Here is a 144,179-nt window from a genome sequence, read left to right as displayed (position 1 = left end):
ATCCTGACGGATACGTTCGTCGTACGTCCGACATTGATTTCTGCGGTTATTTGACGCAGTGTTCCTTGTCTGTTAACACTGACAAATCTAGGCAAACGGCGCTGCTCTCGATCGTTAAGTGAAGGCCGTCGGCCGCTGCGTACTCAGTGGTGAGAGTTGATGCCTGAAATTTGGTACTCTCGGCACTCTCTTGTCACTGTGAATCTCGGAATATTGAATTCCCTAATGATTTTCGAAATGTAATGCCCAAAGCGTCTATCTCCAACAACCATTCCGCGTTCAAAGTCTGTTAATTCCCGTCGTGCGGCCATAATGACGTCGGAAAACTTTTCACTTGAATGATCTGAGTACAAATGACAGCTCTGCCAATGCACTGCCCTTTTATACCTTGTGTACCAGATAGTACCACCATCTGTATACATGCATATCGCTATCCCATGACTTTCGTCACAGACTAGGGTGGAAAGCTGCTTCGAACCAGTCTTCATATTGAACACAACAAAAACAGTTTTATGGATCACGCAAAGGAATTAGAAGGCAATTACTTTGTTACCAACATATGTGGATTGTCGATAAACAGCTTTTCCTGATTAACGTCCACGAGAAGCTGCATGTGACATATAAGTTTCTTTTGTGCCATAACACAAACACAGATAACGTAAATGTACAGATATTTCATGAAATATGGCTAGAAGCGGATTTTGAGAGGCTTGTTGATGGACGAAAACCTGCACAGGTACGTTTCGTCTGTGGTAAAAAAAAATTCTAAATGATTCATATTTGAACCGACTAAAACTCCCATTAGTCTAGAGATAAATGTCAAATTCAAATGCGGTCTGTCAAATATTTACTTGTATTTCATTTTGACAATATGAAAAAATTTATACATCTTGGTGTATCTGAAATTTATGCTGCATTTTGATTGGTTACTTGCACTATATTGGAAAAGCTCTGTTTCTGGGACAACTTTTCATTACAGCTAAAACGATTGTGTTACAAGAAATACAACCACTGATTTCTAATTATATCTTACTGGAGTCCATACATATTATAAAAATGTTTGTATGTAAATGTGTGTGTGTTCTTGTCTCACAAATCAGCCTAAGCCACTGCACCGATTTCAACCAAACTTGATACATCTACATATATACTCCGCTAGCCACCAAGCGGTGTGTGGCGGAGGGCACAATTCGTGCCAAAGTATCGGCTGGCTTACAGTACTGGCCACTACGTAATTTCCATTTCCACCTCCAAATTGCAGAAGAATCAGTAAGCAGAAGCAAGCTTGGTGGATCCATATGCACAGGAGACGGATATCTTTCTTCTCTCTTCAGTGCTTTGTCCGCTCTGAGTACTTGATGGCGCTGCTGTAGTCCTTAGCGTACGAAAGATATTTTGAGGCCTGTGGTACCCATAATTAAGGCATGTAATTAATTCCATTATTTTATTTCGGTAATTTTATGTAGGGAATGACATCTACCAAACTTTTCGTGATAGTTTCTAAAACCAACGTACAATATGAATAGATACAATGTATGTTTGTAGTGCAGTACTGGCCATCCGATTGTCTTTCAGTATCGGCCAGAAATAATTTCAATTTTTCAGTTATGTTTTCATCTTCTTACTTCCTTTCAGTTCGAAACGGTGGAAAATGAGCAGAAAAAAAAACAAGAGGAAAATGGAATGAAGAGTGCATGAAAGTGGCTGTGAACGAGATTATGTCTAACAAAATGAACGCGAAGGATGCAGCTGAAGCGTTTTCCACAATTAGAAAAGAAAAAGATCGCCACCGAATAGAGTCGGGTGTTCCAAAATAAAATCAACACACCAAGTGTGGTCATGAAAAGCCAGCTACAAAGCAGCGAAGAAGTTTGGAATTTTCTGTCCATTTACCAAGTATAGAGGCTTGGCGCAAGTTGGATGTGTGGATTAGCAGAATATTTTGTATTTTATTTACGAAATCTATAAAACAGTAAGCTAAACATTGGTGAACGGAGCTGATATAGTAAGTCCCCATGCTCATGTCTTCTATTATTATTCAATAAGTATGAGTGCAGTTTATCAGTATAACGGATACTATCGCATAAAAGACAATGGCCGATACTACAAGACTCTTTCTACAAGCCTTGTAGTTGTAGCTCTTTTACTTTCGATGTAATTAAGTACTATATATAACGAATAAGAATCATTCCACTGGGCTAGTCATAGAAAAGTCTTGAAGTGAGAGAATAATACACACATCAAAAAAAGTTTTGCATCACCCCAGTTCCCAAAACTCCTGAGGATAGACATTGACTGTGGATATTGTGTCACAGACACATTCCCTTTGACTGTTCAGAGATGTCACTAAACCCGCCCAAAGATGTAAACAACCATGCATGAGCAGCGCCAACTGGACGGAGGAGGTATGACAGCCGATCAATTCCAGTCATTCCACCAAGAAGGAGGTACACAGCTCGTGTTATCTGCAGTTCAACAATGCCTAGACGGTCAGTACCGCGGTTCGACTGCGTCCCCATTGTTACTTTGTACCAGGAAGGGTTCTCAACAAGGGAAGTGTCCAGGCGTCTCGTAGTGAACCAAGGCGATGTTGTTCGAACATGGAGGAGATACAGAGTGACAGGAACTGTCGACGTCATGCCACGCTCAGGCCGCCCAAGGGTTACTACTGCAGTGGATGACCGCTACCTACGGATTATGGCTCGGAGGAACCCTGACAGCAACGCCACCATGTTGAATAATGCTTTTCGTGGAGCTACAGGACGAGTCAAACTGTGCGCAATAGACTGCTTGATGGCGAGGTCCATCTTTGCAACCACGACACCATGCCGCGCGGTACAGGTGGGCCCAACAACATGCCGAATGGACCGCTCAGAATTGGCATCACGTTCTCTTCACCGATGAGCGTCGCATATGCCGTCAACCAGGCAACCGTCAGAGACATGTTTGGAGGCAACCCGGTTAGGCTGAACACCTTAGACACACTGTACAACGAGTGCAGCAAGGTAGAGGTTCCCTTTTGTTTTGGGGTGGCATTATGTGGGGCCGGCGTACGATGTTGGTGGTCATGGAAGGCACCGTAACGGCTGTACGATACGTGAATGCCATCCTCCGACCAATAATGCAACCATATCGGCAGCATATTGGCGAGGCATTCGTCTTCATGGACGACAATTCGCGCCCCCATCGTGCACATCTTGTGAATGACTTCCTTCAGGATAACGATATCGTTAGACTATAGTGGCTAGCATGTTTTCGAGACATGAACCCTATCGAACAAGCCTGGGATAGATTGAAAAGGGCTGACTATGGACGACGTGACCCACCAACCACTCTGAGGGATCTACGCCGAATCGCCGTTGAGGAGTGGGACAATCTGGACCAACAGTGCCTTGATGAACTTGTGGATAGTATGCCACAACGAATACAGGCATACGTCAATGCAAGAGGATGTGCTACTGGGTGTTAGACACCGGTGTGTACAGCAATCTGGACGACCACCTCTGAAGGTTTCGCTGAATGGCGGTGCAACATGCAATATGTGGTTTTCATGAGTAATAAAAAGGCCGGACATGATGTTTATGTTGATCCCTATTCCAGTTTTATGTACAGGTTCCAGAACTCTCGGAACCGAGGTAATGCAAAACATTTTTGATGTGTATATATTGAAATTCCAGTTAACCATGACAGTTACACAGAAAAGTCAAAAAACGTAACGCGGTCGACACTGCATGACTCTCACCTACAACTTACTGTCAGGCGACAATAGCTGTGGGGGTAAGAACCACCTAACTATCAAAGGGGTGGAGGAGGGGGTGGAAAGGAAGTACAGCAACTAATTCGTGAATTCCCAGATTTTATTCATACAATATTTGAGAATAAGGGTACTTAGCGACTTACAACAAACTTTACACACAATTTCTAACCTTTTCGGAACTTTTTCTCGCTGACACCCTCCACAAAATAAACAAAGGAAAAATTTTATCGCTTACTACATGTTCGCTATTAATGCAATCCAACTTCAGCATTAGGCATCATGTTTCAATTTATTACTTCTTTACTCCTAACTCTACTCGGAACACATTTTACAGACAGTATTCATATATACCACTGAGTGTAACTGCAAAATTATATCACTGTGCGACATATAGTACAGGAGATATGACGTCATAAGGAATTTGATGCGTGAACAACTGCCGCATCAAGCATGGTGTTTAAATTTGTTTCTTTGCTGCTAACACTATTCGCAATAAATTTCGCAGACAGTATCCGTATGCCGCTAAATGTACCTATAGTATTATATCGTTGTATGACACAGAGTTCATGAGGTACGACATCATAAATAATGAGGTTGGTAAAAAACTGCCGCATCGTACATGACATTTAAATTTATAATTTCGTTGCTACTAATTCCATTCGCACACGTTTTACAGACAATGTACCTTCAAAATTACGTCACTGCACAACACACAGTTCAGGAGGTATGACGTCATAAACATTAAGCACAGGGCCAGACGCTGCGTGTTACGGGCGTGGACGCACAGCTATAAATAAATAACGTGGGCAACGCCGGGTTAGTCTGCTAGTAATAGTATACATTTCGCAACAAGTACTATAAAATGTAGAATGGCAATGGCAAGGAAAGCGTTTCTGAAGAAGAAAAATTTGTTAACATCGAGTATAGATTTAAATGTCAGGAAGTCGTTTCTGAAAGTATTTGTATGGAGTGTAGCCATGTATGGAAGTGAAACGTGGACGATAAATAGTTTAGACAAGAAGAGAATAGAAGCTTTCGAAATGTGGTGCTACAGAAGAGTGCTGAAGATTAGATGGGTAGATCACGTAACTAATGAAGAGGTTTTGAATAGAATTGGGGAGAAGAGGAGCTTGTGGCACAACTTGACTAGAAGAAGGGATCGGTTGGTAGGACATGTTCTGAGATATCGAGGGATCACCAATTTAGCATTGGAGGGCAGCGTGGAGGGTAAAAATCGTAGAGGGAGACCAAGAGATGAATACACTAAGCAGATTCACAAGGATATAGGCTGCTGTAGGTACTGGGAGATGAAGAAGCTTGCACAGGATAGAGTAGCATGGAGAGCTGCATCAAACCAGTCTCAGGACTGAAGACCACAACAACAACAACTTAATTACACAGCATACACTGTATTTCGACAAAGCACGTGTCGTATATTTTCGAAGCCTATAAGATTAGTTTGTCGTTGGAATTGTTATTTGACGGGAAATTTTTTCCATAGAATAGTTTTACTTGAGTTCAGTGAGAGGCAAGAGAGCTCCTTACGTCTTGAGATGAATGCAAGCATCCGGTGGGATTCTTGGAAACGATCAGAACTTTACAGGGGCTGGGATATGTGATAGTCTCTAGGGCAGCCGGGAAGGAATGAAGATTTTTTTTCATCTATGTATCTACTCTGCAAACCACCGTGAAGTGCATGCCAGACGGTATTTCCCGCTCCATTCGTGTATGGAGCTAGAGAAGCGCGTTAACTAGTGTAACCTTTCCTTATGATCCCTACGGGAGCGACAAATAGGTGACTGAATAATGTCTCTAGATTTATTAATACTGGTTGCTGACACTTTATAAGTAAGCCTTTGCGGGATAACTGATAACAATTTACAAGTGTCTGCCAGCTCAGTTTTTTCGCGTTTCCATTACTCTCTCCCTTGGGTGCTGCCCTTCCTGGTATACGTTGAATATACACAATTAGTCCAGTTTGACGTAAACTAAACTCCGCCCGAACAGGCCTTGGAAGGCTCAACGGTACCGACCGGCCGCCTTGTCGTCCTCAGATACAGGCGTCATTGGGTGCGGACGTGAAAGGGCATGTGGTCAGCACACCGCTCTCCCGGCCTTACGTCAGTTTACGAGACCGGAGCCACTACTTCTCAGTCAAGTAGCTCCTCAGTTTGCCTCACAATTACTGAGTGCACCCCGCTTGCCAACAGCGCTCGGCAGACCGGATGGTTACCCATCCAAGTACTAGCCCAGCCCGACAGTGCTTAACTTCGATGATCTGACTGGAACCGGTGTTACCACTGCGGCAAGGCCGTTGGCTATAGGTGCTACATAGTTGTGCAATATTCTAGTATTGGTCGCGCAAGTGTTTAGTAACTGGTCTCCTTCGTAGAATGCATTTTCCCAGTATCTTACCATAGGTACTGAGGTCCACAAACCTGTTTCATCCATGACTGGGCCAGTGCGATCGTTTCATTTGACATCCCTACAAACAGCAAGGCATTCTTATGAACTGACTGATTCTAGTTGTGCCCCACTGATACTGTAGTCATGCACTTTGTGAAGTGCATAGTTTTATATTCCTGAACATTTCGAACAAGTCGCCGGTATCCACACCACTTTGAAATCTGACTGACTAGTTACGCGTGTTTGAGAGACTACTTCATTAGAATCTGAATCATGTACAAAAAGTCTGAAGTTACAAACAGTTTTGTCTGCCAGGAAATTAACAATACAACATGAACAGCAAGGGTCGCAACACACTTCCCTGAGGCACTTCCCGAATCAGAGCATAGTATCACATTCTGGAATGTTTCCATTGCACGGAGAATCGAGAGGACTTATCGTGGAATTTTTCTGCTCGTTTGTCATATTAAGATACGAGTGCTGACAGTGCCTGCCAGCAGAACCAAGTAGAGGCTTTTAATGAGCTAAGATTCTTTTTGTTCTAATGAAAGTCAAAGCACAGAGTAGAGCAGTGGTTCCCATCTTTTCCAAAACCATTAAACCCAGAATACAATAATAGCTAGTACCCCCCCTTCCTCCCCTACCTCCACCCAACACCAATATTAGCTGCCAACTAAATTTTAGAACGATATGGGAATCTTCTTTGAACGCTTTCATTTGTAAAACGAATCAAGATAAATAATTTTTATTTTCTGTATGTATTTTACTGAACCAAGAACTTATGAGTCAAATGGTTACTGCTTATTTCTAACAACCTTTTTATATTTAGTTTGTTCTGCGTCAGCGCCCGTCATAGGGCACGTTCCAAATCTATTCAGTTCCTTGCGTTTGTCTTCATTGTTATATAGTCAAAAATTCACTTTCACATATGCAAATCTTGAAGGCAGCGTTTCTCTTCCATGTGCTGTGTTCGAGTAGTGAGTGTGTTAGAATGTATGATGAAGCAATTATCGGTACACTGTGAGCACTACCTACACCTCCTAAGAGAAGAAATCAACCTGTTCACAGTAATTGTGGACACTTGTCACAAAACATACTTACTCTGCATCACTTAAGTCCCTAGCGGCAGTTCCTTCACTCGTACACTGCAGCCCCATTTAAAACCAAGCGAGTTAAAATGTGTGCGCTGTATGTACTGTAAATCACTTGATTGCTGGACCCCTTACTTCTGAACCGACAGAAATTAAAATACTTCATGGTGTTAATGCTTTTTTCTTTACTACTGCCACTGATAACAATAAATAATAATTAATAACACAGTGTACAGCAGTATGGCAGATATCGTGTTGTTACTGTTGTGTTGTGCTCTCAGTTTCAGTTCATTTATCAAGTTTCAAAGCGAGTAATGAATCGAAATTTGTATGACATGTATAGCATTTGGTACGTGTCTCACTTTCATTGTCATAGATACACGGCACAAAGGGCAAAGTATGTGCGTAGGGTGGTGTATGTGAACAAAATGTTGTTCATACATTTGTTTACTAGTTGTAACCTCTACCGCATTGTGTCACGCATTTTAATAATAATGTTTAAAGTATGAAGAAGTTGGCTGACGGCCGTCGAAATATTTTGCGAAAAATGGAAACAATGATTCGAAAAATACCCGGAGGCACTCTATTAACTGGTCTTACGTGACCAATATTAGAGTCTTACAATATTTATCAAAATATTAGTCATATTTTAAAAATAGGTTCGTGACTAAGACACAATTGTGGACCCTTTGTTTATATCCCTGAAAAACATTCATTTTGCCCCCAGGTCGGCAACCACTGGCGTGCAGTGTGCTGCACACGAATTATCGAACAGTGTGCGGCAGACGCATTATAGATGCGTCCCTTGATGTAACGACAGTTAAGGTACTTACGGTCATTTGATTCATCAAGAACGCCTAACAGACACCTGAAGATGAGACTGTACTGTCTTGAAATCGATTGTGTGTATATGAGATAAGCATGAAAATAAAAAAATGCAGCTGTAAGGAAACTGACTTTCCAACTAAGTAACAAAAAAAGTTCAAATGTGTGTGAAACTTTATGGGACTTAACTGCTAAGGTCATCAGTCCCTATGAGTACTCACTACTTAACCTAAACTATCCTAAGGACAAACACGCACACCCATACCCAATGGAGGACTCGAGCCTCCGCCGGGACCAGCCGCCCCAGACCGTTCGGCTAATCCCGCGCGGCCAATAAGTAACAGCTGATAGTCCTGCGGATAGGAGGGAAGTACCTAAGACGTAAGCGAACCAATGAGAAAGCTTCCACGCAAGTTCAGAACTCGAGCACCATACAATAGAAGCCAGGGAAGTTCTGTCCTTCAAACTGGGACTTGCTACAAAGGTTAATGTTTCATGTTGTTATGCAGACGTGCGTACTCACTCGAGCAAACGCATTGACCCAGAAACCCGGAAATTATCTCGTGGATAACAGTTGGTTCGACAGCCACTTGGCCCGTCGGACGTCACTCAGCTACGTGCAATCAGGCGTAGGCAGTACTGAGCAAAGGCTTGCATGATATTCTTTAACCTCTTTTCCTACAGAATGGTTTTCCATGCCAGTTACAAGTGTCTGCCTCTAGCAGATTAGACTCAGTACAAACAGAATGTTTGTAACGACTGAAGACATGTAAACCATTCAACGCCCATGAGATCATCTGAAGTATGAAATAGCTTTCAGAGAAGCGCTATTGTATATCGAGATATAACTCACAGACGCACCGTGCTTGCTACGTCGATATAGTGGTGTATGCCCTAGAGATGAGATATGAAGGACTTCTCCAGGGGAATTGTCAATATTTAGGTATATGGCAGGGATGCCCATTCGAAGCAAAATAGCCTAGTAAATAGGGGTTCTAAAATGTGTACTTGAAGAGCTATGAACACTTCTTCATCTTAAATACTGTGAAAAAAAATCTTCTCTACTGACAGCTCTTTGATTTCCATATTTTTGGAGGAGATAGTATGGATCGAAACAATAAAATAATATCCAGTGAATCTGGGTCCTAAAGTACACACCATCAAAGCCATGAGCACTTGTCCAATAGCAGAAATGTTTCCACCGCAACGAAGATGGGCAAGTGCTCATGGGTCTTAAAGCGTGCGCGTTACAGTCATTATTTACTGGACTTTTTGTCCCGTATGGTTCATACTACCATCTCCTAAAATAAGGAAAAAAAAGAGGCTGCAGCAGAAGAGATCTGTTTCACAGTATCGAAGAAGAAGTGCTCATACCTCTTTAGGTATGAATTTTAGAGCCCATGTCAGAAGATATTTTTTGCCTTTCATATACCTGAATATTCACCATTCATCCTGGGACATCCTGTATTGACCGGTCCGGGGTGACCGAGTGGTTCTAGGTACTACAGTCTGGAACCGCGCGACCGCTACGGTCGCAGGTTCGAATCCTGCCTCGGGCATGGATGTGTGTGATGTCCTTAGGTTAGTTAGGTTTAAGTAGTTCTAAGTTCTTGGGGACTGATGGCCTCAGAAGTTAAGTCCCATCGTGCTCAGAGCCATTTGAACCATTTGAACATCCTGTATTGGCAGGAAGGAGAGTGCACTTAAAAGACTGGCCATGTGCGAGTAGGACTGGCACAATGACAGTTACGTAGAACTTAATTATGTACTAGTATATAGACAGTTCATGCACTCTGGAAAACCGAGAGGTCCGGGGCGCCTTGCCACGGTTCGCGCGGCTCCCCCCGACGGAGATTCGAGTCCTCCCTCGGGCATGAATGTGTGTGGTGTGTGTTGCCCCTAGCATAAGTTAGTTTAAGTTAGATTATGCAGTGTGTAAGGGCCCGATGACTTCAGCAGTTTGGTCCCTTGGGAACGTACCCCAAATTTCCACTCCGGAAATCGGGAATGTCGATCATTTTCGCCTGTTCTCGACACTGATACTGGCAATGTATCGGTCCCACGGATTCCAGGATTTTCGAGAATGTTATAATTTCAGTAATATAAATGTGACAAAGTGATGTAGGAGGAGGGCGACTATTATTATAATTATCAGTAGATCTGCATTCAGGCTGCCTGGGTCACAATGGTAAAAGTCAGACATCTGGCAAGGAATGATTTTGTTGCTCATATGATACCTTTTCGAATTTATTCATGATCAAATATTCAAAAGCGATTACTGCACGCAGATACAGCACTTGGAGTTGTACACGAAACAACATTCGCAGACTAGTCTGCCAATGCGATCCAATCAGCCTGAATGCAGAGCTACTGATAGTTTTAGTTTCGGGATTGACATCGGATAATAAATGACAAAAGAAATATTTTTTGTGAATTATAGTTACAAGCTAACAATTTTCAGATTTTTTTCCTTTAGTAGAACTTTAAAACATTGATTCTTGTCGAATTTCAGGATTCTAGGCCAATGGGAAGTACACTATAGGATTTAGAGAGAGAGTATGCATCACAATCTACAACATAAATGGCCGTCTATTTTGCCTGATTTGACTTAAACGCTTACATTTATTATGCTGCCAAGGGCGTATAGACCTTAGTATGTGACATATATTACAACTTGATTCTTCCACCTTTCCTAGGAAAATAGGGTCTTTACAGACGGAGGACAAACAGAGACAGGTACAAAAATGACAAAAAATATTTTTCGTGTGATATAATTACAAACTCACAATTTTCGGATTTTTTTCCTTTGGTTGTACCGTAAAACCTTGCGCCTTGCCAAATCTCGTGATTCTAGGTCAACAGGATGTACGCTACAGGTTTTGGTGTGAGTTTGCGAGTAGTAAAATATGTGACCTAAATGGCAGTAGCTTTTCGTTGCATTGATCCTAACATGCGACATGAATTTCAACTTAACACATCTATTTGTTCTTATTAAAAAGGTTTCTAACAATCTGACAGACAGACAGACAGCTGGCCGCGGTGGTCTCGCGGTTCTAGGCGCTCGGTCCGGAACCGCGCGACTGCTACGGTCGCAGGTTCGAATCCTGCCTCGGGCATGGATGTGTGTGATGTCCTTAGGTTAGTTAGGTTTAAGTAGTTCTAAGTTCTAGGGGACTGATGACCACAGATGTTAAGTCCCATAGTGCTCAGAGCCATTTTGTTGACAGACAGACAGAGGGACAACGAAGTGATCCTGTAAGAGTTTCATTTTTACGGACTGACGCACAGAACCCTAAAAACAAATGTGCGCTGCTGTCCAAGGAAACATATTTGTATACTGTCTCAAATGGATGACAAACAAAACCACTGAAGGGGACAGTCAACGGAAGAAGCAGAGTTTCGTAATGAAATAAAATTAAAAAATCTATGCCCTCGACGCCGTTGACCTCTAATCCTGCCTATTTCCTTGTAAAACTCTTACTAAATTATTTGTAATCTTTGCTTTCTTCTCTCAAGGACATTTTTTTCACTGTGTTAATCAACTGCTTCGCTTCTTCTTTCAAACTTTAACTTTCCATCAACCGATGGAGTTCGAGGACAAAGAGAACAATTCTTGACAGAGCACGGAGTTGATATTGGCATCCAAAAAACTTTGTTTTTGTTGTCTTGGTACATGCTGTACAACAAGATAAGTCAAGTTTAAAGTTGGTGTACTGAAAAGTTTTGTTTAAACGCCCTTTTGAATTAGTGGCGCGAAACGCTGCTTTCGTCCAACCTCAGAGCTACCATGATGTCGGCGAAGTTCCAATAGCAGCCACGAAAAAACAAAAGCTCTAGCGATATGCTAGAGATTCTCGGGAGGAACGCAGATTTTCTTCGCGCAAGGACGGGATGTTTTCGTTGTCTTAATCATTTCGTCTCATGTTCTTCACAAAGATGTGCAAGTCGCCGAACAAGCCAGGCCAATAAAGCCATACGATCACTTCATTTCATTTTTACATGCAGAAAGATTCCGAGGTGCTACACAGAGCTGGAAAATGCAAATCGGTAAGAGTTCACAGAGCACCTGCAGCTGGCTCGTAACAACAGATGCTGATAGTTTCCACCACGAAATAGGAAATAGTTGGAGGTCAACAGGTCAAAACCACGCACTTCAGATTTCAGTGGAAACAAAGTTAATTATTGGCTTCAATTAAACATGGCAAAGTCCATCATTTTATCAAACCACGCCTCCCAGTTAGTTACTGACTGCGTCATTTAATACGCTGTCCCTACATACTGAACTGGCGTACGCTCACAAAACCGCAATCCTCGTCTGGGACACCACACAGTGTCTTATGAGAATCCCCATACGTAACCCATCAGTTGCCAGCATTATCTGCGTATCCAGTAATACTGGCAACTGATGGGTTATGCATCGGGATCATATCAACCTGTACCGCATCAAAGATAGCCTGAAGATGACGCAATGAAGCGCTGAAACTGGTAGCGACAAAATAAATTAAAATCACAAGGACGGCTTCAGGTGTTTTTATTTTGTGTCACGATGCATTAGGTTCGTCCATAAGTTCTTGGCGTTTTTCCATAAGCTTAATAAACACAACAGGTAACGTAACAGAGAGTTTAGTCATCAATAATGCATTCTCCTTCACTATTTACATCAATCTGCCAAAGCTGGAGCACCTTTACGATTCCGCGACTGTATAAATCACGTGCTTTTGAGAAAAAAGTCGTCGAACCGTGTTCGGAGAGCATTTTCATCCGGAAACAAAACTCCTTGGAGATTAATCGATAGAGAGCGGGAAAGATGAAAATCTGAGGGCACAAGATCAGGAGAATTAGTTGGGTGCACAATGACTTCCCAACTCACCTCCTGTACAGTGTTTTTACTCAGTCTAACAGAATACGAGTGGGCGTTATCGTGAACTACCATCACTTCAGGCAATCTTCTTGGTCGTCGTTCTTGGATTGCGTCTGCAAGACGTCTCAGTTGTTGACAATAAAAGTTAATAGTGATGGTTACACATCGAGGAAGCAATTCGTAGTAGACCACACCTTCGCTGTCCCACCAGATGCATAACATTATCTTTTGTTAATGAGCGTAGGTCTTTCTACGGGGATTTGCTACTTCGTTTGGGCTCAGCCATCGTATAAAAGGAACTGACTGACTGACTGAATGACTGACTGACCCATCCCCGCCCAGTCCATATCGCTAAGGGTGGAAACCTGAAACTTGGAGAAGGTGTGGATCTTACACTGTACACGTCGCTTAAGAAGGATTTTTCGAAATTCCAAAACTAGGGGGGTGAAAAGGGCAATGAAAGGTCTTTTTTTTTAAATGTCTGCAGATCTATGTTCACAGTCTTTGCAGTAACTGAAAAACTGGTAATGTTGACCAAACCCTTCTATTTTATATCGTGTAAATTATGATATTATGAAAGTTCTGAGAGTTTCCTGTTAATTAAGCTCTTCAATCAATTCCGTAACACATATGCTTCTCAGATTATTGGTCGTACGCTTCTCAAATTATGTATTTTTTTGGTCTGCAATTTATTGGGGAGGTATGCTAACACAATGTACTAAACACTGACGCAAACAAATTATTATTATTGTTACATTAAGCTGTTCTATACATTCCGCTGTTATTATTATTAAAATGCTAGACGTCTGTGGCAAGCTATTAGTGGGGCGACAGTAAGTTCTATTTGGGGGACGGGCGGAGTAGGGCAAAGTAACAATCTGTGCACCCTGCAACGACACTCTCCTCTCTTAATACATAAAATAATGCAATGTACAGACTTGAGAAATTAATTATTGTTTAAGTCAAATGCACTTTTTAGCAATGACAACGCTACAGTAATGCAGTCAAAATTGTGAGAAAGAAGGCTGCACAGTAAAAAAAAAATTACTACTCATCTGTTTTTTGTGGCGTTCAGAAGAAAATGTGCCTTCTAGGTAGCATGACCCAGGCTTTGATTTTCGGATAAGAACCTGTGTGCTTAAGATGCATTCAACTGTTGATTTATTTCCTTCGTTTCACATACAGTAGTTTTCATATTTCCACATTGTCTTCAGATTCAGAAGTTTTTCGGTATACTCAGTAACAATGGTTCCACAGATCAAAAATTACACTTTCTCTTCAAAAAGAGGTTTACATAAGTATATTACACTCGCTATTTGCATCATACTGAATCTTTTCAATTATCTTTCAAGTATGAAATCATGAATCAGATCTGTTCAACATGACAGTAAACGACAGAAACCACGTCGCCAACAACAACACACGCCGTTAACAGATTAATGCATTTTAAGTACGCAGATTCTTAAACGAAAATCAAAGCCTGGGTCATGCTGCCTATAAGCCAACATACGCCATCCACCTCACAACCAACTAAAGAAAACAAAGCTCCTATATGTATCAAAGAAATTTTTTGTGTAACAAATCAGTTACTTGTCGACATTCTTTCGTTTGGAGTGATTTTAAAAGTTTGTGACTACCAATTTTAATGTCTATGGCTTCGAATAGAATTAAAATTGAAAAAATAAACTTTGAAATAAATCTGAAAGAAGTGAAACTGAATGTCAGAATTCTTTCGGTAACCTACATTGCAGTGTATAACGGTTATTCCAGAAATACCTTTAACACCATCGGTAAAGGTCCATTCATGGCCAACCGTTTCCATCATCGGGGCTGTTCAGTTCCGTGAATGGACCATGAGACGTATATCCGAAATTTCGTAATTAAACATCTCTTATTTCAGTATACAACGACTGGGTGGATTTGAATATGGTCACAAAGTATAATCAAGAAACTAAAAGGATGATTAGGGAACAGGAGAAATGTTTGCTAAAGGAACAGCCAAATGACTGGGTCCGGCAGTATTTTTTTCGGTGTCCTTGGCGGCTGCTGGCGGTCTTGTTGAAATTTCTAAGCAAGATATTGAACCTAAGTCCCGTTCCTTCGCTGTTGGTGATAATGGTGTTGCGTCTGTCACTACTTTTAACTCTTCATTGGATGGATCAGATTGAACTGCCTTATAGGCAGAAAAGTGATGATCCTTAAAGACATCTCTATCCACCGACCAGACTCCAGAACGAGCAAATCCATTGCGTCTCTATACTTGCTGCTCTCCCATATGCTTTCCCAAAAGTCGCTGGAACTTGGAATGGGTCATTACACGTCCTGGATGGGCTCGTAGCCATTTTTCCATTTCGTCTGCGTAGTAACTGCTTAAAGGATCGTAGTAACACACATCTAAAAGCTACAGTCTGTGCCTGGTGTGACTGGGAAGAAACAGCAATATCACTCCATTCTCTCGAGCCACATGCAGTGCATCCGGGTTTTTTGTATGGGGTGTATGACCATCGAGGAGAAGAAAAATCTTATACTACTTCGAACGTTTTACATGAGCAATAAAATGTACCAAATATTTCACAAATAATTCTGTATTTGTGTATCCGCTATCTGAATACAAACCGAAGACTGTCCCAGTAGGTACTCCATGTTTCAGATCATCTTTAGCACGAGCACGCTTGAAGATTAGAATCGGTGGTGCGTATTGTCCAGCAGCACTGACGCGTCAAACAATAGTTGTAACACTATGCTCTCCACTCGAGATGGATCCAACTTGTCTCTCCTTCTTAGCAATTACTTTCCTTGTCTTTTTCTATGCGGTGGAAAGCCCAGTTCCACCGGCATTAAAAACTGCAGATGGTTCCAACATGTTCTCACCGACTGTCTTTGTGAGAAGCTCAAAAAACTCTGCAACTCTCTCTTTGTCGAAACCAGTGGCACGAGCCATGGGTGTGGCCGGCCTCTTGTGCTCTCAACGAGAGTTCTTTATACCTCTTCATAAAACTGTAGTACCACACCTTGCCGCCCACCTTTTTCTCACAGCTGAATCTGAGCGGTATATTGTTTCTTTCGGCTACTTTGAATTCTGTCATTCGTTAAGTCCTTAGATGTGATGCCAAACATGCACTTTTTAACTGCGGCACTAGTTGACGTATCTCTTGCTCCGCTTCAGAAGCCAAGTCACTAGCGCTGCCGATTACTTTTTTATCGTCCACAGCCGTTTGAGAGTTGCTTTGGGAACAAAATACAGCTTTCCAACAACATTCAAACCGAGATAACCATTTCGCAGAGCATCAAGTGTTCGCTGCAAATTCTCTTCCTTCCGTTTTCCATATCTGACATCTTAGTCATTTTGAAAACTGCAAAAAACTAGTTTAAGGGTATTTCGTTGTTGTTGTGGTCTTCGATCCAGAGACTGGTTTGATGCAGCTCTTCATGCTACTCTATCCTGTGCAAGCCTCTTTATCTCCGAATAACTACTGCAACCTACATCCTCCTGAATCTGCTTAGCGTATTCGTCTCTTGGTCTCCCTCTACGATTTTTACCCTCCACGCTTCCCTCCAGTACTAAATTGGTGATCCCTTGAAAACTCAGAACGTGTTCTACCAACCGATTTCGTCTCCTAGTCGATCTATGCCACAAATTCCTCTTCTCCCAATTCTATTCAGTACCTCATTTTTAGTTAGGTGATTACCCATCTAATCTTCAGCACTCTTCTGTAGCACCAGATTACGAAGGCTTCTATTCTTTTCTTGTCTAAACTGTTTATCGTCCATGTTGCACTTCCATACATGGCTAAACTCCATACAAATACTTTCAGGAAAATATTTCCTGACACACAAATTTATACTCGATATTAAAAAATTTCTCTTCTTCCGAAAAGTTTTCCTAGCCATAGCCAGTCTACATTTTATATCCTCTCTGCTTCGACCAACATCAGTTATTTTGCTCCCCAAATAACAAAACTCCATTACGTGTTTCCAAGTCGCAATATTTACGCTGTGAAAAGAAATGTACGGCGAAATAGTTGTATCGAGTGACAGAAGAACGATAGTCCATCACAAAAAAGAGTGAGAAACATGCTGAACAGTGTGTGGATATGGCGAAAACACGAAGAGGTGAATATAGAACAGTGATAAAAGGGGTAGTGCGACCTCCAGACCAGATATGAGGAAACGCAGATCAGCAAATCATCCCACTGATGATGCCTTAAAACAGTAGAAGGCGAAACGGGTATGGATTAAATAAACTAAATAACAGCAGGAAAAGGCAGTTTGATTTGCAAAACAAGTATTTATATGCTTGCTGCGGAGGATGGCCACACAAACAAACTTGTTAAAAATATCCCAGCTTGCTCGGTCACAAGCCTACGCAGGGGGTGGTAGTCCAGCTGCTGCTAGTAACCGACCAAAGATCCAGGATCACACGGAATGCAGCAAGGAGTTTATTATTTGTTCTCGGATGGCAGGCGCAGATGTGAAGCAGTTACGATGTGCTCGGTTCACAATATGGCGATTTTCTCTCGTTGTGGTCAGACGTGGTTACCAAAACCTTGGCGACGAGTATATTTTCTCTCACGTTACCATGCAATCAAACAGCAAGCCACTGTCACATTAGAATACCCCATAAACCTGGGTATTGTGCGATTCGACCAGCCACATCAATGGAGTCCTCAACGAGGCATTTTTTCAGACTATGTCGATTGCTGATAACGATGTCTCATACAAGTTCGCACCAACTGCAAGTCCTTCACTATGGTCACTCATCATCCGACGCTGTTCAGGCCCTTTACGTATTCTGCCAGGCCTGGTAACTACAGACACACGAACAACACTAACACACTCTTGCGTCCGTACCATCTATCACAGATAATTGCAACTCTAACACCGATGGTGTGCATGTTCAGACCTTTATACTCTCATCTATTACATTGTCAAAATATAATTTTAATATAATCCATAACTAATCAAAATATAATTTTAATATAATCCATAACTAATCAAAATATAATTTTAATATAATCCATAACTAATCAAAATATAATTTTATCACAAACCTCGCAACCTACTTGTTTGCTTATGTCTGTGTAATGTGTTTTGCCACTGAGAGCAAATACGAATACAGGTAGAATTACTCATAAAATAGTGGCGGCTATAAAAATTTATTAGTCTTTTACTTAACTTGTTGTATTCATTCGATTTATTTGTTGGCTCTGTATATAGAAGTATATTTTTCCTCGCAGGAGGATATTTAGGTTTTTGTTTAAAGTATGTATGTGACGTAACTCGTTGCAGGCACTTTATCTTTCACACTGAACTTTTAATTCTCATATGTTTTGATAGAGAACAGTATCAAGATTCAAAAATGCCTGAATATCAGAATATGACATGATATAGACAGTGCAGCAACTTCTAGCCAAATCCAAGCAACAACTTCCAACTAACTACAAAGAATCTGACGGCCGTTGTGGCCGTGCGGTTCTAGGCGCTACAGTCTGGAGCCGGGCGACCGCTACGGTCGCAGGTTCGAATCCTGCCTCGGGCATGGATGTGTGTGATGTCCTTAGGTTAGTTAGGTTCAATTAGTTCTAAGTTCTAGGCGACTGATGACCTCAGAAGTGAAGTCGTATAGTGCTCAGAGCCATTTGACCCACTTTTTACAAAGAATCTTTTATATAACAACTGCGTTACATATCGATAATCTTCTATGAACTTAATTTTAAAATTAAAAATTAACAATTTTAATGTCAGTGACTTCAAGTGTTATTATAACTGGATAACCGAACTTTAAAATAAATCCAAAATATGAAAAATAATTGTTATTTGGAAAGTAATAAAAATTATCATTTAGCACCTATGACTGTGGGCATCATAAAGAATGTAAGGAAAGGTAGTAAATTATTCTTACCTAGCAAGAATGACAAAATACAATTGCAATATCAAATATTCAGTGCCGGAAGCGAAGATGTGGAGCACAAGTGAAAAAATTCAACAGAGTCGTTCAATGTATCTTAGACAAGTACGTTCCGAACAAGGTCTTAAAGGGAAAACCAACCGTGATTTAATAGCTGTGCTAGAAAACAGATTCCAGTCGAAAGTTAGCTGGTAAACAAAAGATAAACGAAGTGAATATGAGACTAAGGAGAGGAATGAGAAAAACTTTCAGTGACTTTGAAAGTAAAATTTTGTCAGTCGATCTGACTAAAATCTCTGAAACCGTCGTCGCACGGTACGAGTTAGCTAACATTGGCGTGGCGCCCTACGATTTTTGTGCCGTCACTTCATGCTATTTCACGTGGAGGAGTCTTTCCGACCCATGAAGCACAAAATACACTACTGCCATTAAAATTGCTACACCAAGAAGAAATGCATATGATAAAAGGGTATTCATTGGACAAATATATTAGACTAGAACTGACATGTGATTACATTTTCACGCAATTTGAGTGCATAGATCCTGAGAAATCAGTACCCAGAACAACCACCTCTGGCCGCAATAACGGCCTTGATACGCCTGGGCATTGAGTCAAACAGAGCTTGGATGGCGTGTACAGGTACAGCTGCCCACACAGCTTCAACACGATACCACAGTTCACCACGAGTAGTGACTGGCGTATTGTGACGAGCCAGTTGCTCGGCAACCATTGACCAGACGTTTTCAATTTGTGAGAGATCTGGAGAATGTGCTGGTCAGGGCAGCAGTCGAACGTTTCTGTATCCAGAAAGGCCCGTACAGGACCTGCAACATGCGGTCGTGCATTATCCTGCTGAAATGTAGGGTTTCACAGGGATCCAATGAAGGGTAGAGCCACGGGTCGTAACACATCTGAAATGTAACGTCCACTGTTCGAAGTGGCGTCAATGCGAACAAGAGGTGACCGAGACGTGTAACCAATGGTATCATGCTATCACGCCGGGTGATACGCCAGTATGGCAATGACGAATACACGCTTCCAATGTGCGTTCACCACGATGTCGCCCAACACGGATGCGACCATCGTGATGCGAGCTGATAGTCCACGCTGCTGCAAACGTCGTCGAACTGTTCGTGCAGATGGTTGTTGTCTTGCAAACGCCCCCATCTGTTGACTCAGGGATCGAGACATGGCTGCACGATCCGTTACAGCCATGCGGATAAGATGCCTGTCATCTCGACTGCTAGTGATACGAAGCCATTGGGCTCCAGCACGGCGTTCCGTATTACCCTCCTGAACCCACCGATTCCATATTCTGCTAACAGTCACTGGATCTCGACCAAGGCGAGCAGCAATGTCGCGTTACGATAAACAGCAATCGCGATAGGCTACAATCCGAGCTTTATCAAAGTCGGTAACGTGATGGTACGCATTTCTCCTCCTTACACGAGGCATCACAACAACGTTTCACCAAGCAACGCCGGTGAACTGCTGTTTGTGTATGAGAAATCGGTTGGAAACTTTCCTCATGTCAGCATGTTGTAGGTGTCGCCACCGGCGCCAACCTTGTGTGAATGCTGTGAAAAGCTAATCATTTGCATATCACAGCATCTTCTTGCTGTCGGTTAAATTTCGCGTCTGTAGCACGTCATCTTCGTGGTGTAGCAGTTTTAACGGCCAGTAGTGTAAATTCTGCTATATTTCGGCAATGTGCCACGTTTAGTAGAACCAATAAGAAGCAAGAACGCTCGCTACATAACAGTAGAACTTGCGAGACGAAAATGCCATATTGTGTTTGTCTTGTTCCATTGAAGCCCATATTTGGACAGTATGAATGTACGCTTTTGCTAAGCACCAGCACATTTAATCCCTTGAGAACGCGTTGTTATTGGTACGGTTTGTCGTAACAAAATGACGGGAAATGCCAAAGTGGTATAGAAGTTTCGTATTTAGTTATATTCGCGTTACGAAAGTACGCAGTTTTAAGGCAACGGCACACAGAAGATTCATCAAAAACATGTTGTTTTGTTTTCTTATTATACTTTAATAAATATACTTTACGTAAGTGTGTGGGGAAGGTTGGTTGGTTGGTTGGTTGGTTGGTTTTGGGGAAAGAGACCAAACAGCGAGGTCATCGGTCTCATCGGATTAGGGAAGGAGAGGGAAGGAAGTCGGCCGTGCCCTTTCAGAGGAACCATCCCGGCATTTGCCTGGAGCGATTTAGGGAAATCACGGAAAACCTAAATCAGGATGGCCGGACGCGGGATTGAACCGTCGTCCTCCCGAATGCGAGTCCAGTATGCTAACCACTGCGCCACCTCGCTCGGTGTGGGGAAGGTCTAATGATTTATAAGGTTCTGAAGATAACAGAGTCATTCTCACACTGTTTTTATTCTCACACTGTTTTTGCTGCTTGTGTCTTCTATGGCTGAAGAGCAGCGTAGTGTGCTGCTGACAGCCTGCCTGTTGTACAGGTTTTAAAATAACAATAAAGTAAAAAAAAAAAAAAAAAAAAAACAGAGTCATCCAATGAAACAGGTAAAGATAAATAAAAATATCTGTGAAATTGACTACTGAAGTTTTTTCCGTGCTATTGTAATTTTCTAGAATTTCTGGTCATTTGCAGGAGACTTAGTTTTTGTGCACTTTTATTCTTTAACTGTTTGTTGAAATATTTTAAGATATAAATGGCTTTAGTAAGCTTTGCTTCCGAACGAAATGAGGGGGGTGGGGGTGGGAGACATTACGCTATAATGTCCTCCTCTTCCTCCCCCACCCCTTTAGATCCGAGCCTGGTGCCAGGTGAAGCTGGTCACGCGGCAGCCGTCGTGTGCCGTGTGGCGACTATTACAGCAGCGGCCAGGCGGAACAGCTGGGTTGCGCTGAGCTGCCTGGCGGATCGAAGGGTCGGCCCGCCACCCTCGCCGCCACCACCACCACCACCACCACCTGTTGCATTCCAGGCACGCGAGCGCTCCCTGGGGGCCGCTTATGGCCGGACTGCTGGCGTTAACATGCAACCAGAGAGTCCCCGTCTACATGCGGGCGACGAGCGCTCTGCTGCCTCGTTCTACCTTACACTGTCTACAAGCGATTCGTCAGTACACGGCACAAGTCCGAAGTGTTGGAACTCGTGTAAGCTTTAGTCCGATCGAATATAGCAATTTGGCGTTATCGGGTTAACCACTGCGTTGCCACTTCCTCTGCGCAAAGCGCTGTACCTTCTAGCTCTGAAGTAGGAAACATTTCTAGACGCAAAAATTTCGCCCATACACCACAGAAAACTACAGGGTGGTTATGGTTAACCTTTCGCTACTTGACATGAAAAACAAGTGATCGTAGGGCAATGAAACTTCGTGGAAACATTTGTAAAGGAGATACGGCACAGTTTTAGTTTCCACATGACAGGACAACATTAACAGATTTTGTTAACAGCGTACCATGTTTACGTTCCAGGATACAAACGTTGGTCACCGTAACTAAAACCTGCATCCACGACAGCCTGGAAGACTTTTCTTTTTTTTTTATAACATAGCTTTATTAGTAAAGCGCTGCTCACCCTGTCCAGACGCATGTTGACTATGTGCAACAGTAATGCGCACTGTAAAGGCAAGGCATGACACTAACACTACTAACAAAGCAGAGCCTGCAGCACACGGACTGAACATCGTTCCTATAAAGTTGCGTACCCATACGGTAATTACAGTGAGGTGACAAACTCATGGGATAGCGACATGCCCATACACAGAAGGCGATAGTATCGCGTACTCGAGGTATAAAACGGCAGTAGATGGGTGGAGCTGTCATTTGTGCTCAGCTGATTCATGTAAAAAGATTCAGACGTGATTATGGCCAAACAACGGGAATTAACAGACTTTGAACGCGGAATCGTATTTGTAGATAGATGCAAGAGACATACGGCTTCGGATATCGTTAGGGAATTCAATATTCTGAGGTCCACAGTGACAAGAGTATGCAGACATCACCAAATTTCAGGCATTATCTCTCAAAGCCGACAACGCAGTGGCCGACGGCCTTCACTTAACGACCGAGAACAGCAGCATTTGCGTAGCGTTTTCACTGCTAACAGACAAGTAACACTGCGTGAAATAACCGTAGAAACCAATGTGGGACGTGCGACGAACTTATCCTTTAAGACGGTGCGGCGAAATTTGGCGTCAGTGAGCTATGGCAGCAGACGACGGACGCGAATGCCTTTGCTAACAGCATGATATAGTCTGCAGCAACTCTAATGGCGTCGTGACCACGCCTTTCGGACCCTAGGCGACTGGAAAACCGTGGCCTTGTCAGATGAGTCCCGATTTCCGCTGGTAAGAGGAAGGGTTCGAGTGTAGAACAGACCCCACGATGCCATGGACCCATGTTGTCAACAAGGCACTGTGCAAGCTGGTGGTAGCTCGGTAATGGTGTGGGCGCTGTTTAGATGGAATGGACTGAGCCCTGTGGTCCAGCTGAAGTGATTATTGACTGGAAATGATTATGTTTGGCTACAGGAGACGATCTGCAGCTATTCATGGACTTCATGTTCCTAAACAACGATGTAATTTTTATGGATGACAATGCGCCATGTCATTGGGCCACAGTTGTTGGCAACTGGATTGAAGAACATTCTGGACAATTCGAGCGAATGATTTGGCCATCTAGACCGTCCGCCATGAATCCCATCGAACATTTATGGGACATAATAGGTCAGTTCGCGCACTAAATTTTGCACCGGCAACACTTTCGTAATTATGGACGGCTATAGAAGCAGCATGGCTCAATATTCCATCAGGAGACATCCAGTGTCTTGCTGAGTCCACCCCACGTCGAGTTGCTGCCCTACACCGGGCAAAAGGAGGTCCGATAGTAGGAGGTATCCCATGACTTTTGTCATCTCACTGTAGTTTTCTGTCTAGCTGGCTCAACTACCGTTCATTATACGTAAATTTAAAAAATTTTTACCTGATTTTTGTAGGAAATAGGGACTTTAAAGTCACTTTCTTTCGCAACCCTGGATTTAATTTGAATCAGGCTTCATGACCAATTAGCCTATGGCTGGATGAGTGGCAGCCAACAAATTCCAAAAAAATCCAAGTTGCCCCGTGGCTCAGATATTCCCAGATAAACTGTAGGTCACCCCTGTAACTGGCTGGTAGCCCTCTTAAAAGGTCGGAGGAAGGCAGCAGGGCCGTGCCTAGTACAGCACTGTGGTGTTGCAGCCGATTGTCAGCTTGACGGCAGCAGACTGCGTCGTGACGTACGTAATAACATGTATCCACAATTAATAGTTGCTCAATAACAGTGAGTCCGCAGCTCGTAGTCTCGCGGTCGCGTTCTCGCTTCCCGAGCACGGCGTCCCGGCTTCGATTCCCAGCAGGGTCAGGGATTTTCACCAGCCTTGGGATGACTGGGTGTTGTTGTGTCGTATTCATTATCATCATTGATCCCTATTACGGTCGGAGGAAGGCAATGGCAAACCACCTCCACTAGGACCGTGCCTAGTACGCCGGAGAGCGTCTCCAGCATCGTTCCCTTACGCTCTGTCAAGGAGTATGGGACTTCATCTTCAATAACAGAGAACAGCAACGTGAAAGATTAGCATTAAGCGAACCACACTGAAGAAGCATATTTGAAATGGAGTTTCTGATAACCCCCTCCAGAACAAGGAAGGAGACGTTGTTCAAATGGCTCTAAGCACTATGGGACTTAACATCTAAGGTCTTCAGTCCCCTAGACTTAGAACTATTTAACCCTAACTAACCTAAGGACATCACACACACATCCATGCCCGAGCAGGACTCGAACCTGCAACCGTAGCAGCAGCGCGGTTCCGGACTGAAGCGCCTAGAACCGCTCGGCCACAATGGCCGGGGAGATGCTGTTATTCGCATCTCCCAAAATGGTCAATTCCACCTTGACCCTTGATTATTTTGTTGGCAAGGTCACTTGGCTAAGTATTATGCAGAGGATTGAAATCGTCAGCCTGGCTGGACGTGCATAAATGTATTTCCAGAGGGAATATTTCTGTTGTTCTGAGCAGGTTTTGTTATTTCATGAGTATAATTTAGATCTCATACACGCAAGATCATGAAGAAGGCCGTAGTGGAGCACGTTTTGTCTCTCTCGTATTTTACATTGAGGGCAACTAAACCCATCGGAAGATAGTGCATTTTCATACATCTGCGACCTAGGAACTACATTTGGGAAGAATGTGCGGATTCAGTCACAGGTACCAACCAGCTGGCGTCTGTACGAGGCAGTAGGTTTACGAAGAAGGAGATTGTCTGCAAAATACATGACACCCCCCTCCTACCCCTCTTCCCCTATGCTGGAGTGTTCCTAAGTTTGTGAAATGTGTGTTGCCTTAGGCAATTAGAAGACATCGACAAAGAACAGTAGCAGAACCGTAGTTGATGTACTGGACTCATGGGAGAAACGCTGAAGAACAAATGCTCGACGAAGAACGTCGAGCACATCATGGAAACGTACTTAGAAAACCTCAAGACATGTTTATTGTATGAAGAATCAGAAAATATACTGTAATAGCTGACCAGATGTCCTGTAACGACGTTCAAGATGAAAACGTCCACAAACGCGTATAAATAGTCGTTCTTCCCTTGGTCATCGTGTGAACTATTTAATAGTTCAATACTCTCCGCTACGTATTAGGTTGCTGCATAAGTTCGTAGCGTTTTTGTTCAGCATGATGGTGTTCCGGTTGCTATGGGTTTATTTCTCGAGTATCATTTTTTATTTGTGGTTCGCTGTTGCTATTTGACTTTACATACTGTCATTTTATCATTTGGGGATAGTGAGTGGAGACGATAGAAAATGGAGGCCAAGTGAAGCATTAAGAGCCTCTCCGACATGTTCTTCTGTTTGAGTTCAGCAGATGGATGACAGCAGCGAAACCAGCCAGAAACATTTGCGTCATGTATGAGGATAATGCCATTGGACAGAGCACAGCAAGAAAATGGTTTTCTGGTTTTAAGGAAGATCGTATTGACATTAGTGACTCTCCACGCTGAGCGCAAACAAAACAGCAACTCCCCGTACAAAGATCTGTGCACATCAACAAATGATATGTTATGCATCTGATGGAACAGCGACTGTTTGTTGTACTACGAATTGCTTCCACGAGCTGTAACCATCACTGCTGACATTAGCTGTCAACAACGGAAACGCCTTGGAGACGCAGTTGGAGAACAGTGGCCAGGAATCTACCACTCGATAATGTCAGTCTGTTACACTGACAAAGAAACTGTTGAGTTGGGAAGACATTCCGCTCCTACCATATTCAGCTGATCTTGCGCCCTCAGATTTTCAGCTTTTCTGCTCTCCGTCGAACAACCTTCAAAGAACTTCTTTTCAGGATGGAAATACGCTCAGAACATTGCTCAGTGAGTTCTTCGCCTCAAAACCTGGTGATTTCTACCGCCGTGGAATCGAAACCTTATCCCAGCGTTGGCAGACTGATCTATATAGTGAAGGAGAATATATTATTGATGACTAAAGTCTCTGTTATGTGTATCTGTAGTCTTTATTAAACTTTTGAAAAAACCCTACGAACTTACGTACCAACCCACTAATTTACAATGATCGCCAAGTGCAACTGTAGAGCTTGCAACGCATCATACCTCTGAACCTCTCCCTGGACATCGCAAGCCTGACGTCACTCAGCGAAGTGTTTTCACAACTGCCTGCCGTACAAAGGCGTGTTGACCAGAATGGGAACCCCGGAGTAGGTGCCGCTAATCCCACAAGAATGCAGACATCTCTGCGAACTGCCGTCCTCGCTCACAAAAGGCTCGCCCTGCTCGGAGTAAGCTGAAATACTAACGCTCCACAAGCCAGTCTCTTACAGCATAAGAAAAACTTTCCCATGTTTGCTCCTCCGATGCAGCGAGTATATTCGGTATTAATAGTGTAATCAATATTTTGTATTTATGTGCGGTACATACGTACCAATCCCTAACGGCCACTTACCTTTTAAAGGGCGTAAGTACATCTTTTGTGCACAAACATCTCCAGTTCCTGGAGAGGTTATTTTACCTGGAGGTCTTGGTACGTAAAAAGAAGCAGGTACCACCACACTTCCACCCCACAGATCAAGCAATTCCTATAAATTACCGCGATGTCTTTTGTGTGCTCTAAAGATGGCATTCAATGATGTCATCGATTCCTGTAGGTCCAGGACTTCAACCAGCGTACGTCGTAATGTTCTCAGATGGCTTCTTGCGTGAATAACGGTCCTATCGCAAAATACTATTCTTGGAGCGGAAGTTTCTATCCGTGCAGTGGTGCAAGTTGGCAGCAGTATAAGTCTGTCACCTTCTACAAAAGCACAAGCCCCACATAAAAGACCACTGAGCAGCTACTATTATAAAGTAATAGCACCATCAACGACCGGGAGATCAGTGTGCAGAATACGTGACACCCTACAAACTGCTGTGCAATGACACCTGATGTAGGGAACGAAGCATCTTTCGATTGCAGGAAAGAGTTTAGACTGATGGATGGAACCCTGTGGTGTCAGGCAAGAATAATGCCTTTAAAGGAAGTAATATGTTGCACATATATACGAAAAGAAATCCACTACCGTACAACTACTCTGTTAATAACAAACTGCTGGAAACGGCATTTATTGTATAGATCTAGGAGTAACTATGCAGAGCGACCTTAAGTGTAATGACCAAATAAAATGTATCGGAGAAAAAGAAGATATCAGACTGGGATTCGTAAAACGAATCTTAACGAGACGTAATTCATCCACGAAAGAAGTGGCTTACAAGGCGCTTGTTCGACCAATTCTTGAGTACAGTTCATCAATATGGCGCTCTTAACAGGTAGGACTCAGGAGAGATAGAGAAGGTTTCTAAACGGGATCGTTGAATCGGTACGAGAACGTCACGGACATGCTCAACCAACTCCAGTTGCAGACCATGCAAGAGAGGGTTGTGAATCACAGAGAGGGTTACTACTGAAATTTCGGAAGCGTACTTTCCGGGAAGAGTTGGACAACATATTACTTGTGATTCTTCAGTTTCTCCTGGCGTATTTCTTGCTCGAACAGTCCACGGGTGTACTGTCGTTCCACAGTGTCCAACGGCCCGTTGGGCACTATGGACCGGCAGTACGCCCGTGGACTGTTCGAGCCAGAAATACGCCGGGAGAAACTGAAGAATCACATCATATACCTCTACGGGGAGGAGATGTATCGCAGCATGAAGAAGGTGCCCGTTGGACACTATGAACCAGCAGTACGCCCGTGGACTGTTCGAGCAACATATTACTTCGTCCCACATACATCTCGCGAAGTGACCAACAAGAAAATTAGAAAATTATAGCTAATACAGAGGCTTACCGATAATAATTCTTTCCACGCAACATTCGCGAGTGGAACAAGAAAGGGAGTATCAGTTAGTAATACCAGAAATGCACTCCGCCACACGCCGCCAGGTAGCTTGCGGAGTACTGAAGTAGATTAAATGTTTCCATTCATTGGCAGTATACCAGAAAACTGAAGTCGACATCAAAAATTGCTAATGAAACATTTGGACGGCATGTAATGGAATGCTGCTCCAGTGTGTGGTATCCACGCCAGGTTCAAGTAACAGAAGATGAGACTGCGTTAAAAGAAGGGCAACATAGGTCGTCTCGAGCGTTCGTAATCCACGAGAGAGTGTTGAAAATGTGCTGGCACAAGTTCATTCGGAAATGCTCCAAGAGAGCTGCGCCAATCTGCACAGAATATTTTAATAAAAACGCTATCCAGATCGCAATAAATAAATTATTTTTAATTCGTTCTGTACGACCATCTTCAGATCAGAGGCTCCAGATGAAGTGAGGCCGCCTCACGGAGCTGCTGTGAGTACCGACTGTCACCTGTCACCAACTAAGTTCGTATGTTGGTGGCAGGTACGTGTCAGTACTCACAGCAGCTCCGTGAGGCGGCCTCACTTCATCTGGACCCTCTGATCTGAAGATGGCCGTACAGAACGAATTAAAAATAATTTATTTATTGCGATCTGAACTGCTTTTTATTAAAGCACGAGGGGCGTTCAGTGAGAGATGCAACACATTTTTTGTCTGAAAGCGGGTTGGATTTATTCAGGATTCCGATACACCATAGTATTCCCTACTCTTTTAGCTACAAAAACCAGCTGTGTCAAAGGGGTGGTGTAACACCTAGACAGCATAAGGGAAGAAAAAAGTGAAGATAGAAGAAGGGGAAATTAATGTTCATGTTGCTGTTGCAATTGATCCGCACGTTAGCTCCCGCGCAATCACTCGAGGAAGTGGCATAAGTCAGACAACTGTATCCATCGATACTGGTTTCATCCCTGTTACATCTCTCTCAATCAAGAGCTGATGGAATCGATTGTGAGAATCGTGTTAACTTCTGTAAATGGGCATTAAGACAGGATACTCCAGATGTATCATGTATCTTGTTTAGAGATGAAGCCACATTTACCAATCATGGCAATTTAAACCGCCGAAACATGTACTACTGGTCTCTTGACAATCCCCGTTGACTTCGTCAGGTGGGACGTCAGCGTCCATGAAGTGTACACGTGCGACGTAGGATAGAGAACCATCAGCTCATAGGCTCGTTTTTCATAGACGGAACACTGAACGCGCAACTACTGCAGCCTCCTAACAAACCATCTCCCACTGATGCAACAAGACGTTCCTCTGCAGACTATGAGGTACCTGTGGCACCAATATGATGGCTGTCCAGTCTACAATGCACTAAGTACTACAGTATGTCTTCACGAGTTGTTTCCAAATCGTTGGATTGGGCGCGGAGGACCCGTACCTTTGCCGGCCCGGTGGTAAGATTGATTTTTTTCTGTGGGGAAAGCTAAAAGACGCTGCCTGCAAGGACATACCAACTACGCGCGATGATATGCAACGACGCATTACTGCTGCTTGCTCGGACATTTCCGCTGAAATGCTAGCACGTGTGCAGCAGTCGTTCCATACCAGACTGGCAGCGTTTATTGCCGCTGGCAGTGGTCATTTTTAACACAACCTGTGATGGTCGACTGTCTCGTTACTGGTCAGAATCCACGTAACTAGTGTTTGCACTTGTGTTGTTCGTTAGTGTGTGTCATCACAGGTACTGCACAAGAGTCGATGTGAAAACTTTTCAAAATACTATATCTCGTAAACGACCCGCACCAGAATCCTGCAGCAAACACCATTGACATTCTAATTTACGCTAATTTTAGTTTGTTAATGTCAGTAGGCACTGTTCCATTTAAAAATGTGTATGTTAGCTCAAAAAATACACTTTCTAAGAACTGTTACCATCTGTTTATTGGGCAACAGTACGAGTTCCCGACTACCAGTTCATTCTGTGAAAACCGCACATCAATAGCGCTTTCCACTTTCGAAACATTTGCGTTGCAAGTCTTAGATGATTCACGGTGTATGTCATTCATTTATACGTAGTTTTGAACTCTCATAATAATTTTTGAAAAAGATTAAAGTATTGTGGCATTGTTGTCTGGGAAACAGGAAAGTTTTCTTTCGTCGCTCACGTTAACAACTTGGGCACTGAAGAATTCAGTAAGACTTACCGTGTGTGGCTAGCTCGCTCGACAGCAGACGCACATCATATCACAGCTGACGGCTTCAGTGGACTTCACCAACAGATTGTGGCAGGACATGTTCCACACCTTGGTGGCGCTAGCTTTGTAGAATGAGCGGAGCGCTGACTCCTTTCTCCGTCTCAGGGACGCTTAATCCGTTGCTCCGTTTGACTATACATTCCAAACCTAAACCTCTTAACAGTAGGAGCGTTTTTAAGGGACTGATTTGCATTATTAGTAGCCATTCCTACCTTACCAACGGACTTCGTCTGACAGTAATCTACTCTCATTTTCATACACCGTGAACACTTATAAGCCCCTCGTACTATATCGTTATGACACCTTGAACGTAACTGTTCTGCAGCGGAAAATGCTGTTGCTTACTTCTAGATTCTGTATGTGGGAAAATTTGTGCGCTCTCCACTGTATGCCAGCCAGAGAAACGAGAATTAACACTTAGTTGCATGGTTTGACGGTGATTATTTTGGGAGTAACATTCATCTTAAGGAAACAATTAGCGACCAACAGAATTTCTACGTGACATACGACGAAAGTATATAACTGATAACGAGTAGTGTGTTTATATTTTGCGGCGTGCAGTTGCAGCTGTAGCGGTTTTAAAGCTAAGTACTGACAAAGTTATTTGTGCACTGTTATAAAGTTATTAAATTTAATAGTTTTCAACGGTGTTTCGTGCTGTTTGTGGCGAAATAACGATTTAATGAACTTTTGGAAACGTTCGCTCGCTGTGTTTTTTAGAGTTTCCTGTGCGTTGAGGTCGTTTCGTAAATTTCGTGCTTTAGTTTACACATAACGTTTCTTATTGTTTCTAGTGAAATCTTTCAGCAAAATTTTCATACACTGTTTTAACTTCGTTGAGTGTTCCAGCGGCCGCTTGAATTTTTGGTTTTAGCCAATAATTTTGTGAACTTTTGTTGGTAATGGTATTAGCTGTGGTATAGCAGTACTAATACAAGTAGTTGCTTTCTTAGTAGGCAGAGAATTTCGAGACGGCTATTGTTAGTTCTGTAAATAGTTCCACTGGTATAAATGAACTTACGTAACGTAGGCATATAGTTTTTTTCAGTACTGTAAAATATTACCATGAGTTAGAAGTGTGGATTCTGTCTTAGGTTTGTGAGTAGTGGGTTGTGATGTGGGATTTGTTCAAAGTATTTTCATTGGAGGAATGCAATGTGGAAGCCAGTGGACAATCTAGCGAGATCCTCTCCTGGAAATGCAGAATTTGTAGCAGTTGATAGTGGAGGAGGAGAGTAAGATCTGTGCCCTTCAGGTGCAGTTACAAAGCGCAAAGGAGGAACTAGATGGGTTGAGGAGGGCAAAGGGTGGAGGGGAATGGGAACTGGCAGTTGGTGAGAAAGCAGCTAGGAGGAGGTATTCAGACAGTTATACTTTGCGTATATGTAATAGATTTGACCAACTGTCAGAGTTGAGTAGAGAGGACCCTCTTACTGCTGTAGGTGTAGGGAACATGCAGCAGTCCTCAGCAGTTAGGAAGCCTAAGTCAGCTGCAAAGTCTAACAGAAAGAAGAAGGTTCTACTGCTAGTTCGTTCGCACGGTAGAGGTGGGCCAGCAGTTGCAGGAAGCGTTGGGGAGTGAGTACCAGGTCACCAGTGGCGGTGGCAAGGGGGGGGGGGGGGGGCTATGGGGCTATAGCCTCCCCCCCCCCAATGGAGTATCATATTACACTGGATAAAATGACTTCAGTAAACAACAAATATATTACTTCAACAGATTCAATCTTTTTTTTTTATAATTATGTAGCAATATACTCGAAGGTTGCAATGTATTTCAAACACATTTTAACAAAAGAATAAGAGCGGCAAATTTCTTAATATCTAAACCAATAAATATCATTTAACTTAAAATGGGCGTCTTATTATTTATTAATATACACTGGAAGTATAGTAATGTACTTACCACTTACAATAATCAAGAAAGCTAAATATGCCAGGTATACCTACCAACACTTAAATTGCTGACTCTGGGTCAAATCGTATTATTTTCCCGGGCACACACATACTGTAGACAAGTTTTTACCCTGAACTCCAAAACAGTTACCTAAAATTACTTTAAGCAACACCAAATTTTACCAGTTTGTCGGTGGAGGACCCCAACTCTCCTCTCCTTTTGTTAAGCGTTATTCCATTCCACCAAACCCCCTCCCCCCTCCATTAGCACCCCCCCCCCCTGACCGACTTCCAGAACCGCCCCTGCAGGTCACCAACATTGTCAAGCCTACTGCAGGGCCGGCCGCTGTGGCCGAACGGTTCTAGGCGCTTCAGTCCGCCCAATTGCGCTGCTACTGCGGTCGCAGGTTCGAATCCTGCCTTGGGCATGGATGTGTGTGATGTCCTTGGGTTATTTAGGTTTAGGTGGTTCTAAGTCTAGGGGACTAATGACCTCGGATGTTAAGTACCATAGTGCTCAGAGCTATTTTTTTTTTACCTAGTACAGGGTTGGCTCGAGTGTCTGACAGCATAGGGGAGTTATGTAGGAATTTTACGGAGGAGGATCAGGTAGTGATAGTGGGTTGAGCAGGGAACAGTCTTCATAGGGACGGAGAATATGATGTACGTGGCGACCTGGTAAAGATAGCTACTCAAACTGGTGGCGCTAATGTGCATTTCGTGCAACTATTTCAGCGTCATGATCGGCCTCATCTTAATGCGGCTGTTAGGCGCCTTAACATGGGACTGGAGAGGGCGCTGATGGCAGAGGGCATGGCTCACATTTCAGTGGTGCCAGTTGTGTCTATCAGTAGATCGTATTTCACTAGGCATGGCCTGCACCTCAATAGGTATGGGAAGGGGAGGTTTCTAAGTGACAGCGCAGTGGGTGGTGGTGGGATCACTCATGGAAAAATTCCTGTAGTAGTCGGTGTTAGAACTGCACCTATTTTATACTGAAGTCAGCTGATAGGTATACCTGCTTAAAGAAAGTCCCTCTAACTAAGGTCTCATCTTCAGAGCACGTCATGTTTCCAAGAAGAGAAGGAATTAGAATATTTCATCAAAATATAAAAGGTATTAGAGATAAAGTTAGTGAACTGCTTATAGATGTTCACTCTGAAATTATTCGTATGTCGGAGCACCACTTAATAATTTGACAATTTAGATGCTTCCTTTACCAGGATACAGATTGGCTGACTGTTTTTCAAGGAGTTGTTTGCGGTGTGGAGAAGTGGCCACGTACGTAAAAAAACAGTATTCCATTTCAGTCCATAGACCTGCAACTGTCACATATAATTACAAACTATGTAGGAAAGTTAATCCAGCAGCAACAGAGAGTTTTTTAAACCTTGTCATGAAACAAGAGTGGCAGGATGTTTATAGTGCCGATAACATAGATGATAAATATAATGCTTTCCTTAACACATTTCTCATGCTCTTTGAGTGTTGCTTTCCATTAGAACGTTCTAAATGGGGTACTAGCAGTAATAGGCAGCCCGGGTGGCTGACTAGTGGGATAAGGATATCATGTAGAACAAAGAGGGAATTAAAACCACATGGTTAGTTGTGAAGGAAGTGTCTGGTCAGCAGCACAAGGTCGACGATATAAAGTCAGTTCGTAGTAAAAATACTTCTGTTACTGATAAATCAGATATATGTACGGTATTTAACAATCATTTTCTGAGCTCTGCTGGTGAATTAAACAGAAATTTAGTTTCTACAGGGAATAACATAACTTTCTTGGCAAATGCCTTTTCGAGATAGATGTTTGAAATGCTCCTCTGTATACAGAAAGGGGGAGATTGAGTCAATAATTAAATCACTGAAGACTGAGGACTTCATGGTAATGATGGAGTGCCTAGCAGAATATTGAAGTACTGTGCTGCACATGTTAGCCCTGTATTTAGCCATATTTGTAATTTTTCCCTTAGGAATGGTCAGTTTCCTGAACGATTAAAGTACTCAGTAGTAAAGCCGCTTTATAAAAAGGAGAAAGGGATGATGTAGAGAATTTTAGACCTATTTCTATGCCATCAGCGTTTGCTAAAGTTATTGAAAAGACTGTGTATGTAAGGATAATTGATCATTTTATATCACACGATTTGCTATCAACTGTACAGTTTGGCTACAAAAGTCGTTTAACAACTGAAAATGCTATATTCTCTTTTCTCTGTGAGGTACTGGATGGGTTAAACAAAAGGTTTCGAACGCTAGGCATATTTTTTGATTTAACTAAGGCGTTTGATTGCGTTGATCACAAAATATTGCTCCAGAAGTTGGACCTTTACAGAATACGGGGAGTAGCTCACGATTGGTTCACCTCTTACTTTAGCAACATACAGAAAAAGGTCATTCATTCACAATGTTGAGAATGGCTGTGATGTGGGGTCTGAGTGGGGTACAGTCACGTGGGGGGTGCCCCAGAGATCAGTGTTGGGGCCATTCCTGTTCATTATTTATATAAATGATATGCCCTCTAGTATTACGGATAACTCTAAAATATTTCTGTTTTCTGATGTAGTAAAGAATGTTGTGTGCAACATTGGCTCGGTTTCAAATAGCGCAGTTCATGACCTAAGTTCAAGACCTGTAGAAATTAAACTAACGCTGAATCCCAGTAAGACTCAGTTTTTACAGTTTCTAACACACAATTAAACAAAACCTGACGTTTTAATTTCACAGAATGGACATGTGATTAGTGAAACTAAACAGTTAAAATTTATAAGTGTTCGGATACATAGTAAACTGTCATGGAAAGCCCACGTACAAGATCTTGTTCGAAGACTTAATGTTGCCATTTTTACTATTCGAACGGTATCTGAAGTGAGTGATCGTTCGACACAAAAATTAGTCTACTTTGCTTATTTTCATTCACTTATGTCGTATGGTATTATATTTTTGGTGTAATTCTTCCCATTCTAAAATGATATTTTTGGCTCAGAAACAGGCGGTTCGGGCAACAAGTGGTGTAAGTTCAGGAACCTCTTGTCAACCCCTGTTCACGAGTCTGCGTATTTTGACATTGGTCTCTCAATATATACATTCCTTACTGTCATTTCTTGTTAACAGTATTAGCTTGTTCCCAAGAATAAGCAGCTTTGACTCAGTTAATACTCAGCAGAAATCAAACCTGGATTTGGATCGGACTTCCTTAACTCTTGTGCAGAAAGTTGTACAGTATACTGCTGCGTCCATTTTCAGTAAGCTACCACTCGAATTCAAAAATCTTAGCAGTAGTTCACGCGCCTTCAAATCGAAACTGAAAAGTTTCATCATGGGTCACTCCTTAGGAGTTCCTTGAAAAATTAATGTGATTCTTGTTGTATTATTGATTGCGTTTACTTAAACTTATGGACTGACTTTTTTCGGGTTCACAAACATTTTATTTTTTTCTGTTATTACTTTTATGTTGTAATTTAACGTACTGACTCGTTCCATGACCTTGGAGATTTGCTCATCAATTTGGTCCTACGGAACTTGAAGTGTAAATAAATAAAAAATAGAAATTTCTTAAAATTGCATATTTCTCTTTTTCGTTCAGTCTGTGTGAAATACACTAAACCTCACTCTTGACGCATACCAACCCGTACGTGCGCCGACAGACGCATATGTAGATGAAGATAGAACTTTTATACCAACACTTACTAAAGCAAATAAGTAATACACTAAACAAGAAAACTGAAATTTTGTATAAGATGTATGTGTGATTGGCTAATCAGTTACAGGACTCTGAGCTGCGTAGACGATGTCCAGATGCAGAGCAATCCGAACTAACGCTCACTTGCTTTATCGTCTATTTTTCAGAGTTTTCTCTTTAAGTTTCGCAACACTGCCAAAGGAGTGGCACATGCAATAAAAACTGTGATACAGACATATTTAATTAATCCGGAACCGAGCGCCTGCTACGGTCGCAGGTTCGAATCCTTCCTCGGGCATGGTTGTGTGTGCTGTCCTTAGGTTAGTTAGGTTTAAGTAGTTCTAAGTCTAGGGGACTGATGACAGATGTTAATTCCCATAGTGCTTAGAGCCAATTTGTTTCACTGTTTGCTTGCAGTGCGACGGGACAGTTCTTCGGATTCAGTCTTGCCAGATATGCAGATCAGCAATGAAATTCCCATTTAATCGGGATACTTAATTTACGTCGATAAAATTGATAAACGACGGTACTAGTGATCGTCAGTAGATAACTCGTGCAGTCTTGCTGTTCTCTTACCTTTAATTCATGTTTGATGCGCTACGGTCGCAGGTTCGAACCCTGCCTCGGGCATGGATGTGTGTGCTGTCCTTAGGTTAGTTAGGTTTAAGTAGTTCTAAGTTCTAGGGGACTGATGACCTCAGAAATTAAGTACCGTAGTGCTCAGAGCCATTTGAACCATGTTTGATGGGATGTAGCAGTAGGAAAGGTTGAAAGCAGCAGTGGCGGTGCGCAGGGGCATGCACCGGCCAAGCCACAAAAGAGTCGCACCCCTCGGATAAGTTCTCAGAGAGGCCATAAGGGGTGATGAAAAGGGGTCACTGAGCACCGGACGGAGACTGTTGGCGTGCAGAGGCGTCGCAGAAGTCCGGGCGTTGTACAGAAAAGCAGACAGCATCTCCAGTATGGAAACGCCTTCCCCATTTGCGTCTTTTCAGGGGTATATTCAGCCGTGACTTCATTTTTATGAATGACAATGCACGACGGCGTCCAACAGAGCAAGTGGAGGAGCTCTTGGAACGAAAGGATTTTCGGTGACTGGACTGGACTGGCCGTTCCAGCGACTTAACTCCCGTCGAACACTTGTGTGATACGTTGGGAAAACGTTCTGTCCACATGCACCACCGACCATCCAGTAGTTCTTACAACGTTGGTGGAGGATGGGAAGGTACTAACACAAGGACTCCTTATCAACCTTGGGGCCAGCACGGAAGCACATTGCAGAGCATGCATTACCGTTCATGGCAATCACACAGCCGGCCGCTGTGATCGAGCGGTTCTAGGCGCTTCAGTCGGGAACCGTGCGACTGCTACGGTCGCAGGTTCGAATCCTGCCTCGGGCATTGATGTGTGTGATGTCCTTAGGTTTAAGTAGTTCTAAGTTCTAGGGGACTGATGACCTCAGATGTTAAGTCCCATAGTAGTCGGAGCCATTTGAACCATTTGATTTTGTGCAATCACACGCCATATTATGAACCATCTCCCACCTTTTGTATTGTCCAGGGGATCATCATAAACCGCAGTGAGATCAACATAATTATCGTCTTTGAATAAAAGTGTCATTTCTGTTCGTCCTGTTGCGTATTTCTTTATTGCCTACTGTACTATACTGCAACAGTTCTTTCTGCGTGTGTCCCCAAGTTCCGTCGACTTATGTTACATAGCAGTGACACATCATACGAAAGTTACATTCATCCGTAAGCTTTACACACCGAGTGTAAATCTTTATTGCGAACGTTAGCCAGCTCTCAGCGGCTTGGACGCCGACGTTACTCTTAAGCATCTACCCCGACGATAAATGTCTTCTAATGAGGAAAATAGCCAAAGTCGGCACGTCAGGCACTCATTGGTCGTGATACATAGACAGTTTACTCATACGCGCCTGACATGCGTCCCGTTTTCAAACACCCGTATCGCCTGGAATATTCACTTCCGATCTTGCCTCCCTACCTCAAAATATTCAGTTTACATCCGGAGTAATAAAAAACAACGTCTGAATCACAACGTTTTACTACCGAATACCTTTCTCTCTCTGCGCTGCAGATCATCTTTAGGTCTAAACTGGAACATGAAAATGGCAACATCAGTAAAAAAATACAGAAGTGAGATAATACAAACACTATCCTCAAACATAATTTTATAAACATGAAACATTCCCGGCGCCGCAAAGTTTAGTTTGTCAACATTGGTGTAAAACTAACGTAAAATGCAAGAACGTGTGAAAAAAAATTTCGTATAGTCAAGCGACGTTCGTATATGTGTAGGTTAGTACATGAAAACAGTGTACAAGAAATTCCTCCACCATAAAATAAAAACATATTTCATTTGCGTTTGCTCTAGTAGACACTTCAGCCTACATGCTTAAAAAGCATTTCAGCAAACATTGTTGGCAAAAGTTATGTTAAATGGTAATCTTTTAGTGAAATCAGCGTTTTTCTGCAGGTCAGTCGACGCTGTGCGTGTGTTCTCGTGTGATGCAATAATTCTGGATCTCTTGGAAGTCTGTTTGTTCTCGGTAGCTCCACATGTAGACTGCACACGCGGCGATTAGATCACGTGACAGTAGGTATTTGTAACGTGATAAGATAGTAAATTACATAATAGCATCTTTCTGCTACAGGTGTTCTAAAGCGAGACGTTCTTCCAAACTGTACGTCTGCAGCATTCAATACGTTTTGCTCTTCACATACGCATATAAAGTAAGTTACAGCAAGTTTCATTTCCTCCTGTTATATGATGTAGCTCGAATTGTGAGAATGATTGTGTTTCCACAGTCACGCATTGTTGGTTAGGTTGCGTAACGTCGTTTTAACATTACTGCTCATTTCATTTTTACATAATAGCTATTCAGCGAATACTGCTATTCAATCGCTTTCTTACTGCAGACAGCTGTCAGATTTTCTTTAATGGCAGCTACCTTCCTCCTTCATGCATCAGGCACTAATTGCCTATATACCTAATGAGCTTCACTTGTCCTCTTTCATGCATCAGGCCCTAGTTCCCTATATATCTAATGAGCTTCACTGGAGACACATTAATAAAATATTTTCATCAAACAAATACGTCACTTCATCATTATAACCAACTGTTTCGAACAAATTCCCCGTATCCATCAATGGGAAAATACTAACTGCAGTTACACAATGTAACTCTTAACAGTGGAATAGAAGACAGTTGCAGAACAAGATTTGATAAGTAAAAATAAAACACGTAATTAACTCACAGTTCTTTTTTTAGTTTTTTTACAGTTACATAAATCATTTGTCTCTCGTGTGCACATCACAAATAGATGCGAGGTGTGCTAAATTCTGGCATCATATAGTCTGTAGGATTTGATGTACTCTGAAACACCTCTACATGCTGATGTTTACTTGATGATTTATGGCTATTTTGACTTTCGGCATGAACACTCTCTGACAGTTGTGGCGATTGATATTCCCGTTCTTTCTACGGGCGTCAATTCTCGTACCAATGCTCGATAATGTTTTATTTATATTTTCTCTTTATGTTTTAATTTTAATTTTACGTGCTTATTTATGTCCATATACTTTCCGTTCCTGGTAAATCTGATACTCCTTTTTTTTTATTATGGCCTACTACTGGAAGAGAGGGTAAGGAAAAGACTGATGTGTGTGTTTCCAGCCGTAGTTTAGAAATACGTTTCTGATTGCGTGAAAATATCTATTGAACTGTATTTGGTTCTTGTGGTTTTGTTTATTTTCCTGTACCTTCGTTATTGCTGTTTTCTTTCATCGTGAAACGTTGAACTATGTTTTCCTTTACGACTGCAGGAAACCCGAGCTGGGATAGTGTAGTCTCGGACTATTTTTCGTAGTTTTGTAGTTACAATTCAGATAATTACCGTCTGCATAATTTCTTTTGTTGGTATGGGAACTCTACATCTTGGCTTATAACTTAAGGAAAAAATAGAACAGTGCAGATCGTTTTCTTCATCGTTGTCAATGGTGTGTTGTCTCGCCCCACTTTCTTTATCTACGTAGTGTCATCTATGCTGCGGGTGTGTACACACGTGTCTTAGATAACCTACCTGCCAGATTTTTTTTATGACATATGTAATTAGCAAATTTGTCTTTTCGTTGTCTTTATAGTTTAATCGTTGCAATTTGTGACAAGCAGTTTTGTAGCAGTACTGTAGTGTCGTACTAGTTTAGGTCTGAGCACATTCATTTGCAATTTGAGAGTACCCTTTTGCACTGCTCGGGTTTTTTTTTTTTTGTGATGAAAGGCGATTTCTGCAGATTTTGTTGATCAGGTGGTATACAGAGATGCAACACATTCGGACGGCGAAAAAGAAACTTATGTAGTGGCTGAGACCATCATCAATGATGAACAGTTGGTATTTGCCCCTAACAGTAGAAATGACAATGTCAGGTAATGAATATGTTCAATGCTACTTATTTTCACTTTTTAAAATTTGTAATAGTTCGCAATCTTGCACGATGTCGTACCATTCCACTGCTGTTTTGAATCGTCAAACCATAATATGATTTTCATTTGGTATGTAACTAGGATTGTCATGTAAACAAATTTCACGGTAACAATTTTTGAGGTTGAAATTGGAGTACAACAATAAGGGGACTGGGAGTCTTGGGTCCGATCAGACAGATGGGGAGGCTTCATAAGGTAAATACGAAATAATACGCAAAAAAATCCTCTTCTTGGATTAAACCCTTCAATTTCCCGTCGAAGGACAGAAGTAAACGGCACGTGTGAAGCTTGCGTTGCTGTGAGGATGGCGACAGTGTTTGCAAGGCCATACGTGTTATGTCTACCAACTGGTAATGACATTCTTCTCCAACAAGTGCTACATATGCTCGGTCCCTTCCGTAGAAAAGGCAATATGCTCATAAGACTTCGCTGAAATCATGAGCAGCCTAGCAAATTACCCCAAAGACATTGTGCAATATGAGAAACAAACAGCTGCCAATTCACGCCGCCCGGCAACCATTTATTATCAGCCGGACGCAATTAAGGGTGGATTCTGAGAAGAAAGAAAGGCTTCGCCTTGCGAGTTATTTGTTGGCTAATCAAAAATACGCGAGCGTCCTGGCCGCTCACGGCTCGAGTGAAGTGCGGCTGCTCGGTGGAAGGGGTTTTTGGCAGATGCCCCTCGAGCTTTTAGAGTTTCGCGACAGATGGCGCGCGTGCGGAGCTTATTTAAGTGCGGACCGCCTTGTAATGGTGCCCCGTTTCGTCCAGCAGCGCAGGCGTTGCCTTTTTTTATATACATATTTCGGGAGTTTTTGAGTGTTATGATAAAAGGGGTTTAGCGCAAACCCAGGAACTAGGGGCCCCTGAGTGAGTTTAACTAACCCTTTTTATTGTGATCAAAAATCTTGCCGAAACAAGTGCAACAGGGACCACACTAACTCTCAAGTGTTTATAGGTAAGTTCAGTGTCCTTTATAGGTGACTTACTATGTTAAGAGATCCTACACCAACGACGCGGAGTGATGAAATGAAGCCAACGAGGATTGTAGCGGTGAAGATAAAGTGCGCGGTCTATGTACTTGGAGTGTGCCGTTAACATTGGGCGTCGAGTGCGGAGAGCGGACGCGACACGAAGGGAAGTGCCACAACCTCTGGCTCTGACATCGATAGTCCGTCAGTGCGGCCGCCTTTCTTATACGACATTTCAACGCGCTGGATACGTGCATCAACAAGTATGCTGTGCAAGCGTTTAAGTTGGCAACACTGTCAAGTTCCTGCGATCTGGCGGTGTCTATTTCGTATTCCTAGTTCCTGTTCTCCAGACTGTTGCTGAAACAGAGGAATCAGGGCGAAATGGAGAAAGATAAAAGGGAATTGACAGTTTATGTAGGATATCTGAAATTTTCTTCCTGATTGTCTGGAAATGTAGAGGACTTTCATGCCTAGTCTCTAGTTGTTCTTCATCCGAATCTACCAACAATTCACTGAGCTGTCTTCAAATTTGTTCGTAATTAAATAGTGGCGCCATTTGAAATGACCCATTCCAAAGGACAGCAGGCGAATCGTTTTTAAGTATTGTCTCTAGCCTGATTCAACAAAGAGTATCACAACAACGCTGTGAAAGATTTGGCAGAATAAAGCTTTTTTTAATTAACTAAAGCCTAATTAAGTTGCGGAAGGTTCTGTTAAAAAAATGCGTATGGTCAGTGAATCCTTGCCAAAAATGCTTCAGTGCTTTCACTAGCTTAAAGACGAACACTTTTGATGTTTAATTCCCGCATCGACATTACAAAAAGCGCTTTGCGCATGCCAAGGCACTTACCTGTAAGCTGCCAAGCTTCGTTCTCCTTGACAATCATTGTGATTTCATCTCTGAAATCTTCTGCATAAGTTTTTTCATTCCTTTGGACTCAGTGAATGTTGTGCAGTGGTCAGAAACATTTTCGTTCGTTTATAAAAAATTACAGCTAATTTTTAAACGCGTTTTTCGTGCTCACTTCTGCTTATGGAAAGATGAATGAATCGTTTCGATGTTATTGGTTTGACTCCCCCAGTTGAAGCAATGCTAATGAAATTCCACTCTTCTGGTTTACTGCCAATATTTTTGTTGAATATAAGATTAGAAGACCTAGATTAGAAGACCTGAATGAAATCATTCATTTGCATGCTGCACGAATCAAAATGTGAGTTATTTGTAGACTTTATATCGTAAGATTTTCTGTAGGAATATGAGCAATAGAAGCTAATATTAAATGACTGCGTTATAAATTACAAAAGAAAGGAAAAGAATATGGTTTGACAGAACCTTTCAGCCGAATATGCAGCTTTTCTAGTTTAGTACCGTACAAAGTCATGAAAATGCTCTATAAAACGAAACGGCTGCTACCTTTAAGAAAGTGTTTGTAGCCCTGTGTTTTGTCCATTGTATACTGTGTGAACCTTCCTTGCGTAATATTGTGTGGATGCTCCGTTAATGCCAACCACGAAACAGTGCTCGGGAATGTTTTGGCAGGGCTTAGCGAATATGTCACTCGCCTGGGACCAAATAGTTCATGGGAAGCCTAAGTTAAAAATGGTCTACCTCGCTCTTCGTCCCCTCCCCCCTCCCCCATTTTCCCCTCCTACCTTGTCTATTGGCACATCGTGTTCTAGCTACACTTGCCAAAATAATTAAGAAAGCCATCCCAATGCGCTAAAAGTGTTCGCTCCTGGCAAGCGATTTGGCAGCATGGCTCTTTCCCGGGGGAAATGATGAGGCGGTCCAAGCGGACATCTGCAGACTGTGCTCGGATTTTAAGTTGGCCGCCGGTTCAGCACATAGCACAGGTGATACTTTATACCTATGGAATTATGGTAGTTAAGAATTTTCATTAAACCCAGCCATGATGTATATTTGCAAATGTGTTGCTTTTAGGATCATTCAATAGAATGATTACTCGTTGGAAAATTTATCTTCAGTCAACGCAGTTGTAGGAATTGTAGAGTGTGTGTTCGATATTTGCGAATAATTACGACCAGTAGACGATGTTACATTATGTTACGACTACCCAAGATTTATTGACCATAGGTGAATAGCAAGTTTCAAAAATGGTATTTGCAGTTCGCAATATAGTTTCTAGCGATTCGTGTCTTATCGATTGCTCTCTGCAAACTGGAATACCAAAGAGTACATACACGTAGCACATAAATGACATAGTCGCTACGATAACACATTTGAAAGCTCCGCCGTAGCAACAGCTAGAAACGACAGAAGCAGTGCGCCAATAAGGTTCGACCACATGAGACACACCGGTTTCGAAACACTCATTTAGCGTAGCATCTGTTATGCAACCTTAGAGTTGAGGCGTAAGTTTGTGAGGACGTAAAATCATTTTGATTTTGTTTGAGGGAACCAGATGTACTAACTAACGACGTTTGCGGTTTCGGAATAATTCAGAACAGTTGAGTAACGTAGTGGTAGTGCCGAAAGCGGCCACCAGACAGCAGAGCCAACTGCTGGGCCTACCGTAAGGCAGTGATGCTGTGAGCAAAATGTGCTAACATGACGTGGTTTTTTGAGAGGGTCTGCGTCAGTTTTAGTTGTGTTTATTTATGATATTAATTATATCAGTTCTTCCCAATTTTTGTGTTTTTGAGTGCTCCTTCAGTGCTTTGAAGGTCTAGTTAAAGAGTTGTTCTGTGCCAAGTTTCTTGCAAAAGAGGTAATACGGGTAAGTTTCTACAATCTCATTTCCGGTTTTAGGAGCGCAGCATGTTTCTGTTTGTCATTACAAAGGAAGCTTCGTAGCATATTGTTTTCGTGATTATTATTTTATAGTATGCGAATCTGAAAGCGTCCGTTGCGCCTGCCACTTTAGAAAGTTAGACATGCTGACTTTTTGAGAAAATGTTGATCTGGCAGTACGCAGATGAAAATAACACTGAAGTTCAGCTCATTGCCTCTATTCTTAACTTGCGAAATCAGTCCTTGTGTAGCGATAAACTTGAACGATATTGTTAGTTTTTTTGTCATCTAACCGAACAGTCCGGTTAGTGGAATAGGCACTTTATGTATCATTTCCTGCGTATTATTATCGGGCATTATAAACAAAAGGAAATACATGCTGTTATCTGTGTAGTGTAAACATAGCTTACATTCTCAAATAGATTCCTGGAATAATTATTATGATGTAACTAATGATGGGTCTTTTTCCTCATGTCTTACAGATCTATTGCTGCAAGTGCGTTAATGAACACAAGAAAGAGCTCGTGAAGTGCACTAGAAACTGAGTGGCCATGGAGGACGCTCACGTGAAGACTGTGGAGGAGGTAGTAAATTACTTCAATGTTGATATAGATAGAGGCCTCACGCCAGATCAAGTGAAGAAGTACCAGGAGAAGTATGGCCCTAATGGTAAGTGCCTGATATTTCTTTCCATAACATAACACAGAAAATTGTGTTAAACTTCTATTCTAGAGACTGGGATTGTTTTCATCATATTGGGTAAACAATGACCTTCGCATACCCGTGTATATGTAGATGAATTCTTAGTGTCAAGATCCAGTGTAAGTGTTTTTCCAACTTGGGTAAATATGTGTCGATAACAGGCACTTCTGACGTTACTTGAACAGACTTACCGTGTTATGACTATACTGAAACAAATCACTGCAGCTGTAGTGTAGGTAAACCGTAGGTTCGCTTTCCTACTACTTACACATTTATTCTGAGATTTACTGGCTACCTTTGTTTCAGTTAATCTTTTACAAATAGCAGAGTTTTATCAATGCAAGAAAAAGTAAAGCACTGCACTGTAATTTGCTTTGTTAATTTTGATTTTGTGCCTCAAATCAAGTGGGATAGTTCATTAATTGTGGCACTAAACAATCATTAGGAAGGTGCAGCCACTCCTGTTTAGGTTTTCTGTGATTTTTCAAAATCATTTGCAACAAAAGTCATTGTGGTTACTCTGAAAGGGATTGTGCTGATTTCCTTATATATTTTTTAATTTGAGATTATCCTCCATCCCTCATTTTATCATTGTTAATCAAATGTTAAACTATGAACTTTCTTCTTGCTCTGATCGTTCTATTTCTGCAAAGATGATCACTTTTGTATTGTTCATATGAGTGTAGTTTATGATGATACTTATTTAGGCAGCATTAATTTGCTTTGTCTGCTGTGTCAGTAACAGGAAAGGAGAAAGGTTACTTATGTCTTGCGTCTCTGACAGAAAAGCAGTTGCTGGTGTGCTTGCTGCTAATTATTCAGGGTAATAATGTGTATTTTAGTAGACAACTTGAAGAATTCTCCGCCAGTAGCTGTGCTTTTCGGTTTATTTTAAATTGACTTGGTTTGGTAGTTTTGGTAGATACACTACACCTTTGGTGGTCATTGGTTGTTTGCCACTATAATAACATTAATATGCTGAGGTGCAATTCATTTGCAAAGGGAGGCTGGATACACCTTTCTTGTGTGACTTGTCCTTCTGTGCATTTCCTGTATTGAGGATCCTCAGCAGGTTAGCTTAGAGGCAATGAAAGGGTTTCTGACATGTTTTGTTGGATTTGTAACCAGATGGGTAATGGAGTTAGTGTGTTAAAAACACACTTTAGGACGTTCCTTTTCATGAGCAAGTTTAGAGAATCCTTATTAACTCAGAATGCCTACAGACTCCGTTACTTTCATCATCCAATCGTCTTGATAGAAAAATGTCATTAAGAGCTTGCTGCTTGAAATAGAATTGTTTAAAATGCGTGCCTGTGAATGAAACAGAAAGAATAATCTCATATTATGATTCAACTGTGTGACTGAAAGTTAGTGCTGTGCCTTGTGAATACACTTAGCTCTCTTTAATTTTCTATTAACTAACTAATTTTTAACACAAGTATCATCATTCCATTGCACTACTCACTGTTGTATTTAGTAAATAGCCATCTATTAAAAATTGTTTGTACAGGATAACAGCTCTTAACTGTTAATTCAGCTTACTAGTAAGTCATGACAAGATGCTTCTATTAAGCCTAAGATCCACAACTATACTGTGCATTTCATACTTATGTGCTTGGCAGAGGATTTTTGCACCAGCTCCAGACTATTTTTCTACCATTCCACTCCTTAACAGTGGAAGGGGAAAAACAAAAGTGTAAATGTTTGTGTATGAGCTTTGATTTCTCCTATTTTATTATGATTATCATTTCTTGCTTCATAGGTTGACAACAGTACAGTATTTCCACATTCAGAGGGTAGAGGTGGTGGCTGAAATATCATGAAAAGATATCGCAGCAACACAAAATGCCTTTGTTTTAATGATTGCCACACCAACATGTTTATCGTATCTGTGTCATTTTCTCCTCTATTTTGTGGTAATACAAAACGGGCTGCCCTTCTTTGGACTTTTTTTGATGTCTTCTATCAGTCCCATACAGCACAGCAGTATTCTAGCAGAGGCTGAATAAGTGTAGTGTTGGCAGTCTCTTTTTGTGGTCCTGTTGCATGTTCTCAGTGTTCTGCCAACAACACAATCTTTAGTTTACCTTCCCACAATTCAAGTTGTCTGTAATTGTGATTCCTAAGTGTTTAGTCGAACTGACAGCCTTGAACATTTGTCTAGTTTATCATTTAACTGAAATTTAATGGTTACAACCCCAAGGTTGCAGTGCTATGTAATACATGGTCCTGATGGAGACACTATGCCCTTACCTTTCACCCACCTTCAAACTGGCATAGCCAGTCAGTTATAGGGGAATCCACAGATTGAAGTGGACTCCAAACTGCAGTGCAACATAACAATGCTCACATTGACAAATTGCTGCTTACAGTAAAATACACAGCAAGTGACAAAAAATCCTAGGGCCAACTGGGATTGAACCCTAGACCCTTGGATTTGTAGCCTGGCAATCCACTCAATCACACTAAACAGTCTTATGAAACAAACTGAATGTAGTTTGAAATAGAGAGAAATAACAGAGGCTTAGCAATGTTTCTCTTTATGTTTTTCAGTAAATATTTTGTGGTATAGCTAGTGCAGAAACCTCCCTCCCTTCCTCCCCCCCCCCCCCCCACCCAACCACCCACCCACCCACATAATTTTCCTACCCCAACACATTGAATTCAGTTCACGAAACATGAATACATATCTCTCAGTGATGAAAAAGTTAAGATTAGCCTCTTTTTCTTTTGCACTGATGCTGCACTAACCTGTTCGAATCATTGAGGAACTATGACTGAGCAGGAATGCAATAGGCCCATATTGTAGCTTTGAGTCAGTCTGCAAGTTGTTGTTAAGTAGTCACGGCCATTAATCATAGAACAGTATTTGTAATTTATATTTTCACTGCCTCAAAAATTTTACTATATCTTATAAATTTACTGTGGTACATATTCAAAGCAAGGGTGAAAAATTTCTTAAATTATTCTTTGGGTTTGGATTTTTTATGCAGATGACAAAAAATGAATATTGGGCACCAATTCTACAAAAATCTCTTAAAAGTTCAGTTGATTGAAAATGCATAGTTGCAGAAAACTACTCTAAATTATACACTGATGGCTGTAGTTTCGCTTTGTTAACCCCTAATTAATGACTTTTATAAAATGCAAAAAAAGGGAATTGTTTGTGTAACAGTAGACACAGTCACGCGAGATATCCCAGTGTTCTTGTTTCAACACTGACCCATAGAATAAAATTCTTAACCCCTTATGTTGTCTGTTGTTTCTTCCAGTTGCAAATTTGTCCTGCTTTTGCTGTAACATGATTTTTGTATTCTGTCAGTCAGAATATTAATTTTCTGTATTCACATTTACAGTTGTGTACATGAAAGTTTCAGTTTTCTGTTTTCATTGTGATATCAGATGAGGTAAAATTCAAGATTTGTCAGAGGAAAACCACTGCAGTCTAGAGTAGAAAGAGCTAAAAAGGCCACAGCCAATTCTTTTTTGCATCTTTATTAAATACCATGGTATTCAACAGAAAATTCACTAATACAAATTAAACATCGAGTAGTAATTAAACTCAGAGTAGTTTGCACCCTAATTCTAAGTAATTGGTAGCAAAAATAGTGCTGTGGTACAGCTACCCAATTGATTATATGGGAAGAAATAGGGTTCAACATCTCATTCAGTCATCCTGGTTTAGGTTTTCCATTATTTCCTAAATTACTTCAGGGTGGGGAGTCACTGGTTTCATTCACAAAACATCTGAAGATTCTTTGTTGCTTGTTAGCATTGGTTTTTCCAGTTAACAGCAAGTGAATGTCTGAATGAGTACCATATTATGCAATTTACATTATGTGAGTTGTTACTTAGTCATGAAAAATACATATATTGGAAATTTAATACATTTTTGCATTTTTGTGGAATTGCTAGTAGTGACACATCTCTACATTCTTCCATCTGTTGTCATTCTTCTGAATAGCATATCAAAACCATTCAATCACACTGTATACTATTCATGTCAAAAGGGCACTTCTACATTCAGGATCCATTTCCCATCATTGCAAGTTGTGTAGTTTCTTCTGACATTTAAGATTCAGTTGTTATACTTATGAATATTTTCTGAGATTTTATAAAAAGTTACCAGTTTCTTTTCTGCTATCACTATTTTATTGGGTCTGTGAGGGTATTTCAGCATAAATTCTGCAAAATAATTTTTAGTACAGTAGACTAGTGGACTTAATTCTTGTGTTGAGTTTTTTTAATATCAGGGTTTTGTTACTTGCCCTTTTAAGTACACAAAATAATTAATACCATATTTTATGCTTACTAAAGATTGAACATCTTAGTTAATTATTTCATACTTTCATCCAGATGTGGATCACATTTCATCTATATCATTGATAGTTATGGCTCTCCATGCGATGACGCCAGGAATAGCACCACTTTCCCCTCTCCAAAACATTGGAAGGATCATACTCTACACTGTTGAAGTCATACTTGCTGACTGTGATCATTTGGCATAGTGCAGAACCACAATTCATTGCTGAACACAATCCAACATTATCATCAGTTCATGCTTCTCAGCCATGGCACCACTGTAGAGATAGCCATTTGTATTGTTGTGTTAATGGCATCTTAGACATAAGATTGTAATTCTCTAGTCCAGCTGCCGCTAGTTTCCGACGTATGGTGCATGGTGACACAGAATGTTGCAGGAAATCAGTTACTTGGTCTTGGATGGCAGGTGCAGATGTGAAGTGATTGTGATGTGTGTGGAGCACAATACTGTGATCCTAGTTTGTCATAGTCAGGCATGCTCAACTGGAACCAACTATGCAGTCCAGCATTAGGCCACTGTCACATCTGAATGCCTCAAATTCTAACATTGCATGGTTTGCCTGGACAACCAAATGGAAGCCTGCACTGGGGCTCCATTCAGACTCTTTCAGGTGCTTCTAATGCTGTGTCTGTCTCACATGTACATGGCATCTGTTTTCTTCACTGTGATCCCTCAGCATCCGACACTTCTCACCCTTCTTATATATCATATTATGCTCTTTGTCACGTGAAAAGGGAATTTCTATATTCAGGATCCCTTTCCCATCATTACGTGTGGTGTACTCTCTCTCTCTCTCTCTCTCTCTCTCTCTCTCTCTCTCTGTGTGTGTGTGTGTGTGTGTGTGTGTGTGTGTGTGTGTGTGTGTGTGTGTGTGTGTGTGTGTCGAAGGGGTGGGGGGGGGGGGGGAGAGAGAGACTGACTTGAAGATGTAGTTTTCAAAAATGTAAGAGTAGATATGGGAGTTGCTTGAAATTTATGGAACATTTTTTCATGTGGCAAGTTCTCTTTAATAGGTCTTTCTCATTCAAAAGAATAAATTTCATTTCATTTTGATGTTTAATCTAATGGTATCATTCTGATTACAACGAGGACATTTCAAACATTAAATGTACTCTTTTTTAAATTTTTGAACGCAGTGCTCTTATTTTGTAGTTTCAAATGCTTTTAATGGTGACCAACTGATGTAGAGGCTTGACTAAGATGTAAATTCTCATCTACATGCAAATTAAACCTACTTTTTATGTGACCTTATATCACCTTGTCCTGCAGCATTACCAAATCTGTAACTGGGCCTTGGTTTATGCTGAAACATAAGGAAACTGCTGGTTTCCAATGTGGGTAGAAAGTGTTTGACTCGTGACAATTAAGTTGACTGTCAGTATCCAATTCGGATCATGCGTGTATGCAACATTACCAGTCATCTAACCTGGTTGGAGTATGTTGCCATTGATAGACAATTCATGTGTGGTGTTGAAATCACTTATTAGAGTTCCAATATGTGAAGTGGCTGCTAACAAATGAATTTACCTAGTTAATTTCCATATCCACCACATATGTGCCTAAAGATATTTAATACTGTTCAAAGACCTGTCAGTAGACCTACTGAGAAAATGTATTATGCAACTATTATGAAACATATGTTATCACTACTGTGCACTTTCAGATTTGTGTGAAAAAGTTCTGTCCCTTGTGCCATGTTGGTTATCATGAGATAGAGAGGAACAATGGTCATCCAGAATGCTCGGAGAATAATTTTATTTCACCAGTGGGAGTGTAAGAAAGTTAACATGACATTGATATTTTGCTAATCAAAAATACTGATCAACTGAAAGGGCATACAGTTGGCATTATGCATACATCCATGAAATGTAAGGGATGTTTTCATCTTGAAGGAGTAGACTGCAGTTGCTTTGGACAAGATCAACAGCATGTAGGATAGCAGTTAATTTAAGATCTGCGATACCTGTTGGGTGGAGGGGTGCTAATTGTTGCAAAGTATTGCACTTTCGCGAATGAACTATTTTTTAGCAGCTTTACGAGCGAATAGGGGTCGCGTATAATAATTTGTATGTATTTTACTGTATCGGGAATTGCTCGAGGCCTTGATATTGCACATCTCTTTGGCGAGCAGCAGATGGCTGTGATAAGTGCGGACCGGCCGATGTGTGGTCTACTTTCTATGTTTACCGTCGCCGGTGGCGGCGCACGTCAGGCCGTCGGAGTTATTTCAAGGCATGAACGGGACGCGCGCCTGCCAGCCAGGTCTCCGTTATCTGCGCGCTAGCCACTACGCGAGCCGCACAAATACCAGCCAACCCCAGCGGCAGCTTCAGCCGTCCTATGAGTGCAGTAGTCCTCTCTCTCTCTCTCTCTCTCTCTCTCTCTCTCTCTCTCTCTCTCTCTCTTCCCCCCCCCCCCCCCCACACACACACACACACAAAATAATGTAAGCATATGTACGTGTACACTTGAGCGTTAGCGTTTCTATACTCATTGAGAACTCACCAGAAATTTAAATCGACTGTTTACCAATTCATATGCGTAACTAAAGCTTATGCACAATGTTTCGATGTGTCGTACTTTCAAATGTTGACTCGTTGGGATCGATTTCATGCTAAATCAGTTGTATGTATCGTGTGCACATTTTACAACCTCCCTAATTTCTAATTACTGTGCACACAGTGTTCTTACTCCAGAGTAACTTCTTACAAGCTAATTTTAAAGGATTAGCGATGTCACTAGGGGGCGGAGAACATAATGGGAGGGGGGGCGGGGAGGGGGTGAGCGGGGAGACGAATCGACAAGGACCTTAGTGATTAAAGCAACATATCAAGAAATGTCTCGCTCTTTCAGTGAATGAATGAGGATGGTGTCTTAAATGCGCTACCTAACTCGTTGCGCATATAGTTGTGTAAAAATTTAAGACTTACTAGTTTTCGTAAGATTGACGTTCTCAGTTTCGACAGTATCCGTGAATAACCATAAGATATACATGTGAAAAAAGTACTTTCACATGGAAGAGAGATTATTTGGGCAGTAATTAATACACCAAAAATGTACGAGAATGGTAAGCCTAAGGCAGTTTCACCACATCATTACAATAAGGAAGAGTGATGTTTAGATAAAACACAAAACGCATAAAACTATATAGTCGTTCGTCTGTTTTCACGATGATATAAACTGAACATGCTGAGTCTTATACTGCGCTTCATTTCTTAACTTCTTGTTTTAACTAAACCTAATGCAAGTTGAAAGTGGAATAAATAATCATAAATGCAACAGACGGGTGCTCTTCCCAAGCCAATGCCTCCAAAAAATTACTCCAGGCGGAAAGTTCCGTCAAGAATGTCACATTCGACTCTCTCCTGCATCATAACAACACACCATTCGTTTCCAGGGAAATGCTAAGATGATTCCTTCGAGAAAGATACGGCGATGAAGCGTTAAACACTGATATTCCTTTTTCCTACCTTTTATTTTCCCGTGTAAAGTACAATAATGTGTAGTAAGATTGTAATAGAAATGAACCGTTCTGATTCACGAACTTGATTTGTTGTTTTTACCGTTTCCGTTTTCAGACAGTGTTCAGATAATATGTCAAACCACGTTAATTTGTTACTTTATTGACGCATTCCTGCTGTGTTTAACTTTTCCGCGACGATGCTGGGATACTTTTCCAAAGAATTTTGTACACATTGAAGAAATAATTTTTTGTAAGCAACAAGTAGATGTTTTATGACTTCTTACATGATCTACGCAGTTAGACCTTTGAACTAGTGCCTTAGACACCTGTCATACACTGACCACATTGTATTCACAGATGAGTCTTAACATTTAAGGTATTGTAGTATAGTTCGTTTTGCCTGATGGGGGACATGTAGTTTTCTATATTACTTGAGAAGAATAGTGCAAACTATTCGGTTCCTTTCCCATATATTGACAGTGCTTCTAAACTGAGACCAATGGAGAAATTAATATCATGCGATAAAGGAATTCGTTTAAAACAGCATTTGTAGTTTAGTAAATAAATTCGTAGGATGAAGGCCGTAAACTAAAGAAACGCGATTTTCCACATATTTAATAGCCTATAGAGAATAAATAAATTCGTAGGATGAAGGCCGTAAACTAAAGAAACGCGATTTTCCACATATTTAATAGCCTATAGAGAATAAATCGGCGTAATAAACATCTGCATATGCTGTGGGAGTAATTGCTATGCAAGTCGTAGACAATTATGAATGTCACTAACGTCACTCGTGTTGAGAACGGCAGAGAGCGGACAAGGCTGTGATGAAATTTTTACCTAAACATCTGTGTACTTGTCTTTTGTATGTCAGTCACTAGCAATCACATTCGATGGTGGATATTTGGCCTTCCACCGATCGTTCTTCTCTTTGTTAACGAGACGTAGTAGTCGGCACAGAAGAGCTACAGAACATGCGTCACGGAGGAAGTGAAAGCAGCAAGCGGTGATATGAGAAGACCTTGGGCAAAGAGACGAGCAAATAACGTCAAAAATGACGCCTGTCCTTAGCGGAAGAAGCGTCGCTCGTAATCAGCTGTATCCGCCGTATCATTTCGTGGACTTTCTGCTTCTAATGATGAAAAACTTATCAGTTTAAGGTCATCTTAACTTTTTTTTTTTAACAATCCGCAAATACGGACCCAAAATTCGCTTGTCATGTCTGCTTGGTTTGTCACGACGATCCGTGTGCCGAGCGCGTCTCTTACTTCATACGTAATAAACCGGTCTAGATCCAGTATAGCGTTAATGTTAAAAGCCATCGTATCCCCTTATCTGCAGGAAGTTATTATTTCTTAAAGGCGCGTTTATCAGCAGCTTTGTGCGCTGCGATAAAATGACGCCTTGCCATAGGGACTATCTAAAGCAGTGGTCGCATAGCTTCCGGGCCCCAAGTTATCGAATGAAAATTTACTCGCAGAAGTTATACTTCATCTACGTTCACCTGCTTTATTTTCTTCATCTTATACTCAACAAATTTTTCTGCTCCTTTAGATTTACGCATTAACTAGTTTTAAACGAATCTGTGCCATTTGGCACCATGCTTTGCCACCAGATTTGTGTGTACTTGCTAGTCACGCTGTTCATCTCTGCCTTTGCCATTGTATGTTGAGTTGCCATCCGTTAGTGGTATAACGGTGAAATCGTGAGTCTCTTTTGAAGCAGCCAGTAGATTTTCCGAAATGTAGCTCTTCCATTCGTGATTGAGTTGTCGTTTCATACTTGAACAATTATTTTTTCCTATTGTGAAAATGACAAGCTCCTCCTCCATTCGATCATTCTGTACATTGATTTGCTGGTTCATTTGCCTCGTGTTTGCCCCACATAGTTCATAAACCCCATAGTGACCAGTTGTATTCCACAGTACCAAAATTAGCAGCATAAAATTAACTTAGTTGATACTGTCGATCTACTTTCTTTATAACACTCAAAGAAAATGTGCCCATTTATGTAGCAAATGACCTTCTGGTATTGATCCGTGTTACAGGCTTAGTGTGTTAACAGTACAATCGAATTCTGTCATAGTCGATGTTTCTTGGTAATTTTATTTTTATACTTTTAATACATTCCTGTTTCTGCAGTGTTCACTGCTGTTGCCTGGCGTAGTAAGCATTGTTACTTCGCAATTATATCGGGGGGTGCAGTTACACGTGGTAGCTTTTTCTTCAAGCGTTGAGTCTCTTATGCGTGTTCTTACAAGTTGCTTTTAGGGCAAAAGAAAGACAGCTTTTTCGAAACAATCGTGGCACAAAAGAGAAAACGAGGAACTATGTTTGTCGCAACAGCACAGGGAAGACAGCTAATCACCTATCCACCGACCTGGTAGTGTCAGGTGTACGTTATCTGTCGGACGTCAGAAGCGCGTATCATTTACGACACTGTCAAGTGATAAGGAATTTGAGCTCGAAATTGAAAACTGATGTCTGTAAATAGTAATTGCGGGCAAGAAATGAAGAAAATTTTAAGACTACAGAAGTTGTGAGTTTAGTTTTCTTCATTTTTGAGTATAATGATGTAATCCAATAACTGTATCCTGTAGGTATTTACTGTTTGGCACAAGCTTCGTTAGATATATGTGTTCCTGTTTCGTGTTTCGCGCCTCTTCCCAACGCCGGTAGCATTTTGGACTGGTGAGTGGCGTTAGACCGTAATTTCTAGAGTATAACGTATCGGCTGTTTTCAGTGGAATTCCACCGAGTATTGCACTAGAGCCTTCATTTAGTGGGTGACGAAGCTACTGTTTAGCTTTAAGAAAATATTTCAATCGATTTTCATTCACGAATTAAGCTACTTGCCGTAGATTCTCTAGTTTTGCGGTGATCAGAATAATGTTATTAAATCATCGCTGCAGGAATATTGAAACGTATCTAAGAATCGTTTTCTCCCGAAGAACGTTTTGAAGTTAACTACTTCCCGTGTTTTCTCAGGACACTCTTGATTCTGTAGCTTTCAATTTGGATCTTCCCCTCTCCCTCTCCCCCCGAACCCCCCCCCCCCTCTCTCTCTCTCTCTCTCTCTCTCTCTCTCTCTCTCTCTCTCTCTCTCTCTCTAACTGGTTTTAAAAACACTTTCATTTTACTTAGTTTACGGAGATTTGTTGCGCAGCTTGTACAGTAGCTGCGCTAAGGTTCCCACAAAATTGATATTTATAAAATTACCTGTGTTTCAAACGTATATAATGCCATAATACTAATTTTAGTGCTTATGAAAAATGCGCAATAGTATATAGAATCATACGGCAAAAGGGACTAATGACTATTGCAGCACATATATTTCAGTATTGTAAGGCGCGACTTGAACACAAAGCTAAAATAGCTCAGTTGAACAGCGTAAGTGGCGTACAGGTGTTGCAGCTGCCTTCCGGCAGTAGTGTGCTGCAGGCCCGTGACCCGACGTCGGCTGCCGCTCGCCTGGCCAGGCGCTATTGAAGCTTCTGACGTCTGAGCGATAGCAGACAAACGTGCCGCAAGCTATTTTGGCCGGCCCCTCTCGATCCGCGTCGGAGATGGCTCACTTGAACTGGCTCTAGTCGCCTTCCATGGTCATGTGGGTCGCCGAGGGTGTCACCGCGAAGCACACGTTCTCGAATAAGCTGATGGCACTGGGATGGAAAACCCAATGCTTCCAGCTCATATGCAACTTCAACTCGTTGCGAATGCAGTCTTTAATGTGTAAGCATTGTGTTCTTATAAAATACACCGTTTCTACACATCGTTGAATATCGTAGTGGTACAGGAAAATTGTCTCGCGTTGATTCATCATCAATCGTGACGAAACTAATAATTGAGAAAGCGGGGTTACGATCGTTAATGTGACAACTCTAAATTAAAATGGACATACGTTGGTTGATTCCTGTTGATCACAAGCGTATCAAGTGAAAACTAATCTAAAGGGAATAAGTATGATCAGACAACGGAAAGTCCAGGTTGGAATATCAACGTTCTGAAAAAGAGAGATTGCTACGCACCGTAATGACGACACGTTGAATTCCTTGTGTGAATGTGTGCGTGATCTAAATCTCAGCGTGTAACAATGTTTTCCATTGTGCCTATCTGCAATTCGTCGTGTCAGTTAGTGAAGAACCTATCTTTTTCATTATATTGGAAATAAGCAGTTTACGAGCCACGTGAGTAATAGATATGAGAACGAGGGCGCGTACTCATGCGTGGCGTACGACATGGTAGGTTGCTTGCAAAACCCGGATTGAGCCCTTGTTGGTATAGCGATCGCAGAAATCTCGCGCGTCTTTTTGCGATACGACTGGATTACTATCGTGAGTTTCAGTACGCATCTGACCGCCAGATAGTGAAGTTCAGAATATATCGCAACTGAGATGCTTGCAGGCCACTCTTCACGACAAATCGAAACCTAACAATCCCTACTGGATGGATACTATTCGAGTGGGCTGGAGAGCGTATCTCCATCGGTTTTATATCGTTATTTTGTGTTTCCACTGCGCTGTCAACTTTACAGGGAATGCGCCAACTTATTCTGCTGTTTTATTGCTGTGCGGCATGGGGCACAGTATCTAAGCCAGAGTTGCATCTATACACAGGCGCGAGAAAAAAGGTGTTCTTGCTCGACGGTGCGACCGAGAAGAAGGTTAGAATGCAATAGCTCCTTTCTTCTTTTTAATAACACACAGTCCTGGGATTATTTTAGTAAATTGATTTCCAGTAGTCTGAAAATCATCCCAGTCTTCTCATCCCTGGTTCTTACTCTTAGTTCGTAATTGTGGGAAAAGTTGCTTTTGTGGGAGTAATTTGCCTGTCAAATTTACCCACTCATTGACTGTGCACGCGATTGCAGTCATTTAGTTCACAATCTCTTCTACAGTGTTAATCCGTGATTAGCTTTTATATTAATTGTATATTTTGTGACAACTTCTTACTGAAGGCTGGACGAAACTGGTTGGTAGTTTCACGTGTGGGTTTTTTAGGTGGGAACTAGAAAAGTCTCCAATTCACACCTCTACTTGGTAGTATAACGTTCCTTCAGCAGTGATGACTGTTTTAAGTTTATTTGAACGAATTATTTTTCTTTTATTGTCGTTAACAAGTTAAATAACGTCTAAAGCTACAGTCACAACATGTCAACTGTAACCAAAGAAAAGTGCTGTTATTTTCTTAGTCCTCCCTAAACGAACCTCTATCTTTTTGTTTCATCGTGAAACACAAAAACTCTTTATTGCTGATTAGTTTGTGACTCGTATGATTGTATTGAAAGTTTGGCTCCTGTTAAGATGTATACGTATTTGCATTTCCATGGTCGATTTTTTTTGAGTATTTCCTCACACCAGTCGACACGAACCTGTATTTGGTCTTCTGTCAAATTGTTCGCGATCCATCAGGAGCAGATCTTCTGTATACTTAAAAATGTTGGGAACGCCCAGCGATGTCCCTATCTCACTGTAAGTTACATGCCGAATATTTTCAGTCATGTTGTGCACAGCAGCATTGTGTATTTTTGGAACAGCAATCTATTTTGGTCGGCATCGACGAAATTCGTCGCTGACCCTGATGAATCGCTGAAAGCCAATTGTAAACCGTCTTTTCTGAATGTGATTGATTACCAATATTTGAACGAAGCAATTAGAGACATTGTCGTCGAGATACGCCGTTACAAAAAATCGTTAAAGTTCAGTTTTTTCCCCAACACTTTCTTTAAATCCTCAATGTAAGCAGACTACTCAGTCAATTTCTGAGCAGCCATTGTTTTAAACATAAATGTCAAAATTTAAACCAATTTTAATGCTACACCTAATGGCCCCATCCTGTGGCCGTCCGTAAAAACAGAAAGCAACTTTCGTACGAAGTGCAGTGGTAACAAAGCTCTCATACCAACCATGTGATGATATGTTTCTGACAGAGGAAAATTTTCATATTAATTTCACTTAAGTATGGCGAGTGACGAGTTAGTCGGTCCTGGACATGACGTGAGCCGAGCAGTATCTGGGAGACTTTCTTTAAAAAGTAATATAAATTGTTGTTTGCGGAAGCTTTCAGACAGTAATACAAATATTCCTAAATTAGGCGAGGTAAACCACGTACGGTTGTTCAACTACCAGGCGGCTGAGATAATAGAGACTTTAATACACTGTGGCACTCTTATTTACTTTCGTCACTATCTTGAATGTCGCCCTGTGCCCTGGCTTAAGTAGCAGCAACTCGGGCGCTAAGACTCGTTGTCGCTTCCTTCACGAACTCTGAAGTTCGTGATTCGGACTCACCTTAGGTCGGATCGCTTTTTTTTCATAAAAAATTAGGTTTTGATATTCGACTTTTACCAATATTATACTGGAATCCATTCGGACCGGAGCACTCTCTTGTCATTGAACTTATAGTAACGAAATTGCTTGATTGCAAATTCATACGACGAAATATAATGTATGCAGGATGTGCGGCATGGGCTGGTCTTGGCGCTTACGACCCTCCACGGCCGGTTGGGCCACACTACCTGCGCAGCCCAGCCCCAAGGCCAGCTGCGGGCGTCCAGCGTGGCACGGCTCTGACCTAGAAACTCGCTTAGCCGTCCAGGAATGAATGGCACGCCCTGCCCGGGGGGCTTCTCGTCCCCCATACTGTACCATGTGTCTGAAGGCCAAGAGCGTGCACGTGCCACGCGAGAGTCTTGTGTGTATACGTACTCTGCCCAGTTAAAACGGTAGAGGCTACTCGCAGTTGCTCGATAGTACCTGTTTGAAATGTTGCCAAAAGTTAAAAAAAAATGCTCGAATGATTTAAGATGTCAGGAATGCATATACCTGACACCAAATCAAGAATCCTATACAAATGTGGGCCTGAAGATCCATCAGTTTGGGTTATTGGTGATGGAACACTTTTGAAAACTTCTGAAGTCAGACATTCATAACGAATGTTCAGATCGCCATCCGCTTCGACATATTGGCGTGCACTGTCGGGAACTTTCAACTGCCCGCAGACGCTTTCGAATAGTTTCGTACACCTTGATGACATCTACGAGAAGCGACTCTACCAAGGAATGTTGGAATCATCTACAGTAGGGATGTTTACCTGAGCCAAATTGGAAGAAAAGTATTTTTGGGCTGCACATAATATAGTTAACACTAACGATAACCACTGAGAAAGAGAGAGAGAACGGGGTAGACCAATGAGAGACTAGCATCGTGTGGTGAGAGTTTCAAATTGAAAATATTCAGTTCATCATAACTTTATGTAAACGGAATTTCATTGCTCTTTTCCCCCATCCCGTGATAGATACGGTCTTCCTGGATTGCATTGATACTTACTCTTTGGGCCGCATGCGGATCGCGGGTTGGACACGCCTGCTCTAAAGCATTTGCTGAATGCACCATGGGTAATATTTCAAAAAATTGTGAAACGTACAATACATGAAACTTTTTCTTTCCTATCTGCCTGTCAAAAAACACTATTCAGTGTATATCGAAGAGTGAGACGGAAATGTATTTGAGCCTCTCACTCATGAGAAACACGCTTCCTCTTATATGAACAACCAAGTTGTGTAGCTAACCCGCTGTGTTATTCCGATTGACTTCCATGTCGACAGCACGTGTAAGACATAGTGGAAGAACGCGTGAACGTTCCAGATAGCAAAAATCCCAGCATACACGTTAGTCTTAAACGGCTATACTCTGATTTTACCTGTAGAACTTTCCTCCGTCCTCAGATGTGCTAATGCATACATGTACAGACGAAAGCGAAAGACACTTACACCTTCGTTGTGAGTTTCTGACTCAAGAACTTAGTTAAATGTCCTTTGACTAAAAAGCGAAATATTTCGAAAATGTGTTTATACGCGTTTTTTACCTTTTTATGTGATATTCCCACCCCAAAATTTGTAAAGTGTTTGACACACACCGTAAAGCTGTTAAAATACTTGCACACTATCTTCCTTGTATTACAGCTTTTTCTGCACGCGGGTCGACATGCCATAAACAACAAAGCCATCAAAAACGTTGTTTATATACCACAATGAACATACAAGAATATACACTTTTCCTCCCCAGGCAGTTAAGCGATGCGCTCGTCTGTTGTCTGCTCCCTCGGAAAGATCGGCTGCTGTGTTCGTTGAGATGTCTTTACTATCTAAACGCTCTAGACGTTGGATGGATGGCAGTGCGCGGCTTTCGTAGAAATCATTCTTAATGGCTTTCGCGTCTGTAGCCGCTGAAATTGAGGTACACTTATTTCAGTTGTATAAAGTCTTTGTGAAGCTTAAAAAAACAGCGCATTCCTTTCAGATTCTTGACATGTCACACGAAAGAAACAAGATTCTTAGTAAGGATGAAGTTGTGAATCAAATGTTACTCCGATTCTCGCAGTTAGCAATTTGGCTTTTCCGTTCCGTTCCAACCTTCTTGTACCGCCAATCTATTCTAACAGGGTAGCAAAATGCGACATTTAGTACCAGTTCAAACTTAACTTGTGTGTGTGTGTGTGTGTGTGTGTGTGTGTGTTTGTTTGTTTGTTTGTTTGTTTGTGGGGGGGGGGGGGGGAGGGAGGTTACAGCACTGACACATCACGTACCGAGTTGTTTATTAAAGCCGTTTTTAATCATGAAATATATGAAAGAATCATCATTTCAGAGAGCTCTATAGTAAAACACAGACCTTTAATGGGTAGGATCGCGTCAACTCTGGATCTGAACGTAATGAGTTCATTACTGTTTCGCTTGTTAATCGATAGTGCCTGAATACCATTCCGTGAATAATTCGTAGCCTTGAGAATATCTAACGAGGTGCTTAAGGCAAATTTTTCCTCGAATCTCATGTATTCTACGTTTAAATTCGATTTTGAAATTAGGCTTATCATATGACGCATTTATTGGCGGAAATGGCTTGGGACAGGCCGATCGTTTGTTGACTGGAGCGGCCCTACAGTGTGTTAGTTTAGTGATTTAAATATGTCATTTTCGTTGTCAGATAATTATTTCTCTTATTTATTAGTGCATAATTAACCAGAGAAAATTTAAATAAGTGAGATGCACTTTCCTTAACCTCTTCACTGCTAAATTTATATTGCATATATTTGGAAAATAAAAGGTCATTACAAAAAATTTTAAGCTGACAAATTTTGAAAATCGATCAAGTGGGACATGAACCTAACTATATCATGTTGTCATGTGAACCTAGGATTTTTAGGGTTAGATTTTTAATTTACTATTATTATTACAGGATTATGCAATACAATGATTAATTAATAACATCTTGTGTTCCTGTCATCCTTCACCAAGCCTCTTTATCCAGCGCATCTTCCTTGTCGATGCTGCGATGTTCCATTACTCCATTTATGTGGTCTGTCCCAGAACGTCATGGTCTGCCGGGTGGTTTCCATTCATAAGCCTTCTTTGGCCACCGATGATCCGGCATTCTCATCGTATGCCCATACAGTTTAATGATTTTCTTTCAATTGTATCAATCATTGTATCATTTGCTTTCATTCCAGCTCTTACTTCATTAGTTTTCCTTTCAATTTTTGATATTTTGGCCCTCCTACGCAAGTTCTTTTGAGAACTGCATTTAAGATCCATAGTTCTGATCCATAGAATAGCACTGATTCAACCATTATCTTACCTACTCTTTTCTTATTGCTGTTGGAAATATTCTTTTCCCACCAAAAAGAATTCATGCACCCTAACATTTTTTCTGTTTTTCTGTATTCTATATTTTACTTCTGTGTGGCCCAATCCATTTTTATCAGTATGTGCCCCCGAGATACGAAGCGTGTTTTTTAAGTAAGGGCCGTTTGAACATAAGTACACAACGAAAGGTTATTTCAAAAAAGTATTTTCAGAAAGTACATACTTCACTCTATTTTTCGACATAGTTGCCAAGTTTGTTCAAACACGTATCATACCTCTCAACCAATTTTAAAATATCCTCTTCATAAAAACTTGCCGCGTGCTCCGATAAGAGTTCACTGCCGTTTTCACGTCGTCATCATCATTGTAACGATTGCCACTGAAGAGTTGTTTGAGGTGGAGGAACAAATGGTAATCGCTTGACGCCAGATCAGGACTGTAGGGTGGGTGGTCTAAAACTTCCTAGCCAAAATGTCCAACAAATAATCGCGGGTCTGACTTGCAGTGTGAGGTCTTGCTTTGTCATGGAGGAGGACAATTCCCTTTGTCAGCATGCTGCGTCTATTGTTTTGAATCGCTCTGCGTAGCTTTCTCAGGGTTTGGCAGAATGCTTCTGCATTGATAGTGGTTCCTCGTTGCATGAAGTCGACCAACAAAACGCCATGCCTATCTCCATTCCATGCTCTGTTGCTTCGATTCGGGCGTGATATGCGAAACCCATGTTTCGTCTCCAGTTACAATCTGACTCAAGAAGCCGTCACCTTCTTCGTGATAATGCGTCAAGAACTTCATCGCACACTCAAATCTTTGGTTTTTGTGGCCCTCTGTTAGGAGTTTCGGGACCCAACGGGAGCACAGCTTCCTAAACTTTAGGTTTTCAGGAACAATGTTGTAAAGCACTGATCTCGACACGTCCATCACTGAGCGAACCTCAGACGCGGCGGGCGAGTTGATGGTCTTACATTTTGAAAGCACAGAACACAAACGTACGAGTTAGCTAAGGAGCTGAAACTGAGAACAGTTTTTCCCGAGGCATGCCGGTACACGACACACGCGCTCGTTGCGGTATGCGCGCGAACTACTGTCTACAACAAAACAGACCTTACTTAAAAAAAAAAAAAAAAAACCACGCCTTCGTAGTTAAATTTCTCACCTGTCTCGTAAATGCTTTGCCATTGATGTGTACTTGAGATTTAGCATCACTATTCACCACCAGATACTCTGTTTTTTAATTTTAGAATGATTGTATTAGGTTGGCAATTATGGAAAGAAGTATAAAAATCATCATGGAAACACATTTATTCTCCTGACAATGAAAGCCATAACAATTGAAGATGGGTCTGACACACACACACACACACACACACACACACACACACCAATGTTTTCTACATTCTATGAAGTTTTCTAATTGCAAATTATTTACAAACCAGCAGAATTACTGAGATGTGTAGTAATGTTTCAGGATAATGTCTACGATGAATCAGACAGCACAGATACTTCAGATGTTCATAGAATGGAGAAGATGGTGATTCGATCTAATTTTCGTGAAACAAACGCACTGTGCCACCTTCAAACATGCTCTGCCCCATTCGCTCGCTCAGTCTTACATACACTGAAGCGCCAAAGAAACCGGTATAGACATGCTTTTTCAACTACAGATATATGTAAACAGCCATAAAACGACACTGCGGTCGGCAACGCCTATATAAGACGAAAAGTGTCTGGCGCAGTTGTTAAATCGGTTACTGCTGCTACAATGGCAGGTTATCAAGATTTAAGTGAGTTTGAACGTGGTGCTTTAGTCGGCGCAAGAGCGATGGAACACACACTTTTCCGAGGTAGCGATAAATTGGGTGTCTTCCCGTACGACCGCCGGCCGAAGTGGCCGTGCGGTTAAAGGCGCTGCAGTCTGGAACCGCAAGACCGCTACGGTCGCAGGTTCGAATCCTGCCTCGGGCATGGATGTTTGTGATATCCTTAGGTTAGTTAGGTTTAACTAGTTCTAAGTTCTAGGGGACTAATGACCTTAGCAGTTGAGTCCCATAGTGCTCAGAGCCATCTTCCCGTACGACCATTTCACGAGTGCACCGTGATATCAGGAATCCGGTAAAACATCAAATCTCGGACAACGCTGCGGCCAGAAAAAGATCGTGCAAGAACGGGACCAATGGCGAGTTCAGAGAATCGTTCAACGTGACAGAAGTGCAACCCTTCCTCAAATTGTGCAGATTTCAATGCTGGACCATAAAGTGCCAGTGTGCGAACCATTTAACGAAACATCTTCGATATGAGCTCTCGGTTCCGAAAGCCCACTTTTGTTCCCTTGACGACCGCACAATACAAAGCTTCACGCCCCGCCTGGGCCCTCGACTCCGGCACTGCACTGTTGATGACTGGAAACGTGTCTAGTCGGACTAGTCTCGTTTCAAATTGTATCGAGAGGATGGACGTGTACGGGTCCTGTACGGGTATGGAGACAACCTCATGAATCCATGGACCCTCCATGTCAGCAGGGGCTGTTCAAGCCGGTGGAGGCTCTGTAATGGTGTGGGCGTGTGTAGTTGGAGTGATATGGGACCCCTACTACGTCTAAATACGACTCTGACAGGTGATACGTACGTAAGCATCCTTTCTGATCACTTGCATCCATTCATGTCGATTGTGCTTTCCGACGGACTTGGGCAGTTCCAACAGGACAATGCGACACCACACACGTCCAGAATTGCTACAGAGTGGCTCGAGATACACATTTCTGAGTTTAAACGCGTCCGCTAGCTACCAAACTTCCCAGGCATGAACATTATTGAGCATATCTGGGATCTGGGTAACGTGCTGTTAAGAAGAGATCTCCACCCCTTCGTTCTCTTATGAATTTATGGACAGACCTGTAAGATTCATGGTGTCAGTCCTCTCCAGCACTACATTAGTAGAGTTCAGGCGTCGTCTTGTTGCGGCACTTTTGCGTGCTCGCGGGGGCCCTACACGATATTAGGCAGTTGTAACAGTTTGTGGCTCTTCAGTGTATATCCGCCTCGGCTCATAGTACTTTTTTTTTTTTTTTTTTTTTTTTTTTTTTTTTTTTTTTTTTTTTGCTTCTTCAGGTTCCGAAAGCATCTCACTACGTGCTAGCACTAGACAGATAAGAGATATAGACGTCTCAAAATTGAAAAGTACTTATGACTTTGGTGGAACTTATGAAACCCATCTACCACGAAAGGGTTAAAAGGCGCCCCTGCTAACAAAACAGTTGTATAATTTACGCTGTAGTTATCTTATTTTTTTGATGACTGGTTTAGAACGGTCCCCCAGTGACCCGTCACTTTGAAAGCTTGATTGCTGACCCGCGGTTGCTCGTAGGATTCGGTGTTGTGTTTCTTAATCAACCGATTTTGTCACTGCATGTATACACACTGCAGAGCCATTTTCTCGAATAGCTCTTCGCCCTAGTTACTGGTGCTTCATTTGTATGTGCGCTTCTTTTGTGTGTGTGTGTGTGTGTGTGTGTGTGTGTGTGTGTGTGTGTGTGTGTGTGTGTGAATAAAATGATCTAAGCATATTTATTTTCCAGTCGGTTAATGGAAACTTGAGCATCTACTTACTAAGCGTTATGCCTTATTTAAGATGATTGCGTGGGGAGCGCGTCACGTTATCGCTATTGCTATAGCACTGATATCCGTGCGTCTGAACGCAAAGTTAATTGATGGCCGTGATAAGGGAAAATGACGTATCGCGTCGGCAGTATGGGCAGCGGTTCGCCGCCTTGTGTAGGCCGCGCGCCCCGTGCCATCGATCGTGAACCGTTCACTCGGCTGGCTCACGACCTTTATTTTTAGGCGGTGCGCTCCGCAGCTCGAGGCACGCTGCCTATCATCGCGTGCTCTCTGCCTTGTGTAGGGCAGTCGGCCTACCTGTGGCACTGGATGGCTTCTGATCATGCAGATATCAGCAGGAGACACTTGCACGTAAAATATTGTACACCACTAGCAGCATCCTTCTTCCATCCCAATGTGACAAAAGAAGAGCGGTGACATTTGCGCTGCCGGACTGTCGAAAAGTCTCAGGCTTTATTTTACAGGTCGGTTTTGCAAGAGTATTTGTAATTACACACGTGCAAACAATGGAAAAATGAATAAGAATTTTGACTTGTTGATCGTCTCAGATGCGTGGTATTTCTGCAACTGACAGTTTTCATTGCTCTAGCAGCGCTTCCTGATGACATCGGATCTTGTTTGGTTTTGGTTCGCTAGGCTTCTTACTCTCTGTACACGCTGAAAAAGGGATGCATTATGTTACATAATTGGATGACCTGGAACTAAAATGGTCTGTGCAGTTTTTTAAATAATATAGTTTCACGATTGATAATTTACACAATCGTAGGTGATCTATGGAGCATTCCTCCCAGCAAGTATCCCCAGGTTGTGAAATTACTGGTGTAAAATTTTGATTTATAGACTATTATTAATTAATTTTGTTTTATTGCGTTTTGTAATGGCCAGCTTAGTTACAAACCATCCAATAGTCACTGTGTTAATTTTCCACAATAGATGTGTACCTCACTTTCTATAATTTTACAAAAAATCCGAACTTTCAAAATCTGAGGCAAAAAAAGCGCTATAATAGATATTATATGGTATTTGTTACCTCAATTCTTCATTAAAAACTGATCTGTAAGCCAGCGTCACACATTGGGCGTAGTCATTCTTAAAATACAAGGTGTCGCAGAAGTCTTTCCTTGATTTACAGACATGTATAAGGCAGGAAATGACATATCTTTTATGTTGAAGTGCAGATAACATATTCAAGTTTTTGTACTCACACACACCATTAATAAGTTTCGACGTATGTACCTTTCCCCGACGTGTCGGTTGACAATACCGTTCAAATGAAATGTGGCCTCATCTGAAAAAAGGACGCGTTTCATATAGGCATCATCTTCCTCAATCTCATCCTGCATTTCAACAGGAAAGTCATAACGAGCGCTGAAATCTGTTGGTTCGAGGGACTGCACGCTCTGGATTTCGTACGCACGCAAAAGAAGTTGTTTATGTAGGATGTGGTGCACTGATGTCTTCGTAATCTACAACCCACGTGAGTCTGCGGACTGTCTTCGTGAGACCTCATAAAGGCGTCTCTGAATTGTTTGCGCACTAGGTCCAGGCCTGCCTTTCCTAGGGAGATCACAGACGCTTCCTGTTCCCTTATACTTAGCAGATCACATCTTTATGCCTTTAACATATGGCGCCTGTCTGTTATGCCGTCTGGAATTTTCTGTGAGCTGTTTTTGGTAGCCGTTTCTCCGTGTACCAGACGACACACTGGACATTCTCGTGGTTTGAGTATCTGTTGCTTACAAATAGTGCCCTATCCATTGTTATTACGTCACGGTGAATTGTAGCAAAGAAAGTGACATTAAGTATGTATATATACACAAGAACATGAATATGTTATACGCAATTCAAGATAAAAGTACTTGTCTGTGTGTCATATTTTGTGCCCTGTAAATATTTGTAATCAGGGAAAGACATGTGGGAGACCCTAACTACTTCGTTTCGTCACATAATCAGACTTTCATTACAATAAGCGGTCCACTTTATGAAATAGTTCGCAAATAATTACGCAAACTGCCAGCAGTACCAAAATTATGATCCTCTGTAACCTGCTCGCCGTAAGATCCTCTGTAGATTATTGCAGCCGCCTTCTGTAAGCTGTTTTTTGCACCTAGTCGGCCTGATAATTTTACAGCAAAAAGCAAGCGTGTTTGGCCTCGTTCTAATAATGTGCTCTGATGTGACCGGAAGCAGATTTCACAGTCGTTGACGGTCTGCTGAACACGTATGAACAGAAGAGCCCCCGATCCTGCAATAGTTTCACCACATTCTCCAAAAGGAGCGGAGAGTGTCACAACTTACTAAGTGGACCAGCGTTATGTTCTTCAATCCTGCCCTAGGTTTCTCCAAATTATTCAACGACGCTGTGGTTGCAGATAACTCATGTTTGCTGCTATTAACACTCTGACTGGCTGAATTAGATCGATTTATTGTTTAGCAATTCGGACTTCAGTCTGTAAACAAGTCACCTCAATTTTGGGCACGGCCTATACTGTGTTTATTGAAACAACTCTTCAGACATAAGGTTGTAGCTTCTCTAAATTTGTGGTTCCATCTGTTTTGAACGGAACGGACGATGGGTAACGAACCTGTTAACGTCAATTCATTCACTTGCAAAAGTACCTACAAGTGAAAGTAACGTGAAGCCCAAAATTATCCTCTAAATCCCGTGATATTACAAAGGGCATCCTCGTGTTCATTGTCACGCACTACGTATCTCGCTCTAAATCCTATAGCACAGCAAATTCTCTTCTTCAAAATATGCTGTGGTTTATGCCGAACTGTTCGCATTGTCATCCAACCTATCAGTTTCTTAGTGAATATTTCCTGGAACTGAATAAATCTATATGCGAAAATGGTGAATTTCGAAAGTCGTTCCCTCCCATTGCTACTCGTAAAACGTCAGAAATACACACCATGTAAACGATGGCTAACGTGTTCATTAACTATGAAGAGACAAAGTCTTGAAAGTCTGGCGAGGGCCTCAGTAGACGATTGCCACTGTGTTTGTGAACCTTATCAAAGTGCAGGGTGAGATAACAGATCCAGTACAAAAGGACAGATAGCCTTGTAACTCATTTGTTCATATGGTAGAACGACGTTCCTGTAATTGTAAAGAATGCCCACATTACTTGATTAACTCACTTTGGATCTTTGAGAAATTGTGGATGCCCCCGAGAAGACAACTAATTTGAGCGTGTTCGCGCTGAGCACACGATACTGTTACTAATGAACTTCACCTTCCAGTATGTAAGTATGGGAACGACAGATCTAACGATATCTTCATTAGGAATTGAGTCCTCATCCCATTGTCGGAGAACTGTCATTAAGTCAAATGCCCGTAATTTGTGAACTGATTCAAATCGTCTATTTTGCCCTTTAACGTCTTGCATGACACAAGTTCATCTGAGGATAGCAGTATTCCCATTGGTAATGAGTGAAGTAGAACAGAATCGCTTAAACAGTAATTTGCAATCCTAAGACGCGTTGATTGTATTTTAAGTTACCTAAATTGTTCTAGTCCAGCTCTACGTGGTACCTTTTCAAATCTGAGTTGACGTTTACTCAAAGACGGATAGTTTTATTTGTACTTAGTGCGAACAGTAATAAATTTTGTAAGAATTCAGTTAGCAGCGTGTTCCTACACGTTTCCTGTTTTCCTCGTCCGCGATATATTCCAAGCAGCCTGGGAATTTATAATTAGAAAAGTATCGCTCCCAGTATACTTCTGATTGGTGCGCGTGGAGAGTGTAACAGGTGGTGGAAGCATTACTGTGGCTCATCGAAGCCTGCTAGTATGCGGGACAGGCGCTGCTCAGGCGATTGCGTGCCGCACTTCCCCTAACGGGGCCCAGAACAGCCTGTTGACGCACGCTACGAGGCAGCGCGCCTTTTACCGACAATTTATTCGTAATGTTGTCGTCGATAAGGTCTGTGCACGTAACGCGGTCCGTCACTTGTTGCTTGTCCACTTGAGGCAGCACGTCACGGGGCCAGTGTGCTTTGTAGTCATTCACAACTCTACGTTTATTCTTTGTCTTGCGACTCCGTTGGCCAAGTCAGTGCGCAGAGGTCTAATACAGTGCCGAGAGAAAAAAAATACGCCTCATTCAACATGTTTTAAAGTGACGTGGGATCATCAGTACTTCGTAATTAGATTGATCGATTTTGTGTTGAAGAATACGAATGTCACATGGAATGCTCGCTCACCAAATGAGTATCACATACGCACACAACTCCGTCAGTCCAAACAGTTTCGAGACTAGAGTAATAAATAAATAAAAACAGAACAGTAGTTAAGGTGGTGCTTTTAATTCTTCGCTTGTTCTTCATAGTCTGCCCCTCACTTCAGTACAAAGCACAGAACGTTCATAAAACCAGGTACAACTGTCATAAAAAGTAATTCTTTTGGTTGTTCAACTCTGTCATATTGGCTTAAATGCTGATTATGTCGTCAGATTCCTATGAATTTCTACTCTGTGTCGTTTTGTGGTAGGTTAGTATTGATACAATCTCGTCGCATGTGATGATTTTTTTCTATAAATTAATTGTCCGATATCTCACTATAATGCAGCTTAGTAATTCGGAGGTAATCGGCATAACATGGACAATCCATATTAAAATAACTGTAAGGAAACGTTGATGTTTCTAAAACTTTCATGTATCTTATGTGTACTTCTATTTTTTTTTTTTTTTTTTTTTTTTTTTTTTTTTTTTTTTTGCAGTACAGATTTTCATAATAGAGCTTGTGAAATTATTGTTTATGAATGCAGATAAATTTGTTCTATGTAATTAATTTCCATGTTTTCTTTGTTTCAGAACTGCCCGCCGAAGAGGGTAAGTACACACCCATCAGATCACTTTCACGTAGAATATAATTTACTGAGCACAGTTGGATAGAAGCCGTATCTTTTACTCGTCGGGAAACGCCTTAGACTCTGGCGCTTACTCAAAAGAGCGAAAATGCCATTCACTTTCCGAAACCATTGCGTTTAATGTGCCACAAGCAAGTAGCTTGCAGCATAGACAGAGCATCTTAAACATTTATGGAATGAAGGGAAACTTACCTAAGGCAGATCTTTCTGTTCGAAGTAGTCATTATACAATATAACGTTGCTTCTGTTATGAAGAATCAATAATTAATTCACAACCGAAGGCCTTCTATTACGGGAACGCCAAATCACAGTTTGTGACAAAGATTGCATGTTTTGTGATATTATTCATGGACTGTGTTGACTAGTTTGTGATGCTTGAACTGACGATGAATTGTGAGAATTACAGTCTTAATGCTCAATTGTACTAGGGGTTGTGTTGCAGTGGGAACGGTGTGGGTGCAGCCGCGCATCTATACATAAACAGAACAGCTCTCAGTGGCAGCGCACGACGACAACGTCTTTCATTCCTGTTCGTCCAATCTTAATCTGGCCAATGTGATTAGTGACGATTATAGTGACGACGTAAGTTCTTCTTGGTGTTGTACCGCGTCATTATAATTAAAATATTTTGTAAAAGCTATTAAATCAATGTTTAGAATGTATTAAATGGCGTTCCTCAGAACAAGACTCGTTTTGGAGGAGAGAGAGGCCCCCAATTCATTGCAGATTATCGGTCTCAGTGCATCATATTTTTGAAACTTCATTGGCCCTAGAATAGTCTAGCCATGGTGAAAGGCAGTGGGTAAGAAAGACACTATCCAGTTTGTCAGCGATTGGCGACAATGTGCAGATCAGCGCTTGTCATCTGGTGGTTTTTCTTCTTAGTGTGCGGTAAATGCATTGACAGTCCCTCTACAGCCGGTTGTGTAAGCTGTCGCATCTGTGCCCAGGTGTTTCACAGATATGATGCATTGACTGATTCTCTGCAGTAGAGGCACATTTCTTCCTCCAAAACAAATGACGCGGTATATGTGAAGCGCATTCAAGTAGGTGATTATTTATCTCATGTAATAGGTATCAGCAACAAAAGGTAGCGATTAAAGAGTACATAAAGGTCCGTGAATCCTAAAGCTCCAAACTGAAAACGGCGTATCAGAATGCGAGAAATACTATCGACAGACACTCTTGTAAATATACTGTATTAAATGATTGACAAACATAGTGAAACAAAATCTAAATTCAGTTTTGAAGATCAATTGTGTTCGACAAATTACGCTGGTGTACAAACCTTTCAGATGAAAGTAACCCACACTTGATGTACGGCTGTCAAGTAAGATACCTCGACGAAACTTGGACCATATATAGAAAGAACTGCCACAGGATTTACATAAGGTAACTGAAAGGAATACCCAATGAGGCGAACAGAAATTACACTTGGTCTCACGAACAATAATTACACTGAAGCCACTGCGATTTAGATAGTCCCTGCAACATTACATTAGACGGGACGTGGTTCATAATAGGGCTTGTGGCCACTACCAGAAGGCAATGCATGCTCTGTGATATGCTCCCATGCTGGCCACAATGTTGATAAAGAGTTGTGGGAGGACCTACCATTACTCCAACAGCGTGGTTGACAGTTGCTGGATGACAGTCGGTGCACGTGGCTGTCTCCCCAACGCATCCCACAAGTACTCGATGGGATTTAAGTCGGTGAAACGGACAGGCCAATCCGTTCGCTGAATATCCTTTCGTTCCAATAGCTCCACCACATTCACAGTTCGATGCGGTCGCGAATTGTCATTCATAAAAATAAATTCAGGGCTGAATGCACCACTGAAAAGACGCAGATGGAGAAGGAGTGCAGTGCGACAATGACGACGACCAGTGAATGTACCGTGTTCAAAGATGTGGAAAGCTGTACACCCATGCGACATTATGATTTCCTCTTTCCCCCCACCCCTCCCTCCAGCGCGCGCGCGCGCGCGCGCGCACACACACACACACACACACACACACACACACACACACCATATCAAATAATTTCGTAAGTGCATTACATGTTCCCACCTCTCGTCATATGAGGGTACGTAATGCATACAGGATTATTATCGAACATGGACCAAAGTAGAGAGGCATAAAGTTACTTGTGCTTACTGACTTCCAAATCTCTGAACACGATATACTCACCGGTCAATGTTATTGCGACACTTTACTATTCCTCCGTGTGAAGTTCTTCGGGGGTGCAGTCGGCCCTGACTTTATTTTTATTGATAGCAATGCGTGACTGCATCGAATACACAGGTGCGGGAGCTCTTGGGACGAAAGGACATTCAGCGAATAGATTGGCGTGCCCGTTCCACCGACTTCAACCCCATCGAGCGCGTATGGGATGCGTTGGGGAGACGTATTTCAGCGCGTCCACATGCACCGACGACCATCCAGCATTTGTCAACCATATTGGTGGATTGGAACGTCCTACAAGAACTCCTTACTATCCTTGTGGCCAGCATGTGTGCACGTAGCGGAGCATACTCTGTTGTCTGGAGTGGTTTCACTCCGTATTAAGAACCAAGTTCCGCGTTTTATAATGTCCAGGGTATCGTCATAAATCACGGTGGCTTCATTGTAATATTGTCTGTGAATAAGTGTGTCATTTCTGTTCGTCTTATTGCATATTCCTGTAACTTACCTACAGTACTATAGCACTTCTTTGTATGTGTGTTCAAGTTCCATCGATCTCTGCTACTTGGCAGCAACACGTCATGCGAAAGTTACTTTCGTCCTTAAGTTTTGCACACCAGTGTAGTTAATAAAAGAACCTGAAGCCCATATTAAATGCAATTGATGTTTATGATTAACATTGCCATTATGTGCGATAACACTAACGCGACTTAATTTTCATAGAACAAAACCCTTCACCTACTGCTGCATGTTAATCTGTTGACGAATAAGGAACCGATCTTCAGTGTCAAGAAAATTGTCTGTTTCCGTAAAGCAAGTCCCACAAAATAATGAGCTGAACTCTCAATAGCTGACAAGGTAGCCAACAGGAATGGTTTTGTCGGAAGAAAAGTGAAAAAACTCCGCAGGCCAACCGGCAAGACGTCGGCAAGCGTAGCCGGCTCTCTGTTGGACGGGAGTGGCTGTTGGCAACGCAGTCCCTGCTCGTAGCTCCGGTGGCCCTGGACGATCTCCAGCGCTAACGTCATTCCTGCTGCTTTTACGCCGCACTCACTACATTAGCCCTGAGATCGGCCGACCCTGAGCTTGCTGAGGATTAGATATCGACCGTGTAGTCCTGTTGTTTTACGTGATCACTACCGGTTTAGATAAAATATATGTATATATCGTTGAAAACTTACCCAAAAGGGCCCGCTAACAAGGGGACGGTACGAATTTCCCTCCCCGATTTGATTCACAGTGACTGTGTAGGGTACGATGAGAACTTCGACGCAAGTAAACAAGAATTCGCAACTCTCAAACGTTTTCGAGAAAATAGTTTGAAAATGTTTGGCGTGCTGTGTGCTTTGTATGGTCTCTGGTTTCCGCAGCCTAGCAGCGTTTTACGTCATAAACTCGATGTCTCTGAATCGAATCTCCTTGCCGGTATTTCTTTTATTCTCAATGTGGCCCGCATCTCGTGTTCGTGCGGTATCGTTCTCGCTTCCCACGCCCGGGTTCCCGGGTTCGATTCCCGGCGGGGTCAGGTAATTTCTCTGCCTCGTGATGGCTGGGTGTTGTGTGATGTCCTTAGGTTAGTTGGGTTTAAGTAGTTCTAAGTTCTAGGGGACTGATGACCATAGATGTTAAGTCCCATAGTGCTCAGAGCCATTCTCAATGTGTAAGTAATCAATATTTAATGCTTATTATTTTTTATAATATTTATCCTGAAAAAGAGAACTTTTCGTAAAGAAATTGTAAATAAAAAGGATACACGACAGCATTCAATCAAATCATTATAGTCATATATTTTTTATTATTGTATCTATACTTGTATCCATTACAACGTGTAGCCCACGGACCATTGCACGAATCAGAATGATACTGAATGTTGAAACATGAGGCACAATAATTATTTCGACATGCAGCACATGTAATCAAAGCCAAATTTTTGTATGTGGGTGGTTTTTTCACTTTCCCTTGCAAAAAAAAGCTTCTCGGTTACAGTGGGAAACTGCTTTCAGTTTTTGAGGAAGTCCGATTTATCAGGGCAAAGAGTATGAAATTAATAAATGAACGCATAATAAATTTGTTGTTAGAATTAAATAGGAATGAAAAAGAAATACGGCAACGAGATTCGATCCAGAGACATCGCTCTAATAAACCTAAGGGCCTACGCTCTCGGCTTCGGACTCCTTATACGTAAGCACCACTAAAATTTTCGAACTCGATTTCCTCGAGAAGGGGTGACAGTTGCATCTTCTTGTTTGCATATGTTGGGGGGCCTTGACGTGCCCTACACACCCAGCCGACGTGAATCAAAGTGGTAAGCGGAAGATCGTACGGTCCCCTTGTTAGTGTCCATCATTATGCCGATGTTCATTGGCGAAGTAGTTCAGTGCTTGTTGAAAGAAAATTGGCCGCTTTGCTTGATTCTTAGGTGTACTCCGACATGGTTTGTTCAAGGATGTTTATTATTGTGCATATTTTCTGTTCGCTTTTAGCGCTGGCTTAAATGTGCATTGTCTTAAAGACGAGTCCAGACATAAATACTATTGCTTACTTTTCAGTAGTAACACCCATGACGCGAAGAACAGCAATCGTATAACGGAATTTATGTTGTGTAGATGCCAAACTCTCTCTTATGTCCCTACTAATTCATTTAACAAATGGGTGCAACTAATTTTCTTCTTGAGTTTACATATGAAAAAATGCCGTAGCGGCTCAAAAAATGACTTCTGAGAAGTACATATCTTAAAGTTAAATTCATTATTTTTATTTATATTTGGGCATTGCGTTAACCTACAGCTGTAACATTTTTTTGGACTAAGATTTTCAAATAGCAAAACGTGCATTACCGTATATAGAGTACATATCATTGCTTTCTGATTAAAGAAGACATTGTGGGAAGTTTTGTTGTGAAGAACTAAGAGTAGAGTTTAACGCAGTTGTATGCGACCAATTTGCGATAAAATGCGCCATATGAAAACAGCAGCTTGCGGTGAATGGTGCCTGGAGAAACTTTTTTGCGTTCAGGTTTAAAGTAACCAAAGATGTGTTGACGTGGTGTAGAGAATGTTTGAGGATACTTAAGCATTGTAGACTGTGGTGGCTTATATACCGACGAAGTGACCTTGACAAACGGCAGATATTTATGGCCGACGCCTGGGAAAGAGCATGTCGAAAACTTCGAAACTGATCGGCAGTTGGCATACTACCGTCATCCTCACATACGTTCAGTGGTGGAAGGACAGTGAAACAACTACCCCACATTGTGTTGGACGTCCAGACTCGTCACAGAATGCGAAGGTCGGAGGTTTCCCCGCTCTTGAAAGCAAGGCAGGCGGCCATCTGTTGCAGGTTTGACGGCAGAGTACATGCTGGTGGAGGCATAAATTTTAGAAGCACACTATTCAGCTCATGTATTTGAACAAGGGGCTCTGATAGCGATGGAAAAAACCGACTGGTTAAAATCGATACCAATGTTTCAGTTCTAAATAACTAGTATTTTCTCTATTTTTTGATTCGGCTACAACAGGTGTTTATTTTTTACTAATGACCTAGTAAAAAAAACGAAATATCAGTTAGCCATCAGTGCTAAAATTTTTCGTTTTTCAATAAACTGTTTAGGAGTAATTTTTATTCGTAAAGTTTGCATTGGTTGGAAATATTGCGTTACTGGGAAAAGCGAGCAGTGATATTTTTATAACAATGCCGACAGAAACGAGCAACAAACACATGATATAAGAATTGGTACAGCATTGCTGACACAGTAATGTCCCTAGTGTGTCGTGGCTTAAGGTATGCGTGTAAGGACAGTGTGCAAGGCTTGCTCTCACTTGGCCTATATGGTAGTTTCTCGCTGTCGTCGCCGGACATCGTTCTATTGAAGAATGGCACCCACCCAGTCTGGAAATATTTTTATATAGTGACGTAGCAGTGAAGTACAATGCTCCATTTCCTTTAAAAGAGTAAAGACTTGGCTTCCATTTTAATTAAATAATAGAAGATGAAGGAAATTAAGGGATCAATAATAAATTAAAAACTTAACAGTTCATTCATAGTGTACAATAAAAATAGAAAGTGGCTGATCTGCTGCCTGTGTCTACATAACATGCCTTTATCTGCTTATAGCCCTTGAAAACGGACAAATTAACACGAAAAACAGAGTTCTTGGACACCCGTTAGCGCTGACTATTCGTAATGCTCAAATTTAATCATGAGTTTTGAACTAAGTTTCGAAAAATGGGACTACATTACATTTCGTGAAAAACAACGAACTTTGTATGAACAAAGTTTTTTTTCTATTTGCCTACTGAATTTACAATTTTTATCCTATGTTTCCTGAAATTGAATATTCCAATCTTTGTTAGATTTCTACGTTCACTGCAGGAAGTAAAAGGAATAAAAAAAACCGAAAATCAGTTGGTTCAGAAACAGGTTATTTTGGGCAGTGTTAACATGTTAAACTAGCATGAAAAAGTTTGTTTCAGTGATAACCGCTGTCCCTAGGCTCCGGAGCATACGACCCTCGCATGTTCTCATGTCAGTTATGGTGGCAGGGGGCATGGGATCGTGGAGATTGGACACTGAATCAGTGTATACCTGTCACCTGATCGGATGACTTCAAGTTTATTGCCCCAGGCCGACGTTCGTGTCCGCGTGCGCTGTCATTCACGCCAACGACTGTTTGAAACGCCACGGGATAAGACAGGGGGGGGAGGGGGGGGAGGAGGAGGAGGAGGGCAGTATTATACTACGAGTGACAGTCACCTGGTCTTCCATGGTACCTGTGGTAGTAATTGAAGGCACTGTAACAGCTGTGGACTACGTGCTCATTATTGACGACCACCTTCATCCTTTCATGCTTTGTCAGACCTGGGTATCGTCAAGAGTGCTCCGTGGAAGAATGATAGGACCGCTCTTGTTATCCGTATACATAAATGGTCTGACGGATGGGGGCGAGCAGCGCTCTGACCGTTTGCTAATGTCGCTGTAGTCTGCAGGGAAGTCTCGTCGGTGTGTGGCTGTTGGATGATACAGAATGATGTAGACAAATTTTCCATTTGGTGTGATGAATGGCAGCTTGCTGTAAATGGTAGGAAAATGTAAGTTAATAGATATGTATACGGGGAAGAAACGCGTAACTTTAGAATACAGTTGTGGTGGTGTACTCCTTGACACATTCACGACAGTTAAATATCCAGGAGTGACGTTTCAAAGCGACAAGAAATGGAACTAGCACGTTAGGTCGGTACTAGGGAAGGCGAGTGGTAATTTTTGGGCATTGGGAGAATATTGGGACAGTGTGGCTTATCTGTAAAAGACATTGTGTATAGAATAGGAGGGCGACTGTTTTAAGTACTGCCGTTATGTTGGGATCCCCACCTGGTCAGATTAAATAAATACAGTGAAGCAATTCAGAGGCGTGCTGCTAGCTTTATCATAAGTTGGTTCGAGCAACACGCGATTATTACGGAGATTTTTAGTAAACTCAAGTGGGGAACGCTGTTGAGAAAATTTAGAGACCCTACGTTTGAGGCTGACTGAAGAACGATTCTACAGCCGCTAGCTTACATTTCACGTGAGGATCACGAAGACGAGAGAAATCAGGGCGTGTACGGAGGCATTTAGACACAGTCGTTTTTCCCTCGCTCCATTTGCGAGAGGAACAGGGAAGGGAATGGCTAGTACTGGTGCAAACCACCCTCCGCCACGCATCTTTGTTGGCTTGCGTAGTATGTACGTAGTTGTCCTAATTATGGCGAGGGAATCTTCCAGCAAGATAAATGGCAGTGTCACAAGGCCAGAATCGTATTACAGTGGTCTGAGTAGCATGGTAATGAACTCACGTTGACGTCTCGCTACTAATTTCGTGATCTAAACCCGGTTGAATATATCTGGGAAGTAGTAGGCGCCAGCTGTGGGCGGGCCAATACACCACCTGTAATTTACGGGAATTGCTTGGATATACTCGTACGTAGACATCTGGTGCCACATATCTCAGGAAACCTACCAAGGGCTTGTTTAATCCGTGGAACACAGAACCGTTACTGTATTGCGTTACAGTGGTGGACCCAATATCGATTTAAGCAGGTGGTCATAATGTTTTGGTTCACCTGTATTTGATGCGTTTTGTTCTCGTATTTCTTCAATACGTTAATGGACATGCTGCACCAGATACCCCTCTTCGACATAGTTTCTTGGAAAACTGTAACTTTAAAATACGGTTGTTGGCTCTGCTCTCTCCCCTTTTTTTTTTTTTTTTTTTTGTTATTTTCATTCCTTCATTGAATATCGGATGGTGTGCTATGACAAAGTGGCAATTATATTTCTTTGCCTGAAGCACTCTTAGAAAGCCTGTTTAATTTGCCCATAAGTAGCTATGTTTACGGGGATAATTTGAATCGGCGTGGTAGTTAACAAAATGAAATGTCGCTGCCTGAACGAAAATTTTCTGGTTGAACAAGAAGCTGAGACCGAGCGAGGTGGCGCGGTGCTAAGCACACTAGACTTGCTTCGGGACGACGACGGTTTAAATCCGATTCCGTCTATCCAGATTTACGATTTCTATTATTTTCTAAAATAGCTCCAGGTAGCTGCCGGGATGGCATCTTTGATAGGGCAAGCCCGACTTCCTTACCCATTCTTCAAACATTCCGGGCTTTCGTGCTCCGTCTCTAATGACGTCCACATCTGTGGGTCAATCCCTAACCTTCCTTCCTTCCTTCGTTTCGACCCTGAGCCGGTATACAATTACGTCTACATATGTATTCTGCCACCCCTTCTACACTACATTGTCCATAGAATTCTAGTCAAAAAAACTATAGGAATCGTTAGATAGCTGCTTTACATGCCGTCTAAAATTTGACTTGAGCCTCTGTAAGAACTTCAAGAAATATCGAGCGTGTCTTAACAGATATATAGTCATTATTTTAAAAACTTTTTTTATTACAAGAAGTCGTTTAATGGATGTTTCACCTGTAATTTCAAGTTCAGTTCCGTCATATTGTTGCGAATTCCTAGTAGTTTGTGAGACACTCTTTGGTGTAGATATTTATCACCGTAGTCGCTGCAGTTATTTTATGAAAAATAAGCTGCTTTACTGCTCCCACACGTAGCACAGTGTTATCATAAAGATCAGTAACATTGAAAAGAGGTGGTATTTGTTACTGCTTTTTGTATTATTAAGGTCTCTTAGTGGATCAGCTTCTGCTAAATACTGTCGCAAACATAAGTCAGCGAAGTAATAAAAATTTTATGTCTTTGGTTACTTTTTGGTATACAGCCAGTATCGCTTTCATTATATTATTAATGCGGTGATTTGACACTAACTTGTATCTCTTTATGTACATAATTTCAATTTCTGTTACTTCCAAATCAAATTGTTATGCATATACAGTCCATTTGTACATGTTACGATGTGTTTTTATGAGACAGAAACGACACGTAATTATCGAACAACTTAATTCGCAAGTCACTGTACGGACGATAACTCAGAACTACTATTAATCGACCTTCTTTTTATTTCGATGTATTGACTTCTGGGTCGTGCCCAATCAGCCATTTCAGTTATTGAAAGACGATACGATACCGTATTTGAGACGATTTTCTTGTAAGTTACGATGATACGAACGTAAGGACAACACAACACCCAGTCCCCAAGTGGAGAAAATCTCCAATCGGCCGGAAATCGAAACCAGTCCCTTTCGGTTAGCAATCAGCCGCGCAGCTACCGAGGTGGGCAACAACTGACTTGAAAACATGCCCATAGCTACATCTACAGACACCAAAGATATCACATGGCAGTAAAATTTGAATCTCAACAATCCCCCTCAATTTTTACAATTACAAATCAAGAACTGAGTCTAAAGTTCGTGGCTTTAGGATTGAAGTCCAAGTCTTTCGACACATTTCTCGTGCTGTGGTGGAGGAAGAGCCTTCTTCAGTACATCTGTTATTTTCTGTTGGCTGATACTCCAGTTTCAGCAGATACTCTTGTAGACATGTAGTATTAAGTGATATTTTATGTGTGTGTGCTTAGTCTTCGAATGAAAAACGGGATTATGTGCTAATTTTACAACTGATTGATTGTTATTGAACAGTTTATTTCCTCTACCAAGGTCCTTCATAAATTTTGACAGGCGACTTGCTTCCTTGTAAAGAAAACAAGAAAACTAATTTCTACTAAAGGTTGCTGTCCTAACGAAATATACTAAAATTATTTTCTTTTTCCTCAGCTTGTAGCTGAACGGAGTTTTCGTAGGTGCTGTCTAAGGGAACCCATTTTGATATTTTGGTATCGTTGCTAAAGTTTTTAGCAACTGTGAATAGAACATAACAGGAAATAATCATTCTGTAATACAGTGACTGTTTTATGTTGTTTAATTGAGGACATATTTTGTAGTTTATCAACTCGTGAATCGGTAATGCGTGGATGAAAAATGTCAGAATTGAAACGCTCTAAGTGCTGTCACTGTACGAATGGGTGGCTTAAGCGTAAAGGTCAAAGTAGCTGTAGTCTGTATATGAATGCGAGCGTATTTTGCTGCTGTTATTTCCAGTAGTGGTGGATCTTTAACAACTGACTACCGACTGCCTCTCTACACAAAATTGAATTATTTGTCTTTTCGGGTATCTCTTCAAGGATGTCGTTGAAAGATAATTACATTTTTTTTATATAAATACACGGTGAATTTTCATTCGAAAGCAAATGAAAGTTTACGTCTCGGAAACCGGTAGTTATTGTTAATGAAGCCCTCGCTCATAGCAAACGGCGTTTGCAGTGCGCTGTAGCTGGTGCCATGTAACGTTTCCTGTCCCGCTGTAACGGTCCGTGTCCAGCTGCTGTGAGCCTCGCGTTCGCGTTTCTGCTTTGTATGAATGGAACTCCAAATGTTGTACCTCGATTTAATATGATATCGGCACAGAGTTGGCTTTAAATGTTGCTAATAACTGCACATTTTCTCGTGAATGGGAGTAAATTTTCGAAGCATTTGCTTTTTAATTTCAGGGCCTCCTAAATGAGCATTCTTGAATTGATATTGTTTCGCTGAACATCTGCAAACGTGCGAGCTATGAAATGATAATAAGTAAGATTAGGAACGTCCAATCGACGAGATGGATATCCAGTCGGGAGTTTGAATTAGAGTTAATTCGTGTCCGTTGAGGAGAAGAGTCCAAATATGTTTTGGGGAGCGTGGAGGGCCACCTCTGATTCTGCGTAGGCTGTTTGTGCATCTCGTCAGGGGGAGCAGTTTTGTGGAATCTCAAGAGATACTGTCAATTATTTTATTTCACAGTCAGTGATAGCTGCAAGTTTTTGTTTTGTTGTTATTGCAGAAAATTCTCGTTAGCCTTTATAAACTTTCTAAATAAGTATAAGAACTAGGAATTTTTTCTCAAAAATTAAAACTGGAAGAGACTTCCTGGAAATTTGAGACGATTGTGGTATAAGGAGAAACATGCGTCGAGAAAGATCATGAAACAGTAAATCCAATGGATTAAAATTTGCACCAGCAGTAAATCAAATTTTTCCTTTTATTTATTGTCAGTGATTGGAAGTCGGGTGGTTCCAACCGATGTCAAGTTCAGACAAGGCACTCAGTCATTCCCGTGAGCATATGACACGATACGAGGGAACTGTTAAAAAAAAAAAAATTCTTAACAAATTTTTAATTACCATAATCTTTTCAAGAAAGAGCACTTGTGCTGCCACTGAAATGTCCAAAATCACATTTGTGACAACTCAATTTGCTCTCGAGTATCCATTGACCAACACTCATTGAATATTGTATCGTTACGAAGTCCGTTGTTGTTTACTTACAGGGAAAGGATTTCTCAGCAGATGAGGTTATTTGTCGATTAGGGATTACTATTGCACTTGGCTGCCGTAGGCATATTAAATTTGGTAGCAATGCAAAATATCTGAAATTGCATCATGATAATTTGTCATCGATAATGTATAATAAAATCAGTTTTTCGGTGCGTACACGTGCCCTACTGCGGGTTGTTTTAACTTCTGCTTTGTCCTGGAATGTTCTGATGTCTTGTGGTTTTCGCAGATTTTGCTTCAGCGCGACGTTGAAGCAATATGCGCATGTTTAGTTAGGAACTTCTGACGAATGGCCTTCCTTTGGTCTCACGGACTTTACTGCAGCTAACAAGTTATGCATTGAGACTACTGTGCTCCGCGAAATGGGTTGAATTGCTCAGCTTCTCTAAGAATAATCTAATCAGTGACTTCCTTAGTGGTAATCGTGTTTTAATTTCGTTTTTGTCTTGCGATGTTTACATTGGCGGCGATTAATCAGTTGAGTAACACAAAGCATTACTTCATAAAGCGACGTATACGAAAATTATTAATCAAAAGAATACAAATACGTAGTGCTCCATTCCTTAATGTCTTTTCTGTACTTGTTGCTGTTACTAAAAGCGGATTATCATTTCTTTACCGGGCGTTATCAACGTTTTAGTAATGGTAGTCACTCTTCGTTTATAGTAGAACCAGACATAAACAAATTATTGAATAGATGCGTCGAAGTTCTCTGGGTGGTGAAAATCATCAGGATCCAATCAACTTCATATAAAGTGAATAACATGGGTCAACGATTTGTGCCTTTTTTCCGAAAGACAAGAACATTGGCCGCTTCGTCTTTGTAACATGGAAAAAAACTTCTTAAAATGACGTAGATGGATTACGTTACATCTATATTCGGTGGCCCAAGAGATGTGCGAAATACATTTAACGCACTTTGCATTAAAAGACGAAGCCATGGGACACACATCCTTGAACTATCAGTGAAAAATCTCTCTGCTAGGACTGTGTGATTCCAGGTTCAGATAAAAACCATCAAACATAACCAATGTTTTGCCGGACTGTGGTTTGCAAACTGATATTTTCTATGACAAAAAAGCTAAACTACTGCAGTTACGTGTCAGTCACTTTTATTTTTCCCCACGAAGCGTTTCGAGGACTCTCACCTACATTTGCAGGTGGATCTGTGGTTTACGTTAGTTTTGTTTGCTTGATTTGGCCACTTGTCTGTTTTGAACTGCCTTGTTCTAGAAATGAGGTATAACTTAGTTATTTTCGTCATAGGGCAGTGGAATTACTAATTGTAAACTGTAAATAAAGCTATTTAAAAGATGGTTCAGCAGAAAGAGCTCTGAGGGTCGCTGTAAGTACATATGTTCATCAGTATTTTTGAGTGATAAGACTGGAAACATTTAAACACTTATTTACGCGTTATTTGCATCTTTAATATGCTTTGTAAGCTGGTACTGTTCTTTGGACAACAAGGCACTATATCTCTACATCTGTAGAATCCCTGTACTGTTTGTCGTCCTTAAGACATATACCAGAAAACAAAAATAAAAAATACTACAGAACGAAAATAAAAAGAACACACTGTAAAACAATTGACATAAAAGTTTTCTGGGTATGGTACCGCATCATAATGTATAAAACTACTGCTGCTGGAGAACAACTACCGTTTCGGCCACGGTTGCAGCGGCCTTCTTCTGGAGCTATTGGTTTCGAAACGTTGGTTTTTCTCCATCAGCAGTAATTTTATACATTATGACGCTGTACCATAACCAGAAAACTTTTATGTCGACTGACCCTGGCCACGGAAACCTATGCAATTATGTGGAAAACAATTGTAAAAGAACATATTAAGCAAAGCACAATAAAAAACGGGATGTCAGCCACAACGCAGGTGATATCAACTGCCGATAGTAGTCCGTCGGTGCCGATCTCTAGCTTCATCCTCCACAGCTGTCAGCTCCACTTGTTTAAAGATTGTTAGTAGTCGATCCTTCCGTCACGTCGTTGGACGTCCAGCGGGTTGAGAATGGAGAACTCGGTTAGGGAACGATTCATCAGCTCGAAAGATGCGACAAAACTACTGTAGCCTCCTGAGCCAATGTGTGACCTTCTAAACCACTGCTATAGGTCTTCTTCCGTTCTTCGTTCCCATTTACCTTCCATTGTATCGTAGACGTGCCCACAGATCTTTCGAAGTGCCTTCTTTTCGAAGGTACAGATTGCTTCTTGAGTTGTTGATAACGTCGCCCAGGTTTCACACCCATATAGAAGTATCGGCCCTGCTAGTGTCATATGCTGCTGAATCTTATTCTTCTGTGATATTAGACAATAAATTATTCACACTAAAAATATGCTATTAGCGTTTTTATTTTAATTTTATTTTATTTTTTATTTGGTGATTCACTTCTTTCGTCGCTTCTATTTTATTAGTCAGTGTGGATCGCAGGCACTTGAATTCTTGAAGTCGTTCAAATGTACTCGTATGCCTGACATCATCAGTGGAGGGTAGGAGAGTTTGATGGCATGTAACATCGAAATATTTTATCATCGTTCACTACGAGCTCAATTTACTCCGCATTGCTGACAAATCGGGACGTATCATCCTATGCTTGCTCCAGGGTGTCGCCAAGAATGACAGCATCGTCAGCATATTTGTTTCCACCTTCTCAGTTTCTCTGATTCGACAGCTGTCACGGCTTACTTTTTCCAAGGCCAATTTTAATAATAATGGCGCCAATGTTCTTCTTATCTCAATCCATTTCGAATACTGAATGATAGCGATAGTAGGTTGCCGAACCGCACATGACAAGTCGATTGAGAGTAGCAAGCTGCAATATGTCGGATATATTTCGATGGGATGTCAAATTTCTTTTGACGTTTTCCATAACATGGAGCGACCAACGCTCTCATAAGCTTGTCGAAAATCAGTGAAGATGTGTAATTTTCGATCGACCTATCAGCTGCCTCAAAGTACTTATGTGATAAAGAGTCGACCGTCCAGAGGCGAAGCCAGATTGATGGGGCCATACAGTTCCTTCAGCCAGTGGTTTCATGTGGTCGAGGAGCAGCGTTGTAAAGACTTAATAAACAATTTCAAGTAATGAAATACTTGGATACTTGTGTAGCACCACGCTTCTTGAAGATGGGACATGTAATTGCTGCCTTCCATTCTGCGAGAATTATTTCTGCTGACCAAATAGCGTCAAGGCATCCATCAGAATTTCATCTCCCAAGCGGAGCGTCCCAGCTGTGATACCAATACGCCCGGAATCTTGTTGTTTTGAGGGCCTTTACGCAACACTGTTTTCATCCTCTGATGGTTCAGGGACTTTCACTGTATGAAATTGGGCTTGCATCTGAGTTGTCATCGCTCTTGGAATGTCATGATTCAGCAAGTTTTCAAAATGTGTTTTTGAGTAGATTTTTGCTTTGATGGTACCACTTCACCAGGCTCATTTGTTAGAACCAACGTATGACGTCGGCAGACACCTGTGGAAAATCTTGAGGGCTAGAAAAAGAAGCTTGTGACGACTTTGATTCTTCATCTGCCATGAAGACACATTCATGGTATTCCCGTTTCTTCTTCTTCGTGAAATTCCGGTCACGCCTGGCCTCGTAATAAACTATTCCTTGCGTCTTCCGACAGTTGTTCTGGCCATTTTACCCTCTTCGATGATCTACTCTCTACGGGTTTCTGACATTTTTGTGCGGGAGCCATTTATTGGTGAAAAGTATGCTGACAGCGACTCTTAGGTTTCTTTTAGCTGGAACATCTTAAGTAGCTTTATTTATTGTTTAAAAATTATAATTCCAATTCTATAACAGGATAACAAAACGGTTCAAATGGCTCTGAGCACTATGGGACTCAACTGCTGTGGTCATAAGTCCCCTAGAACTTAGAACTACTTAAACCTAACTAACCTAAGGACAGCACACAACACCCAGCCATCACGAGGCAGAGAAAATCCCTGACCCCGCCGGGAATCGAACCCGGGAACCCGGGCGTGGGAAGCGAGAACGCTACCGCACGACCACGAGATGCGGGCTAACAGGATAACAAGTGCGAATTACAACTTACTTCCAACGACATACAGTTCAAAACAAACAATTGGTCGCAGCTAGCAAACGAAACTGGAAACCAATCATCTGACTGAAGATAATGATGCAAGTTCTCGAAACGTGTAGTGGGAGAAAATGAGTGACTGACGTAGATAAGTGTTTTTGTTTGTCTTTTGTGACATAAATCAATGCACGTACAAATACAGTTACACGGTTAAACTAAGGTTTTAATTTAAAAACAAGAGGCGTAAACAGTAGTTCTATTTTTTCTTTGCTGCATCTATTTTGTGGAGCTGTTATGGCTCTCAACAGAGATGGAAAAACAGCACGGAGCACATTGGCAATTTCTCTCTCCGCGCGTACCTTTCAGGTATCTTTCCCATTGAACGCAAAGCAAGAACTGTGCTTGAATTATTATTTTATTTTTTTTTAAAGCGGTAATTCAAAGTAGTTGCACAAATCAGTGGGAAAGCAGGCCATTCAGTTACATTTTGTCACCACTGAGACCTGCAAGAAACAAGTACCGTTAATGGACAGAAAAGATCTAGGATGGCGACTGTGTGTTACTCATCGGTTACTAGAGATTTTATAATCTCACGTGTTTCAAAAATTCGTTCATTGGAGGACAACTGTACTGCAGGAAAAAAGGTCGATGTACATCCAGCGGACCATAACGATTAGGAACTAAAGGAAGATTTTGTTTGACACAGTAAGCTAGAGACAATAGTGAGCGGATTAGGAACGGCAGGAGTTTTTTACTAACGTCGTGGACTTGGAGTTTAAGAATAACGTTGTTACTGTACATTCGCAAATAATATGTCTAACAAAGAGTGCCTTGTGGCTCTTTGATGCTATTTGCCGTCTCTTTTTCAGTTATATATGAGTTAATTTCCAACTGTACTGATCGAACAACTTCACAACAGCGTGACGAATATTTAGGAATTAGATTTGTGAAGAATTTCCAGGATTATTTTCATACACATTGTTCTTACACGTTGTACTTAACAACGAACTTCCGTGAGAAACGAATTGATCGATCGTGACCGGCGCTAACTGATGCCGGTTTCCAGTTTGAAGATTGGCTTGATGCAGCTCGATACAGGTTTTAATTTAGTAATCCAATGAAACGAGGACTTTGCTGTCTTAGCTACACGCTGAAAACTTTCACAGTTTTGATATTTTGTTAAATATTACTTTGACTCATTTATGTGTTATATAGAAACACCTCAAATTTTCACTTGTATGCTCTTGCATATTATAATGCGATGATTCCCGAATTTCGTAGAACGGAGATATTTCTACGGCGGTTTCCATGCAACTTAGCCACTTTCTAACCACAGAGCACATAATCACTGACACAATTTTCGTTGGCAGTTTTTCTAACTGCTGCTGTAATGTGTAGAAGTTTAAGTAAATTAGTAGGAGTCACTTTATAGGCCCGCCGTTATTTTTTCTAGGTGAATAGAGGCATTTATTACCCACGAGTAACTGCGTGAAAAAAGGGGTGGCTGTCATCAGATTTGTCGTTCACTCTCATTTAGCACCTGACTGCAGCGTCCGTACAGTTTGATACGCGAATCTGCTAGGCTCCAACTGGGCACGTATCACGCATTTATTCTCTTAAAGAGCCCAGTTTAAAGTGTTACGTTGCACCAGACTAGAGGGTTGCCTTCTGTCAGAGACTGACTAAAGGCACTAAGAGACCAATGAAAAACTTCAGCATATTATACAGCAAAAAAAAGAAAAAAAACAGGAACGCAAGTCACCTTATAGCCATATGATGTGTACAACTGATGATAGTGAATTTGCAGACTAAGCATTATAAAAGGTGGAGCGAAGAAACATGCCGCTGGAAAGATCAGGTCGTGTAGAGTTAAACTTTTTAAAGCAAGTTTGATATCTTTTATGTTAGTAATATGCCTACATGATTATCGTGTGAGATGCTAATAGAATTGTAGATCTCGCTGTAATAGCTCTCCAAAACGAGAAATGTTATTAAAAAATCTGGTTTCCATATTTCGCTGTATATGTTTCTGAAGTCGACATATACCATCCAGATTTTTTTCCGAGGAACTACGCCTATTAACAAATTGCTGTTCCTTGTACTCTTCGTCCCATTTTATTCTTTATTGCTTGAAAGTATACCAGTCGGTCGATCTGACCCACATACATGTATCTTTGTAACATTTTCATTTGTTAATAAGAGAATTTCCAGTTTAAGGCGTGCACATTCTCTTTCCTGTTGTTTTTGGTGGAATTCGGGAGTTGACTAATTACAGTCAGATGATTTTGTTGAACATTCAGGAAAAGTAATCGTACTGTAATGCCGCCGCAACTGTTAAGACTACGGATTCTTCTATTGACCGTACTACCGAATTGTACAGTTCTAGACATTCTCTTCGCTGGGACTCTTTGCCGGCGGCCGCTCTGAGATAATCCAGTGAATGAGCAGGCTTCCTGCGTCGACGCTCTGTAAGCCCCAGCACGTGATAAAAGTGATCAGTCGGCTTCATGTCAGCAGATAGAGCAGACCATTTCATTCTGTTGATTCTTGCCCCTTGGTGTTAATGGTCACTAGCTTTGGACTGCACGGTCGTGCTTTATTCTCTTGCAAGACTAACATATCATCGATGTGAACTGTAGAGCTGGACTGTCCTCAAATTACCACCGATGGGCATGACAGGCGCAACGTTCGACATCTGTGACTGCGGCATCTTGCTAAACCGTGAGGATGCTTGTCCGATTGCTGGTTGTCGATCATCAGGTTCCAGACAAATCCTGAACTTGCCGATAAATAGAACCCTCAGTCATTAATACAGGTTTCGAAGCAAGTGTTCTCTTGCCTACTTCGGTACTGGAAGGTTTTACTGTTGTTGGTAATGGATGCGTAAAGGCCAAATTCACAGTGTACAGATATTTATTTACTATTATTATCAGCCGGCCGGAGTGGCCTTGCGGTTCTGGGCGCTGCAGTCTGGAGCCGAGCGACCGCTACGGTCGCAGGTTCGAATCCTGCCTCGGGCATGGATGTGTGTGATGTCCTTAGGTTAGTTAGGTTTAATTAGTTCTAAGTTCTAGGCGACTGATGACCTTAGAAGTTAAGTCGCATAGTGGTCAGAGCCATATTATTGTCAACACAACTCTCCAGTTGACCCCAATAGGCGATGCACAGACCTGTTGCAGTCTCCTCAAGTGTATCTACGAGCCATAATTTGTAACTATGTCATCAGCTGGCCAGCAGCCATTATGGCGCGGTTCGAGCTGAGGCGATACGATACGCGATGTGACACTTGATACGATGCAGAAGCAACTCACATCGGTGGAACGCATGGAAACAAAATGGAAGCGGCGTAACAGGTTCACGCTAGGACGACACGGATATAACACCGATACGCATCATACTGTAACAGGACGTGCTGGTCGCTCCACGCAATTCGTATCGCACGATACAGCGGGAATAAAATTTCCCGCTTGGATGGGGCGGGAGGAAACTTTTAAATTTGAAATGGAAACCCCTATTTATTTTTTTCGGATTCTCCATAAAAAAGTAATCAAGTTTTGCCTGAAACATTTTTTAAACCATTGACAGATGGCGCTGAAATCGAGAAAAATTAAAATTGGGGAAAATTTTTTTTTTTTTTTTTTTTTTGCAAAATGTATCCTACCCGCCACAGTTTTTGATGGAGGGAGGCGGAATGGTATTAAAATCTCGTTAGGGAACTCTTCACAATTGCATTACTCATCCTACTGTGGCGCTACCGTGGCCAACCTGCGAACTATGGCCCAGAATAAAGGTCGGTGCAATGCAATCAGACATCACTTCACTTTCAGATTGTAAACCGTAAACCTCAACTGACGAAAGTAAATTATTCTTTAGCGAAACATGGCTCACTATCCTCCTACAGATGTTGGTATGAAGTTAATTTTAGGTGAATGCCATAACAATTACGCTGAAGCTGCACAATTGTATGCGGATCGTTTCCCAAACAGACAACATCCAAGCGAAAACATTATTCGTAATTGCCCTCAACGAGCTCGAAATGGATACATGTCCCGCCCACCTCATCATCGCGAATGCAATTAAAATGACGCTCGTACCCTTACCGTTCTCGCCTGTGTTCAACTGGATGAGTAGTTGTGCGATTCAGAGACAAACAGGAATACCGAAATCAACCGTATTGAGGATTTTCAAGGCACATAAATATCATGCATACAATTCCACACTGATACAGGCATTAACGCCGAAAGATAAGCAAATAGGCATGCATTTCTGCCAAAGGGCCTTGGAAATGATAAGAGGCGACTGATTTTTTTAGATACATTATGGTCACTGATGAAGCCACATTAAAAAAGAATGGCGAATTAAATCGTCATGATTGTCATTATTGGTCCCCTGTCAATCCACACTGACACAGACCCGTTGACAATCAACATAAATGGTCGTTAATTGTCTGGTGTGGAAACTTAAACAGATACTTGATAGGACCGTATTTTTTTTGACCGAAATGTTACTGGGGAATCTTATTTACAACTTCTCCGTGATGATTTTTTGGAGCTAATGGAAGATGTTTATTTAGAAACTAGGCAACGAATGTGGTACCAACAGGACGGAGCAGCTCCCCATTATGGTAAATATGTGCGGAACGTTTTAAATTTACTGTACCCTGGTCTGTGGATAGTACGCGGCGGACCAATTCAGTGGCTTCCATGTTCACCAGACCTAACATCTACTATTTTTGCTTGTGGGGTTAATTAAAAAAATATTGTTAGACAGACAGCCCACAACCCGAAATGATATGGACCATCGCGTTCGAAGAGTGTGTGCAGCCACACCACGGGATGTGCTACTCAAAACGGGGACAACTTTCGCAAACAATTGACTTTATGCATTGAAGCAAATGGGAATAATTTAGAACAATTTCTTCGTGGCCAATTTCATTAATGAGGCACCCTAAATTGTGAGAGGCAAGGGGACTCTCACTAATGAAGCACCCCATGGGAACATCATTCTACTGTGTCAGTGTCGTTGTTCCTGGGTAACGCTAAAAGTAGGATACAGTACATTTTGTCCAAAAATAGCTTAATTTGGCGTAACGAAAATATTGGTGCACATTTTTCATCGATTTGATGCCTCTTTGTTGGATAATTCTAAATATATCAGGGTTCTTCCCCAATTTTACTTTTTTCTCAATTTCAGCGCCTTGTGTCAATGGTTTAAAAAAATGTTTCAGACAAAACTTGATTACTTTTTTATGGATAATCCGAATCCGCAATAAAAATGGGTGTTTCCATTTAAGATTTAAAAGTTGCCTGCGCCCCACCCAAGGGGGCAGGGGCTGGAGTTCATGTGTAGTATCATTTGATGTCCCGCTTTGAGCTTACGAACTTGTCTTAACCACTATTTTTACCCAATTTATAGTTTTCGAGATAATCTCATCTGAAACTTCAGATGGACCACCCTGCATATTGGCTTTGGGCATTCGAAGTAGTTGCCGACTTTTGAGTAATTCATTCAGTAAACTACAAAGTAAACCTATACAGCAACACGTAGTGATGTTTAGCAGACCACTCTGGCAATTTCCTCTGTCTTATCGTGGCGACTGTGACATCAGACATCACAGCATGGTGTCATGTAGTACTCACCAGTCTAGTATTGAGCTCACTTCGGTACACAAACAGCATTGTTCCCATCCATGATTGGAGACGCAACATTCTCTATGGGACTTTTTCTGAGACTACATTTTTATTTACGCCACGTTGGTACCACAGGGTTCTCCCAGTCTGCAGAGGAACGTCTTCTAGCATCAGTGGAAGGCGGTTTGTTAGGAGACTGCGATAGTTAAGCACGTTGAGTGTTCCATATGAGCTGATGGCTCACTATCCCACACCACACATTTACACACCACGGACACTGATGTTCCACCTGACGAAGCCAACAGGGATTGTGGACAAACCAGTAGCACATAGTGCGGTGGTCTTCCTGGCTGATAGGTAAATGTGGCTTCATTACTAAACAAGTGCATGATACGTCTGAAGTATCCTGTCTTAACGCCCAGGCAGAAGTTAACATGATTCTCATAATCATTTTGATGTAGCTCTTGATGGAGAGCGATATGACAGGAATGGCCACTTTCTCGTGCGATTGCGAGGGTGCTAACTTGCGGATCAACTGCAACTTTTGTATGTTACATTGTCTAGGCGATACGCTAGCACTTTTACGTTAATGGTTGAAGAGGTTGATAAATAATTACAGAGATGGTTGATATCTATTGGCATATCATGTCGCATAAACCGTGCAACAATGAACTGCATTCTTCCTATACCCACCGTACACCATAAGCATGTCTGGCTTTTTCAGCATTGGTAAATCCTGTCGTCCACTCATGACCTAGTGCTTGGACTGTCTCACTCTGACCAGCAAGTCGCAGTCTACTCAAGGCAAACATAACATCATAGTACCTAGCAACTATGCAGGTTGACTGGCACAAACAAGTGTCGGTGTGGAAACTTTGCAAAATACGTTCTCATAAAACTCGCACCAGAATCCTGCAGCAAACACCACTGACATCCTAATTTACCCGACTTTATTTTTCAATGTCAATTACCTTTGTTCCATATAAAAAGTGTATTATTGCACAAAAAATACACTTTCTAAGTATTATGACATTCTGTTGATTGACTAACAATATGAGCCCCTGACTACCAACGCATGCTGGGAAAAACGCACAACAGTTACACATTCCATTTCCGCAATATTAGCAGTGCAAGTCTTAGTTGATTCACCCTGTATACAGTGCTCTTTTTGTGACGGGAAGCGCCGGTACGCCGTACCTGTACCTCTGACAAAAAACAGCATTAAAATAGCATTTTAAGATGTCTAAATTTCAAAAACAAAAAAAAGAAACAGTATCGGTTACTCACCGTACTGGCGTCCCCACACCACCAATTCCTTTCTGCTTTGTAAATATGCCATCATCAGTGCTTCACAAAATGAGGTTCTATTAGGAATTCTCGTAAGGCGGAAACCATTGTCGACCGTTGTTATTGGAAAGCGTGCATTTTGGTGAAATTGGCGCTTTGTTTGTTAATCACCGATCGGGTGATGGAATGGTGAAGACTTTACGCTCTTATTCGAGGGGAGATAATCCTCATTTAGATTTGCCACTGTTGCCCTAAAGCCCAGTAGACGAAAAACCTTAAAACTCCATTATCCTTCCCTCATCCTCGCTTCTTCACCTGTAGTGCTGCTTCGCCTCTCTTGAATCGAACTGTTAGCCAAGCTTGAAGAGAAAAGTGACACTACTTCACACATTTGTATGTGAGTAAACCTACATAGAGCGGCTGCGGCCTGTTATCTAGGTATGTAGTTTCATACATCACTTCTGGCAACAAAGTCTCACTCATAATTTTTCAGTGACAGTACTGTTTAAATCTTTTGCAGGAATTCTCAGCTTTCTCTGATGGCTGAAACAGTATAATCATGAATTCTGATTACTGTCGCAGCCGTAGGAGCTAATAATAAATCCCTCGTGTAGAATTTCTAATTGTTAACCATATTGTAATTAGTGTATTTGTCGTAACATTGTGGAGATGAGGAAATCAGAAACCATATGTTCCAAACGTCTAGTGTTAGTGTTCTTTAGAAGTAGAGCAGCAGTGATTATAAAATGTTTCCTTAGGTCTCATCTCTCCCTCCTCTTTGTCGCCATCATCCTCCTCCTCCCATTAGTAGCACTTCCGAAAAGCAGAGGAACTGCAGAAATTACGTCGTTTGAGTTGAAATCAGTACAGCGCTTAAAGTACTATCACATGCAAAATATCAAGTATTTCAATACCTCATTGTACAAATACTTTGAACAGCACAGCGGTTGTCTTGCACGTTAGCTTTTTTGTAATTACTGGTTTCTTAGGCCATTAGCGTCTTTTCTCCAGCATAAATTTAATTTTAATTAAATAGTATGTTGTGGCACTGTTAATCCAGTTTTGGAAATTACAATTATTTCCATGATTTGCTCCATAATTTTTTTTGTTTGTTTCAGGCAAGTCGATATGGCAGTTGGTATTAGAGCAATTCGATGATCTTCTAGTTAAAATTTTGCTGCTTGCAGCCATCATATCATTCGTAAGTATTTACTTCGTCACAAGTAAAAGTTCGACTTTAGTTTTAATATAGAAATAGTACATGTTCATCCACAGCCAGTTTAAAGCACAAGCTACTCTAGCGGCCTCTTGCGGTACCAAGCTGAAGTGCACCAGAGGTGGCAAAGCACAATAAAATTTAAAGAGTCTTACCAAGAGTCTAAGGAAAGGCAAGTAAGTTGGGGGGGTGGGGGTGATGTGGTGCTTGTGTGGACACATTTCCGATCTGGTCCAGTGTTTATCATCCTTGCAGAATAAGCTGCAGAAATGTTTGAACACGTTTCCTTCCAGTACATATAACACTCCCCCTCTCCCTCCCCCTCCCCCAGCAGTCTCTTAAGAGATGTTCGGCTTGCCTTCGATGCAGCTCTTTCCATTTAAGCAGAGGTCTGTGTCTTTAAGGGAATTGGAATCTGTCAGGAACGAAAGGAATTCGGAAGGAATTGGCTCTGGCCCAGTGAGGGACCAACCCCAGCGTTTACCTAAACTGAAAATGGGAAACCACGGAGTCCCATAAAGGTTGCCAGCGGATGGATTCAGACCACTTCATCTCCCAAATCTAGTGGTTGCTAGTTCAGCGCCTTTTGGTGCCAACCAGCCCTACTTGGTGGAGAATTTGAAAAAATTGGTTATTGTGCATTTTTCTAATAAGATAAAATGTGTCATAACAAAAGATGGAATGGTGGTATTGGATGTACGTGCTTCGTTATTTGATAATGCATGGATGCGTTCATATTTTAATATTTAATTGTGCAGGGAATTCGTGGCTTCAGTTATTCTAGTATTACAAGTGCGTAAATTGACTTTGAACAAAAGGAGGTGGGGGAGAGATGCAGGGCATAGTTGGTTGAGACAAATTCAAGCAGCTAGCTGAAAAAATCTTGTAGAAACAAATGTATTATAAAATGTGCTGTCATCACACATTACTTGTGCCCTCCACTAACCCCTCCCCATTGTTTCATATCAGAATTGATTTTCACAAGTGAGGGCCTTCCAGGTGATAAGATTGGGCAATATTTTGCCATTGGCGCTGAGAACAATGTGATTTTGAGCAAATTTATGAAAGAACTGCAACCATGGCTGTTTGGGCAATATTTTTGTTGACCAACACAATGTTTGGGAACGCTGGAAAATCCAAGTGTGTTTTTATGCACTGATTTTAATATAATGTTGTTTGTAATAATTTTTACTATCCGCTGCCTTGTAAAACACTGAAGTTTTGCGACTTCAAAATTCTACCTGTCACCTACTAACAAATCCAATGTTAACATTAAACTTCTACAGATTGGTAATTAGGTTATTATTGTAATGCATACAAATTTGTAACTTACCATAATGTTGTTGGATGAATCAGAATTGATTTTCCTCTTCTTTCTTGTTGCAAACTTCTCGATAATTAGAAACTACCACAACAGTGCACAGCAAAAATAAATAAAAGACAACACATATATCAAATTTGACTGCAAGTAAGAGCTGAACTGATTTACGAAACAACTGAAGTTGAGTAAGGCCATAAATGTACAGTGGTTGGTCTTGGCTAAAGTAAGGATAGTGCAATCTGTGTGTAGATGGTTTAAATCCATCAGTGCCCTTGTTACTAATGATAATATGTATCCCTTTTTTTGCAATATGATTGAATATCAGAATATAAAGTATAATAAAAAGGTTCCATTCGAAGGCCATACATTCCAGAATTGGTGTCCCACTCAGGCAAAATTGCAGTGATTATTGAAGCAATCATCCCAATGACTCACCAGGTTGAAGAAACTCATATGCGAAAACACCATGTGCTGCTGCTTGAAGAAGTTCGAAAGTGCAGGCTGCACATCCTAATCTGAAAGGTATTGTCGACCTTTCAAGGCCTTTTTTTAAGGGGACTGAAGGCATGGGAATCTTACTGGGCCGATGACGACTGTAGGATGGGTGCTCGAGTGTCTCCTGCTTGAGTTCATTATCATGAAGCAGCAGAACCCCTTGTCACACCATTCCACAATGGTGGTTTCTGACAGACATGCTGCCCATAAAAATCGTCATCCCCCAATGTATGTAGCAGTGTTTCTTATTTGGCAGCCTAGAAAAAAATAACAGCACATCGGTTCTGTTCGGATGCAGTTGGTAATGACGTTGCCATAGTTATGTTCCCTCATTTACTTCATGCAAGTTGGAACGACACAAATGCCACACACATCCCTTGCCTTCAAGTCGGTGCTTATATACCTGCATCAGAGTAGCGCTACATTGCATCTACGCTGCAGCAACACCCTCAAACTGAAACTTCTTGATCATCCCTTGTATCTTTCAATTTCACTACACGGCAACTAGGTCACGTGTAATTTCATTCAGGTGATTGAGGGAGGGGGATGGGAAGTCCGGACCCAGTGGACCCCCTCTTTGGCTACCTCCTTGGCCTGGGGTGCACCGATTTGGAACAAGTGCCACACAAGTGTCAGATTTCATTCAGGAAGTTATCTGCCACGCTGATCTAAATCGCTGCCTGTGAGTCACTAGTGATATTTTGAAACACATGTGAAATCACTGTCATTGTGTTCAACATGAATTTGTACCAAAACTTCTGCTATGCGTATGGAAATGGCATGATAACAAGTCAAAACAGACATGCCAGCAAGAAGTTAAATGTTTGTGGAAGGAAGTTAAGCTGAATTTCACAGACAAGAATTCTCTTAGTGATCATAAAATCAAGAGACTGGAAAGCTACACAATCACATGGTTCAAGAGAAGGCACAAACAATGTTGTCTTTCATTTGCAAAGTAAGTAAATGTCCAGTGACATTTAAAGTGTATAATACACCAATAAAAGGTCCCTTCTGTCTGTCCCTCCAAATACTACACAGTGTTGGCAATTTAAAATATTGTTATTAATAACATGTTAAAATAATTGTTTAATACACTTTCTAAGTAAAATGTGGTTTTATTAAAGTGTTCTTATCAATGTTTACAACAGCTAAAATCTTACTCATTTTTACATATTTACCTGGGTTCAATTCCCTGCTGGGATGGAGATGTTATGATATGTTATCTGCTCGGGGGACTGTTGTTATAGACACACACGTTATGGGAGTCATAAAAAAAAAATAAAAAAAAAAGCCATACGATCATTTCATTTCTCATGTATCAATTTTGAAACATAATAAATTGTTGGGAGGAATAGCTGGAGCTCGAGTTGATGGGGTGTAATGATAAATTGTGATTGGATGGCAGAGAAACATTGTGGTGTAAGTTAAAATAGCTACTTATTCAAAACAAAGGTTTTGTATTTGACACTACAGAAAAATCAATGAACCATGTACAGTAACATTATTGAAAGTTTTAGAGATTGCCATACACCACTATGCACCATAACAGATTGGTCGTGGTATATTCTGAACAGCTGGATATATCAAAACTGCAAAACGTTGACTTGCATGACTTTTTTATCAGCCATCCAATTATTACAGAACTTTTTAGAATGGCAAGATGGAACTTTCACACTCGTACATTTATCTTGAAGTTGAATGTATTAAGATAACATTTTTGAGTTCCAGATACTCAGTCTCATGTTCTGTGTTAATAATATTGCAACTAGCAGCTGAAAATACTACTGGCATAATTATGGATTTGTTGAAATTCAATCAGAATGGTGGCTTCAGTGTAGTCTTTCATAATCGAATATGTAAAGGATAAACTGTGCTCATGGATCTTGCAATTTCCATTAAAAACATTTAAATGTAATGTTGTCCATGTTAATATCAGTAGCTTTCAAGAAAATTATTAAACATTAACCATCAGGCTACCAGTACAAAATGAAATTTGGGAACCCTTTCAGCACCACCAAATAGTATCTGATCAAGAATTCAGGGGAGTCTAGTTTTTCAAAGCCACTCATCATTTGATTGTATTTCGTTCTGGTTATATCTTGCTTTCTGCCAGTCCATGAAAAATAAATTTGGTTTATTTAAATTAGTCTTAAATTGTTGCCTTAGATGTTACATATTTAATAACATCAGAAATCTATTGATAAAAGTAGTGCATCATTTCTTAAAATATATATCTCAAATTTGACAACACTATTATTTCTAAAGTAAAGTTTCTGTTGCAGGTTCTTGCCTTGTTTGAAGAGCATGAAGATTCAGTCACTGCATTTGTTGAACCTTTTGTTATTTTGCTTATTCTCATTGCCAACGCTGTGGTTGGTGTTTGGCAGGTAATAATTTTATGTCTGAGTTTTTTAATTTTTGCATGTTTGTTGCCTCCTGATCGAATCCAAATCCAGCTAGTATTCTGAAAAGATATTCTTGCTCTCTGCTATCAAATGCTCTTTTAAAATTGACTGATGTAATGATGCATCCTTTGTTTGCTGTGTTGCAAAAATATGTTATTGAATTCTTCAGGCTAAAATTTTATTCTGTACACAATCACACTTTTCTGAATGTACCCTAATATTTGCGGAATTCGTATCTAGTTGTGGGTCAGTTTGGTTGAAGAGAAATTGGATAGAATCCTGTAGGGCTTCAAATTGTGTTAAAACTAAAAGAACATTGTAATGCATGTGGAGAGAGAGAAATAGTAGTTACAGATAAGCAAAAATTCATTTTACTCATTTCACACTTCTGTATGCTCCAGGAACGAAATGCTGAATCTGCAATTGAAGCGTTAAAAGAGTATGAGCCTGAAATGGGCAAAGTAGTAAGAGGTGATAAATCTGGAGTACAAAAAGTCCGTGCCAAAGAAATTGTTCCAGGAGATATTGTGGAGGTCTCAGGTATCAATATTTTCATTTGTTCATTTAGAAGTTAAGATATATTAATAGGTGCATTTGTTTACTTTTAAATACTGCTTGGAATCGAGATGGCTTTTCTGATATACCAATTGTTTCATAATTTGTTACTGTTTTGTGTCTGACTGGCTTTTGTAAATTGTTGAACATGAGTAGCTGATTATGGCCCACAAGTTCACTGCTGATTGGAACTGTTAACTAATAATACGAGTTTGTTGCAAAAAATGTAATTGTTGGTAAACTAAAATGGTGCACAGAGATTAGCAATATATTTTAATGAAAATGCCCATTTTGCTCTATCAGTCAGGTTGTGTGTAACATCTGCATTTCATTTCCTTTGCCTATTTTATCTACTTCTAATTACATGAAAAGTAAGCAAAAAGTGAATTGTCTTTAAACAGCTTTAAGAAGTTTTATCACAATACAGTATTTGTTCTTCCCTTGTGCGTTATGTGAGTGCAACTTCAAAGAAAATATGTTCGTAGCAAGTTAAATATTTCTAAATAAAACACATTTTCAACAAGAGCGAGCTTAATTACTGATAGTGTAACAGCCAGAACTAATAGAAAAACGCCACTTATCAGTAGCGACTACGAAATAACACACACACCTCAGTTTTGCAAGCTTTAACTTAAATGCTGTTTATGTGAGAATGGGAATTTCTCCACTCCCTCAAGAGATTTTTGTTTTGTCACATTTTTCTTTCCTTTCTTTTTCGTTCTCGGCACAACACTTTGCTGCCTGACATAACCTCTTTGTAGTTCATACGACCTGTTAAAGAAACTCACCAAACGATGTACAATCGTTTGTGATTATGTAGTTTGAATTCAGTAAGTAACTGCCCATTATTTGCCAAAAGATATCTGATACTATCTGAAATGACTTTTAAATCAAAAAGCAGGCCTAGAGTATTCCTGACTATGAAATGTGAAATGGGGTCTGCTTGCTGCAACATTTTCAAATGAAACCTGTAACATGTTACTATTATCTACTCAATTTTTTCCTTATACAGGATTGTAATACTTTATAAGATGAGAATCAGTAGTACTGAAAACAGCTATTCTGTAACTTTTGTTTACTTTAATTTTTTGTGTGATTATATCAAGTAATGTAGTGTTCCACTGAAATCTCATTTAATCAATATGTAACTATTGTCTTTCTCAGTGGGTGACAAGATTCCAGCTGACATTCGACTTGTAAAAATTTTCTCCACTACTCTGAGGATTGACCAGTCAATTCTGACTGGGGAATCTGTGTCAGTTATAAAGCATACAGACCCAGTACCAGACCCTCGAGCTGTAAACCAGGTTAGATTGGAACTGTATACATTATGTATGATACTTTTAGCATGTTTCAGTGTTACGGAATAGTGCCCATAGGTCACAGTGCAAAATATGATGATAATATGAGAGTAGAATGTAGTCTGTTGCTTGTCTTAGTGCCATAGGCTTCCTTGTGACATACTGATCTAGTTCTGCATTCAGCCAGTGTTAAGTGACTGTTGGACAAGGATCATCATCATCATCATCATCATCATTGCACAAGGACCCCTCTAGACTTTTCAATGCATTACAGTTGTCAGCTCAGTGCATTACAGTTTTCTAGTATCATCTACACACCTTCCATTTTATTGTCTTCTTGTCTCATATCTTGGTGTGTGGCAAAGAACTTTCTTTGTCCATTCACCTGGCTACATATGCTGCCCACCTCTATTTAATTTAGTCATAATCACATCTTCCACTCCAATTCGTTTTCCGATCAATTTGTTTGTTTACTAGTCTCACCCAGTACACCTCACTAGTACTCACTGAATAATTGTAAATTTACGAATAGTTTTTATGTTAAAAATGCCTCAGTGCCATAAGTCAAAACTGGCAATACCTGCTGATTTAAATCTTAGTTTTAAAACTCTGTTTAGTTTTTCAGCAGATATGTGATTGTTCTTGACACACTCTAGTCTGAGAGGTCTGTTTCTGTAGTCTCTTTACAATTCAACACATATTCCACATCACACATCTCTCTTTCTTTAACACTGTGCATTGCTTCTGATCTCTCCCAAATGTTTTTCTTCGTGATGTTGCAGTGCAAATTTGTTCATTTTCTCCACTTTCATCCCTCCCCCCCCCCCCCCCCCCCCACTTTTTCTGATTTATCTTCCCTTTCTCCGTATCTCCCAACAGATTTTGTGTTTTCATGTTTGTTTATTATTTGCCACTGTGTTTGATTTATGTTGTTTATCATTTCTCCACTTAATTTCTGCACACTAACTTGATCTTTTGGTTAGCTTGAATGATTATTCAGACAATTATCTCTCATCTTAAAACTTTCTTCAAGTTTGGTGTGCAGGAACATGGTTTTTGTATTGTTGTTGTTCGCAAATGTCACCACGCTTTTGTCTGATTTCTCTTTCACCATGTTCAATTAGAAGTCGCTCTTTCTTATTAAATTACTAGTATAAATTTCCTATTTTCCATCTTCATTGCATCCTGTAGTGTACCCGGCCTCTTGACAGCTCCTTCAGTACGGGAAAGTATGTACAGAAATATAACAATATCTACTTTTACAAAATTGAAATTAGAGCTTACCATTTGAAAATCTTTGTTACAGGACAAGAAGAATATCCTCTTCTCAGGTACTAATGTAGCAGCTGGAAAAGCTCGTGGTGTTGTGATTGGAACAGGTCTTGCAACAGCCATTGGTATGTATAACATTACATACAAATATCTTAGTTTTTAATAAACATTACATTAATTGAAAACGGTTTTAAATTCAACAACACTCATTTCCATAGCCAAATATTTATACCATCAATTTTCATAAAATTCTTGTGGGTTGTAGATCACATTCTATTGTAAAATGTACCAATGTTTTTGCTAATATTGCCAGTGATCTTCTTCAGAGTGTATAATGCTATTGTGGTATGCTCTTTTATACTGTGAAAAAGCTATACAACAATATGCTGCAGTGATATTACACACCCTGATAAAGGCAATTTGCAATATTGATTGAAATGTTGTTACATTTTACAACCTGACATGATCAACAACTCAGATTTTTTTGATGGAAATTGGTTCTGGCCACATAGATCTAGCAACTTAAATTTATTCCATCAATAATAATGAAAGGGGCAGGGGACAGGGTTTGTGGGGTGGATGAGGTTAAAACAATGCTGCCAAGCTGTAAAATAGACATGAAATTAGTATGTATGAAGGATGACCTTTGATGAATGTTGTGGTAAGTTCAACAGGACCAGATCAGATCGTCTTCCTTAGGCACATTAAAATGAGCTAATGCTTCATATGTATAATTACTCAGATGCTAACATGTGAAATCTAACTTCCCTTTCTTTTCTTTCTGTGGTGCTGAAATGTTACGGATTCATCTAATACTTGTAGATTCAAAACTCATGTTATTAAGAGTGGCATGCAGGTTGTAACCCATGTACATCAATGATATTTCAGGTAAGATCAGAACTGAGATGTCAGAAACAGAAGAGATCAAGACTCCTCTTCAGCAGAAGTTGGATGAATTTGGTGAACAACTGTCGAAAGTGATATCCGTTATATGTGTTGCTGTGTGGGCGATCAACATTGGCCACTTCAATGACCCAGCTCATGGGGGCTCCTGGATTAAGGTACCTTTTTTAATTAGTTGCTATTTATATGTCATACCTTTGCTTACAAATTTTGCCAAGGCACTCTTGTCCAATTTTTTTATAAGAAAGAGAGGCCACTGAGCTTTTAATGTGAGTGTATCATAGAGCTTATAAATTTATAGGGTGCAGTTTACTACTTCAAGATTGCAGTAGCGCTGGCCGTTGCTGCTATTCCTGAGGGTCTCCCAGCTGTCATCACTACTTGTTTGGCCCTGGGCACCAGGCGTATGGCTAAGAAGAACGCAATTGTCCGATCTCTGCCCTCAGTGGAGACCCTGGGTTGTACTTCTGTCATTTGCTCTGACAAGACAGGAACATTGACAACAAATCAGATGTCTGTCAGCAGGTAATTGATCTTAGAAGGAGCAAGTTTTATGAAAAGGTTGAGTCCTCATCTCTGTAGTCAACTACTCACCACCATCGTGATTTTTTCCGGATGTTCAGCAACAACCAGAAAGATATGGTCTCTGTGAAGTTTGTCACCGAATCAATGTTTACACTAAACAATATTAAAATACCTTTTTACTTGTACAAAAAGTTGTTTGTTCACATGTAGGGTTAATTAAACCTTTAAAACAAATAGTCTGTAATTATGTGTCACTCCAGTCATTATCTATAAATGCTATAGGATCATTTACACACATACTATGTTTCATAGTTTTGAGATCTCAGCTGGCTACAAAGAAAGCACTTGCAACCTTATTGTTTTTGCCTTGCATGTCGCTGTGCGTTATTAAACATTTGCATAAATTGTTAACTTTTTTGCACATGATCACCACGAAGCTTAAATATGTACGAGCAAGGCTGTACATTCCTTTGCAAAATATATTAAGTTGCACCACCAAAGGGACACCTATTTGCAATGCATGTTATTTACATACTTCTCAGTTGTCTTTTCCCCATTCACCCTTTATGAATTATCATAATGTAACTTACTAGTAATGCCATCTTTTGCTCTTTTTTTTCTCACATTTCACTACTACTACTCCAAATCACTTCTGTTCACTCAAAAGTGCCACTGCCCATTAGTTAGTTGTTGTTATTGTCATCGTTAGTGGTGCTGCTGCTGCTGCTGCTGCTACTACTACTACTACTACTACTACTACCACCACCACCACCACCACCACCACCACCACCTCCTAACAGTCATCTCTATCAGTTTCATTATCATTGAAATATAATAGTAAACTAGTATTTCATGTCATCTCAATCGTTGGAAAGCAAAATATTTTAACTGAAGGTAAAGCAAAAACGACTTTATATGTTGCTGCTTCTGAAACACTAAATCTTCTGTAAGAGGACATGTACTATGAACACAAGAGATATACATTTTATTTAATTGTTCTTCTCACTGCATCTATCATTTCTAATTTTTTTTAACTTTTTTTAGGATGTTTATATTTGAGAAGATTGACGGCAATGATAGCTCATTCCATGAATTTGAAATTACTGGTTCCACTTATGAACCCATTGGTGATGTCTTCCTGCATGGGCAGAAGATAAAGGCCAGTGAATATGACACTTTACATGAATTGGCTACTATCTGTGTTATGTGCAATGATTCGGCTATAGATTTCAATGAATTCAAGCAAGCTTTTGAGAAAGTTGGAGAGGCCACAGAAACTGCCTTAATTGTGTTGGCAGAGAAACTTAATCCCTTTAACGTCAGCAAAATTGGTCTGGATCGTCGTGCTGCTGCCATCTGTGTTCGCCAAGAAATTGAAACCAAGTGGAAGAAAGAATTCACTCTGGAATTCTCCAGAGATCGCAAATCCATGTCATCTTACTGTGTTCCTCTAAAAGCTTCTCGCCTTGGATCTGGGCCCAAACTTTTCTGCAAAGGTGCCCCAGAAGGTGTCTTGGACCGCTGCACACATGCTCGCGTCGGCACTCAGAAGGTATGTGTTAGTGAGAGATTGACGTAAAAATGTTCGTCCCATCACATTATTTTCTGCATAGATAAAATTATCTTAAAAATTAAGTTATTGTACACAAAGCTCATTAGCTGTATTCATATTTGTATTGCAAAAGTGTGTTCAGTGAATAATGCTTTATGTGAAGTGTATTCACAACAGCATGAGGCAAGTTGGAAAGTTGTTGTCTGGTACAGAGATGTTGTTTACACAAGTAAAACTTAGCACTTAACTTTGGTCACCAGTGCTGCACAAGAGTGTAAGTTAAGTGCTAACTTGCTTTTCTACGTATATACACTGTAAACCACTCTGAAATGTATGGCAGAGCGTACATCCCACTAGACCGGTTAATAGGACTTTTTCCTATTCCATTCACATACAGATCATTGAAAAAATGGTTGTTTAAATGGCTCTTTGCATGCTGTAATTAATCTAATCTTATATTCAGGAACCATGTTCGAGTGATGTGTGGGGAGTGTTGGAGTGATGTATGAGGGGTTTCAGTGTTGTCTTAGTCACCAATGAAAACCAGTTCTCCAAACTTTGTCAGTAGACTTTCTTGGGATGTCTTCCATCTATCTTAAAATGTCTGCCAGTGCAGTTCTTTCAGCATCTCAGTGACACTCTCCCGTGGATCAGACAAAACCTGTAACCATTCGTGCTGCTCTTCTTGGTATACATTAAGTAGCCGCTGCGAGTCCTGCTTGGTATGGGTCCTGCACACTTCAGCACTATTCTAGAATTGGTTGCATAAATGATTTGTGAGCAATCTCCTTTGTAGACTGATTACATTTCTCTTCTGTTCTACCAATAAACCAAAGTCTGCTACTTGGTTTTACCCACAACTGAGCCTATGTCGTCATTCCAATTCACGTCCTTACTAACAAGGGAAACCCCCCCCCCCCTCAGATTTAGTGGTAAGATGGCGCAGGGGTAGCCCGTCAAAACCTGAACACAGATAAAGCATGAAAACAGTATGGTGGTGTATTAAACTGTGAAAAAGAAGCAAAATAGAAACAGAGAACAGTCAAAGTGTAACATGTGCAACATGAGTGCCTGTGAATATCAGTGGTGTCGTTCTGTGGTCATAGTGTTGGACTGGGAAGGGGGAGATTGATGTGCAAATCTCCCATGAGCCACATATTATTTGTTTCTTTTCCACAAAATTATGAACTGTCCGTCCACACACATATATACCTCCTATTTGTTCTACGCATGTACCACGTTATGAATCTTGCTTTCCATTTTGGAAATTGTGACTCTTGAATTCCCTTGTTGTAACAGTTCACACCTGTTTATATGCTATTTTCATTTATGTGAGAGCTCTATGTGGCATCTCGCCATCTCAATCTATTCATCAAATTTACAGGACTCCTATTCTATAACCAAGGTATTGTATGACCACTGAAGAACACGCATGTCAGTGACCAGACAGAAAGTTAACAGTGTTGCGAGGGGGAGGAAAAAAAATAGGGCCAGAGGGAGTTTTGAACATTGGGGGGGGAGGGGGGGGGGGAATTCCACTTTGCAGACAAACAGTGTGCCCACACAACCATGACATGACGCTATGATTCTTGACATTTGCTTGATGTTGCTTCTGTTGAGCTTGAACCATTCACTGTTTCTATTTAGCTCTTTTTCCCCCACTATTCAGTACACCTTCTTCCTGTTTTCATGCTTGATCTGTATTCTGTTTTTAACAGCGTATCCATTGAGCCATTTTAGCACTAAATCTGAGGGATTGCAATGGGGAGTTCCCTTGTAAGTGTTATAACCAAGTACTTGTAAGACTTACAGACTCCACCTGTGATTCAGTAATATTATATTCATAGGAGACTAACTTTTTGTTTTGTGAAGGACATCGTTTTACCTTTTTGAACATTTGAAGCATGTTGCCAGTCATTGCACCAGTTTGAACTCTTATCAGGGTCTTACTGAATATTTGTACAATATTATGAAAAGGATAGGTTTGCTAATCGCCATATAGCAGAGATGTTGAGTCACAAATAAGCACAATGAAAGGCTGTTGCCCAAAAAGGCCTTCATCAGAATTAGGCAACAGTCATGCGCGCGCGCACACACACACACACACACACACACACACACACACACACACACACACACACACACACACACACACGATCATGGTCTCTGGCTGCTAAGGTCAGACTGGGCATCTAGAGACTGGTGTGTGTGTGTGTGTGTGTGTGTGCGTGCGTGTGTGTGTGTGTGTGTGTGTGTGTGTGTTTTGTCTAATTCTGATGAAGGCCTCTTTGGCCAAAAGCTCCTTGAGTGTTTGACTGTCTTTTGGTTGTGCCTATCTGCGACTCAGCATCTGCACTACATGGTGGGTAACAACTTGTTTTTCTCCTAATACTGTAATTATTTCATCCTGTATTTTTCAGCTTTGTTCAGATTGTACTTAATTGTAGATAACAGCATCATCTGCAAAAAGTCTGATGTTACCATTAATATTATCTGTAAGATCATTAATGTGTAGCATGAACAGCAAGGAATGCAACCAACTTCCTTGGGGTACATCCAAAGTTAGTTCTACATCTGTTGATGATTCTCCATCCAAGATAACATGCTGCATCCTTCCTACCAAGAAATTCTCAACCCAGTCACATATTTCATCTGATACCATGTATGATCGTACTTTTGACAATAAGCATGCATGTGGTACTGAATCAAATGCTTTTCGGAAATAGAAATGCTGAATCTACTGGATTGCATTGATACATGGCTTTCAGCCCATCAAGTAAGAAAAGTGCCAGTTGGGTTTCACATAACCTAAGTTTTCAAAATCCAGGTGTGGAGAAAGTCATTCTGAGATATACAATATTATGTTCGAATATTGTACAATTACATGCCAAGCATATTGGGACAGGAGGGGTTTTTTTTTTTTTTTTTTTTTTTTTTTTTTTTTTTTTTTTTTTTTTTTTTTTTCCCCCCTCACTTATGTTACCCTTCTTGTAGACAGGTGTGGTCTGTGCTTTCTTCCTGCTACTGGACACAGTTTTTCGTTTGAGGAATCTACGATAGATTATGGCTGTAGAGTGAGTATAGAATCTGATGGGGCTCTGGGGCTTTGTTCAGTTCTAATGGTTTCAGCTGGTTTCAACACCACTGACACTGGTATCTGTTTCACTCGTCCTTTAAGTGGTATGAGAATTGGAACAATGCTTTTGGGTTTTCCATTGTAAATAACATTTGAAAACAGAGTTAAGCATTGCTGCTCTCGCTTCGCTGCTCTGTTTGATTTCCTGTCTCGTCCATGTGTGACTGGACACTGGTGTGCTACTAATAGCCTTTAAATGTGACCAGATTTCTTTGGGTTTTGTGAAAGGTCTTTTGACAATATTCTTCTATGGTAGTCGGCAGAGGCTTCACACATTACTCTCATGATTGCCAAATGCATTTCATTCAGCATATCCCTACCTGTAGCCCTATGCTTTATAACTATTATGCAGTAGTATCTGTTTCTTTAGAAGTTCGTTTACAATGACTGTATACTTTGGAGTACATGTCCCATTATGAATTTTTTTACTGGGTATGTATCTACCGGAATATGGGCAACTATTCTTATAAATTTGAGTCACAGTTCCTATACATGCTCCTGTCTTGATCTAAAACTTTAAAGTTCCTCATTAACATGCGAGCCTACTGTTTCTCTGTGTAGTTTGCTGAACACACAAACTTTTCTGCATGATTTAGTTACCTTTTGTGTTTTGACAATCACTGTTGCTGTAATTGCCTCCTAGTGACTGATACCAGTTTTAACATGGACTTCCTCAAACAGATTAGGACTGTTTGTTGCCATTATATTTAATGTCTTTCCAACATGAGTGGAGTTCCGAACTATCTTTTCTAGATAGTTTTCAAAGAAGGCATTTAGTAAAATTTTGCAGAATGTCTTGTCATGACCACCACAAACAAAACTATAATTTGGCCGCCTTAAAAATAATTGCGAAGTGATGGGCTCTTTAAATGGACTTTGGTGCCAACATAAGAAGTTTTCAGAATGAGATTTTCACTCTGCATCGGAGTGTGCGCTGATATGAAACTTCCTGGCAGATTAAAACTGTGTGCCCGACCGAGACTCGAACTCGGGACCTTTGCCTTTCGCGGGCAAGTGCTCTACCATCTGAGCTACCGAAGCACGACTCACGCCCGGTACTCACAGCTTTACTTCTGCCAGTACCTCGTCTCCTACCTTCCAAACTTTACAGAAGCTCTCCTGCGAACCTTGCTTCGGTAGCTCAGATGGTAGAGCACTTGCCCGCGAAAGGCAAAGGTCCCGAGTTCGAGTCTCGGTCGGGCACACAGTTTTAATCTGCCAGGAAGTTTCATATCAGCGCACACTCCGCTGCAGAGTGAAAATCTCATTCTGGAAACATCCCCCAGGCTGTGGCTAAGCCATGTCTCCGCAATATCCTTTCTTTCAGGAGTGCTAGTTCTGCAAGGTTCGCAGGAGAGCTTCTGTAAAGTTTGGAAGGTAGGAGACGAGGTACTGGCAGAAGTAAAGCTGTGAGTACCAGGCGTGAGTCGTGCTTCGGTAGCTCAGATGGTAGAGCACTTGCCCGCGAAAGGCAAAGGTCCCGAGTTCGAGTCTCGGTCGGGCACACAGTTTTAATCTGCCAGGAAGTTTCATATCAGCGCACACTCCGCTGCAGAGTGAAAATCTCATTCTGGAAACATCCCCCAGGCTGTGGCTAAGCCATGTCTCCGCAATATCCTTTCTTTCAGGAGTGCAGTTCTGCAAGGTTCGCAGGAGAGCTTCTGTAAAGTTTGGAAGGTAGGAGACGAGGTACTGGCAGAAGTAAAGCTGTGAGTACCGGGCGTGAGTCGTGCTTCGGTAGCTCAGATGGTAGAGCACTTGCCCGCGAAAGGCAAAGGTCCCGAGTTCGAGTCTCGGTCGGGCACACAGTTTTAATCTGCCAGGAAGTTTCATAAGAAGTTTTATTTTAGATGACTTATTGCCAATGAAAGTTTGGTCAAACTTGGTAAAGCTGTATAAAAAAATCTGGTCCTTGATTTTTAGTAGTTAATAAATGCTTGATCTTGTTCAAATGAAGCAGTACCTATGTTGGGGATGATACATTAGGATGATGTTCCAAAGCTGGAACCACAGATGAAAACACCAAGAAGGTTCACAATATGTCATTGAGTGAGCTGTAATTGAAGTTAGATGGTGCCACGGAAAGTACGAAAGCGAACAGTGCAGTACATTTTACTTAAACAGTTAATTATAACAGGGCCTTACGTAAGTTGCAGCACATTTCTTAAATGTGAAAACCAATTGCTGAGCAGTATTTCTTCAGTTTCTGAAAAAGAAGTTAACCAATTTTGTGTGTTGATTTGTTACTGAGGAACTATGGCCTTTTTTTTTTTCTGGGATACAACAGGGATTTTCCTGCTGACTTCTTAGTAGAGGATTAATCAAAGTATGAATTCTTGTAGACCAAATGGATGTAATAAATGCCTGAGAAGCAGTGTAGGTTGCAAAATTAAGGGAAAAAGAATCATCATCCTGTGTGCTCACGAAGATGCTTTGACAACGGAAAACTCAAGGGACAGTTGCAACAAGGACACTGTTATCAACTTTGACACCTTGAGACTTTAAATTTATTCCCAAATCCAAAGAAATTTATGGATGATGATTTCTAGAGCCCAATGAAGAAGTTACGGGATCCATACCAGTTTGGATTAAAGGAAGACATCAAAGCATTTCAGAGGCAGCCTGCTAGATTTGTTATCGGTAGGTTCGAACAGTGTGCAAGTTTTACAGAGATGCTGCAGGAACTCAGATGGGTATCCCTGGAGGTCCCATTAAAGAAGTAATGTCTTTCCAGCCATATACCGTCAAGCTGGTTGGAGGGCAGAGTGAGCCTCAGTTTAGAATATTTTGGAATGGATTTTCAGTTCCAGCCTTACAACCAAGGGAAGCCTACCAAACCCTTTGTCAATTCCATCCTATAATAAAATATAGAAGTTAATATATAGCTTTGAGAACATGATTTAAATTTTAGTTTTGAATTTAGTTTATACTAGAGCTAAGTAAACTCCACAAAAAAGTATGTGTACTTAATGCAGAGTTTTGAATGGTACCAGTGTGGTTGTCCATAATAGTATCATAACTGTGAAAACAGCATTATAGACTGTTGCATTGAGTACGTTGGGCTTTGCCCTTACACTGATTTCTGCATAGTAATGAGATTTCTCCTAAATAACTGAAATTTTACTGCATGCATCGGTTTTTTGGAAATTTTAACTTAAAAAATTGCTGAAAGAAAATTGAGTATCTTTCAACAGGTTAACACAGAGTATCTCATAACTTATATTAAAAGAAAATATTAACAAATTGTTGAATTAACTTTGTTACATTTTATTTTATTTCCACACGTATTAGTGAGCTTATGTTTGCATTGGACCTGTTGATGTAGCTAATATATCGTACTTGTACCACATGCAGAACTTGTTTATTTTTAGAAAGTGAATATATGTATCTGTTTACATAAGTCCTCAAATCAGGGTAGTATGTTGTTATTTGTTAATAGTAAATCAGTTTTTGAATTCCTTAGACCTTATCCTTAAATGGTTGAGTTTGACACATTTAGTGTTACTTGCACACTGATATATATGTAACATAGTTATTTCCTTAAAAGATGTGCCATTGTTAAGTGCTACAGAATCCACATTTTTATGTAAATACTCTTGAGCAATTACAGTAGTGAACTATATACAAAGTATAATTTTTATAAAAAACATTTATTTGGCAGGTGCCTTTGACAGCCACTCTGAAGAACCGCATTCTGGATCTTACACGGCAGTATGGTACTGGGCGTGACACCCTCCGTTGCCTTGCCCTGGCTACTGGAGACAGTCCTATGAAGCCTGAGGATATGGATCTTGGGGATTCTACTAAGTTCTACACTTATGAGGTGAACTTGACATTTGTAGGTGTTGTGGGTATGTTGGACCCTCCACGGAAGGAAGTGTTCGATTCTATTCAGAGGTGTCGTGCTGCTGGTATTCGTGTCATCGTCATTACTGGAGACAACAAGGTAAGATTTAAAATGTGTTATGTATAGTTTTTCATACATGAACACCCTAATCTGATCATGTTAAATAAACATATACTGCATATCTGGATTATTGACTACTAATCTATTTATCATCATCATTACCGTTATGAAAAATTAATTATATTGTGAGTGCTGTAGTTCTGTTGCTTGATTACTCACCATGCAGTGGTCTTATTTAAATAAAATAGTTAAGCTGTTATAAAATTTTATTTTCTGTAAAAGGAAATAATAAACTGTAGAAAAGTATTCCCACAGGCCTTGAAAATATTTTTTCCCTGGGATTTTTCTTGTTTGCTGAATCAGGTTTAACTTTGTTAACACAGTATAAATAATACCATCAAAACTAATGTTCTTTCCTGCAGCAAATATGTCATCAAATGATCATAGAGTTTTTTTCAAATACAAATATAGAAGAAAATTGTAATATAAAGGTAGAAAACTTTGATTTTTCACTGCCAGAGTAAGTGATATGAGGTACTGCAGAAGACTTAGAAATTAAAACTATAGAAATCAGACAAACAAGTTGAAAATATTTCTTTTAGTCAAAGCTAGACAGTGTGAAATTGTTGTTGCTGTGGTCTTCAGTCCTGAGACTGGTTTGATGCAGCTCTCCATGCTACTCTATCCTGTGCAAGCTTCATCTCCCAGTACCTACTGCAACCTACATCATTCTGAATCTGCTTAGTGTATTCATCTCTTGGTCTCCCTCTACGATTTTTACCCTCCACGGTGCCCTCCAATGCTAAATTTGTGATCCCTTGATGCCTCAAAACATGTCCTACCAACCGATCCCTTCTTCTAGTCAAGTTGTGCCACAAACTTCTCTTCTCCCCAATCCTACTCAATACCTCCTCATTAGTTACGTGATCTACCCACCTTATCTTCAGCATTCTTCTGTAGCACTAAATTTCGAAAGCTTCTATTCTCTTCTTGTCCAAACTAGTTATCGTCCATGTTTCACTTCCATACATGGCTACACTCCATACAAATACTTTCAGAAACGACTTCCTGACACTTAAATCTATACTCGATGTCAACAAATTTCTCCTCTTGAGAAACGCTTTCCTTGCCATTGCCAGTGTACATTTTATATCCTCTCTACTTCGACCATCATCAGTTATTTTACTCCCTAAATAGCAAAACTCCTTTACTACTTTAAGTGTCTCATTTCCTAATCTAATTCCCTCAGCATCACCCAATTTAATTCGACTACATTCCATTATCCTCGTTTTGCTTTTGTTGATGTTCATCTTATATCCTCCTTTCAAGACACTGTCCATTCCGTTCAACTGCTCTTCCAAGTCCTTTGCTGTCTCTGACAGAATTACAATGTCATCGGCGAACCTCAAAGTTTTTACTTCTTCTCCATGAATTTTAATACCTACTCCGAATTTTTCTTTTGTTTCCTTTACTGCTTGCTCATTATTAAACCTACTCCTGCATTACCCCTATTTGATTTTGTATTTATAACCCTGTAATCACCTGACCAAAAGTCTTGTTCCTCCTGCCACCGAACTTCACTAATTCCCACAATATCTAACTTTAACCTATCCATTTCCCTTTTTAAATTTTCTAACCTACCTGCCCGATTAAGGGATCTGACATTCCACGCTCCGATCCGTAGAACACCAGTTTTCTTTCTCCTGATAATGACGTCCTCCTGAGTAGTCCCCGCCCGGAGATCCGAAAATAATCTATAATTACTGACTTTTGTGATTTCATAAGTTATATATTTTAGTATCAGAACTATAATTGTTTATTATGATAGAATATCAAATATTGAAAGGAACTATGGTGTATGAATAATAAGTATCCTAAGTATGAAACTGCATAAGTGTCCTATAAACTTATCACCCGTAAACTTGGAAGTTTTGTGTGTGTGTGTGTGTGTGTGTGTGTGTGTGTGTGTGTGTGTGTGTGTGTGTGTTGGGTTTTTTACTCATACTAACATTCAATATGTTACAGTCCACAGCTGAAGCAATTTGCCGACGTATTGGTGTATTTACTGAGGAGGAAGACACAACTGGCAAATCATACTCTGGCCGTGAATTTGATGACTTGTCACCAGCTGAACAAAAAGCTGCTGTTGCCAGGGCTCGTCTTTTCTCCCGAGTTGAACCTGCCCACAAGTCAAAGATTGTGGAATACTTGCAGAGCATGAATGAAATTTCTGCAATGGTATGTTAATTTATTTTCAGATGGTATGCAAACAAATGTTATTGAAAGAAGAGTACACTGTATCTCCATTAATTGCTTGTCTGATACAATGTGTCTTCTCTGTAGACAGGTGATGGTGTGAATGATGCTCCAGCACTGAAAAAGGCTGAAATTGGTATTGCCATGGGTTCTGGAACTGCTGTAGCCAAATCTGCATCAGAGATGGTATTAGCAGATGATAATTTCTCCACAATTGTTGCTGCTGTTGAGGAGGGTCGTGCAATTTACAACAACATGAAACAGTTTATCCGTTACCTCATCTCCTCTAATATTGGTGAGGTTGTCAGGTGAGCTCTTTTATAAAATAAACATTTTTTTTTTAAAATGTGAAGTAAAACAACTCAAGAGATCTCATTTATCCTCAAAACATAATAAATTTTTATTAAGTTATAAAACAAAACTAAATTACTTCTAAAATCAGAAAAATTTGTGAATACAACATCAGTACCAAGGCAAGGTACCTTGAAGAAAACATTTTAATGTTAATTTGTTTCTCCACTAACAAAATTACAGAGGTAAAGCTGTCATCAATTTGAAGACTGGTTTAAACAACTCAGTGCTGTACTGTGGTCCTGTTGGGGCTGGTGTGATATTAACTTCCTCCAACCTCGGAACTGATTTACCTAGCCAGTTATGGTGGGATGGGGGGTTCCCAGTTTAACATGGACTCAAAACCACAGTGCATCTCATATATCTCACTACCAATTAACTGAAAACTAGCTACGTATAGGTCAAACAATTGTCTAATGTTTACAAAATATTGTAACACTAAAGATGTCTTCTATTAAATTACCCATATATTGAGCATCATACACATCATTACTACCAAAGTGAAATTGGAAATGTTTACCACACAGTGAAACAGTACTTTATAGCATTAATTTGGATTTCATTATCTGTGTCACTGGTGTTGGCCAACAAATGTGACATTGCACAGATTGATTTATGTTAGCTAATAGTGATTTGGGCCATGACTTCAAATATTCACAGCAAGGAAGTAAGTGTAAATAAAACACACCACAGGCTGAAAGATTTGCTGCTGTCCTAATAGGGTTTACTGAGACAGTTTTGTAAAAAATTAAAAATACAAGTAAAAAATGCTAGCAAGCTCACAGTTTTCACTACTAAAAACAAATAGTCAAGCACATAATAATATGAAACCTCTCAGTTATTCACTGTATTAAATATCGTGGAATATTAGATAACACTTGCTAGCAACATCCTTCTTTGTACATTAATTATTGTTCACCTCACCAACTTTTCAAGAAAAAATTCTTCGCTCAAGAAGCTTAAGGTTATTTTATTAACAGATTTCTTTTTTTTTTTTTTCTGTCCGCAATAAGTTCACTGTTTTTATCCACACACAATCAGAGAGCGATACCTGTAAGAATAAACGACTACTTACAATCTGCATGGTTACTTTTGGTTTTCATAGTAGGAATCTCTCTTCACCAAATCTAATCCCATTACCATGATGATATTCATTACAGGTCAATGTTTTTTTATAGCTGGATAAATTGTAGTATTTTTGTTTGCATGTAAATGATCACCACATTGCATTCAGATTACAAATGAAACCGATCTATTCACAGTATCTTCTTGACTGCTGCCCTTGGGCTTCCTGAAGCACTCATTCCTGTTCAGCTGCTGTGGGTCAATCTGGTTACTGATGGTCTTCCAGCTACAGCACTGGGATTCAACCCACCTGATCTTGACATCATGAACAAGGTATGGGCATTACTAGCAGAGATAATTTTTTTTATATTATTGTTAGTCACTCGTATGTATTAATGTACTTGTATGTATATAACAAGCACAGCCATCTGTAGTGTCACAGACGACAAATTTGCCACAAGTCACTATGTAAAGTTTTGGTTTTTTACGAACCTCTGATAGTAGTAGTCATTGATGAATTACATAAACTAAACATACCACGGTTGGTAAACACTGAGACATTTAGTGTCTCTGCTTTGTAACCATGCTGTGCTCATCTCAGATATATAATTGTAATGCAGACAGATAAACATATAGGATCTGTTGTAAAAATTGTATCCCCACTCTACAATGAAAATAGAATAAATAAATAAAAAAAATTAAAAAAACTGTTCGAGACTCATCCAATTGGTATCTTTGTAATATCGTGCTGTTCTGGGTAGACTGAATAGCCCCAAGAAATGATATGTCCATTCTTCTTAAACATGGTAAGAAATAGTTTTTGTAGAACACATTGTAACGAGAGATCACAGCATGTTCATGCAGCTTATTGTGTAACTTAATAGTAAGATACAGCAGTAACTTGCAGTGGAAAGACTTGGATTCGTACATTTAATTTCTTTATGGAGAACCAGAAGTACAATCAGGAGTTTAATGCCTTAAAACAGCAACAATGAAAAAATATCTAATTATAGTTAAGCTGTGTGTGTGTGTGTGTGTGTGTGTGTGTGTGTGTGTGTGTGTGTGTGTGTCAAAACATGAACCCAAATTATTACAAATGTTTAATGCCATTTTACAGCCACCTCGCAAGAGTGATGAGGGTTTGATCTCTGGATGGCTGTTCTTCCGCTACATGGCAATTGGTGGCTATGTGGGTGCTGCAACTGTCGGTGCTGCTGCATGGTGGTTCATGTATTCTCCTAATGGCCCCCAGCTCTCTTACTACCAAGTTGTAAGTTGAAGTTACTTGCTTTATATCTCATGCAAGTTAGTGTTGGGTACCTGTCTTTTTACAGTCTTAATCTCTCTTATAAATAACATGTGATGGTTGCAAAGATCTACAGAAGTTCATGATCTGAAAATTCTCCCTAAACAGGCACACCTTTTTTTTACTCAGTCATTGCTCTGCTGACACTTTCAACCTATTTCGAAAAGTGTAAATGTTACCATGATGAGGAGATATATGTGAAATTGTTTTGACAAACCATTATAAGAGTTTAGTTGGAGAAATTTCACAATATTCTTGCCAGGCTTGAATTAATGCCAAGCTGTGATTTTTTTAGTGTGTGAGAAGTGGTCCTGAAGTAAGTAATAATCCAGTGTTCACTCATATTGTTTGATAATGAAATATTTGTTTTCAATATTTTCTTCTATAAGAAGCTGTGCTTGTTAATTTTATAACCATAAACTCAATACATAGTTACACAATACCAGGATAGACAACACTGACTCACCGGTCGCCAGAGGTGACAAATGAATGGCAGATACAAGCAATAAATTAATTTATAAATACAGTGAAACCCCTTTTTTACACTTTTGAAGGGACATCAAAAAAAGTTGTAAAATGTGGGAAAATGTAAAATGTGGTAAATAACGTTTTAAGCCGTAAGTTATGTACAGGTTATCCCCTTACATTTTTTCATTTTATGTGTGATATATGTAGATAACAAGCATCAAAAGACTTGTCAGGGACTTTTTTATTATCTAATAAAGGTTTATTATCCAATATAAACTGCTGATGTAACTGGCACTGATAACTGTCTGGGAAGTAGGAACATTTGACTCAATTTCATTCATCATAATCGATGTTCCTGAAAGTCTGCAGCTGTCATTCATTATGTAAATAATGAAATACTGCACTACCTATGTATTTTTTCATGCATAGCATGACACGTTTTGAGAATTTTTTCTCATTTCAAGTGCAAATATATACACAAGTATTTTGTAAGGGGTTTGAAACGCGTTATTCTGCATCTCTTGCACTAGTCGTCTTTTTGAGGATATCAGGTACTGTGCCTCCTCGGTTATGTGGGAAAATGCACACGCACGCACGCACGCACGCACGCACGCACACACACACACACACACACACACACACACACACACACACACACACACACACACTGTTTGTATGTGTAATATCGCAAAAAAATACACACGTAAATGCTGCACTTGACAGGAAGAATAAATTCTCAAAACACATTTTGCTCAGCATGAAAAAAGTACATAACAGTTGCTGTATTTAAACTAAACATTTGAGCAATGCACAGTCAATGATGGCGTCAACTAGCACTAAACACTGAAACACGCTAAATATGGTTCGACAATGGACAAAGGTGTCTCAATGATCACAACAGTCACGAAACTGCATTTGCATAGTAGAGAGAGTTTGGAAATCTTTGTGATTGGTTATGATACCCTTATTGGAACAAACCTAGTTACTCCCGTCAGCCACCACGCCAAGTATAGCTAGGCAGCGGCGAGAGATACGGCATGAAGTGTCCCAACTGTTACATGTTACAAGTTAAAATCCACTGAGTAGAGTGCCCAGGTGTCAAGAAACTTAACCACGTAATATTTGTGAACACTCCTGGACAGCCAACATTATGCCGGGAATGATCAATTCGTTGACGCAAAATCGGGTGCAAATTAACATTGTGGACATAGGAAATTTGACAGGAACAATAAAAAATTGCCGTAAACAGCGGGAAAACGTTAATCCTGGGAACGTAAAAGCGGGATTATACTGTACATCTTAAGGACAAATATTTCTACTGCATGCTTATATTGCTGAGGTTCCCAAACATTTACTCCATTTTGAGAATCCTGATATAATACTTTGTGTATTTTGAAGATTAATACTACTTTTAAAAAATGAAAAAAACTTGTTGTTTTCAGTGATTACTTTTATTTTAAATCATCAGTAACAACACAGGAAAAAAAAGATGCCATGATATTAAGTTTTTTGCAGAGCAGTTATTCACTTCCTATGGAACACGATTGTTCCACAGAGCACACCTTGTGACACCTTGTTGTATTGAAGCTGTGAATTGAGTTTGGTTTAATATAATGGAAGTACATTTTCTTTATTGTCTTCTGAAATGCATTAACTTCATCTTTTTTATCCCTTCAGAAATAGTGCATGTATTTCCTGAAAGGATTTAAGACAGGTTCTCAAATGATGAATGTTATGTAGAGGAAGGTTAGCCTTAGAGCGTTTAGAAGTTTATCACTATCAGAAACAAGTGTTACTCCATTGCAGACTCACCATTTGGCTTGCATTGGAGGTGGTGATGATTTCAAGGGTGTTGACTGCAAGCTTTTTAATGACCCACACCCAATGACAATGGCCTTGTCAGTTCTTGTCACAATTGAAATGCTCAACGCAATGAACAGGTATGTTTTATTACAGCTCCTATTTCTGTTACCTATATAACAGGCAAATAGATTTTGATGTTTGACACTTTACTTGAATTGCAGTTTATCAGAGAACCAGTCCCTAGTCGTAATGCCTCCATGGTCCAACATTTGGCTGATGGCTTCCATGGCCCTGTCTTTTACGCTTCACTTCGTCATTCTTTACGTTGAAATTTTGTCTGTAAGTATGATAAATATTTAGCATATGTTTATAAAATAAAAACCCTTTGTTCCTAATAATGAAGTGGATTAACTACCATGACTACTAATAATTCTAGCAGTTACCATAATGTCGTTGTGGAAATAAGAGGTTGTAAAGGTGGGCAGGGCTTTCAAGTGATGATAGTGGCCCACATAGGTGTTATTGCTTAGAAGTGACAGGGTTACTCACATTATCCTTAATCATAGCTTATTGTTCATGGATAGAGCAAGAACAGTAAACTGCCAAGAGTAGTTTGAGTTGGGGCACTAAAAGCTTTTTGCATTAACTGAGAGAAGTAATTGCAAATCAGTGAGAAGAGACATTGTCCACCATCCAGATGAAGTGGAATAACTGCTGAAGTTGACAAAAGACTAAGATAGTGTTATGATGCTGTGAGACTTAAAAGCTATTCTGAGATGCACATCGCCTCCGCTGCAGCAGGTGAAATTAACTGAGGATATGCAAAATAGGACTAATGTTTAACAATGCACACATTATTAGTTGTCCCAGGAAGGAAATACATCTGCAAAATTGGAAAGATTTAGGCTGCACTAAATCATAGTGAAGCAAAATCACAAGAACTAAACTGCAATTACAACTGCTGTGTATCTGGCATCGGTAGTGATTGCAAATAGTTTTGACCAGGTGCAACTTGAAGCACAAGGAATTTAAGCATGTAATACAGGATGGGGCACAAGCTGGGGAGAATGAAAGACAAAGTACTGACCCAGGAGGTCCATTGGCATGACTCTCTTCTTTAGCGCAGATGAAACAAGGAGATTGTAGGCAGCAGATAGGATGTTATCTAAGAGGAAATGGTAACCTAAGAAATCTTGAGTGACTAATAAAAATAATGATCTAGAAAAATACTGGGTAAAGAGATAAGTGCGGATGGAGGTGTAATGAAGCAAAAATATAGACTTTGGAGAAAAAATTAGATGAGGTTTTTAACAATAGGAGGAATCGCATCAAGTTTCTACCAAAAGTGAAATTTCCCTTTTATTGACACTCTGAAAAGCATTTGACTGCATAAACTTCACAGTAATTACTGTTTTCTTCTCCACTTTTATTATCCTCATCTCAGTTAGTTAGATTGGAAAGAAATCCAAGAACCAGATTGACACGAATGATTTGATTTCAGTGGTGGAAAGAACTGGAATGCTTATTCACCTTTCAGTATTTTTCATACAATTGGCTTCATTAGAGTTTATAAACTGTAGGTCAAGTTTTATACAATAATGAGTTACACACATGGTCACAGAAAATAACAGGCTAAGCAAAAGGTTTTCTTAATCACTGAGGAAAAATGTATAATGATCTGTTTCTAGGAATTCTTCATTTGAATTGAATTCATTATAATTTAGGCATATATGTGTGATAGGCAGAGCCAGTTTAAGGCCCAAACAATACAAGCAGCTGTTTGGTGTGCCTATCATGCCCAAGTGCAAAATTTGTAAATAGGGTGTATCATTAGTAATGAAAACTGAAATGAGTGAAAGTATACAACAATAGAAGCATGGTTAGAGTAAACATGAGTCAACAAACTAGCTATTTACAAAATAATTGTGATTGTGTGGTTACGAGCTGCCACTGACTTCAGTATGAAATATTGTACTAGTTAGTATAAGTGTATTTGAGATGTAAACTTTCTGATTAAATTTTCGTTTAAGAGGGCTGAAATTTCACCCAGGGCCTACCTCTACAAGAAGTACAATAATACTTAAGCACTTAATGTGTTACAAGATAGTGATTAGTTTTCTTCCTGCAAAACCTACAACCTGGACATTGGAATAGATCAGTATAAATTTAAAAGATTTTTGTATTTATCACTTTTTGATGTCAGAGAAATAAGTTGTGACCTATAGAATTAAAAAGTCCCTTTGCTAAAAGAAAAGAAAAAAGATACAGGAATTTTATATTTTCACTTTTTCCACTCAGTTTAATAAGCAGAACATTTTTGTGAAAGCTATAACAATATAATACTTCTAGTTCTTTCTGCTTCCACTGAAAACTTTTTCAGTCTCAAGAAATGGAAACGAATTTTATCTTGTAATATTTAGCATTGCAGTAATATTCAAGAATTTATTTCTATAGCGATGAATGCCGCTGTATAACTTATTTTAAAAAAGAAAACACAACCTCTTTTCACAATGTTAGATTACCAGGAGCCTAATGAAAGGCAACAAATTCACGAGGGAGGGTCACCAAATTGTGTCACTTGTTCGGAAAAACGGAAAAATGTCCTCGAATGAGCCCTGGTGGTATTGTATGAGCTTGGAATGTTAATTTAGTGACAACTTCCTTTCGTAAATAGTTATTGTTATTAGGGCTTAAAATAAGTCTTGAGGAAGGCCAGTTCTATAAGTAAATGTTACTGGTATTGTGCACATCATATCTCATATTGAATTTTTCCAAATTTTCTCTAGCATACTGAGACTTTTAAAGTACTTTCTGTAGGACCTGGTGGGTGCTAATCCTAATAGATATCTGATTGCTCTCTTTCTTCTGCCATCTGAAAATACATTTAAGTCTTGTTTAATTACCCAAAAGCAATATTCCGTACTGCAGGTGGAAATTGAAGAAAGCAGAATACAAGTGGAGTTACAAATATCTGCTCATCCTGTTTCTTAATTTATGCAGTTAAAAAACAGAGGGGAGTTGGCTGCACAGATAATTTGTATTTCTTTGCCAAGAGATCTTCTAATATAAGACAAGGGAACCATAGGAACAATGTTACAGGTTTTCACTTGATAGAAATTAAACAGCAAGGAAATGTTTTGCAGGGTCATAGACTAAAAAAAAAAAAAAAGGCTTGGAAACATTTTGCCTTGAAAACAGTAATTAAGTTCATAACTGCATAATATAATCATGGAATCAATTGTTTGAAAACTAATGAAACAATTAATGATGTTGAAAATTATGATACAGAGTTTATGTATCTAGATTATGTAGCTCAGAACAAACCCAAGTTGGTTGTTTTTTAATTGAAGAAAACTACTAAAATCTACAGTAAATATGTACTGTATTTATCAATATAATTGAAATACTCACTAAATATATAATTTTTTTTCTCTTAGACTGTCTTCCAGGTGACGCCACTGTCAGTTGAAGAGTGGATAACAGTATTGAAGTTTTCCATTCCAGTCGTTCTTCTTGATGAAACGCTCAAGTTTGTCGCCAGAAAGTTCACAGATGGTGAGAGCCCCTTCTTAACCATGCACTGGATTGTTCTTATGTGGGGGGTGTTCTTTGGTTTGTTATATATATCCCCGATTTAAAAATCCATTGAGTGATTGATTTTTAACTATCCAAAACCCTTTTATTCAACTTTACCCCCAACACCATGGATTGCTTGAACACTAATTTACAAAGCATGTGACATGTAGAATGCAAAAGTGATTCACTGTGTAATTTTGAAAAATGGTGGAAGTCGAGTGAATATGTTTATTGTCCATTGCGCTGTTGGGGGATGAAGAGATTAGGGAGAAAGCGTGTGCTGTAGATTGTGCCACTGAGTTTGAAAGCTCAGAGTGAAATCAGCTGGGATCAATGCATTTTTGCCCTTACAGTGAACAGTACAAAAGCCCAGAATTTTGTAGGTTATTTTGTACAGTGTGTAGTGACATCGCTGAAGTGCGTTTTTGATACATTGTCCCCGTTGCATTTGTCAAGTGTAATGGATTTTTTTTGTAAATGTAGATATGTGCCTTTTTTAAAACCCAAGCATCTTTTTTGTGGAAAGAGTATTTTTTACATCTGGATGCTTCCCCATTTTTTAAAAAGGTTGCTGTAAGCTCTTAATTTGTGCTAAGTTATGTGCAGTACTTAAAGAATGGGATCAGATATGTGAACTTGGTTTAAACCTGTGACAATAATTACTGTTCAGGAAAGGGTGGTGAGAGTTTGTTTTGATCTGTATGTATAAGCACAGTAACGAGCTTCCTAGTTTTTTTATGGTCTTAAGTTGGTAACTAACATTGCACTGATTGCTAAGTTGCCAAGAATCTCGTGACACGTTGTGAATAGTCTTATCAGTGCTGCAGTATAATTTTATTTATTGTGTAGTTATAAGATTTGGCTGATGAAGAATTATTTATTTATTTAGAAATTGTCTTAGAGGGTACTTTATTTCTCATGTTTGTATCTGAGAAGCCGCAGTTATTTTTTAAAAAAAGGAAATATTAGAATAATTGGGAGATCATCAGTCACTTGGTTACCTATGTAAAGTAAATCTACGTCAACACATTGTTTAAATCCGTGCCTTATATTTAGTAAGTAATAACTTTTATGTTTTATATCAAGAGGTCATTGTTTACTTCATGATGCAGGTATATCGAGGTCAAATTGGAACAAGAATTTATTAGTTTGGGTCAAGAAGTCAAAAAGTAAAAGTGCATAAGTCTACATGGATCTTTCAAAAGCCTCAGCATATAAACTTCATTTTGCCTGTTTTATTGCTTTCATCCACAACCATCTTTCCCACCTGCAAGAAGCACTTAAGTTATGGGGCAAATACAGACTGCTGCTTGATTTGTTCTGCGTCCTTACCTTTGCATGCGGCACCTGAAACCTGCTAATCCTATGGCACTTCTTCCTATATTGAAGACTAGTATGGACTGAGTGCTACAAGAAAAAAAATTGTTTTGCTTTTAAAGTTAATGAACAGTTAATTATTGTGCATGGTGATTTTTTTAAAGCGCAACAAAATGGTAATATTAAAATCAATTTTGAGTTTTCTTTGCAATTTATCTCCCAAAAAATGCAGGTAACAAGTGATTTGAGTGTGAATTATGAATTTTGGAAAGACAAAATTTATTTATGCTGCATGATGATTAAATTATTTATGAAATCAGAAAAGAAGTGTTTAGGTGGTTGTTATTTGGGTGTTGATCATCGGGCAAGACTCGGACTTTTGTAAGTATGATTTTTGTGTGTATCTGTGTGAGAAAGACATTAAATCTGCAGTCCTTGAAAGGATTTGCTAGACAACATAGTATTAATTCTTGTGATCGAGGTGTCCTGGACCCTGTCCTAAAAATGTGATCAGTCTGCTCACAAACTACTTTACTGAAAAAAAGGAGAATTTAAATAGGTAGAGTATGTTGCATTTCCATCTCTTCCAGTTGTGTATGATGGTTTCTGTAAGTAGTATACATAAGAGCAAAATGACTTATTGTCGTTTGTATGTTCCCTTCATTTTGAACTGGTGTGTACCGTACACGAGTTGACAAATTATCAGAAATTGGAATCCAATGCCATGTACATATTTCATAATGTAATTGTGAACCTTGTTACAAAGAAACTGTTACTAATAAACAGATATTTTAAATGTGTTGTGTTTGATGAATGCCTTATATTAGTTTTGTGCCTATTCCCATTCCTTTTAATATCCATGCAAAAATGATCACTGCCTTAAGAAAGAACTCCTTAATAATTCAAATGGTACTGAGAAACATACGTGATGCTGTAGGCAATTTCCATCAATTCAATATAACATTTCCCCTCCTCTCTGTTTTTTGAAGTTGATGCCTGTTATATTTGCTGCCTCACTAGAGCTTACTACAGTAATTCCTCAGTAGGATTTGGTATCAATCTTGCAGATTAGTTGAATGAATTACATGGCATTAAAATGCTGTACACACAGATAAATTTTGATCATCACCAAAAACCAGGTAGCACAATTATAACCAGCATCTCTCTCTTTCTTCCCCCTCCTCTGTCCAGTCTAAGACAGTTCTCATTTTCTAAAGTTGAGCAGTTAATTGTATCATAGCTTCCTTTTACATTTCATTGTAGAACTGATCAAGTGGAGGAAGCAGTCAATTTTCAATACTATGAGTCCTGTCTGTTAATTGGTCCTTGGTGTTTTCCTTAAAGTTTAGATTTTGTGCTACCAAAAGATGGTAACACAACAGTTTCTATATTATAGCCTACCTTGGGCTTCCATACAAATTAATTTCTCTTCCTATCTAAATGTCTTTGGCAGGTTTTCATTTGAATTGTATTCTAAAAGTTATTCTGTCGTGTAGTATGAGACTTCTAACTTACTACATTACTAGCATCTTGTATGTTTCTCTCTGCTATTTTCATCACACTTACAATGTAATTTGGACTTTTAATTCGTTTTACAAATTGTATTCTCTCTGAGTTACAAGTGGTAATATTTAATTGGCCAAGAAAACTTTCAACGATCTTGATTACAATAAAAATACAATTTTATTGTAACTCAAGCTGATAATTATTTGGTTCTGATACAGTTAGAATATGATTACTGGAAGTGAATCATTTTTGCCACCGTTTTTAACAGAAAGCATGTACTTGAATGTAATCCTGAATTATTTTAAAACATTACTTAACACATTTCATTATTCCTGTAGAATTATAAGCATGAACTGCAACATCCCTTACCAAATTTTAATGCAGTTCTTTAAAACATTCCTCACACTACAGAGTAGAAAAATAACTTATGTCAAAGGGAATTTGAAGAAAAAACACTTAAGTTTTCCATTTATCATATGTATTTTATTGGCTAAAAAATCGGAAATGTGACTATAAAAATGTATGAGGTAATATAGGTTCCAGTGAGAGATGAATGTTAAGAAATATTTTAGTTTTTTAAATGCTCAGTACTCTGTGCAGTTTCCAGATTCTATCTGATTATTTGTGCTTTTATAAACCTTGGGCTCTGTCTGATGGCAGATTTTCATTTAGGAATATATCTTTCCTTAGACTTTTAATCATATTTTGTTAATATCAATGGCCAGCATTCGTAAGACCACCTTCTGTAGCTAGAAACATTGTCCTTGTACACATGTCTCTGTTGCATTTTTTATTAAAAATATACTGTTTAGTCATATTATTGTTAACTTTTGGGATTTAATTGATTCTTACATGAATCCTTTCAATGCTCTGACAATTTTCATTTTTGATTCACATTAGAGACATCGTGATCACCAACAGAATATTTAAAAAGTTTCGAAAGGATACTGAAATTCAAATGTGATGTTCTGGCATATACCATGATACAGAATGTAAATGTTTTCAAGCAATAAAAATCTTGCTTAATGAATATTTCCTGGGTCATGGAAAGATACTTCATGAAATGGAGCTTCAACAAGAGACTCTGCAGTTCTAGAAATTTAGTATAATCTTTTCTAGGCTGCTGTTTTTTGAAAATATCTCAAACAGAATCTGAGATTCATTCATGTCAGTTTTCACCACATGTTGCTTGACCATTTCCTGCTAAACTCTGGTTGAGATTTCGTTAACACCGCTTGCAGACAGACTTCCCCCAAGATTGATATAGTGAGAGCTGTGTGTTCACAGCCCATCTTTCCATGAAACATTTCTGAAAATAATTACATGTAATGTATGCCTGCAAAATAAATACAAGAGGTCTTTATCAAAAAGCTTTTCAGTCAGAACACACACACCTCTAAAAGTGCCTGCATTTGATTGAGTTGTCAAAAACTGATACCTCCTATTTTCTGTTAAATGACCAAAACAAGTGGTTTTTTCCCTTTCGTTTTCAAATACATTTGTGTATAAGATGTATGTCAAAAGTACATACATATATACATACATGTTACTGAATGCTGAATCACATGTTCATTTCATTCTTTCCTCCTCATGGCTGTTTCTGCTCACTCGCTTTCTCAAATAACTGGTGATCAGTTCCATGCATCAACTTTGGCCCTTTTTCCAGGTGTTAACTGATGAAAATCTAGCATCTGCATAGTAATGAACTTCATAACTTACCATGTGCTATGTCTGCAAGTTTCTGTTTGTTTATGAACCTCCAGTGACCATCCAGCATAATTTCGCAGTTGCTTGCATTGTTGATACAGAGCTTGTAATTTTGGTATGCAGTTTCACAGCCCCTGTTACAGATGCATACTTTCTCCAAAAAAATCATCACTTTTCACACATGCAGTGAGGTACTTTGATGTACAGTTAACTTACACATTTGCAAATTTTAAATGTTTATTTGACAGATGATTGTTCACCTCCATTTGTTTCATGTGTATAGTACCTAAGAAAGATCAAACAGTGGAAAATCCAGAATGGAATAGTGACAATATTATGAAAAGAATAGATTTCTTCACCACATTGTGGAGATGTTGCATCCCAGATAGACACAACAAAAGACTGTAATACCTAAGCAAACATGTTATCTCCTGTAAAAGACATGAACACGAAAACATTGCTTATGCCACTATTGTTACATTCCCACAAAAGTGTGAGAAGGCTGGGGTGAATCACTTTTGTTTGTGAAAAGCAACAACTTTCAGTGCCCCCCCCCCCCCTCCCTCTCTCTCTCTCTCTCTCTCTCTCTCTCTCTCTCTCTCTCTCTCTCTCTCTCTCCGTGTCCTGTGTTCATTGACCCTTGATGTAATTCAACAGATGTGAGCTACGAGATAAGAATGCAATCAGTTAATTTAAATGAAGTAAACAACAGGTCTATATCAAGTAATAAAAGATAAATAATAATTTGTGAAGTTGATGGTTTTATTTTTTCCCTAATTTTCCAGTTCTGAAGGCCCAGGACAACCCTTTCCCTTTATCCTACTGACCCCAAATATCACACAACCAATTTTTACATAAAACTGAACCATTCAGGAGGAACCTGTGAACATTTTAGCAGAAAATTTGAGAAGCATCTTATAAGAGCTAACCATAAAATACATACACATGCTCAAAATATTAAGGGTTGCAAAAACTTGATGATATCGGAATATGGGTTAATCTCATCATAGTTTATCAAATAGTCAGTATATTGAAGGAATGGAATTTTTTTAAAAATTCAGATAGCATGTATAAATTCGCAAAACAAAAGACTGTATAAGTGGGTGATATTAAGAGAAACAGCATAGTTGTATCATTATGCTTGTATTTTGAGGTACAAGCGTTGAGTTGCACATCAAAGGCAAACACAAGCACCTGACTATTGACACAACTTTAATAGTAGGTGCAGTACTGGCCTGCAGCTGTGAATGTTTCCTGGGAGTTCTCTCAGTTATGTAATCCACAGATATCAACAAACCATGAAAATGTTTGTCATCTGTTTTAAATTATCAAAGAAAACTTATGGGATACATTGTGTGTAGAATGAGATGTACTGTTTCAAAAATTTATGTGGTGATGCCTAGTAAATACAGCAAAATAGTAGTTATATATTACCTTTCTGCACCATTAAAATGTCATGATTAGATCATAATGCCAAAACATCATATGTTTATTATAGAGAGAGTAGGGTGTCAGAATAGTTATTTCCAGAAAAGACTGAATTTATTAAAAAATGACTTTTTAATCTTGTTACAGTTTAAAAATGAAGAAAGTGTCCCCAATATTGGTGTGGCTTCTCTGCAAGTAGGAGATTGCCTGTGATTCAGAAACAGGCTGCTGTATAATTACTATGGTTTTTAACAAACCTATTACAACTTTTTCTAAGGGAAGGTGCTGTTGCTATCAGTTTCGAAATTTTTAATGTTAGCTGTTGTGAAATTATCGTTGAAACTGTAATTTACTCTGCAGAAACCTGCCCAGAAACAAGTAGTGTGTTAGTGGGAGGGTGGGTGGGTGGCTGGGTGGCTGGCTGGCTGGCTTACTGAAGTTATACTTCTTCTAATAGTAATTCTGACCTTGTTCAGAAAGGATCTTATTAAAAAAAAAAAAAAAAAAAAAACTGAACGATTTGTAGTGAGTATATCACGAGAGAACCAAAAAATCCACTGGAAACAGCAGTTTTTGATCCTCTATACTAATTACACCAGCTCACTTTTACTAGTCCTTTAAAGCTGCATGTTTGTTCAATTTATGTGCCCTATTTCATGGTAATGCAGTAATTTCCCTTTCCCACAAATATATTTAGTTAAAAGGTGTTGAATGTTACACGGCCCAAGTTGTCATCAAACGGCAATACAGGACCAGCTTTATATGACTTCACTGAGTTTTGGAGTTACTCATTGCCTTCTCAGAATAAAATTTCATTCATAAAACAGGTGAGTGTCTTAATATATTATAAATAATAATTTAAACCAGGTGAGTCATGCTACAGATCATAGCATTTTTGATGTTATGTGCTATTTATGCATATTTTTAGAATGGTTGTAACATAAAACTTGAACGATTCGGCACTAGTTCTTCTGGAGACTGTTTCAAAAATAGATAAAATTTTTGTGACTTACCTCTTTCCATTTCAACATCTTATTACATAGCTTACTATTGAGATGACATTTTTAGTTGAGTTTCAAATATCCGAACAGTCTCTGAAATAAGGGAAAAATGTAAACAGAGGTCATGTTCTTTGTCTTTAGGGGTAGTTGAAACAGTGTCAGTACTTCAGTGACACTTAGGGGTTTAAATAGATATCACACAGTTGTGTAAGAGACCTGTAACAGAACAATCAGTGACTAATCCAAATGTTTCATTAAACAGCACAATACATTCCCCCTTTACTCTTTGGAGCTGGCATTCCCTTTGCCATCTGCCCACCTGTAAACTGTTTCATCCAACCACTTGCTGTAGTTAATGTGTAATCTGAACTACAGAGAAACTTTGTATTTGTCATACACATCAGATGCCACTTCAGATGGACATCACCATCTTGAGTGTCTTCTGGAGCTTTTTATTACCAAATTGAAATATATTTTCTATCACATTGAAAGACAAACATTCCAGAGTAAATGTTGGCATGCTTTCTGCAAAATGTTGTCCTGTGGTAAATTGTAATGGGTATCCACATGACTAGTCTTGACATGTAGTGCTCTTAAATGAAGTCTTTTTGTGCACAGAACTCAAAGCGATATGTCGTACATTAATTTATCGCAATTTTTGATAAGACAGAAGTACAGTGGTTTATCTGACCACCTCAATGGGCGTCACATGCTTCCAGTCTGCCAATGGCTCTCCATTGTACTGTGGATGGCACATGATGCCTCAACATAGCCAAGTTGCTCATCCATGGTGCCTTCTCTCTGCTCACAGCACTAACGGCAGTCCTAATCAGGTGTTCCATTTTCTGATGTGGTCGTATGATGTATACAGACTGACAATGCTGTTGATTTTTTTTTTTCATTTTCCAGAAATGAATGTGCTTCAGAACAACCTTGGACATGCCAGTCTAAGTAGAATCATACTTCTGCATGAAACCTTACTATCTTAACTTTCACACTTGTTTGTTCAATGTTCTCTTTGGACATCCTATGTGAACTCCAGCCCATGACATCTGTAATGTGCTACTATTATATTTTTAGAGAATGTCTTCAAATATTCAAATTTCAGATCACGTAATTTATGAGTTCTACTTAATCGTGAATAGAAACTGTTGTATTTTGCTGCAGATGGACAAGCAGATTAATGTATAAACATAAAATATGAATTATTCAAGTTTTGATACACACAGATTTGCTTTGGGGAAGAAAGATACAAGCTGAGAAATTAACTTTCTTGAATTAAAAAATGATCTTACCATATTCTGAATGTCTGAGAGAGTAAGTGTAATATAACAGCCAAACTCAAATGATAGTAATAATAATAATAATAATAACAACAACAATTATGTGACTATACATTGTTCATATATGTTTCCTCCAGTAATCTTTATTTGATCTGACCAGCTCTATATTGGGAAACTATCAAGACATTTTTCATGGATAACATATCATATACATGAATATAGTTGGAACACGTATGCATAAATCTTGAAGTTTCACAGAGAGTTCGTTTTTATTTTTGGGGCACTGATACATGCTTTTATTTTAGGGGTACTGATAGACTAACACAAGGACTAGCAGTATGAATCATGTATTGGTTTGACAATTTTTTGAAGAATTTCCTTGATTTATCATCCTAGCATGCATTTTAGAGAAATACATAGTTCTAAGGCACTAGAGAGAACTCAACTTTAAACAAGTTCAACCGACAGAACAGTAAGTTTATCATTTCTTTATTTTTGTGAAGTATTCTATGTGCTTTTGTGACACCAAAATTTAATATTGACTGTCTCCCATTTACTTTTTTATTTGGTGTTAGTTTGTGTCATGTGTAATGAATTGCAATTTTCTTCCCCATAAAATTGATAGGTATACTTACTTAAGCCGAATGCAAAGTCTGTTTATCCATGATTACAGTGTAGACCATTGTACTGTACATACTGTCATGTGTTTTCCTATGATACCCTAGCTTCCTTCCTAAGCAAACACACAATTTCTGTACCATCCTACTGTCTTAACCCATCTTCCAGCCTCTTCTTTCATTCTTAACCTACCTCTAAAAAATAATTCATTTCCCAAATTTCTTCTAATTAAAATTATTCTTTTTTTCCACATTATTCAGTGCTCCATTAAACTAAGGAGTTTAACCCAAATTCATCACCCCAGTGCCTTCATATGGAACCTTGTGTGAGTATAGACAACCTTTATGTTTCCAGTTTTGTACAGCTGCGTCCTGGTCTGCTCTGTGGAAAATAACATTTTCATTTGATTGTGTACTATGTACTCTGCTAACTGCTTTCTTTGCACAGTTTCCAGTCTGCAGGTGATGGCTGCAAGAATATGGATTAATTGTTTCAAGCGGGATCTGCATTTACTTGGATGAGGAGATGGAAACAATGACCATTTAAACTGAAAATGAGCTTGTGTGTATGAAGAAATAGTTTAGTGTTATATGAGTAAAAATAGCTCACTACTGGTGTTGATTTTCTGTTTACAGTTTTCCTCATAAAGTAATATGCAGTTCCTATGAGAGAGAACTATTAATTCAGTACTACTATGTGATTTCGATTATGCTTTCTATGTTGTTGTTTGGTATATATATTTAGAACATTAACTTCTCTCACTGTTAGTTCTTGTTCAGGTAGTTAGACAGCTATTTTTCAAGGAAGTTTTGATGATTATTATTTCGTAGATACAAATAATTCTTTTCATTAAGAGCAGCACTGTGAAGTTGATTCAGCATAACAAAATTTGTTACACACTGCATGGAGTATGTTGTACTCATGTTTACACATGTAAAAATAATTCAGCAAATAATGGGCTAGAGTAATGGATATTCCAGTTATTAGCACTGCAGAGAAATGGTATTTGTAATACTAGTACAAGAATTGGTTTAAGTGACAGGGGATAATACACAGGTGCTTATTAATTATGATGCTGCTACTGCTGCACACTAAGTAATGTACAAAGATAATCTAGTGTTTGTGTCATTAACAGATGAATGGTTTAAAAAGGTCAATTTTTTACATTTGTGCTTAGAAGCATGAGGAACATGATTCGGAGTTGTAGTTAAACAGTGAGGAGCTCTTGTAACTAATGCTGTATAAATGCAAGCTTCTTTCACATAGAAATCTTAAAGTAAAAGTTTCAAGCAGAAAACTTTATTTTAGTTAATATGCATTTGTATGAACACTCTCACTGTTGTATGTATTATAGACAACAAGAATAGCAACTATCACATTTTTGCATGTAATTTGTATACTCAAAACAATTTTATGCTTACATCATCATCAAATGGCGCACATTTCACTAGGTAGACGTAATAACTGCTCCCCTCCCCCCCCCCACACACACACACACACACACACACAGTGTCTCAGTGTGCTACTTAAAAGTTAAAAGCAGGATACTGACTGCAGTGTTGCTGTGTGCCAAAGGAGAAATGACAAAATTGTTGCATATTTGTACTAAAAAGTAAGATTTAGATCAAGTCTTTGTTGCTTATCTGAGATGTAATTTAAAATTTGTGTGACCTGTACACTGCAGTTGCTCTTATTCCTGTGTTAACATGACAACTTTCATTTCTTGTTCTTAAAAATCAGACAGAGAGAAACACACTGAAATAACTCTTAGTACTTTTAAACTCATAGCATTTATCATGTTTTACACAAAATATGAGTAGTAACTGCAAATGCATATTTTTATTGCCAGTTGTGACGTGATTAACACAAGCTTTCCCCCTCCCTACAACCCATCTTCGTATTAAATGAAAGTTTCATGTTTCAACCCCTAGTGGTTCATTACGTTTATGTACTTGAAATGTGTCTTGCCATTTGAAATGAATGTAAACCTTGTCTTGTAATGGGTATGTAAATTAATCGCTTAAAAATGACTAAAAGGCATTATTTCGGAGATTTGCATCACTGTAGCAGGCATATTGTACAGTTAATGTCGGTGTATAGCATCATGCTTCTGTCATACTGTCACTAATTCATCTGTAATGTGTTAATTATTTTCATTTGTCTTGGTATTGCGCACATTTCAAGAATTCACTTTTCTTGTTCCGCAGCAACCCCAGATGCAGTAGCTGACAAGTGGTGAGATTTAAGTAAAACAGTGCTATAAAATGGAAATCACTGGCAAATGAAAACACAAAAAATAAAACCAATCCTCAAAAAATAAGAAACTGAAAGTGAAAATATTCCAGATATGTTGTTCCCATTTGTAAAGCTCTTCAGTAGTTTCCCGAGATGCTGTTGAATATTAATATTATGTAATTTCTTTCTTCAAATTGCATCTCTCTGTGTTGCCAGCAAAAATCAGCTGCAGCTAATATTTTCTCCATTACTCCGCTTTTGCAGTAGATACTCTTATCAACTGTTAATAGCATTTGCTTTTCTCAGCATTCAGCAGCAGCTGCAGCTAAGAATATAGCAAAATGACTTGAGTAGAACAGCTTTGTTTTTGCACTTGAAATATTTCATAATATGGCTTATAGTTAGTTGTAAGTTTTGCATAATACATGATTAGCTTAAACCTTCAAATTTAATATATCTTGTAGAAAATTTACTAACTCTTTTAATTTCTGTATTTTTTTGCAGTTGGTGAAGTTGTTGTAGACAAGTGGGCCTATTAAATTCGCAGTGCATACAGCATCTAAACATGCTTTAAGCAAAACAGTGCTTTCTGCTAAAGAGATCTGTAACAAGCATATTCATTGTAGATTATAAAACAATTTTTTTTGGAAACCCTTCACCATCATACTCAAGTTATAACCATGTCGGAAGTACAGCATATTAATTCTTCTGTTTCTGTACTAATATTCCGTAATTGTGAAACTAATTTGCTTTCTCAAGTCACCATGCTAATATCCGCTCTGCCTCAATTAATTGTGGGAACAACACTAACATGGTTCACTGTCTGTGTATTCAATTTATACATTCTTCCTGTTGTTCTCAGTCCTCGGCATCAATTACAAGTGAAATACTGAGCATAAAGGGTGATGCAGAGTGAGAGAGCCCTGGACAGGCTCGCTCACATAATTTCATAGTCACATTCGTGGAAGCCACTTTCCTGATTGTCCTATTACTTCTGCCATGGTTTTTGTGTAATTTTGTACAAAGAGAAGAAAATGCAGCAACACGAAGAAGATGAAATAATAATTCTCCATTATCTTCCTTGTATTGCACGAAGTAATCCATACGAAGACTACGTCTGGAATCTGTGATGGTGTGAATGAATCATAAAACCGTTCTTTTTAAAAGGAGGGTTAATGTGTTTAAGGTTGTATAAATTCAGAGAAACAAAGTTTGTAAATAAACAAATACTGAAATATATTTTGAAACCAAAGATGAATTGTGTAAACTTTACCAGAACGAAGTACCTGTGGAGTTTCGTGCTAATTTGGTCTATGGGCGAGAATCACAGATGCCTGTAGTGGACTGCAAACTTCATAAGAGTGGGAAAACTACCACACAAACTGTTGTCAGATTTTTACATATCATTACTTACATTAGTATTCATGCTGCTGGTTGGACATATTGTATATAAATATAACAAACATGTATACACTTTTTTGAGTGAATGAGTGTGTAAGTATATATCTTGTTGGATGATGTGTGGGAGGTAAGACTTATGTACAATCATAAATATGTCATTGAACCATTAAATATCATCCATTTTACTATTTTAGGGAACAAGTGTGTTTATTTTTCTCGCCCATACTGTCCATTCTTCACTCCACAAATATTTGTTCATCTTGTTAAAGAAACTGCTGGACGGAACCCGCACTATTCTTTTTCATATGGAAAGTCTGTTTCCCTTTGTTACATTTTGATAATGTGACATTGAGATTTTCATGTTTTGTACAATAAAATCCAAAAAATATAATAGTGATAAAGACTCTTGAGTTTTTTTATTGTATTGTCCCGTGTACCGTATCCATTTAATATAATGGTACACATGCATCCCAACAGCAGAAAAAACTTCATTCCAGGGTTTCAACACAGAAGGTCAGTATGTATAAATCACTGCTGTTGACTGAGCTAAGCTATGTTATCAATAGTAAGCACTATACTAATCAATTGGATTTTGAAATGGAGTAATGTAAGAGAATTATCTGCTAATTTAAAGGAAGTTTTGGAAGGTTAAAATGCAAAATGTGCTTGTTAGTAAGCAGTGACCTTTTTCAATGGAGATGCACCGATTCATTCGTTCTTTTAATATTATTATTCAATATCATTTGCTGAAAACTTCAGCCCTCACAATAAGGCTCCTTGTCTGAAGCACACAAGAGAATTAAAATATAGGCAAGGTAGTGAAGAAAGGAAAGTTGAAGCATGCCAGAACACCACCCTGGAGGTCCAGCATGTCCTGTCCCAGCTTAGATTGTTAGATAGATGTGTGCTTGATTCTTCTGTAGTTTTTCTGTTTCTTTCCTTCCCTCTTCCAGTTTCTAACTCTGCCCCCAAGGTGACCTATCTTGCATTTCTTATAGGACACAACCCAGTGTTTTCGAGGTCCATGTCAAATCAGCTTGAAGTACGATGTAAGGGATTCAGCGACACAATGCTAATATTGTTACAAATCAGTCTAGGTTATACAAGGATAACAGGTACTCACAATACTTAAATGGGAATTGGAAGAATTGTGATATCAGATTTTCCATTTTTTCCCTCCATTTTAAAACATATAAGATGGAGAATAGTTAATACTGGAATGAAGAATCCTCTACCGATCTCTGTAGAGTTGCTCCAGAAGTATATGTTTATGTTAGCCCCATTTTCCATTAACTCCTATTTCTGTTCTCATTTTCAGTATTAGCCTTTCCTTGCCTGGCAGTTTTTCATTTCATTCTTTGATCAATGCAACTTTGAATCATCAGCTATTCTGCATTTGCAATTTTTATCATTAGCTATATTGTGCAAGAAAAATACTTCAAAAGTTTGTTCTGCAACTCATTATTTCACACATCTGGCTTCCTCAAGATCCAAACCTGTTTTTAGGTGTGTTGCTGTTTCAAATACAGTATTCATCCTGAAACAATAATTTGGACCTGGGACCTGAAAAGTCAGTTGTGTAAAATAAAAAAAGGTTGTGAAACTTAAGCAGAAAAATGTCTTCTCATGTGTAATAGTTACGTTTCATTAAAAACCCACAGTAAAGCTGCTAATAATGATTAAAAATAACTAATTTCCTTTTTATCCAATGTTTTCTTTGAGTTTTTTATTTATTTTTTGCCATTCATAGGTTTTGCTGTATTTATTTTTGGATCATTATAATCTGTGATCCTTTTAATAGCCTATCCATGTTTTCTTTGGTGTTGCGTGTCCAAGTTCTTAGACTTCCTAATTTCATTCTCAAACTAAACTTTGCAGATGCTGCCTCTCTCTTATTCTTCTAAGTGACCTCTACTCCCTCCACATTTCTTTCTTTTTTAATTATTTTGCTCAAGTGCTCCTGAAAGAGGAAACCTGCACCAAATGCCTAACATCCTCAGAACATGCAAATAATGCCTATCTGAATAGCATTTAGCTAAACATGTTAGTGTGCCAGGAATGTTGAAAAGAGAACTTGATGTGCTGTTTGAGGCTTTCCCAATGTAATAACTTCTTAAAAGGTACACAGGCATTCTGTCAGATGGTATTGTTTAAACTGCACAATATTTCCATGAGGAAACTGTTCACCAACTTCAGGTGAGACACTGAAGATCACAAGCAGCTGCCTCACAGAAATCTCGTGCAGTTTAGAGAATACCATCCAACTCAACACTCTTGTACCTTTCAAGTAAATGAGATCTTATTTAGTTAAAAATATGCATGCCACAAAATTTGTGTTGTAATATTCAGTTCCAAAACTAATGAAGATTAAGGTATCAAACAATGGAATGGCTGGGATGGGATTATAATATATGAATAGGATAGATCGCTACTCACCACATAGAGGTGGTGGTGAGTTGCAGACAGGCACAATGAAAAGACTGGTAGACAGTTAAGCTTAAAAAAAAAACACAATTCACACACACACGTGCGCGCAGATGAAACTCTCACACACTCTGTCTGCTGGGGCCAGATTGTAGTGTAGCTATACTTCAGTGGCAATCCTATGGGGCTTGGACGATTGTGATACTTTATGAGGCCCCTCTGGAAACAAAATACTGTTTTGAAAAAAAATCATAAAAATCCTTTTTTTAAACCAAAATTTATTTTTGCAAGAAAGAGCATTTCTTGACTATTTTTGTATATAGTTGCCACCACTGTTCAGACATTTGTAATAGCTGGAAACCAATTTCTCTATGACCTCTTCAGAGAAAGATGCACCAGTGAAAATAGCTACTGCTGATTGATTTCCTCCCCAGCGTGGTACAATACTTCTTCAGTGCAACTTTCAAAATGAAAGGCATGGACGGCTTGAGTGGCCGAGCGGTTCTAGGCGCTACAGTCTGGAACCGCGCGACCGCTACGGTCGCAGGTTCGAATCCTGCCTGGGGCATGGATGTTTGTGATGTCCTTAGGTTAGTTAGGTTTAAGTAGTTCTAAGTTCTAGGGGACTGATGACCTCAGAAGTTGTCCCATAGTGCTCAGAGCCATTTGAACCATTTTGAAAGGCATGGAATGCTCAGTCAGGGCATTGTGTTGCTTCATGAAAACACACATCCCCAATCTTGTTCAACAATTGAGTTGGGAGCAGTTCGATCATTACCTGTACCTGATCACCACTTGTTCTTAAACTTGAAATGTCAGTTTGACAGTGATGACAATGTAAAAAATGGTGTTCAGCAGTAGCTGCCTTCAGCGGCAGTATCTTTCTATGAACAGGGCATAAGAGTTAGTTTCCTGCTATGAAAAATGTCTGAAGAATGGTGGCAGGTATGTAGAAAAATAGTTTAAGAAATGGTCTTTCTTGTAAAAATAAATTTTTGTTTCAAAAAATATTTTTATGATGTTTTCCCAAAATGATACTTATTTTTTAGACATGTTTTGTAAGAATTATTTCCATATAGGCATTTTGTTGCACTCATGTGTAAGGCTTATATAATCATAATTGTTAAAATTGTTTTGTATGCATGTTATTAATGAGTTTGAGCAAATGTTGTTTAAAAATGAAACAAGTGTCTTTGATTTTAGTGCAAAGAAACTTCATCATTGTGATATACAAAGTAACATCTAGTACTTTTCTCAGAACTGAACTTTCTATGTATAAGGCAAATATATCATATGAAATATGTCCCAGACTTTACAATGGGGTGCAGGATTTGCTTCACTATTTCAAGAGCAATAATTATTGTTTATGCCATGGTACACTTCACATTTAACAGGTACAGTAAAAGGTATATTTTTTCCTCTTCAAATCATTCTTGGATGTGGCATAACATAGTTGGAGATCTTCTAAGAGGAGAATGGATGAATGTAGCAAGTAGACTCCACTCCACAGTTATACCTTCATAGGGTGAGGAGAAATATCGAGTGCAAAAACTCCGCATTTCATACGCAGGGTAGCCAAAACATCAATGCCGCTTATGCTTTATGCTTCTAAGACATAAGTAACACTCAACCAGAATTTCCGTATACATTCACATATTCAATAATGCTAGAAGTTTCTGCAATATACATAAGCTTTCCAAATAATATACTAGTCACACCCTTAAAAGAGCACACTGATCATTTTGGACCACTGTATGTTGTTTAGAACTAGTACCAGGCAGCCAAATGACCCTCTGCTGCTGACATAAGTCATTTTAGTGAAGTACAGTGTACCTGTATGTGTCAGTCAGTTGTATGGAATCAGTGCAGTAAGAGGAGTTGATGTGGAGACTGTACAGGATGGCGGAAAGACGTTATAATTTTTAGTTATCATTTCTGTATTGCCCTTGACCACACCATGGATGAAGTTGTACTATTTGTTGGTGTATGAATGCAGACTGTCCAGTGTGTGTACAAGGAATGGTGTATCATGTGCAGCTTTGTCACATAACTTAAGGATAATATCATTAAAAAAATTCCTAACCAGTAGTGACTTGAGAAAAGTGTCATACTTTACAGTTGGTTTCAAACACAATAGGAACGGCTCCTGTCGGTGATTGCAGCTGCATTTCAACCAGTTTCTTTGTGAAAAGAACTGCAGGTAGTGGAGATTTGGAGTTGGATACCTTGCAGAAGGTCATTGCCCACAGTGGCACATAATGATGAACTCCTTCAGTGACCCAAACAATAAACAAATTGAATGGTAGCTGTCTTAAAGCATGTAGTGTGGCCCAAAGAATTGAAATTTCATTCAAATGATGAAAAGCATTAGCTTTCACAGACAGCCCAATGAGGCATTTAACCCACAGTGTGTGGAGGCTGTAGTGGGCCAGAGGTGGTCAGGTTACGTTACATTAAGAATGTGGATGCACTCAACGACTCGGAGTAGTCTTGAATAAACTGTGACAGATACCCAAAAAACAGGGGACTGACATACTAGGACAAGCATTGATACTACGAAATAGCGCATTGGTAATGGCTAGGCAGCAGCTGAAATCTAAATTTGCTTAATAAAACTCGAGAGAAAAGGATGACCAATTGCTGTGTCCCATTATTTTGAAAGCCAGAGGTGATTCTGTGGTTTTTTATATTTCATGACTTGGGACCCCTCATTCAGGCAGTTGTGAGAAAGAACCAGACTGTTTATTCAACATTCTTAGAGACCAAGTGTTGCACTTAATTCTAGCAACATTTACAATTATACTCTGCAGATCACTGTGAAGAGCATAACAGATTATATCTTCATTATGAGTATACTTTGGACACTCCAGTCTTCCACAATGATGACAACCACGTTCACAGGGCTGGCTTAATAAAGACCCAGACACATTATTGCACCTCCACTGTCCCACTAAATCACTCAATCCCATAGAAAATACCAAGGGTTATATGGAACAGAGTATGAAATGTAGGTCTCAGCATCACCACAATTTGATAACTCTACACAATCTAATTACGAATGAGTGGCTTCAGCAGGACATGGCATATCTGAAGAGACTTGTGGACATTCTTCCTAGCTGAACAGAGGCTGTTACTAGGATCAGAGGTGGTGTTGCATGGTACTAGTGTGATATCCACTTGGCGTGACTATTATTTTGTCCAGTGTGCTTAAAACTACTTCTGTACCCATGCTACAATACTGATTACAATGGTTGGCAGTGGCAAATGAAAAAACACCAGCGCCCTAAATTCTGACTCTTTGTAATTGAGGATCAAGGAACCGAGGGCTAATGCAAAAGCGTGCACATAGTAATTCAGACTATATGGCAACAACACATTTCAGAAATTTTGGTGGTGTCAGTTTACATTCACAGACAAAGACCCCATCTAAATTATTCAAAAGCTTACTATTAATGACAAATTCTGTTTGACTACTTCTTTAATTTATAATTTTCCAGGTGTAAGTAAACAGCTATTATTAGGATTAGCTAGACAACAAAACTATGAGCATTTATGTCCCCATTTTTGAATAGTAAATACAAGATGAATGACATCCCACCCAATTTTTAAAAAATACAATGGTTTCTTTGAGATCTCTCAACTCTTAGAATTGGCCTTTCTATTGGTAGAATGGCCTTTGATCCTAGTAGTTGACTTCCATGTTTTACCCAGTAGTAGAAAGCACAATGTTGTATTAGAATTTGAATAACCACTTCTAGATAGTGAAATTCATTGGCATCAAATTTATTATTGTTCGGATAGTAGTAGTCTTTGTGTTCCTTAAAGGGTCTTGTAAGGAAAGTAATTTCATCACAAGTGGAGTGGTTGCTCAACTTTATCTGCTTAACTGAATTGTTCTTGCCGGCCGCGGTGGCCGTGCGATTGTAGGCGCTACAGTCCGGAACCGTGGGACTGCTACGGTCGCAGGTTCGAATCCTGCCTCGGGCATGGATGTGTGTGATGTCCTTAAGTTAGTTAGGTTTAAGTAGTTTAAGTTCTAGGGGACTGATGACCTAAGATGTTAAGTCCCATAGTGCTCAGAGCCATTTGAATTGTTCTTATCCTTTCAACTGTCTAGTAACACAGCACGTTTTTAAAACTCTCTCACTGTTAAAATTTATAATTTATTACAGGAATACAGAATACACCCGTGAAGAAAAATAGATTTGCTAAAATTACAAATTTGTCATTTTGAAGACAATTTCCCATTCAATGTCTCCTTAGTTTGCACTGGCTGGTAGATTCCTAATTCCTTGTTTTTTTCCTAGCTTTGTTCATCTTTCAATGTTTGCACTAATTCATAATCAGTCACAATTATAAGAGCCTACAGAGACCAATACACATTCATTTCCTCTTGTGATATTCCAGTTGTTATAATGACAGTCAATATTTAAAGTACAAAACTCTACAACCAACATTTTTTGTACAGGTGTATATCACAAAGTAGTAAATTTTAACAAGGTAGAATAAACTTTAACTTACAGGTTGTAACTACTCACCCGATTTTTGGTGTTTTCCTCCACAGCAATCTACATCTACATATACTCTGTAAGCCACTGTATGGTGCATGGCAGAAGGTACTCTGAACCACTACTAGTCATTTCCTTTGCTGTTCCATTTGTAAATAAAGCGAGGCAAAAACGTCTGACTATATGCCTCCGTACGAGCTCTAATCTCTCTGATCTTATCACAATGGTCCTTACAAGAAATGTACATTGGCGGCAGTAGAATCGTTTTGCAGCCAGCTTCAGATGGCTGGTTCTCTAAATGTTCTCAATAATGCTCCTCAAAAAGAATGTTGCCTTTGCTTCAGTGATTCCATTTTAGTTCCCAAGCATCTCTGTAATACACGTGTGGTGTTCAAATCAACCAGTAGCAGGTCTAGCAGCCAGCTTCTGAATTGCTTCAATGTCTTCATTTAATCCAACAAGGTGTTGATCCCAAAAACTCTAACAGTACTAAATGAACCCGTAGCACTAGTGTCCTAGATGCAGACTCCTTTACAGATGAACCAACTTTCCTAAAACTCTCCCAAACAATGTCGACCATTCGCCTTCCCTACTACAATCCTTACATGCTCATTCCACTTCATAGTGCTTTGCAATGTTATGCCTGTATATTTAATTTGGGATATCGTACAAGGTGTTTGCTGCCTGGAATAATCCTATGTAATAAATTGGTTCTTTAAATAATATAAACAACACTAGGTTTACAGTTCGGGTACTGGTAGCTTTACCTGATGTTTATTCAACACACAATAAAAATATGAGTTATTCTGAACATGTGAAGTGGTCCATTCATTTAAACTGATTAATTTTCCAGATTATAAGCTATCATACAGTATCATACAAAAAGATCCACTTCAAAGGCGATAAAAATGGGAAGTGCAATTATTCTCATTTGTAATTGAAATTATCATATTTATGTCAAAAGAAATTATATCAGTTGACTCTGATATACTGAATGGAAATTAACTTCAGGCCAAAAGGCTGTTGTTGGTTAACAGTGCACGTGGTGGTGAGTGACCAAGTAAGTAGTTAATATTCATACAAAAGAAGTTATTTTGTAAAAAGGTGATCAAACTTTGAATTATGATAAAAGCTTCACTTTTTAATACTAAAATGACTAACAATAGAGCAGTTATGGTGCTCAATCATAGCATCACCAAATCAACTTCTTTCAACTTAATGTAAACAGTTAGAGATTAATAGCCTGATTTAATTAAAATGAGGACAGAATTTTGTCATTTCACAGAATAAAACATGCTTAAATTGTATTATTCTATTTATTAGTGATAAGAAGATACATCTAGTGCAACTTACATCTGCATTGCATTGATGCAAGAACTAGTGTCACGTATTTCTGAGGTACAATGACCGGAGAACAAAGATTGGTATAATATCAGCTTATTAAAGATACTTATTTTTCCA

General features: G+C 39.8%; 1 protein-coding gene and 1 pseudogene across 5 annotated transcripts; one reads left to right on the top strand and one right to left on the bottom strand.

Annotated features, from left to right (window-relative positions):
• Nucleotides 1-5,958: 5,958 nt before the first annotated feature.
• Nucleotides 5,959-6,076, bottom strand: LOC126427963 (5S ribosomal RNA; annotated as a pseudogene).
• Nucleotides 6,077-41,313: 35,237 nt separating this feature from the next.
• On the top strand, nt 41,314-136,189 carry LOC126412613 (calcium-transporting ATPase sarcoplasmic/endoplasmic reticulum type). 5 transcript variants are annotated; one of them, XR_007575326.1, is made up of 21 exons: nt 41,314-41,524; nt 44,775-44,961; nt 70,850-70,867; nt 94,996-95,078; nt 99,192-99,296; nt 99,716-99,854; nt 101,034-101,176; nt 102,477-102,567; nt 103,331-103,503; nt 103,647-103,870; nt 104,915-105,422; nt 112,220-112,504; nt 114,491-114,703; nt 114,809-115,029; nt 116,335-116,470; nt 117,255-117,407; nt 119,718-119,851; nt 119,936-120,053; nt 123,152-123,269; nt 132,411-132,475; nt 134,358-134,555. XR_007575326.1 is itself a non-coding variant. In XM_050082301.1 (20 exons), the coding sequence occupies exons 2-20, from the start codon at nt 44,844-44,846 to the stop codon at nt 134,922-134,924; spliced, it is 3,015 nt and encodes a 1,004-aa protein (XP_049938258.1). In that variant the 5' UTR covers nt 41,314-41,524; nt 44,775-44,843; the 3' UTR covers nt 134,925-136,189. The 5 variants fall into 5 exon arrangements, 4 of the variants coding, with proteins under 4 accessions (XP_049938258.1, XP_049938266.1, XP_049938241.1 ...); XM_050082301.1 differs by lacking the exons at nt 132,411-132,475; nt 134,358-134,555 and adding an exon at nt 134,890-136,189; XM_050082309.1 differs by lacking the exon at nt 132,411-132,475.
• Nucleotides 136,190-144,179: the final 7,990 nt, after the last annotated feature.

This window comes from Schistocerca serialis, chromosome 1 (genome assembly GCF_023864345.2).
Source record: "Schistocerca serialis cubense isolate TAMUIC-IGC-003099 chromosome 1, iqSchSeri2.2, whole genome shotgun sequence".
Classification (NCBI taxonomy): domain Eukaryota; kingdom Metazoa; phylum Arthropoda; class Insecta; order Orthoptera; family Acrididae; genus Schistocerca; species Schistocerca serialis.
This window is presented reverse-complemented; position numbering and strand designations above follow the sequence as displayed.

Coding starts and splice junctions, on each gene's coding strand:
- LOC126412613 (XM_050082284.1), top strand. CDS start 44,844: ATGGAGGACGCTCACGTGAAGACTGTGGAGGAGGTAGTAAATTACTTC. Junction 95,079..99,191: donor TTGCAGCCATCATATCATTC/GTAAGTATTTAC, acceptor TTTCTGTTGCAG/GTTCTTGCCTTGTTTGAAGA. Junction 99,855..101,033: donor AGATATTGTGGAGGTCTCAG/GTATCAATATTT, acceptor TGTCTTTCTCAG/TGGGTGACAAGATTCCAGCT.